The sequence below is a fragment of the Diprion similis genome, chromosome 6 (genome assembly GCF_021155765.1).
Source record: "Diprion similis isolate iyDipSimi1 chromosome 6, iyDipSimi1.1, whole genome shotgun sequence".
Classification (NCBI taxonomy): Eukaryota; Metazoa; Arthropoda; class Insecta; order Hymenoptera; family Diprionidae; genus Diprion; species Diprion similis.
The window spans coordinates 13,888,768-13,992,797 of record NC_060110.1 but is presented as its reverse complement, the minus strand read 5'-3'; the positions used below and the strand labels follow the sequence as shown (position 1 = coordinate 13,992,797).

Sequence of the window (104,030 nt, the reverse complement as noted above, 5' to 3'; positions counted from 1 at the left end):
AATTGCTCCCTACGTTAATAAACTTATGATAATCTACCTATCAATTATTTAATACAACAATAATTTGGCATATGAATACATGATATGGAAACTGTACACTCATACTTGTTATTTTTTTCTTTCTATTTGGCAAAGTAGTATCTCTGCTTCAACTGTATCAAGATAGTCACGTAAAAGGCTGGACTAGCTGTATACTAAGTTCAACTTCGTACAGTTTATGGTTACCATCGTTCCTAAAGTAATGTGTCTTTTTTCATGAGTATCAGTTATTGCGTTACACGGAATTTGAACATTTAAAAGACATTTATGAATTGATATCAATAAGCCATCATATAATTTACGAAATGCAAAGAATTGTTTATCGATAAAACATCACCATGTTACGTACAAAAATGTTGTAATGCTTTTTCTATCATCAAGTAATATGGCATGTGCTATACTTTTACCTGATCATATTGTTTCGTTTTTATTGTATAATTATTAAAGATAAAAATACAATATTAGCATTAGCAATAATAGTCGGTACGAAGCTCGTTAGAACAGAATCAAGTTATTAATATCTTCGGGAAGACCCTAACGATACGACATTGGCTTACGCATTCTTGAAACCTGAATTCTAGACACAATAAACTGTAATGTCGAAGAAGCATTCACTGTTCCCAGAGCCTCCTTCCTGTCGGAATGTTTGAATAATAATATTTTCTATTTTATTTCCTTTTACATCACTGGACGAATGACATTTCGTGTATTTATAAGTTACTTAAAAGCTCTCAGCCGACCAAACATGTCCAACTTGCTGCTCTGAGATACGAATGCTCTACAGAATGTACACAGTAGGCAGCAAAAGCATCTAGACCACAGAGTGTCTTTGTTGGATTTTTACAGAAGCTCTTTTAAGTAAACAGATCAGGCTGATGCAATGGCAGAACCTTTTTATATCATTATATTCTTCAGTATAGTTTACCACAGACAAATTTCTAGCGTATAAAATTTTTTCTAAAACAAGGTCATAAATTCCTTTACATATAATTTTACTCAAACAATGAAGAAGGGCACAATCATTGTGCCGGAAATATATCTTAATACGGAAAAAAAAGAAAACAAAGACTACGAATTTCTTGATAAACTGATGTATAAAAAAAACTCCCAAATTATGATATACTACAAGAACATTCGTTCATGCTGTCAAAATACCAGCCCAACTCATTGACAAAGGAGCAGTCATGTATCTCCGTGAGGCCTAGATCCCGACGCCGCTCCTCTGCATCGAGACAGATGGAGCGCCGAGTTAGATCACAAAAAGTAAGGTGTTGTAGTAAGTGGGGGAATCACTCTTTCGGCATCTGGGACTGCCTGGAATAACACCGAATTTCTCTGGTCCACCGTTTTGAACTGTAGAATACTGGCTATGTTGCCACATCGATAACAATAGTTTGGCGCCGACCAAACTGTCACCAACTTATCATTGAACATGTATCTATACCCTACAAAAGTAAATGTTGCATTTATTTAAAAAATCTGGATGATACTCAACAATTTAAACAACATTTCTATCCATTAGCATCAAGTTATTGGCGTACGTGCATTTGTGTTTGCTATACCAAGTTGAAATCTATATTTGTCAACTTTAGTGAGTTCTGTCGACTGCACTGACAATGAGATATTGCAATTGGTAAATAAATTTGAAATGTCTTGATACGAAATTATTGACCCGTTTCTTTCGTTAGTAACGATTTGCTTACAATTAGTTAAGGAAGCAAGGAAAAATAGTATGTTGGATAGACAAAATAAAAATCTAATTATTATCGCGAGGGCTTACCTTCATGAACTAGCTGATGTGCTCTACATATGAGTTGAAGATCATTTATTGCCATAAACTCATGAGTAACTTTACGTCCGAATAGCCATCCGGCTCCTCGTGGACTTACTGTCCAGGTTTCGACATCTTCTGGGTCGGACCACACTAGATCACAGAAAGCACCTGCAAGTAAATAACGAATGAGAAAATATTAATCGAGTAGGATACATACGAAGTTGAAATTGACAGTCAAATTTGGCAGGCCATCGCACCAAAACTTTTCTTATATAAAATATCGCAGTACACTTTTGTGTTTATAAATCTATCGCAATATTGGAATTCCATGAGATTTAACAATATTTTGGCTGCCAACTTCACCTAACAGTTTCGAAAGTGTAAGGTGGAACCCAATTTAATGCCTGCTGGAGGTTTTCAAGATAGTTTTGATAATCGTTGTATAATACTTTTGATAGATATAATATTTACTCAAATTGCTATGCTATAGAGTTGAATTATAGTTGCTCATACCTTTATGTGGAATTTCTTGATTTCTTTCAATTGTCCTAATTTGATCTAGAGTCCTAATAGCTGGCGACAAACCACCATGAACACAAAGCACTTGTTCGTCAATTAACTAAAAGAAAGAGTTTCGTTGAAAGAAATTATTCGCACAGCTAGTGTTTTCAGTTTTTATTTATTTTTTTACCAAAGATCATGGTGCATTACTGTATGAATATACTTACAGCAGCTACTGTAAGAAGATCGAATACTCTACAGCAATACTTCCACGCATTTGCATTTCCATACTTGTTGTGACACTCATCTGTGAAGGAAAGAGAATTCTGGAATGAAAATCCAAAAAAGTTTGGGGGGCAGGTAACTTGAATAACTTTCAAATCTGAGATTCAACTCCGACGCTCATTGAACTAAATCTTGCATATAAACTTCATATGATTTCCTCATAATGGCGAAAGTAGCATAAAACTTAGAAAAAAAAGCAAATCAAACAGATGGTAAAATCAAAATGAACCGCATATTCGCAGAGTCAAAACTTGCTAATCATACTGTCAGCTTCAGATCCATTCCAACGGATAAGCAAAGCTCTGAGATTACTAGATCCTAAAATGATAAGTAGAAGAGCACATGGTTACCGTAAAATCCATAAACTTGTGTGATTTGGCGTGACTCATGATTTCCTCGTAACAGCGTTATCCTGTCCGACCATTTGGCCTTTAGCGTTAGCAGACGGGTAAATGTTTCTAAGCTGTAATATCCTCTATCGACAAAATCTCCCATAAATATGTAATTTGTATCAGGTACTGGGCCTCCGCTGCGAAACAGCTCCTCCAGGTCGTAGAACTGACACGACAGATGCACAAATATTATGGGATATGCATCAACAAGTATTGCCCTAAAGTTTTGAGGTTATATTGAGTCGCAGTAGCTCACCTGTCCGTGAATATCACCGCATACGGTTACTGGGGTTGATACTGGCTGGATATTTGATTCTTCGAGGAGCAAATCGCAAACCATGTCACACAATTTCTGTTTAAATAGATAAAGTAACAAGTTAAATAACTCAAAGATGATACCTTGGAAAATGTAACCTAAAATGTTGTCATGAAAATTGGAAATATGGCGAGAGTTTATATGAACACAGAATGTTTATTTATCGTCAATGAAATGCGCTCATTACCTTGAGGTCATTTTCTGGCAGGTATTTGCACTCTTTTGCAATATCAATCCATTTATCGATGTCTGACATTTTGGATTCGTAATGTCGCGGAAATAGCGGGTCTGCCCTGTCACCTATCTGTTGAACGGAGTACTTTAACTTGCGACTAGCTTGCGACTATATATTCCGGAAGAAAGAGCGCGCTGCTTAAAAAATATCATATTTATTAATTAATAATTTCGACGACTCCGAGTAATTTCGTGGATAACTGTTTAATCGAAAAACTGTATGAAACGCGTCTTTCAACGCCGATAAATACCCCTGTCAACGAAACGGTATCCTCTACATCCTTATCGGTATAGATTTTCTTTCCGTTTCTAAAACTGGGTCAGAAACTCGGTGGCACTGCGCAAGCTTCGATTATCGATTATAACGTTAATGTCCAGAATCTTGATGCTGGATCTCATTTGCGTGATCGTGGCGTAAGGCACTCGTAGTGTTGCTCTTCTGTGCGTTTATTACGGGACTTTGCTGAAACGCGCTTTTTTCGCTCGCAGATTCGGGCTCCGGGTATTAAAAATGCGGTGAAAACATTCGGGCTCGGGGTTCGAATCCGCTCAAGGAATATCGTGGGCCCAGCCATTTTGCTCTATCGAGAGAGAGACGAGAAGTGTGAGGAGTCAGGAGAGACTGAGAGACAGCTCTGACCGCTCTACTGCTACCCTGTCGGACGGAGGTGGTGGTCGCGGCTCCGTGCGGATTCCTTTTCATTCTATTTCCCAGTGTCGTTGAATCGCTGTTGTTGCTCGAGGAAGTGCCGCGATAACTAAAATTGACCAAAATGTCAGGCAACACGGGAATGGAACAGTTGATACCAATTGTAAATAAGCTTCAAGATGCGTTCACTCAGCTCGGAGTGCACATGCAACTCGACCTGCCACAGATCGCTGTTGTGGGCGGACAAAGTGCTGGCAAGAGTTCCGTTCTGGAAAATTTTGTTGGCAGGTAAGTTCGATCCTTCCACCGATCATAAACGCCCCGAAAATATCGACGGATCGATGCTGATTATTTTTATCATTATTCTTAACCTATTCTCTCCGATGCAACGCAAGGCGTGGCAAATTACCAAGCCGACCTTAAACGTCCCGTCAATATAATAAAACCGTCGATGCAGGGAATTGATGATACGTCAACGCGTTTGACAGTTGGGAGATTTCAAACGTTCGGGTCGCCAGGGTCAATAACGAAATTCCCGGCCGCCCACTCGCCTCGAGTGACACCGTGTGTCAAGTTCCTCCGCCAATATTTAGTCCAGATTATAATTCTCTATACTCAAGTCTCAATCTTCCCGACGATCTAACGATTGATAATATGAGTCAGCCTGTTTTCACGCTATCTTTCACCCGTTATTCCAAATGAAAGTTGGCTTGAGAAACACGCGACTTTTGTACAGTAATAGAAGAAAAAGAGGTAGATGTAAAAATGGCAAACAATCGAACAAATAAACGACATGAAACACTGGTGAAGAAAGATCAAACCTCAAAACCACTTTCAAATTCTATATTGTTTGGAAAAAAAAATACGGTCAACAGTCCTGCCATGTGGAGAAAAAAATACACAAAAAGAAAAAATCTTTTTTTGACTCATTTCCGAATTTTATCTCAGTGCCCAAATTTGGTTACTCATAGTTTTTATGGTTTTACTTGAAAAATAATTTTCATTCTATCATTTATTGTCCCGGCCATGAGAATTCTTGAAATTTTTTCTGAGTCAATTGTATTTCTTATTAAAGATTTGTCGATGTAGCGTAAGTTTAATAAAAATTGGTTCATTCTCACAAGGAGGCGTCTCCGTAAGCGGAGTCCTAAATCAATGATAACTTCCAAGTAGTCTACCTTGCAACAGCTTGATTGCGTATTTCAAACTATTCAGTTATCTTTTGCGATGAATTGCAGAATTACTTTATTGAATATCAACTTTCTAGTCAGTCTTTCGATAACAATTCATACATAAACGTTCATTGAAAGAAATTTTGTTCCGTGAAGAAAGACTATTTTGCGCAGCAAATAAATAAGACTGATATGAGCCCAGATAAAAAATCATTGTATATTGATATTTGCGAATTTCCTAACAGCTCAGTACAGCGTCATATTTCTTAAACATATTCAGATTGCCAAATGCTTCTTTCACCCAAATTTCTGTAGAAATTTTTCATTGGTAAATAAATATTGCTCTACTGTCGAGTAATTGCATAAAGAAGCTGTAACATAAGTATTTCCCCTTATTATTTGCTTTTTGAAAATATATGAGCCTCGTGTTATTGTTCATCTCTGCATACAAAATTAGAACACAATTGCAGCTACCGTGAACTTTGCTAGATGCAATTTTCATTCATTTAGCAAAGAATGTCACAGCAGTTAGCCCAATGATTCATACTGCGTGAGTAAACAAGAGGATTCACTTGTCTCTTCTAAGCACGCTCACATGTCACAGTCAACTTGAATTTTCTTTGCCATCACAAAGAAACATTTTTCAAGATCTAATTCATCAAACCAGAACTCGAGTTAAGTTTTAATTTTACAAAAAAAAAATTTTATTTCACCCAAAGGTCAAGGGGCTTATTCGTCAACTTTGCGAATTACCCGTTTGTTTAAATACATGATGACAATGGATAAAAAATGTCGAAATTTCAGAATATGAATAATGCTATTGTCGAGCTATAAAAATTCGCAAGAATCAAGCTACCCATTGGCTGTTTCCGATGGAACGGCAATTATTTTTGCAGCTATGCGTTGCTCCAAAGTTAGAGAATAAACCTGCTGGAGCGTTTCTTAATAACCGAATTCTGCAATAAAATTACTTGCAACATATTGATCTTGGCAATCATACATTAACATACATTTTTTTACAGAGATTTCTTGCCAAGAGGATCAGGCATTGTAACAAGGAGACCACTTATTCTGCAGCTGATCAATAGCTCCACTGGTAAGTTCTATTTTTTACTCACTATCCAGATATAAATCAACAGCATTTGTTGCTTCATTATATATATCTTTTTCTTCCAAAAACAGAATACTATTCCTACTAGGGAACTTGTAATTGCAGAAGATGCATTGTGTTTGAATCAATTGCTCTTCGTTTTTTTCCATTTAATTATGAATTGCTCACACTTTTGGGAAGATTGTTCTTTGCATCAAGGATCCAGGACCAATTCTTGCTGCAGTATTTTCGTTTTGATTGTACAGAAAAAAAGTGTAACTAAAAAGTGATGAGGATAGCTACATGTGGGAAGTGTAGGCCCAGTATTGATTCTCATCCCCTTTCCTCCCACTCTCCTCTTTTACTCAGGTCTGGCTAATATGCATGGCCAAACCAACAGCTCGTCATTAGAATATAGTATCAGTTTCATTTGGACTTCGATTTAATAAATGATAGCTTTCGAGTCACCGATATTGAAAACTAAATTCTACAGCATTGCAAAATTCTTCTTATTATGTCCAATTATGACATTCCTGAGCTACTGTTGTCTTTGTTTATGTAACATGAGCTATTAACACTGCATACAAAGCTTGTGTTTATATCACAATTCTGCCTTCAGCCATCTACTTACTTCTTCCTAACACACTTACTTGGCTTGCACAATGGCTTATTAGATTTTTCATTTTTTTGTACCGTCATAATTGTAAGAAAAAAATCTATATAATTAATCTATGTTTATATATTAAAAATAAACACCCTGCACAAATCTGCAAAACAATAGGAATGAAGGAAAAAATATAATTTAACTCAATATTTGATTTGCTTAATTATATTTTTCGCTGATATTTGATATTCTCTAGCATCCGAGATCATAGATAAAATGACACAGAATTATTTTACACTATGGAAAAGAGCTATAATTCGATTAGCCGATTCTGAGATATCAGCTGCCAAAAGGCAGCAACAATTTAATTTTTTTGCATCATATTCGTATTATAATACAAAATACTTGTCATCTGGATGTGCTTCGAATTGAAGATAATAAAGCAATGTTTCCTTCAATTAGTTATGTGTTGCCATGGTTAATGATGGAGATAAAGGACAACGCTGTTGTTCTCTGTGAACATTCACTGAATCAAAGGACCCTTTTTTTTTCAATGTTTCGAAGGTCATAAGCCTTCTCAACTCCTTATCACAGTCAGTGCATGTCAATGAGAATGCAAGGTCCATTGAGTTTGCAGTCTTACTTGCTGAGCCTTACTGCATATACTTGTATATTACTAGATTTTACTATAACTCTGAGCAATTACGAAAACTGAGCACTATTCAAAAGATTCTGTAGTAAATGGCAGATTTTATGATGAAAAACATTCATATTCTGTGAGACGTAACATTACAAATACTGCTGAGAAACACTCAAATTTTCAACAATTCAGTAAAAGTGTTCATTGTTGAATAAGTATTGGGCGTGCTTTTAGTTGTGGAACATCCTGTCAATGTTATCTATTCACATGCATATGGTATCGAGTTGGCGGCTGCAGATAGGCTTTGCAACTTGGGTTTATAATGTAAAAGTTATCTGCTCTCAATTCACCCGACTTTTATGTGCTTGAACTTCCGTACTTTTAGTTGAACGAAAATATAAATGGATTACATTGGTGCTGGTTTATTCGTAAAATTTCGTGACTGGGTATTCCAGTTTCTTGCTGGTTTAGTCTGACAGAATCGATAAATTTGTTACGTAATCTGTAAAGATTTTTCTCAAAAGAATTTCTCAATATCATAAACGTTGTTTGAATTTGCATTCCGAAATTTCTCTTCAGAACTTCAGGCACATTACCTTTATACTACCTTGTTGTTAATTCACTTGGTATATAGACACTAACGGTCTAATTTGAGAAAATAAAAGTCTAAAGAATTATAGTATCACAATCACGAATTTGTGCATGGTATTGACGAATGCTGTAATGTGTTGATAAATTCAATTCATTTTGTAGATTTTTCATTTTCCAGATACTTGTTTAATAATTCCATCTGTTATTACATTTTCTGCAACTAATATCCAACTGGAAACTGATAAACACAAAACTAAGTCTTCCGATATTTTTATCGGTAAATAAAACTCTGCTGACTCACCCTGAACGTTTTAACAATTTGCTTCTTGTTTACTAATTCCAATAAATTAGAAATATTTGGCAATATTTATGTGAAATGATGCAATACTAAATCTCATAAAAATTAATCGATGTTTCTACTTTATGCTGGCAAAACAAAACTTTTGAAATGCAATTGCCAAGATAAAGTTGGTGACATTAATATAATGAAACGTTATAACAAAAATCACTAACTTGCAACTTTAGAACGCTTTTGAAAAAGTTGAGTTTTCAAAATATGAGTACATTTTGTTATTTTAAAGTATTACAGAATTCGGAATTTCAGACAGTCGTAAAATGATGAAGTAACGATTTTTAATAAAAGTGCATTGTTACATTCCTCATTGTAGGAATGTAACGCAACCATTCCTCAATGGGAAATGTCTTTCTTTGTTTTGCCTCTTTACAAACATTTCTCACTTACCATTTAAAAGTTCAGACAATATTCATATCGGAGTTGAGTATGAAAATGAACCTGCAAATCCACAATGATATTTGCTCTAAAATGCTGAAGAACAATTTCTTTATACATATTAGTGATATTTTCTTTCGTGTGGGAACTTGGATTTATTTACCGTTCGTTGAACATTGAGACTAAAAGTAACGATACTAAATAGTTTATGATTTATTTTTGTTTCAGAACATGCCGAATTCCTTCATTGTAAGGGTAAAAAATTTGTGGATTTTGATGAAGTGCGTAGAGAAATTGAAGCAGAAACAGATAGAGTTACAGGGAGTAACAAAGGAATTTCAAACATACCAATTAACCTCAGAGTATATTCTCCGAATGGTACGTATTTTTGGAATTTGTCTGTGATATTTTTAACTTTGCAAATTGTAAACAGCTTTCGTCTTGTTTCAAACTGTTTAATTTTTTTACTGTGTACCTTGGGATTTTATCCATTCTGACTACTTATGAGAAATATGAATGGTAGTTGATTTTTTGATTTAGAAACGCACGTATATCTTTGTATTTATACGCAGTAAACATTTAAAATTTGTTATTTGAAATTAACGCTTAACAGACAATCCGTTGTGATTATTAAGGATAATCGTGTACCATAAAATTAATGATAAGCTCAACAAACAATTGCTCATTGCCTTATACAAACAGCAGCAAGTAAACAACTGACGCATTCAAAGCACACTGAACTACCAAACATGCAATTGTCAATACTCGTTTATAAGTTCTTAAATTCCAAAACACTATGCATTCAATACGAAATAGTGCTGAGTGCTTAAAACCGTATCTGTAAACATTTACTTGCAAAATGAAATAATTCAAACCATCAAATTTTCCATATTCGTGTAGTAGAAGCACTTGGTTCAGACGAGATTTAAATAAGAATCTGCTACATTGGTGTAGGCAGCTGATATTGATTCAACCTATTTTCAGCTACATGACTTGTTTTAAAATAAATCATGTAAAGGTGAACACCACATTGCCATCTTATTGTTAATCTCTCGAATGGGGAGTAATAGGATATCGCATGTGGGGAATGTTTTTCAGTCATCTTTTCTTCTTCTTCTTATTACGTGACCGGCTGAACCTAACATAAGATTACTCGCACAAAAATTTTGTACAAATATGCGAATCTGGTAGATGCTAATATTTGAAGAGTTGATAAAGAACTATTAGATTGAAATTAAAGCATATTTTTTTACATTCACAGTCCTCAATTTAACTTTGATCGATTTGCCTGGTCTCACCAAAGTACCAATTGGAGATCAACCAGTAGATATCGAGGCTCAGATAAAGGGCATGATATTTCAATTCATCAAAAGGGACAATTGTCTTATATTAGCTGTAACACCAGCAAACACTGATTTGGCAAACAGTGATGCACTTAAGTTGGCAAAAGAAGTGGATCCGCAGGGTGAGTGATATTCATGTGACAATCAAATTTTAATTCTACTGTTGGTGATTCTATTACTGCTAGCGTTTATGTCCATATTATTGCAGGATTGTTGTTCATGAGTCTCATTACTATCTTTAATTTGATAACAAAACTTTTAATGTCCAGAGAATAATGAATAATTTTTGTTGATCGGTTAAGCACAGTTCATCATATCGTATAATCTCTTGGTGTTTCTTTTTTTTTGCCAAGGTGTGCGCACAATTGGTGTTATTACAAAGCTCGATCTTATGGACGAAGGTACAGATGCAAGAGATATTTTGGAAAATAAGCTACTACCACTTCGACGAGGGTACATCGGTGTCGTTAACAGAAGTCAAAAAGATATCGAAGGTCGTAAAGATATCAAAAATGCTTTGGCTGCTGAAAGAAAGTTCTTTCTCAGGTAAGCAATATCTCAGTAACAGTAACATGTATTAGGAAATTTAAAAAGTTCGTTATTTCTAGTCAGACTGAATATCTCAATCCTGATCTTCAGAAAAAATTGTTCAAACTGTACCTAAAAATGCTCAGCAATCATAAAAACTATTGAGGTAGGCACATAATAGCTGAACATTTCCTTAAAGAAATCGACATTAAAAAAAAAAAACTCCAACATTTATGTAGCCACATCTAAACACTGAAAAATTCAATATAATAGAAGAGAATAGTAAGAGATTGAAAGAGACAATCCGAATTTTTCTAAGTGAATCAAAATATTCATATTCAATACCACAGCATGCATATTATCCTATTCTACCTAATTTTAAAAATGAGTTGACCTATCGTTTTCTGTGTGTAGCCATCCGTCTTATCGACACTTGGCAGATAGACTTGGAACACCATACTTGCAGAGAGTTCTCAACCAACAGCTGACGAACCATATAAGAGACACATTACCAGCACTGCGAGACAGATTACAGAAGCAATTACTTACTTTGGAAAAAGATGTGGAACAGTACAAGCACTTCAGACCAGATGATCCAGCTATAAAGACAAAGGCAATGCTTCAGTGAGTTTCTTATTCATTAAATTCTATTTCAATAACGAAATTCACACGGAAATATATTTCGAAATGAAATACACTGTAATTAAATTCGATTGAGATTTGGATTATTTCAAAAACTGAATTTGATTTGTTATGTTAGTGGGATATTCTGCTAGTGCTACTAACATTACGCTCGTAAAGATGGATTAGAATTGATAGAAACACATCTGTCATGACTAAATCAGTCGAATAGACATATGCAAAATTCAAATCCGAATTTAACAGAGTTAAATAGAATTGACATAATCATTTCATTCGTCAGTAGCTACTTACGTGATTAGGAAATAATATTTGATGGGTGAACAGTCTTGGTTTTTAGACACATATTTCTCTTTTTTTACAGATCAATACAAATGTTTATGTATGTATCTCGAGTATTTCTTTTTTTTTTCCCATTATGATTTTCGCCAATTATTATTAGTACGCTGATAATTGTAGAATTCTAACAAAGCAAATTACTTGCAGTGGTTGCGTTTATAACGAAGCATGACACTCGCAATGTTTGAGTAGTGAAAATTTCTTGTCTACGTTACCAAGGCATTCTGAAATTCGTTGATTTTGAATTCCTAACATAGAAGTAAATAACTTACATTTAACAACTAACTACATTTTGAAAAAAGCTTCATGTACAGACTGTTACGTGAAATAAGTAGTTTCAATTCTGACTGCCATAACATCGAACATAGAGTTAGTTATAAAAATTATAAATATTTATTCTCGCTTCTCACAAATTATACATATCTCACTGATTCTGACAGAGTTATTGCATAGTCTTCAATGGTAAATTTTGTGAGATATTCCTATCTAAAAAACATCATCTTCTCTGTTTAGATGTACATAATTACGTTTGTAAATTGTTATGAATTGTACTGAGACATTTCATTTTCTAGAATGATTCAACAACTGCAGTCAGATTTCGAGAGGACCATCGAGGGTTCTGGTTCAGCACAAATCAATACCAATGAGTTAAGTGGTGGTGCGAAGATAAACAGAATCTTCCATGAACGATTCCCATTTGAAATTGTTAAAATGGAATTTGACGAAAAGGAACTAAGGCGCGAAATTGCTTTTGCAATTAGAAATATTCACGGTTAGTATTCCGGCAATATTTTAAAAGTGCGTTGCTGATTCTGTCACCCTAATTTTATTTATAAAACTTAAATCACACGAATTATTTATGCTTTTTTTAGGTATCAGAGTTGGTCTGTTTACTCCCGATATGGCCTTTGAAGCCATTGTCAAAAAACAAATTAACAGGCTGAAGGAGCCTAGCCTCAAGTGTGTCGACTTGGTTGTACAAGAACTTAGCAATGTTGTGCGTATTTGCACTGACAGGGTTAGTATACCGAAATTTATGATTACTATTAAAGAAAATAAATTGCAAGATTTGATAATTGAATTGGAAAATTGACTGCTATTGCGTGTGGCTGGCATTTGTGTTTTCATAAATTGACAATGAAAGATAAATTTATTAATACAAGATAACGTTTCAAAAATACCTAATTTTATGAAGAAATGGAAGCAAGAAATATTATCCACTTTTTGATCTCTGTTCTTTTTTAAATTACAGATGGCTCGTTACCCTAGACTTCGAGAGGAAACCGAACGTATTATTACCACTCATGTGAGGCAGCGAGAGCAGCTTTGTAAAGACCAGTTGATACTTCTGGTTGATTGTGAACTGGCATACATGAACACGAATCACGAAGATTTTATCGGCTTTGCCAAGTAAGTGCTTTTTCACCTACGATTCGCTCTTTGGCATACGATTACGTACTTACATAGTCTTTCACCGGTCTGCTAATATTTCGTCAGAATTTTATCAGATCAAGCTGTGGCAAATATATAGAGAAACTGAAACTTCTAGAATCGTTAGTTATGCAGTTACCTTACTATCTTTTTATTTCTTTAATTTATTTTTCTTATTTTCTTTTTTTTGTTAATACTTTACATTGACTTGGTATATTTCTTTTTGTTTGGCCATCTTTCTTTCGTTGATTTTACTTATTACTGAAGAGTTTTCTTTACCCCCTATCCTCTTCCTCATAAATGCTTCATTGTACATTATTTTTTTTACACAAACTAACTCAAACAATCTCACTTTAGAATCCCGTCAATTGCAATGAGTATTTTATAAATTGTGTACAGGTATGTACATGTGTCAAAAAAGACTTTAAATTTAATATGTTATACCTCATGTCTTTTCTAATTTCGCTAAATTCACAATATCTAGTTGGTAAATTGCAAGCTGTGTTTTATAACTGGAACCGTACTTCAATAACTTGAATATAAAAATATCTAACTCTTGTACGCAGAATTCCATTTTCTTTGGGATAATGACATTCATAGTCATCTGTTCAATCACAAAAGACGCGAAGTGTTGAGTAAAAACACTCATAAATCACCAATGTTACTGATAATTGTTTCAAAGATACACATTCTAAACAAGTTCTCATTGAATGATAAAATTGCGATTTATAACAAGCATTGAAATTTAATGCTCTACATATCCTCATGCACAAAGCTTCACATACATAGTGTTCATGTACGAGAGCAGCAGAGTCAACTGACATGTGAAAATACATTGCCGCTTAATAATTACAGCTTTTGATGGCGATATTCGATCATATCACTTGTATTTATGAAAAGTTTTTTCGTTTGTATTGGCTGCACGAACTAAATTCGCACGTTTAGTGACTAATTGTAAGGAATTCAGTACATATTGTTTCGCTGTTAATAAACATTGCTGTACTCGTACGTTGCCACATACACGTACTATGTCGTTTGTACATGCACAAAATATGAAATTTATTTTTCTTGTCGTTGTCGCAGTATCTTGACAGGTACGAAAACTTCATGGGTTCATAACTAATGCTCCAACCTTTGCACTCATACTACACAATAGACTAGCAGATAATTTACGCCGATTCGTTAAAACGTAGTGTACATTCAGTCAAGTGCATCCAAAGAGTCTTATCATGCAAATCAGTAAATCACGCGACTTAGTATATTAATATGTAGTGCAGTCAATTAATCAGTAACATTCGGTTTAAGTTTTACACTGCATGGTAGCACTGTAATATTATTATATTCGGGACTATTTTTTAAAAGACATTACCTTGAATAGGATTTGAACATTTTTTATATTTTTAATCACCGATAAAATTGAAGATACCTTCTGTTTACCTATCAACGCGGAAAACCACTTTGAAGGTGTTATTGTTTATTTCTATTTGCAACAATTTTATTTATTAGTTCATTTCCCCAACGTTACTTTTGCTCGAGCAGTGCATGCCTCATGAGGACCTATTCACTTGGCAAACTTAGGCGTCGTCGCTCATGGCGCATTTCCATTAGGAGGCACAGTCGCAGTTCTCTAGTGCTTGATAAGTAACTAATTCACAAGCCTTAATTATGCCTATATTCACGTTGTGTACATGTAATTGTATGACATTGTGCGTACATCACATTAATTTAAATGGCTATATCCATATACCTGTATCGTGTACATTGCACACATTCTCTTGTTTATAATCATCATTACTTTCATTCTATTATTTCATCAAATCTAATTCGTTGCATTTTTTTCTCTCTTACACTCATCTCATATACAATCATTTATTATTAAGTAACCAGTGTGTAAAGTTTTAAAATCGAATGATTTTCACACTATTTTCAGATTTTGTTGTATACTAACATTGAATCTGGAATTTATGCCTGTAGTACCAGTTTTGAAAATTATTCAGTAGAATTGAAGTGATCTGCTGTAAATGGCTGCTTACCAGCAATAATTTGTTCGAATAATATTCAATTATATTCACTTTGAATGTTTGATAACCAGCGCTCTGTCATGTATGAAATTATTCAGAGTCTGAGTTGTTCATCTACTGCATAATTACGAAACACACATAATAAAGTAATATTCGAAAGGCCATAATCCGAAGCAAATTGAAATGTTGATATATTCGCTGATTTCAATTATTATTGCATTATTAAATCTCACAGAAGTCATGAACTTTACAAACTTGGTAAAAGCAATGGTCTTGTTTAAATACTATCGTACTATGGCTTAAATACTACGCGATTAGGAACCTTACGTTGATTTCATACGAGGTTGCGTCGTACCGGATACAAATTGACAAATCAGGAGTGATTGTGTTTTATGACTAAATAAAGTAAAAATATTTATCCCTGTACGTGATTGTATTTCTACACTTGAATGTATTGCGATTGCACCGGGTTTTCAAATAAATTAAATTTTTTTCAAGCTCGCGTAAAACAAAATGAAAACTGGCATGCATAATCTATCCGACTGCGTGGTATTTATTGGCCAGTCACACACATTCTAATATGTTTCATTCCCGACATGTATTGCTATATCCATAATCAACTTTACTGTATTTCACGAATAAAAACAATTATTTAATTATACCGGCAGCGCGGCGGCCAGTAGCCATAATGCAAGGTAAGAACATCAACGTACATGGCAACAGAGGTTGACACCACTCTCTCTATATATCTTTCTCTCTCTCTCTTTCTCTCTATCCCTCTCTCTCTCTCTTTCTTTCTTTCTCTCTCTATTCTCACCTTATCCTCATTCTTGAATTTTTCTATTTATCCACTCTTCATCTCATTGCTCTAGAACAATAGTCCGCAGCACATAACACCGACGAAATACAGAAACGACAAATTTCTGCAAGCATGCAACTCTGTGTTTTTTTAAATGTCACCCGTTTTATAATTTGGGATATATATATATATGTTTCTGTAATTTCAACACCATTTATATCTCAAAATCGGTGATGTGTGTTCTTACGTAGATCTCCTGCTCCAGATATTGTCTTTTCCATATGTTTAATTTTGTATGTATGCGTTTTATTGAATATTTTTGCATAAATATAAAACAATATATTGTATATAATATTCATATGTATGATGTTTATGGTTTTTTTTTTTTCCTTAATTTTTCTCGACAATTTTTTGATATCTTTGTGCTTTCTAAATGGGATGTACTTAAGCTGTGATTTCAATTACGTACTTGGCAACAATGGGGTCAACAGAAGATTGTTGATTACCTACTGGCATGTTATAGGGTGATGCGCGCATCATCAGTTCCAGAATTTTCAGATATGTGTGAAAGGAAACCTTGCAAATATTTCACAAATATTGAATTAAAAATTAAATCCATAAAATGTTTCAGTGAGAAACCTCAAAGATATAGTGCAATCCAAACTTATCTCTAATTTATTCCAAGCAAAATTCACACCATACAATAAAATTGCATTAAGAGGGACGGTGAACCTAACACGATAAATCTTTGAGTAATTCAAAAAATCAAAGCAATGGTTATTTCAAAGTACCTAATTCTTGCTGATATGGTTGAAAGAAAATTATTCAGTATTTCCAAAAGTACGTTCTTAGACCATTCTAGAGTAAACTATGACGTGGCTAATTGATACATGATATACTTTTTTGGAATGCTGGAAAAAAAAATCGAGCTGTAGGCTGTAAAGACTACTACTATTTTGATCGGTGAATGTTTTGTTACAGTTATTTTTTAAACTATTCTTAACATCAAAAACAAATACTTACCATAAATTCTTTTTGGCTTTTGTGAAAGTTGACGAAATATAGTTTGCTTGCAATTATTTTCTTCGTGCAGGTCCTAGATGTGTAATTCTTTATGCATTTTATACAAAATTCAGTATCTACGTCATAGTATTTCAATTTCAGTGTGCAGATACTACTATGATTTAATTACATCACAATATTCGCTATTTTTTTCAATCTGATGTCAATCCGATATCGTAGTGTATGTGCCATGTGCTGATTTTTAACTGGATTGAACAATCATTTTCTCGTTTTTCACTTTGTTCTTATATCACATATCATAATTACAAGTATGCCAGAAGTCTACCATAATTCATTTTGCTAATATTAGTATTTAGAAACGATAATCTATCTATTCTATCACGTCTCTCAACCATATTTCCGGTATTCCATTTATATGCAAATTCTAATAAATCCTAATCTTAATGTTTGAAGATTTGAATTTTTTCACATATTAACATTTGATGTCTTAGACGAACATTACATACGGTTACAAATATTTGTTTTTACCAACAACTGTCTAATTATGAACTTTCTTTGTACATGTTTATTTGTTGCGGTGTACCAATAACTTGACTTTCAATCAATGTTCACAATAACGACAACTTATCAATCAGTTATAAGTAACTCTGGATCAGATTACCATTAACATTTAATCAAATATCGGTTATTTTTATATTTTGTTCTCAGCTGTTCAGTTACATGCCAACGTCGTGGATTGGCATGTCTAGCATGGTAGTAAAATGACATGAAATACTGACAATTATTTAATATTAACAATGGAATCAAACATCGAGTTGTAAGATGGCTATCATTATTCATACAGCTGTGGTTGACGTTTGACCAGAAATGTTTTAATTTAAAAAATACGGCTAATAACAGGGTAAATTGTCGTTTCACAACCTGTAGTTGAAAATCCACATTTGTTTGGGATTCAAATAAATTCAAAATGAACCCAGGTTACCGGTGAAAATTTATGAAAAGTTGATAGTACCATAAAATTTAAATAGAACTAAGCCACATCTTGCATATTATAAATTTTGCTTTGGAGACAGTTTTATTTGCAAGAAACTGCTTTTTTTTTTACACTTTCTTAATTTGTTTCTATTAAGTTACAGTTCTGATCAATATTTTTCTTATCATCACGATATAATTGTAAGACTGAATTGCTTGTTCGTAATTACAGAAAATAAATGACTCGTATGACTTTTCTCACACTGTAAAAAAGATTGATTTATCAACTTTTGGATATAGACTTTCTATTCGGTATTCAGTATTCCTAATTCTAGCCTTATCTGTACATATTTGAATTTGAGTAAAAACTTGCAAACTCCTCAATCTAGAAGCGTGATGAAGAAATTAATCCGATAGACTCCACAGCATTCAATGCTCATGTGTAGTTTATATGAAATATGAAAGCATGTACAAAGAAACGAAAACGTATTGATTAATTGATGGAATTTATGGCATTGAACACAGTGCACACTATTTCACGGTGCTATGAGTACTGAGACTTTTTTTCTACCCCCTCTATATAATATACTATTAGTTCATTCGAATGCTTTGCCTATTGCTCCATTGAATAATATATCATAGTTTATTATTTTCTTTTTTTTTCTATCTATTTTTGAAATTACGTCTTCAACAGCAAAGTACCTTTGTACCTACAATAAAGTACCTGCACACTGTATCAGTTTGCCTAGTATTTCACAGTACAATGTTGTTTCTGTTATAGCGCTCAGCAGTCGTCTGAAAATTCAGTTAAGGCAGGTCGTCATACGTTGGGCAATCAAGTTATCCGTAAGGGATATATGTGCATACATAACTTGGGAATTATGAAGGGTGGTTCAAGAGACTACTGGTTCGTTCTTACTTCGGAGAGCATCTCCTGGTTCAAAGATGAGGAGGTAAATATATCTTTTTCAACACAACCTGCTTCTTTTTACCCGCCTCACAATAATTGTGCGAATTAAGGAAAACACAAAGATAAGTGACACTGAAATTGCTATAATTCTGCACAAACCTTAAAAGTTATGTAATATCTGTACGTTAATGTTAGATTGGTAATATGGATATGTATGTGACATGAGAATTGTTGAAATGACGGAATTCTATCTTGTTCGAATAGGAAAGAGAAAAAAAGTATATGTTGCCTTTGGATGGATTGAAGCTTCGAGATCTGGAACAGAGCTTCATGTCACGGAGGCATTTATTTGCTTTGTTCAATCCTGAAGGCAGAAATGTATACAAGGACTATAAGCAGTTGGAATTAAGTTGTGAGACACAAGATGATGTCGATTCATGGAAGGCCTCTTTCCTCAGAGCTGGAGTATATCCTGAGAGGGCAACAGAACAGGCTAACGGCGATGGAGAGGTAAAATATCTGTTACTCGAATCTTTACTCAAGATGTCTGAAAATACCGATAGCATCTGATACATTTGAAGACAGTTCAGCAATCCTTCGAATTGATAATTATTCATTATTCATCAAGGAAATTGAAAACATCATCTTTTCCTGCGGTCCAAAATATTAACCTATGTAATGTAGCAGTTAAAATTTGTATGTGAGAATCAATACTTATACATCCGCCGACTTCCATTTTTCAAATTCATTTGAATGTAATAGGACATGTATTTTAGATATTCAATTTTTTTCGTCATGCTGCAGTCTTACAAGGTGATTGCTTAAACAGGCCCATTAATGTTATAATTTCCATCATTATCATTTCTTTCGTTCGTTCTAGGATATTCTACTGCCTAGGGTGAGTGGTTCAACAGCTTGCGAAATTGTGCTTTTAGTTATTTAGTTTTCTGATTTTGGTTCTAACTATGTGGTGGTTTGGATCTAATAGTATTACAATCGTCTTCAGACTCTTAACAATGACAGGATCGAGTGCTGTTTTTGCGTCACTATTGTAAAAGTGAAATCACTATGTTAGAAGCTATGCATATTTATGGTGATGGTTGATTGAAATATATTTATCTCTTGTATTTGTCATTGAATCTCTGTTTTCAAACTGTTTCACACAAAAGGAAGGATACGAGGTTCGTATATGATTTAAGTTGATTTGTTGTTTGATGAAATCATATGATGCACTTAAATATTCATGCCACGCTGTTGTAAAATCACAAACAACTACTTTTGACATGGTTACACAGAAATATATACCCGCATCGTGTCTGACATACTGTGATTACACCTGAAATCGAAAACACCACCAAACACAATAGTTTTATGTTTTCTGATTATACGTTTCGTTCATTTTGTTACGTTTATTAAGCAACGATCATTTCTTCATATGAAAATATCAAGCACAGTGAAACTTATACATTGAACTTGTTCCTATCATTTAAACATTTGACACTGCGCACATTGTTTACACAATGCTAATACAGGATACGTCTGTCAAGTGTACTGTTTCGGATGATTGAACTACAAGTGGAAGATGTCTGTTCTTAGGGTGGAACTGAGAATCAATCTTCGATGGATCCTCAGCTGGAACGACAGGTGGAAACTATAAGAAATCTTGTTGACTCCTATATGAAAATCGTCACAAAAACAACGCGAGATCTTGTACCAAAAGCTATCATGATGTTGATTATCAATAATGCAAAGGATTTTATCAACGGCGAATTATTAGCTCACCTTTATGCCAGCGGTGACCAAGTAAGTAAAAGCAAATTATCTCATCTAATTCCTAATATTTTTGGCGAAAATTTTGCAGGGATGTAAACAAGATGTTTTGACGGAATCTGAAACTTATTTTTATAAAACTTACGAATAATTCCTTTTTTCCCAGTTGTCCAAAGAAGAAATAGATAATTTGAAGAATTTCATTTCACCTCTTACTGTAAGTCCTTGTCCTAAATAATGTATACCGATCCCTGAGTTAATCCTTGTCCCTACCTTATTCTCTTTTTTTGTCCTAGTAACAGAGAGTATATCTGGGTTTTCATAAATCTATGCTATGATTAATTGGATGCCATTTTGTATTTAAAAAAGAAAAGTACATTCGTATTTCAAAAACACAAGCTGTATTGATTATTGATTATTGATATTGTATTCTGTATTGTAACAATGTATTCGTGGGAGAACATGGTGACTAAAGACTGAGGATTCTCTTGAAAACCACAGTGTATTCAGTATTCACGGCAGGAGATAATATCGTATGTCTTTGTAATGGAACAATGATTCGTTAATTATTTGGTGATGACTCAGTGGGACAGTAATTTTAAACGAAACATTGAACAGATGACGTTAACTTTAATAGACTTTTAAATCATGAATCGTTTAATTACTAATATGGAGAGAATTTTCAGACTTCTATGATGGAAGAATCACCTGAAGAAGCCCAGAAGCGCGAGGAAATGCTTAGAATGTATCATGCTTGCAAAGAAGCTTTACGAATTATTGGAGATGTCTCAATGGCAACAGTTTCTACACCAGTACCACCTCCAGTCAAAAGTGACTGGCTGGCGTCCGGTGAAAATCCAAGGTAATATTTCGATTACATATTTGCATGCTCTTATTTGCCTATGTTACTAATTTACTACTTTTCTACATCTTTCTGTCTACTTTTTCCATTCGCTCTGAACGTGAACGCTTCAGTCTTGGGTAAGATTATATATTTACTCACTCATATTTACATTTTTAGATCTTACTACACCTCATTTGCCTCCATTTTTACCACTTTCATTTACAATTTGTTTTTTTGTTTCGTCAATTTGTAGTTACTGTGAATTATTATGAAAATTTTTTCATATTGTTCATAATGTCTGAATTCGACATATCTCATTCAGTGACTTGTTGTGCATTGATATATTATGTCACAATTGTTACCTGAAGCACTATGTTCTTTACCAATTTAGCCAGAGTGCATCAATATTGGTATGGATTGGAAGAAAAAATCGGATAATAAAAAATGCTAAAAGTTTGAATATCAATTTAAAGTGTAGTGTTGAAATTGCTATTATGTGTTATGTCTAGCTGCATACGAATGTGTAAATCTATCGATAACTGCTAGTATCCAACTTACATCATAAAAACATTTTAATGATTGAATTTTTTTCTCCTGTAGGGAAGAATAAAACCAGTCATTGGTGAATACTCATTGCACGTTTTGTTACAGGCTATCTCCGCCATCTCCTGGTGGGCCAAGGCGAGTTGTTGCACAATCAATGATGCCTCCAGCAAGCTCGCGGGCTCCGCCACCGGTACCAGCTGGAGGACGACCAGCACCAGCTATTCCCAACAGACCTGGACCTGGTGCACCCCCTCCAGCCCGAGCCACCCCTGGCCTGCCACCACCACTCATACCATCGTAAGTACTGATCTCAACCTTACTCACTTTATTTACAATTTCATCATCCGTTTCGAACTATTGATAAACTCCAACATAGTAATACTATGCTTGTTTCTGCATTGGGATTATAGAGTTTGAGTGAAAGGAAAAAGAAAAGAAAAATTTATCGTCTCCTGTTGAAAAATCAAATCATTATTAGAATAAAATGAAGTAACGTAGTTGCTGCGCAAATTTCACAAAGTGGAAATAATTGAATTTCAATTGATAACTTTCTTACCAAAATATTTTTACTGCTGCTTTGAAATTACATTAAGTGTTTCTAGCGGTGTCTTGTTTTCGATGACCTGTGTGAAGATTTTACTATTATACTAATAGACGATTAGATCATAATTTAAACAGCATGTTCCAGTTACTCACAGTTCAGATTTAGAGTTCAAATCTTCAAAAAATCAATAAATGGACGGCAGTTCATTGCAAGAATTATTCAGGGGTGTGGTAAAAAAATATTCAGGGCAGGTATTGAAGTTAATTTTGAATGATCCCTGGAATGATGAAGTAAAAATATATTCCGTATACGAAAAATCACCACCTGATAATCTTGGATAGTATATGAATGCTTTGTGGTAACATTTGTGTATTCAGCTACAAATACGCTTAAATATAAAGAAGCTTTGCTACTGGCTTGACTGCCTACAGGTCTGTGTTAATGATCTATGTAATATCTAGGTAGAAAGGAGTTTTCAATTTATACAGAAAAATTTTACAAATAATGGAATTCCAGATTTTTTGAGTCTCAAAATCTACACGCCAGGCAACTTGGCTTCATGTTCAATCGGGCTGCAGTGTTAATGTTCCTTTTTATTCCAGGCGCCGACAATAACTTCTTCACATTAACATCTAGTCGCTACTAACCCATATATATTTGTTGCATCTAGTTCGTAAATATTTAATACTCAAAATGTTCTCACTAAATTGTATTCTATATCTACATATTCTATGTATAGTACATGATAATTGCTGTTGGAGGTGTGCAAATTTGTACAATAAATGTATAGTTCACTTATAAAATACTCCTTGCCGTAATTGCTTTCAATTTATAGTAAACGATCAATGGCAATAATGTAGCTTCAATCATCGCATTGTGGAAATAGACATTTTTTCAGTAATCATTGAAAGTCTAAATATGGTGAAAAGCTTTTCAAATGTTATCATGTTCGTCTTGCATTTTGGAGAGAACCCGAGCTGCTGAGTCAACGTGCACTTTCTCATGTACAGTAACGGCAGTATTGAATAAAATTCTATTTCTGTTGATATCGTCTCGCTTATACATATACAAGCAAATCATCTTTCATGTGTAGTTACTAAAATCTGCACATCTCTGCTAGTGTTACAAACAGCATAATTTAGCCTGGCAATACTGAGAATTAATGAAATGCAAGTACTTGTATGTTCCTAATTTAAACATGATGTGTTTAGGATACTTAAAAAAGTGTAAAATATATTTATCGTTCATGTGTAAATTATTTTGTCCACTGTTGAGCTGCTTGCATTTCAAATTGTATGTAACTCTTGTATATACCATTCGAAAATATTTATAATTCAGTGGTTTTCGGTTTCTGGTTTTTATCAAATAACAATTGTAAGAAATAACAGCATGACATTGCATTTAACACCCAACATTCTACAATCGGTACTATATCATTAGCATTCTTTTGACGTCATTTAGTACAGGTGTCCACATGTCAGCAATACATCGTAATTTTTTAATTACGTACTCATGTTTTTATCACTTGGAGATTTCCCTGAAGAAGGACATGTCGGCGCCTGATCACAACATGAGCTCAATTTATATGATGCACTCTATTCGTTAATTTGCTGCTTAAACACACGAAACTAAGAATCTAAGGTGCGCCCGATTATAACATTATGTGCTCAATTCATATAATGCACTTTCTTTTGTAAGTCGATGCTTGAAGATACAAGACTAAAAATGCGATGCTATGACATCTATAAGTTTTGATCGGAGAAAAGAATCATTGTTCATAAGCTAATTTTCCCAGTGATACATGACTACTTATAGGTTCTGAAAAATTGCAAGAAATTATTCAGCAATAGTCTCAATTTTCTTTATCTTGTGTAAAGATGATCATTTGAAAATCAGTTACTATCAAAGTGCACGTACGTGAATATCAATTTGAAAGTGAAAGAAATGCAAATTTATTTTCAATTTTATTGTAAAGATATTCGTGAAACTTTCGTGAAAATCAACTAATCCTATAATTTATTGGAGTTTGAAGGACTTCTTCTTCTTCCTTAATGGCCACACCCCGTTGGGGTAAGTGCCGGAAGATTATTTCTTAAAAATGGTAAGGGGCCGTCCGTGAACCACGTAATGCTATTTAAATTGTTGCAATATTTTTGGTTCGACTTAATCTGGGTTAAAATTAGTCAAGTTTTATTATCGAAAACATTTGCCAATGTCTAGAAATTGTCAATCAATTGCTGGAATTATTTTTTTTGACACATTATCCTCTCAGAAGTACCCTATTCTAAGATGTACATACCTTCTGAAGAGGCTCCAAATTATTTACAATGCATATAAAACGGATCAGTTTAGAACAATGTTGATGCCTGAGTGAAAACTCAATATCCATTGTTTGCAGCCTTATTTCTGAAGCTCTTTTAAAAGAAAATGGAATCGTTAAACAAGCATATTGTTATATTAAGCAAAGCGTAAATTATTTCTAGTTAATTTAGAGTGTAAATACGAACTGATGTGTTTAGTCGTGGGGGTGGGCTGCAGCAACGAGTGGGTCAAGCTGCTACACAGGCTGCTGCTAATGCTGCTATGAACGAGATGATGGATGCATTCAGGATCAAGTAAATAATGAAAAAAAAATGCTATCGCTTGCCATATCGAACTTTGCAGTTGCCTATCTAAATTGAAATGAGTAATTAAACTTATGTAGAATGGTAGACTGTTCAGGGTTAAGAAGAAACTAATTCTAATCTCTATTCTATGATAAAAGTTTACTAATTTGCAACTAACTTTTTGATTTCTATGCATGATTTTACAAGCTGAATTAATGACTGTTAGATTTCTAAACTATATACAAGTATACGACATTGGGAAATAAACACAAAGTATGGTGTAACATTATTCGTATTGCATTTCATGCCATCATGAACAGACTGCTTTACCCTTGGGTGTGTCGTTCTTAAAGCTCGACAGGATAGAAGTAGTATTCGATTTTACAAAAACTATTGTTGAGAGCACAAAAGAAAAAGTCCTGGGCTAACAAGTTTTAATACCAAGGGTTAATTCATCTTGTATGAAAGCAATACATTGATTGAAGCACACATGCACGTGTACCCCAGAGTTGAAAAAAATTGAATTATTCTTTTGACAAATTCATGTATCTACAAAAGAAAAAAGATTATACTAATAATGATTATTCATTGAACAGTATCTAAAAAGTTTTAGGTACCTTTTGGTGGATTCTAGAATATAGTTACTGTTCAGATCTGAACTAGGTTTTCAAAATTGCTTCTTGGTATAAATTCATATGTACGACGATGCCAAGTTTAGCAAACTTTGTGTACTGGCCAACAAGTCAGGGTGAAAACTAGCGTACAAATTACAGTATGAAAATTGTTCATAACTCAGATCGGAGAAATTTTATTCAGCTCTTGCCATGGCTGTTTATTCAAAATGTCAAATTTCATCTAAAATTTGTAGTCATAATATACAGTATTAGAAGATGACATGTCTATAAATTGTATACTTATCTAAGTATGCTACAAGGGATTGTAGGACTGGACAAAATAATAAATCCCGTATTGGATACTGGACTTGAATACAAACTTGAAATTTCATTTATTTACAACATAAATCAGGCTGTTGGAAATTTGGATAAAGACAATCTTTCAACAGGCTATGACTAAACGTCAATTATTAACTAGTGTAATTCTAGCCACAAAATTGTTACACGCAGATTGAATTTTTGTGCTACGAGTGAAGTGAACTCTTCAAAAGTTGCTTGGAAATGTGTTGTATGTACTTCAATTATGAGTGATCACAGAAATGAATATGTCTTTCTGAGTTGCGATAAATGTTCTAGAAAGGGGATTTCATTTAATCGCGATTGAATATTATATCAATTATATAAAATTGGCATTAGCCATACCTGTACAGTTATCTAGTTTTTGATTGTCTCTGCTGTGTTTCAATTGAATAATAGATCATAGCTAATTATACAGCAAATTTTTGGTGAAAACTTTTGCTTTTGTTGGAACTGGCGGTGTCACGTAGCTCGGAGGATGTCTTTTCACCAAAGATTCCCTGTATTGGCACCTTAGTTCTTAAGTGTACATTAAATACACATAATATATGTCGGATTGCAAAGAGGAAAGATTCATCTTGTTAAATTACTGAATACAAAAAAAAACTCATTCTAACGATCCAGTGGTAAATATTACGATGTATAGATATTATATTTTAATGAATCGTTAGTTGAGAGGTTTGACCCTTGAAAATTGGATTTTTCGCTTTATGTGATGACTGACGTTTCAAAAAAGACAAAATAATTCGTCAAGTGTTGGACAATTCGCAATGTTAAATCAAGTAAATTATACGGAACTATCAAATCCAACTCTATGTAAAATAAATTTATTGCTATTAATGAATGATATAGTTTAAATGCAATATTAAATTATTCAATTGCAAGAATTTCGAAAATTGCAAAGAAAGCAGCTCTAATATAATTATTAGTCATGTAAAACGTTTCTGTCGTAAAAAATATAGATGAGACCAGTATAAAGTGAGGCAAAATGGGACAAGTAAAACTTTTATGAAAAATTGTTCTTCACATTTTTCAAAGGTACCCTATTTTGTCCCGCGAATAAAAACTAATTTGTTGGCAAATATGCAAACAGAAACGGGAAAATGTCATTCGAATAATCATAATGATGTTCTTTCCTTGAATGTCCCACTTTGACCCAGTCTCTCTATTGTTTGCGTGAAATTATAATTGATGTCGAAATGGTTTTGCTTTATAAAATCAGAACCTGCTGCGCATGTCCTTGAAATGGATGAAAAAATCAGTATTTATCAATTGAGCAATCGGTTTCATTTAAGTTCTATCATTCTTAGTAAAAGAAAAACGATTTCATGAGTAACTAAGTCCTGAAAAGTCTACCAACAATAGCCGTGATTATTAGATGCCCTTACCACAAGTAAACTCTGCCGGCATTCCATACAATAGATCAGTTAAATTAGAAATATAAGCATTTCTTGCAGTTGAAGTTCAGGATATTGTTTTTTGATATAGAAGAATAAATGTTATCGTTATATATAATTACTTGATAACGATTTTCAGTGATATTTACAATTATTATTGGACAAAAATGTCATGCTGTTATGATAAAGTGATCTCGTATTCACTCTACGTATTATATCATTGTGTTAATTAAATTTTAAATGTTAGTAATTGATACTGAACGAGTGTAGTACTGAGTAATTTAAAAAAATTGGAAAACAGGAGAGTGAACTTTAGCATAAATTTGATGCCTGGTAATTTTGATTTATAGAAATGTCTATGTGTCCATAAAGATTGTTTAACTATTGGCTATCTAAAGCAAAACCTACTTCATCATAGTATGTGATATAGTGTAACTACTTTCAAAGTTTATCGTAAAAGATAATGAAAACCTTAACTCTATTGTCAACGAAATTAAAGATTTGTCACAACAATTATTTGGTCTATTCGAATATAAAGTATCAATCGTAAGTCGTGTAAATGTTATCACATCAAATTATTATCTCTGAATATACTTGATGCGTCTGAAGGTTACGACATTAATTGCCAAAATATGTATCAAGTTCTGCTTAATAAAAGGATATATATCACTGCAAAAGTGAATGTTTCTTCAAATGAAGTGATAAGAAAAATGTTAACTCGTATCATTCCATTCAAAGCCGGGCAGTGCTGCGTTCATATATAAATATTATTTATTATTTATGAAAATATGTGCAGTCACGAGTGGCATTATATTGGAATGTTATTGTACAGTATACATTGTATATCTAACAGATTCATGCACTGTTGCCAGGCTAATAAGTTATAAATCTATTCTGTAGCACCATGTCCCATGTTCGGTAGTTATTAGCATGTTAAGAAATGTTCAAATTTACCTACATGGCAGTTTCGATTAACTTTTAACTTTTCAATTTTTATTTTTATTTCTGTTCAGTTTTCGATCGGAATATGATTTCTATACGCAAGTCAATCTGTAAAAATCACTTGTGTGTAAGTAGTAGATTGTTTTCGATATATGTGAAATGAGAAATAAGTTCACAGATCAAACGACAACGAAAAGACGGTGTAACTAGTTATTTGGAAACCAGAGTCTCATGAGTTAATTGATAGTTTCTTATATTCATTCCGTATTCATAAGTCAATTATTAATACGATCTCTTAGAAAAAACGCGATTAGTGGCCCCAGAGTAGATATTAGTTGTAAATTTTCCAAATTAAATTATACTGAGAACATAAATTTTCCTTCTGTGTTTGTAATTACTGAACGCTCTCATGTAGTACTGAATATGGGGCTGAAAAATCGTTACTGTAGTAATGCACTGAACTGATCGCTTCTGTGACGAAATAAAACAATGTTGGTAAATATATAACAATTAGAAAAAAAAAGTGAAAACTAAAAAATAATAATATTTATCACATTAACATAAGTAGTTATGGCATTTAGTTCATAGTACTATACAATGATGAATCCCAAGGATATAACATAAACTTGCTTGTGGATATTCAACTCAACTCCTAAAGTACTCCTTAACAATATTTATTCAGATCATTTGAGAAATTCATCTTCAGTATTTACCCGCACCATTATGAATAATACGGCTTTGAGTCGATATTTTCATTTTCAAATATATTCTTTTCTGACTCTACTTTTTGTTGAATTTGTTACAAAATGTACATTTGAAAATCAATAACATTTTCCTTTCATAAAATCGAAGTTTGGTACACTGAATGCTTCCACCTAGAGCCTTAATATTCGACAGATAAGTATACCAAGTTGAATATTTGCAATGTATAGTGACTTTAATAATATATAATAGTGTCCTCGATTAATTATTGTTACACTTGTAACGGTTCAGGAATATTACTCGTCATCGGACGTTTCAAGTGAATACAAAAACGAAAAACTAAAAAATTTGTACGTGAAGTAATCCTTGATTCAATTGAATTTATATTTTTGTACTATAGTCATATTTATGTAAAGAATGCTTTAAATTGGGGAATGCCGATTTTATCAAATGATTTTGATCAATAGAAACTGGTATCTAGTGGAATATCACACAATTAGGGTCTTTACATACGCGGTGCGACCGAATATTATTGATTCATCGTAGGAGTGGTGTAGAATTTTCATACTCGTTTCGACTTTAAGAATGAGCTCCAGTCAGTTTTTAAAACTATTATTTCGCCATACATGCACATGCGTACAAGTGAATCTTACAGTCTGAATACGCCAAAATGTAAACATATGACAAAAATTATTCTTTGAATGCAAATATTTTTCATATAATAATGTGAAAAAAAATTGAGCTTAAGCTGAAAACGACGAGCAATTGTTTCTACAGGGTTTGTATCAGACCGATATAAACCTTGACGTAAAATCAGCATGACTGGCGTTGAACAGATTTGTAATTTTATTTGAGCCCTGCAATCACTGATGGCACTTGTTAGCTATAGAGTGCTATTATTTTACGCTGAATAAAAATATAGCTAAAGTAGTTGAAGCTTTTACTCTCCATAGTACTTAAACCTTAAAATTCATGGGCTGAAATTTAATACGTACCTATGTGGTAAAACAATTTCCTGGGGTCCGGTTTTTAAGTTATATGTACTAAAATTGGACCATTTCATGTTTTTCTTTACTCATCGTTTTGTGCTGAAACTAATTAAGTTCCCCGGTTTAAAATATAGGAAATATCTTTCTCTGTTTATAAATTGGTTACACGGTAGAATTTTAATAGATGGTACTTCCATTAAGCAGCTTAATCGATAAAGCCACGTAAGTTCATTTCACTTTGAAGGTTTCTTGGTCTTGAAAGATTTAATGTATTACATTAAATGTAGCATATAATTCATGAAGTATCATTGACATTATAGGCTCAAAGCCTTGTTGATAAAAACTGCGACCAATATCTATGAATCAGGTTTCCATTTTTGCTTTCTTCCCCTTCACGTGTTCTTTCACGTAGGTAGACTAAGTTTTTATCATTCAGTTGTATTACAATGCGTTAAAAAGTTGTAATAATTATTGGTAGACCATATACTGGGAATCGTATTGTGGCACATCAACATAGATACACACACATACATCTGTAGTTGTACCTTCCAAAGATAAAATGCCATTCATGGTTCTAACATAGGGTTACTTCACGAACATATTCTAATATGTAAAACACAAGTTTCATGTGAAGATAAATTGTATAAGAAGTACACTTATTATTGCAATATAAATGTGTATATAGGGACTACTATACTATGTTAAAAAATATAAACGATTATGACATAATAATCGTAAATTGTGCGAATACTAGACACACATTTATACATTATTTGTAAGATGTGTGCCTATGTTCTGTCTTGTTATTAATCCTAATCTAATTCCTTTTCCTCGATAATAATAAATGTTTACGTTGTTGCTTCAGCTTACTATCATAATTCATCATTTTCTCTTTCTAATTAGTTTCATGTGTATAAAAGAAATCTTCCTTTTCACTCACGGGTGTTGGTGTTTCTATGCTTGACATGCATTTCAGGATATGTACGTGTTATTGTTTAAGACTCAAGGGATTTCTAAATCAAAATTTTGAATATATTATTTACTAAGGTCACTGGGTTACCAATTCCTTTTTATTTTATCTTGACAGATAATTAGTGTTGGTATACATCACTTACTGTTTGCAATTTTCGTAGATTTTTAGAACTCCTTCGAAACCATTCTATTGATGCATGTCTTACTTTCTATGCATGTTACGCAAGAAATATTTTCAATTAAGTGTTTTCAGTATTCATTATGTTATTGTATTCATATGAAAAGAATTTTTTTTATGAAGGCTCGGCATTTTATTTTAGTTAATATTTTCATTAGCTCTGGATATAAATGATTATATGTATTTATTGAAATTCAGAAAAAAAATTAATAAAAAATTTTGTAAGACAAAATATACGCATAATGTAAATTTCATTTCTAAATTTTTGGCGTCTATCCAATCAATATTAGTGTGGCAAAGTCATTGAATTTTTTGAAACTTACATCGAATTTTTCTGATGCCGTGTTCCGTAGAACCTGTTTGTCATTCTGGTAACGATGTCAAATTAAAAATCAAATTCAATAATAACGTAAAAAATTCATTGATCATTTCTCATCGTATTATAAATTAATCATTATTATTTATTATCATATATAACTGTTACTCATTAAATATGTATGTTGTAGGCGACCTGTTCCCAATATTCCCCCCCGAATTCCTGACAGACCATACTCTGGGCGGCTAAACTGAGCTAGTGCATAGTGCATGCCTGCAACACGTGCTGATAAATGCTATCTTCAACTCCAAAGTGTATAAAGGATCAAAAGAAGGACCGTTGTATCTAATGGACAAGCGAGTATACGAGTGTGTAGAGTTTTGTCAAACTGTGAAGACTGCTGCCGCACACAGTGTTAGAAGATAGTGGAGAAGAGAGCGAGGGAATGAGATGGGACCAAAGTAAACAGGTAGTGAACTATTATACCCTGTTTATATAAAGTCAACACTTATAAATCCAGAGTCATTTTTATTTAACGTGATATACTAGACAATTAAGTATTAACATTGCACCGTACGAGCAATGGAGCAATAAGTCAACGAAATTGGCAGCGTGTGTTTATCTAAATAACAAATGTCTATTATCTCAATACATCCTTGTTAGCAAACTTGCGAGGCTCGTAGTCGCTAATTTTTTTCCATTCTAACCAACATTTATTGATTGAATCAAATACCCTCTGTATCAGGATGACAAAAGTCATGCAACATAAAATGGTCCAATCGTATGATTGGACATACGTAAATTTATACTAATTTCAATAACGCAAGATAATTTCTCTTCATTAGTTAATTTTGAGTGAAAAATATAACTTTTTTGAGAATGGCATAGTCGCTACCAAATCAAGGCTTGGATTGAAATAATAAGGAATGTGCTTAATAAAATGTTCTTGTTGATTTGCTGATATTAAGACTTGAATGCCCTGAAATGAAAAAACGAAAATACTAATGATGTCATTCGAAAACAAAGCAATGTAACATGTTTTACAACAATTGTATTTGATTTTAATAGTTGGAAAATTTTTTTATTACACTGAAATGGTATCTATTATTGTTATGAATGACTTTACCACGTAATACCATTTATAATTTTTTCCTATCTTTATCTTACTTATCTTGTATCGAAAATTGAAATATGTCGAGTACCTCGCAGAGAAGTAACATACTTATACAGGCTCTCTAAAAATATTTTAACTAAAAGATATATATATATATATATATATGTGTGTGTGCATATATATATATATATATATACATTGTATATTAAAAAATTTGCTGTAACATTTATAACATGCAACTCTACTTTCAGGGTATGTATACGTGTCATTTTTTGATGCCGGCATCAATTAAGCAGGTGGTAGCTTCATTTCACCTTGCATATGTATATGTTATCTTCCACTCATTCTTATCACGCAACAATCGGATATTGTCATGTAACCTGCCTCTTACCTAGTTAAACAAGATAGAGTTGCGGTATAGAAAAATTAAGATAATACACCGTAAAAGCATAATTTTTGATCTAGTTACTATTTTCGTTGCATTACTTGTACAGCACAAGTCCAATACTTGAAGTGAATTAAAAACTGTTGGAGCTGTTGAAAAGTGGTGCATTTTCATTTTAATGAACACTCATCAACACAGCAACAATTAATTTCAACTATACAAAAGTTTACATTCGTAACAATAAAATCTGATGAAATACTTTTTTTCTCTTTGCTAAACCCAAGGTTGTCGTATACTAATTTAGGGTGTTTCCTTTTTTTCAAATATTCAACTGCAGTGAAGAAATATTAATCCGTTTTTCGAATAATTATCTCTTCATAGCACAAGGAATGTATCAACGTACAAACATAAGTAATAGTGAATTATGTATCGCCGCTGAGCCATAAGTGCAACTATATTTCCTACCTTCTCAATCAATTTATACTCACCGCGTGTACAAATAGATGTTAAAATATGATAGACAATGAATACATTTTAAACCTCTAATCGAGCAGCAAATGAGGACCAGGACTATAAGACAAGATTAGCGCTCAAGCAATTTTAGGCTTAGTTAACAGTTGAAACTGTATCAGACATCATTTTGTTGGACACAGAATGTTTAGTAGCGAGGCCATTTCGAATATTACCATTGTGAATCATTGATTCAATTTAAGTTATTTAGTACAATATTTTCTATCAGTAATATCATTATGTGCTTCTCTCAAGTTGGGTGATTATAGTTACGATTTAAACACTATTAGCGAAAATTTTTACCTTGGATGTCACGCAGTATGTTCTAAGAATTATCTGATGCAATTATATGTTGGATATGAACACTGATCACGTACATTTAATTTCATCATAAGCATACGCTACTATAATTATTGTAAATAAATCGCTATAGTATTATATTGTACATGTATTGGCATACAAGAATTTTGTATTTAACCAAACATTGTTTCAATTGCCAGTCCGTTATACAATGCAACTCGATGACTGATGAATGTACCTAGGCTGTATGATACTAATATACGTTATTTAATAGTAATAATAAAATAAATCTGTCCTTACCTTACTTTACGAACGGCTCCACGCCTACAATGCACGTCTAGAGCTGTCTTAAGACCGTCGTGAAAATAAGAACTGACTTAGAATACCGACCTTAATGTTCTGTCATTTGATGGAACGAGGTGAAGCAAGTTATACATTGACTCAAAATCGTACCATCAAACGACTCTGAGATGGTGACACTGATATTGGTGAATATACATTTTTGAAGACTTTCTGTATTTGTAAAGTCAGCAACGAAAATGATTCAATTGAAAACCGTTGATCATGTTAGGAATAATTGGAAGAAAGTTGAACCGTATCAGTGGCGTGCTTTGTATACATGAACTTGGCCTCCTTGCAATAAGGTAAGTTTATTTTGAATTCTAAACGATTTTCTCTCTTTTTTTATTCCCTCGCTCATCTGTTTCAATGCTTTGACAGAACAAAAAAAAGGAACAGTCCGTATAGTGTTACACGGGATCATATTTTAGATTTCAGTAAACTAAATTTTATTGTGAAAACTGAATGCCAAATGTCTCGTCCAGATAATTCAAAACAAGATAAATTAAACGATGTAATATTACAAATGACTGCGTTGACAAAGGCAGTTGACGAATTACGCGCAGAGGTGAATACGATCAAAGTCAAATCGCTGTTGATTAAAAATGAAAGAATGAACAATGAAGTATCCGCAAGGAAAGCAATGATAGATCAAACTGTTGGTAAGAAAAACTCTACTGCAACATTGCGAAAACTGAAGGATCGGTCCCAAAATGAGATACCAAAAACACCTGTTTCTCAGATAGACAAAAACCAAGATTCGAGTGAAACTTTGTTTGAAGATACTGCCATGAATTCGCCACCTTATATGCCATCCGGTAAAAATATTGTATTGTCTGAATACTATTTTCGAGACCAGCAAAATTCGTCTGCCTTCTCGAAGTTAGTGTCAAAATCGTCACCAACAAACAAAAATAAATCGAAGAAACAGGAGCCGAATAAAACAGAAAAACGCGAGCCTGCAAGTGGCAATGTTCAATCAATGGGAAGAAAAATAGGAAACGGCGAGGAAACTCGGAAGGCTTTGAAAACGGAAGAGAAAAAGTTAACCGCTGAAAAAGATAGGAATGCAATAGTCGGTGTGAATAGTAGCAAGGGTAAGAAGAACAAGAAGCAAATTGTGAAATCGGAAGCAAGCGGTAGTGTGGACACTGCTGAATCGAATGATTCTGCCTCTATCGAAACACGTAAAGTTGAAAAAAAGCTAAAGCAAAATCGCAGAAAGATCAAGGCTCAGGAACTGTCTGCGAATGAACCGAGTAAAACATCCAACAGTGGCGTATCGATGAAAGTAGATACATTGGATCGGAAAAACGTAAATGGCGAACGAGGTGTAAAAACTCTGGAGATAGATGGGCAAAAGAATGCTAATCAAACAACAAAGCCAAAGAGATTGTATAAATCAGGAAAACCGAGTGAGGATGAGCGACAACAAACCATTTCAACCTCGGAAACTGTTTCGAAGGACAATGAAAACGAACCAACTCCTACTTGCATGGGCAGCTTCAAACAAAATCTTGGATCTCTTTGTACACCGTTGAATAAATGCCGTAAAAACACAGGTTCATCGAAATCTGATCCGAAAGCAGAAGTGTTGGAAGCCCAACCTCTGATTAAAAATACGTCTACCGTGCAGCCTAATGATTCCGTTGAACCTTCTACGGGTAAAAATAATCAAAAAAAGAATGAAAGTAAGAAGAAATTGGATAAACAGGAAACGGTGCAATCGCATTCTTTGAGCACATCTATCCCTGGTAGAGCGACGGGTACGTCGGCTGAAAGACCAATCATCACCACTAACACGAAGAAAAATAATAATTTAAATAAAACGAAAAAACAGGAAACTGCGGAATTACAATCCTCGAGTGTAGCTGACATTGATGCAGAGCCGGATAAATTGCTTGAAAAACCAACTGAAGTTGCTAAGAAAAAAAAGGTGAGGGATCAAAGAGCAACAGAAAAATCGCCATCTTCGAAAGCAGCTGTGGTTGATACGGAGTTAGATAGTACGGTAGAAAAACCAATTGAAATGGTTGTAAAAAAAAGAAGAAGGAATCAAACGGAAATTGAGAAGTCGGGAACCTCAAGGACAACTGCCATTAGTACTGAGCCGGATGGTTTGCTTGAAGAGCCAACGGAAGTTGTTTCGACAAAAAGAAAGACTCAAAAGAGAATAGAAAAAGCTCCACCCGCGGGGACGGTCATCCCTAATAGAGAGTCGGATAATTCGGTTGAAGAACCAACTGAAATTACTACGAAGAGAAGAAGGAATAGAAAAGAAACTGAAAAGTTACCATCCTTAAGGACAGCTAACGTTGGTACAGAATTTGATCATTCGCTCGAGGAACCTGTTCAAACTGTTGAGAAAAAAAGGAGAAATCGAGCGAAAACGGAAAAATCACTACCTGCGACTATGACTACGCTTGGTGGTGAGTCGGATAGTTCGGTTGCAGAACCAACCGAAATTGTTACGAAAAAACGAGAGAGGCATCGAAAAGAAAAAACTAAATCTCCATCCTCCAGAACAGCTACCTTAGATACAGAATCAGACAGTACGGAAGAGGTACAAACTGAGGTTGTGAATCAAAAAAGAAAAAAGAAAAATGAAAGGGAAAAATCACCATCCCCTAGTACAGATACTTTTGGTGCGGAGTTGAATAGCTCATTTGAAAAATCGATTGAAATTGCTCCGAAAGAAAAAAGGAGACGAAGGAAGACGGCAAGATCACCACATTCAAAGTCAGCCACTCTAGATACAGATTCGGATAATACGGCTGACGTCCCGAGTAAAATTGTTAATAGAAAAAGACGAAATCTTATGAAAGAAGAAAAACCACCATCCTCCAGCGCATATTCCATTAGCACTGAATCAGACACCTCAGTTGAAGAATCAAACGAAGTTGTAAAGAAAAATCGGAAGAACCGAAAATCCAAAAAATCTCCACCCTCGAGTACAAGTACTCTTAGTACAGAGTCAGAAAAATCTGTTAGAAAGCTTCCTGATATTGAAACAAAAAAAAGGAGAAGACATGGAATGGCTTCAGAAAAATTGTCATTCTCGAGTTCAACGCCCCGAGATACAGAGTCGACAAGTTCGATCGAAAAACCAGTCCACGTATCTGCGAAAAAAAGACGAGAGCATCTGAAAGACGTAGAGAATTCATCATCTTCGAGTACATCTATTGATGGTACGGAGTCAGATGATTCTGTTGAAGTATTGAGGAAAATTACTAGACAAGAAAAAACGAAGGACAATAAAGAGACACAAAAATCTCCAAAATCATCAGCTGAGCAAGAAGTCCACGATAATTCAAAACTCAAGTATAATAAAAAAACTCAAACATTGGAAGAGCCTGCCAGTTCAAAGTCGACGGAGATGAGACTACCTGAGAGCTCGAGAAGAGTAAAAATCGCCGATGCTGCTGCCGGTACCCAAGAAGTAAGTGACGAGCCTGAAAAATACGCAGAGAATCTAACCAGTGACAGCGGCTGGTCTATAAAGACCGGCACGACATCGGAGAGCTCTTCAGACGATCAGGATACTTCGAGGGGTGTGAATACTGAAGAAGCAACCACTGCCGTACCCAAATGGACAACTGCGGAGGAAGCGATCAGCGTGTGTGGTGCTGTCGATAAGCTTCCGGCAGAGGTGTGGTTTCCAGATGGCGACATACCTTCGGTGTGCCATCGTAAGAAGAGTGTGAAAAGAAATCACTACAAAAAGCTGCTTATCCCATTCAAGCGCAAGAGTAAAAAATGCCCGAAGTGCTGCGGACCCAGAAAGCTGTGTAATTCATCGCAGGCATCAAAATATACACGAGACGTAACTCCGTCCTCGGCAAGATCGTGTAATTCTGACAAGCGAACGGTATCATCAGTAAGTCCAGGTATCACGCCAACAGAGAAGGTTCCCTTCTGCCGTCGACAAACTTATCACAATTATCGCGTATCTTCTTTGATACCAAAACCGGATTTCGGACAAACGTATCCGCATTCGGATCCTATACATCGTCCAATTCGGACCGGGTTTAATTTTCCAAAATCTAGTCGCCGCGTAAACAAGAAAGAGCCGCATCCCTGGGGCCAGCAGCGGTTTGATCCTACCATCAATTACTTCTCACCACGGTTTAATCCGCTCGGATCAGTACCGACGACCAGCTCAATGACGTCCAACGATTTCGAGCCAATTACAACCGACGAAGAGGCGACCAGCAAAGTATCCGGATCACCGTCATCGCGCTCTCGACAGAATAAAAACGCCCACTATAGATTCGATGAATTCTACATTCCGGCAGATTTTGGAAGTTTTTCAACACGAAGGGATCCCAATCTGCCGGATGCGAGAGAGGCGCAAACGACGTCGAGCAGACCGGCTCTCCTTCGACGGGTAGCGAATTATTTCCTCTCAAGAAAATCCTCTCAGTATGCCGACGATCCAAAATCCGTGGCTGATTGTGCAGAGCCTCAGTCGGCAGGTTCCTGTTCAACCTACGTCAAATCGCCGCCATATCATGCTCGCAGAGGGAATCTCTTTGATCGAAATGGTTACGACTATCTAACGCAGAGGGCAGGATCGTATCGGAATTTCGAAGAATCGCAAAATGTTTACACTCTTGTGCCGGTTCTCGTCGGCGAACAATCTCACGTGTCTGACAGAGGATTACGAGTGATAGAAATGTCCGACAGGCGTTACGCTTTTCCTTCAGAGAGGTTGGATCATCTTGTCCTGGATTGAATGAAGCGAAGAGAATCGTAGCTGCGGGACAGTTCAGAACTGATAACGCCGAATCCTCGAGCTGGTAAGTCTTACACTTTATGAATGTAACAAATGCTGTGAATACACTTGTACTTGTTCGAATCGTTATACAGACATGATTACTCGATTCTATTGGACATACGGTATAAATAAATGGGATTTGAGTATGAGGGCGGCTAGTGTACTCGTGAGTTATAGTTTAAAATAATTTATTACAATAATAACAATATTTCTACACGTGCTCGCGATGACCCATATCGTATAAGTAATTATATCATTTACTACAATAATCAGTACCATAATTGTATCAGTATAATATTATCAACTATTCGTATACGGTTAATAAATAAGCCCTCACATCAACTGTTGTCTTGATCAACAGTTAGAAATAATGTATAACGTGATATTTAGTACAGCAAAAAATATACCTATATATTTATACATAGTTTGTCGTTACTGCATAATGAGACAGACACAACTATACGTACGTAGACGTATACACGCATTAAACGTGTATGTACACCAGGAACAATGGAGCGGAGGTTGGAAAAAGTTACTCTGTACATTTCTCTTAAACTATTTACCAACTTGCCTTTTATCATTATCAGATTACACTAATACACAATGGTCATGCACGTGGTGTGCGGGTAATTAATCTAATTCCTCAATATTTTCACTTACACTATAAACTGTTTTTGACTGCCGATCGAATGACTTCAAACTTTCAAATGGAAAGTGTTTGAATAAAAATATTTAAAGCATTCCGTTGCAGTGCACTGATTGTACTAATGCTGAGAGTTCATATTCCGAAACTGTTAAAAACAGAATGAATTAAACACAAATTCAATTGTTGATTAGGACTTCGTCAGCAGATTCAAAACGTTGTAAAAAAAAAAAAAAAAGACCGTCATAAATCATAAATTCAAACGTGGCGGACGAAATTTTTCATGGTGTAAGAAAAAACATATGTTTGACCGTTCGCCAACTGGAATGTAATATTTGAATTGAGATGATTGATATCGATATGTCTGCGTGTCTTAGGTAAATGACAATCACTACTGAATAATTTTTGAGTTATTACAATAATGAGGTTCTCAATCGCGCGTATATTCTAAATTTAAGGCCACTATAATAGCTCATCAGGATACCTAATTCATATTCCAATACTTAAACAAAAACTACGTATTTCGCAAATCAATGTACAACATTGAACCATCGGGAAACCTTGATTTTACAAAATCTTTGAAATTAGTTGTAGTAAAAAAAAAAAAAAAAAAAAAAACGGATAAAAACACCCAAATTCTTAGACATTCGGACTAGTAAAGTTTTGTCCTCAAAATTGCCAAAGTTTCGATGAATACAACAAAGGAAAATATTCGTGTTTATAAAAAACTGCACGAATAAAATCGTATTTCGGAAATCAGTAGTCATGTAGTGTCACGTGTGACAATTTGAATTGCGCCGATTCTTTTTCGTCTTTCCTATGCGTCATATCGATGTCACGACAACAATTTTTAGAAACTATGTACAGTCTACACCGGAAAAATATTAGAAATTAATCTGAAGTAGAGCCGGAGTATATGCATGAGATTAGCCCCTGTGACCAACATAAACAATAAATTTTGTGCACAGCTGCTATGGGGCTAACCAGCGAATGTGCGTTAGACTTAAATAATAACCTACATATGTAAAGATATCATTTCGTAGAAAAAATCAAAGGTCTCACAATCAGTTAAAGTAAATAGTGTTGAGATCAAATTTCACCTATACCTTCAATTCGATTTGAGACCAATTCATCTTGATGAAATAGCCGATCTTTAAATTCTATGAATTTCAACAAATACCAAAACTCGAACATATTACCAGATTTTTATTTACAACCTTAAAATGTTTGAAAATAAATTGTGTTGTAATTTAGATTGAGATAGAAAAGAAGACTTATGAATAAGTAATTCATCTGACTTATACTTTTCTTCATTTGCTGTACACGACTTTTACATAATACTATAATTGGATATTTGATCGGTCGTAATTTGGATATGTCAGTTTCGTTTCAGTTCTCAATCGATCGTTGGTAAATATTTATATGCATATATTGTGTATACAATATAACAGGCATGTGCGTGATAGACGACCTATATTTTTTTTTCCTTTTTTGCTTTATACTTACAACGTGTCGACATCATCTAAAAGTCTGTATAAAAAATGTTGTGCGGGATATTGTATACGTATAACGTTTAAATGCATACAACTCTTAGAATTATTCATGTAAAATAGTTGTATGTGGCAACAATCGATTCTATTAGGTATACGAACTCTTACTGCACCGACGCAAAGGTCACTAGTCCAAGTTTCCGTGGAATTTCCAACTTTACGTGTGTATAAAGGTATGACGCTGACATTAGTCAATACATTTGCAATTTCGAGTAGATCTTCATTCGCTGTCTCTTTGGATTATGATTAGTACTATTTTTACTCCGCGAGTTTCCTTACTCTCATTATTTCGAGTTTGAATTGTCGACATGTAACGTTAGAACTTCCTGAGAGGTCTCTTGGAAAACTTTGTTCATTTTTTCGTGGGCTTCATCCATCAGTTCCGCTATATTGTCCTTTGTCATTCCGACTGTGGAAATCGGTGGTAAAATGGTGATATAACTTTTTCCTGGAAGTTAATTAACCATCGCTGAACTTTAGCACATAGTATCCATTATAGTCCCGGCGAACGTCATGATCACATGGACTATTGGTAGATTTATCAGAACTGACATGGGTTTGTATTACTCATGGAAATGATAAAAGATAGAAAATAAAAACCATACTTTGTCGGCGAACGGTAATTTCCCGATGCAATCACTGATTGTTTGACATACCAAAATGCGTATTTCGATGTGGTGGATTCCCATGAGATTAATTACACGAGTCACGTCACGAAGCTCGAACTTACCAGAGCCAAACTTCTTGAGTTTGTCGTTGAGAAAATAATACTTGGAGACGACGACCGGCTGAATCGGGGTCTGGGAGGCGATGGCGACGTGGAAGGCGCCCTTCTTGAACGGAAGCAGCTTCGTCCCGGAGTGCCGCTTACCCTCGGGAAATAGACAAAGTTTTGCCTGATAGGAGAGTTGTAACATTATTGGACAATTGCTGAGTCGTACAATGCAGCTCTCCTCTTAATTCAACGCGCTCACTGGAGTTTAATTTCCTTGTATTATTCGCCAATTGACAATTATAATCATATATATTCAACGGAGTAGCCCGAACTGACCTTTCTGTTATTGATAATGTCCGCCGTCGAGTTCATGGTGCTATGTGCTTGCTCAGCTTGCCGCCTGTCGATGAAAATCGTACCCCAAAGCCAGGAGGCGAGCCCAAACGGCCCCAAGTAGAGAATCTCTTTTTTTGAAATCACCGTGCATCGTTCCAACACCGGCCACAACTCTGCCAATACTGTGAATGAGAAAATTGTTTACGAGAGTAATCGAACGGGTTCGAAACTGATTTAAAAAAGCAAATATGCAGTTTATGTCAACGGCATTATAGCAGAAAATATAATATGACACTATGGGAAGATAATAAAATAGCCGGACTATTAACACTCTGACCCAGAAAATTATTTTTTTATTTTTTTTTTTTTATTTTTATTATTAGTTAGACGTGTATAAGTGAATTGTTATTCGTGTACTCCATTGCATTGTTATTATTATTGTAGACGATAACAATTCTTGTTCAAACGAAAATAGGTCATCTGTATCAATCTCAGCGCGCTAAATCGTCTCTCTCTATTTCGATTGCCGTACGATTGTGAATACTCGAAAGCCATAGATATTTGTACTGATTAATTATCGTACAAGTGGAAATCGTAATAACATTTTTCTCGTATAGTTATTCGACGAGTCTAATCGCTTACGCAGTTCAATGCAAAAGCGTGTCCATCTACTCGGTGTTACGCATACATTTAGATTAATTAATTATAGCTCTGATAAGACTTACCGCAAAGATCAAGTCCGCTCTGGTGATTAATCAACACTACACAACCCGTGTCTTTGACGATATTTTCCTTCCCACGAACTTGAAATTGTATGCCTAGGAGTTTTGCAATTTGTCGCCCTCCCCACGCAGGTATGCTGTAATTAAAGTCTCACGGTTACATATATACTATAAATCGTATGTACTTCCGTTCCTACATAGAATCTTCGTGCTCATTACTCAAACTATAGCTGATTTGTACTGACTTGACGTGGATTTTTTTCACCCAAAGTATAAGTTTTAATTTCTTTTAGTTTGAATGTTGACTGTTCAAATACACAACAGGACAAATGTAGCGAGTGAAACATTAATGCACGTATTACGAGAGAAACTTTGACTCGTTAGCGGTTAGCAACAACGTTACACATAATTATTGCCAGTCACTACGTTGTTGTTATCTCGTGAAACGAAACGTTATTTAGAATCTTACATAAATATTTACAGCAAGTAATTCTGAGTTTTTTAATTTCCTCCGTATTCAAGTGCACAAACATTTTCAATATGCAATCAGGTATAATCTATTTGAAAATTTTAGCCGCAGTAAATTATCTTGTACAAAATAATGTATTGTTCGTCGAAATATAGAGGAAAATTAAAATTGACATCATGCCGTATGTACGTGTCTCGTGTTACGGTTAATTACTAAAAGAGCCTAACTCACAGCGCATTTTTCCAATGTCCTGGCTGAAAGAGCATAATTGGTATGCACCATGTCGCCGCTATAGCACTTAGAAAAATAAAGAGTACAAATTTAATCCGATATCTTGCAGCATCGCTCACAGCGCAAACTACGACCAGGAGCAGCAGGAGAGCAACGCCGACGCTGCTGCAAGAAACTCCCAGGACCCTAAAAATAAAAAAAAGTAATGAAATCGTCAGGATCTGGTTAACTCTGGTAAGCATGTTGGTTATATATACGTTTCCTGAAGGCAGTACAGTGATGACGCGATTGTGCTGTATTTTTCATTTACATAATTTGGTAGAGCAGATACGAAGCTTAGAATTTCAGACATCGTTGGGATAAAAGGTTTTGAAATTTAGAATTACAAATAACTATCGCCTGAAATGATTACTGTACAATTTTGACTTTTGATACCGAAACGTTTTTCCTGCTCGCAATTGTTCATGCAACTGATTCGCGAAACTGATCATCGCTAACGTGCATGAATTCGAATTTGCACCGATCAGCGTTGGCAGTGAAAGTCAGTCGAGGTTTAATTCAGTCGCTGACGCGTTGATTCTCGGTGATATAGATAGTGCAGAAGCCAGAATACCTCTCTATGTTGCAAAACTAATTATAATTAACAACATTGTGCACGTAGCCTCGATGTAACATGCATACATACGTCACTTCGAACGCGAACAAGTACACAGGCATGAGGCCTTGCTAATATCTTGACACCGAAATGCGAGTTGAATAGATATCGCAGCCCATTTCCATGAATAATTATTGAATGAGAATGAATAGGTCAGTATGAAATTTAATTTAAGGATTCCTCGTGAAGATGTAAAATTCGATGCGGCGTGAATGTTATACTTAAATGAAAAAGAAATAGACGACGAGATTAAATTTTGTATGAAATCGAACCCACGAAAGAAGAGCAGAAAAACTCCGATTTTCATGAGATTTATTTTAACCCAGGCATCCGTTCTATTCCTAACAACACCATCTCCTAAACAATGTGAAATAAATTGTGAATACAATTTGCGCCTGAGTTTGAATTTCGGGTCTGAATAAAGTTACAATTATTAAAGTAAAGTATAAACTTGAAGTTTGTATTGTTTGCGTATCCGTTCAGTGTAGCACTGAGTGGAGATCTTCACCATGCACCCTTAGCTTCCATCTTCACTCATCCATTGAAATTTTATAAGAGATCTTGACGCGTTGTACTTGACGTCGAGGCAACTAAATTTGAAAGAGCTTCTGAACCCTCAAGTCCAACTGCCGTCGCCGTCAAGACCCGCGAATCAAAGCAGTGTAGGACAGTCGTATAATGTATATACAGGCGTATTGTTATATCTGACACTTAAACCAGGACGACGCCGGAGGCTGATTGCCCCCCGAGATTTACTGACAATGTAGGATTCAATAGCGTCGTGACGTCACTCCCATACACACGCACGCCTTGATCTGACTCTCGTGCATTGTTACCTGATTTCCGCTCCAGTAATAATCGTGTCCATCTCATTTCGTTACCGACGGTGAAAAGACCGTTGACACGAAGATCTTATACAATTGTGATATTTTTCACTCCTGCTTTGTTCGCGTGCAGCCTTATAACTCAGCAAGTGAATGAAATCGAGATATCGTGAAAAGTTATTCGATTGCATGGGTAACTGGTCCTTTGTAAAGGATCCGCGTAAATGGACTTGAGTCATCTTTCTTTCACGTGAAGCGTGATCGATAAAAAAAATGCGATTATTATTTTCAATTTAAGCTTTTATTCAACACCCTGAATCAAATCCAAATCCACTTGATATCACTTCTTCGGGATAGGAGAGCACGAGTTATCGATTTATATGAAATTTGCTGAACGGGCACATACGATTAACCGCAAGAAATATAGGTATATGGATGAATATATCACAAGATAGGTTCGAATTATATTTAATATTTGCTATTACAGAATTGCGGGATACTGAAATCGAATTTCTAACGCGTTATAGATACAGTAGCGTAATATACTTTGTACAGTCGTACGCCAAGGCCGTTATAAAAATGTGATCTAAGATGACGTTCCGTGTCGCCGCAGAAACCATTCAATGAATTCACGTAGATGTCACTTCATTTCCGAGATTTTAATTTTTTCTTCTACGTTTTATGTCTCACGGTATATAATAACGAATCGATACTTGTCAAAGTGGTCATCATCCACGCGAACTGGGTCAGCATTCGTTTGCAACTCGTGAATCCCAGAGTATAGAATTGGTGCCAAATTTTCTGTCTGATGCCTTATTGTTTGACCCGCGGGACTCCAATCACAAAGCGACGACAACTGCAGACTAGCTTTTACAATATCTCCTATCATGCACTACTTTGACACTCCAAAAACAACAATATCTATTTGACATTTTTTTCGAATGCAAGTTTTTCCATTTCCTGTTCGTTATTAATATAAAGGCCCAAAGAACCGCCGCAGATCCGAAGATATTCGTGGTCTGAGTTGTCCAACTGAGTCCTTTCAGGACAATGTAGCTTGACTTCGTTTAAGGCGAAAACCGATATTCGAGGAGGAAACCTGTGCTCGGTTTTCTCATTAAGACGTATCGACCGGCTGTGATCAGTTCCGATTCGCTATAAAAGAGCAAATCATTTGCGTTACGAAATACAGTTATGGAGACCGTGTCTGATTTATATCATTGCGAGCCTGCGCTCCAATACCGAGATATGTGCACCAGTAACATTAGATGTGAAAACTTATACATTGGAACATCTCAGTTGTTGCGAATGATCGTCGTCGTGATTCTGGGCAATTCCCTACTGTCATTGCAGAGCGAATTTATGATCGAGCAAAGTTTAAATAAATTGCCTGTAATTTTTCTGAACCTTACGGATTTCATATACACTCATTATGCAACGTTACATGCAGTAATCTCGCTGTTGGTATGATTGCACGAGATTAACGAGGCATAAGAAAGCCGAAAAAAAGAACACAATGACGTATGGACGTGATAACGTTGAAGGTACGACTGCCTGCAGCTGCAAAGAGATAAATGCATTTCATGTCTATTGTTCCAGCTGGTAAGAAAACCTTATATAAGCAAATAAGTCGCTGAAAATCGAACCCGGACTCAGGACGAATTAGATTAATAAATTGCTCAGGATGTGTCGACAATCTACATACAGAGGCGTGCAACGCAACGAGAGATTAAAAGTTAATCTCTTACCAAGCTTAAACGATCGTCATAAAATGTGTTATCATTATCTCAGACTTCAGGTCGAAGAGTTGAACTCGGAACACGTCGACTATAAATCGGTGATATAAAATAATGTATTTAGAGTTCACATTAAGTGCAAAAATTGGCGTGACAGATTAGCTCCGAATGAGCGATATGCCGATACGACATCGAATAGAATCACTCGTGTAACCTATTACCATTCACGCTGAATTATTTCAGTAATATTGCTATTAAAAATACAAATGCACTCATGCCGAATACCATTTCTCCGACTTAATTGAAAGACGGTGAACCTGAAATGTGGAAAAAATCTGCGTTATATAATATATGCTAGGAAATATTTCCGGAGCTTTGATTGTTCTCTATTTAGAAATATTAATTAATCAGGATTATCGAATCAGTGAATCAGTAGGCGTAGCTTTCAAGTACCTATACGAGTGTGTTCAACTATTAAAGTATGAGTGATTTGATATGATCACGTCGAACGCAATTGCGGCAGTAAGTCTGTTGTGGATAATCAGGATTTCAACTATGTGTAATTCTTCTCAATGCGTGTGACGGATAATTGCCAGAGAGACTTACTATACAATTATATCTCTGCAAAGGCTAAAATCCAATAATTAATCGCACAAGCTGACTAATCAATTCTCCTAGCAGCAGCTGTACTCTAACCAAAATTTTCTCAGCATTCAGGCTCGCCAACGTAAAATTGCAACACAACCCCCCAAGTCAGATAAGAAATAACAACTTTCATTTGATACGATGCTCTATAACGAACAGCACTGAAATGTTGAACACTGGATCCACTGTAAATACATGTTACCTGCTCTAATCTAGATCCCTATATGCGGGTGAGTTTTATTACTGTTTGAATATCATTGCTTCTATTAGATACGTTACAAGCACACGGTTTCTGCTACTATGATCTGTTTTTTCGTTGTACAGGCGTGCTAATTAATTTACAGTACGTCATTTCCGTTTGGTAGTGAATAAGGCGGCACGTGTGCCAGATAGCGTGATACAAAATAAGGCCAACAATTAGATATAGATCATTGGCGGGTAGTCTGAAAAGAAATAAAACAGGAAAGGAGTTAAGGCAGCACGTGTTCGTGAAACGTATTCAATGTATTTGATTATTTCGGTATCAAATAATAAATTTTCGGATATAGTTCTATGCTGCATATTCATCATTAGGTCTAAAAATACATCGATTGAAAATAGAAAGTACAAATAATATGCACATTACAAGCCAATTTCAAGTGGACTCCTCGGTCTGTGTGGTCCAGAAATATTAATTAAAAAAAAAATGTAGACGAGCAAGCCAGATTCGCTACGGCTATTCAGAATTTGGATCGAAAGATCATTCAAGATTGGAACAGGTTAAGGTTGGATGTAAAAAACGTAATATTCTCATGTAGCATGATAAACATCAATAGATGTCCGGTTAATATCTAATTTCCAACATTGCTCGGCTTTTAATCGGATATGTAAAACTGGAACGGGTTTAATTGCTAAAACTGCAGCCATTCGCCAAATCCAGGATTATTATGTGCAGTGATAAAATGGTGTCACAGAGGTGGCATTGATTGTAGGGATCAATCATGCTACTCGCATGTCTTTTCGAGCTCGCTTCATTCAAATCAAATTTCACGAAACACCTAGATAAAGTGTAATCTTCTAACTTCGATATCTACTGACGCAGCCCGGCATTCGCTCCATTAGATACTGGCTAAAGTCAACAAAATTCTTAATTATCCGATTGAGATAACGGGTACTCTGTACCTATATCCTGAGCCCACGACAGATTAGAATTCTTGGATATTTTTTTTAACAACTAGCTCAGAATTGTCAGATGTATAGTATCCTCGTATTTCCCAACATCATTTCTGAAGAGCAGCTGTCGCGCAAACGAGACTCAATAACCTACTTAGCAAATTGCAGGTAATTCAAGAAACGAATTAGTTCTGACTAGGTGAATGACGAATTTAAAAGGAAACTCTATTCTTTGCGAAACTGTGATAATGTATAACGTGTACAGTACCGTTATTCACTGACAGATTTAACACGGTTCTCCGAACGGCAAATGAGCTGCGTGAAATTTAATTGGCTCTTGCTAAATTTGCCTGGATAATTCGGCTCTACCAACAGAATATTATCTTTGGTTCAAATTTTTGCTAAATATTAAGATATGACTTTGAGTATCAACGACGCATTTCCCACATTTCTTACTTGTCAAACACCGCAATATGATGAACTTATCGTAGCTGCCAAACAAGCCTGCTGCATATAGGTATACACATATTAACTTCTTGCAATCTGGTATAATATTTGTTCAGATACTTTATCGATGATTTCTTTTCTCTTTTGGTTTTCGTAATGTGGGAAAAGGTTGTCGGTCACTGTATCTATGGCATAACAAATAAAATCGTCAAGAATATTTCATTTGTAACGTATTTATCTTGTTAAAAGATTTTTTACTGGGATTACATGACATCTGTACAATTTTAACAATTTCATTTAATTCATATTTACGAGCCCATGTAAATCGGAGAAATGGTACAGTATCGCAGCTACGATAACATCTGCAGACCGAGAAATTCAGAATCGCAATACCAAAATTGCAATACAAAAGTACATAAATTAATCAGTGACTCAAATTTTTTCGTGGATGAACTCGAATATTGTATTTCAAAGAGAACGTAATGTATGTTCAGCCGCTAAAATTGACTTGGTCTCCCGTATACGGTACTGAAATAACCATATGTGACGGAGAAAACGATTTCTTATATTGTTCATCTGTCGAATAAAGTGCTTTCTGTTTTGGGAATAAAATAGCGTTACATTCCACGAATATGTCGTTCGGGTCATTTGCATAGTTACATTTACACCTGTATTGTACATCATATAGATGTCAAATACATCAAAGTTCCAATTTTCTTGTTTAAAGTCCACAAGAACACCGATCAAGGTTGAATTTTTTACGTACGACAATAAAATATAAAAAAAATATTTATACATTCTGCAGTTGGCGGAATCGAAATTTGCAGCTGTCCGAAGACGCAATTAACGTAGAACGGAGAAATAATGTCAATCGTCATCCTTTTATGTCACATCTCACGCCCGAAAAATGATTCGAAAAAAGTGTAATTCTATCAGGGAATCAGTGTGGTACTGACTCTGAACATTTCGTCTTACAATTCACTCTTCGTAACTGTGTTGTCTTGAGCCTGTTTCCGCATTCGTGGATTTTGTTTCCATAGCTTTACATCTTTTCAAAATTACACTTTGAGATGAATGAAAACTTTTGTACCTATAATAATTACTTCCTCATCATCATCCTTCCATGATAAATTCAAATTTAGGTATACTTTAGTCTTAATCGATTCATACTTCAGTCCTTTGTGACAAATAACAATTAATTTTCCGTGAAGTAAGTAATTGTCAAGTCTTGGCGATAGTGATTTCAGCTCTGCTGTCCAAGCATGTTCTGTGAACCGTTGATCGCACTTCTGACATGACGTGCGTGACGTGATAGTGTGTATACATTAGGAAATATAGTGCGGAGAGTTATGGAACGCGTGATTCTACATACATGTCCACCATTGTACATATATACACTTAATACACTTACAGTGCGATAAGATCTGCCGGTGCTGCGGGCTCACCCTGTCGGCACAACGCGTGTAAGTCTGTTGTTCTTCGCTAATCAATGAGCTGAACAGATTAAAACTATTCGCAGATCGAACTTCATCGGCAACTCACTTTTATTTTTACTCGTTACCTTTTCTCACGTGATTCAGTCCAGACGATCACTCGACACATTACATAAAATACGATTAGTATTATACATATACACATATCTCCTTGAATTGTCTATATTACGAAATCATTTTCAATTACACTTCCGCAAATATTATACATTATGGTGTGAACAATGTATATATGTTATATCTTGGGGGTAAAAGGTAGAAATACACCAAGGATATATGTTTGAATAATCAATGCGTCCTGATCCGCTTTAGAATGAAGTTTCGTTCTTCGTACAGAGTATGACCTCTATAAATGTGGGATAAATCGAAGTAGTCCATGGAAAGATAATTGGATTTAATTATACTTCCCTAGTTCAATGTTTAAAATAAATCCTAAATATGAATCTGAATCGTATATTAATGTATCTTAAGAGTGTGGAGTAAATTGAATTTGATCATGTAGGCACATATTTTTTATTTCTAAAAAATCGCAATATGACGTACGATGTACAATTGGATTTACGATTTTTCCCAAAGAATATTTGCCGAGCTAGTTATTCATTCTACATCACAGGCAAATTTTTGACTTTTCGTTGACGTCAATTAGTGATGCAGATTTTTGTTTCGAATTGCACAAGAATCTACAAGCTATGCCGTTGAATCTTCTCGATTGTATCTATGTATATTTGTAAATGGCAACTTCTTTGCACATCTTAAGTTAAACAGATGTAATACATATACGTGTGTATAATCGTTTACAGATAAATTAAGTCGAGTCGTTGAAACAATAAAACTGATGCTACACTCAAATATACAAACTGACGGCGAAAGCGTTGCGCGATTATTTCGTAAGACGTTCTAGCTGTAAAGTGTTCTTTGATTTGGATTGAAAACGCTTTTTAGTAACCTACTTCGCTGTATAACCCGTACGAAATCATCCCTCAATAATATGACGATAGGTGTCCTACGTTTACAGTATATAATTCTTCCACTGGATCATCGAAACCGCGAGAAATCGCTAGGCTGGTGAATCAGAGCCTAACTTTGAAGATTGAATATTAGTAAATATCTCAAGGGGTCAACCACTATCGAAGTAATTCACCAGGTGTTTCGTTTTCCGAAACCTGATATCGACTTGAAATTACTGTCGCCAAATATAACTCGTATTATAAATATGCTCACACATATCGATCGATTCGCATTGTTCCAATTCATTTATGAACAATGAACCTGAATGAATTGAAAATTTTTAATACGTTCCGACAAGATAGATTTTAAAAACGTAGAAGCAATGGAAAAAATTTGTTATATTTTATCCAGCACTATGGACAAGTAGTCGAGAGTTTAACAACTTTACACTCTGCGTCATTGTAAGAATGTCAGATCTCCTGGATGTGTAAAATTTGACTTTCAAATTGTTATCGCGGACTTTTCGCGATGAATGAGATTCGCTAAGTTTAAATCAGACGTATTCATTAGTTGACGGTACACAAAAGCAGCGCGCTTATTCTTAGTGCGCTTTACACGCGTTACGATTCATAAAACCTGTGCTTATACTTACATTATAAAGAATCAACAGAAATAATAATCACTAACAATCACCACCATCAACCGTCGAACTTGCGATACCGTTCACTCCGCAGTCGGTGTAGCTCCTCACTAAAATGACACGAACCGACAGACACGTGCGCGGTATCGAGCGAAAGTTCTTCGGGTGCCTTCGGGAGCTTTCGGTACTCTGGCAAAGCTCTCCTGCGCCTGATTACGCCAGCATTCAATTTTCGAAGTGATATTGATGATCCTTCACCATTTTACGGATACATATTATTCTTACAAGAACTTAAATCAAGACACACTCGAACGCCATCGCATGGCATGTCTGCCTGCGTGTCGCACGCTTAGCTTCTCATGCTAATCAGCTATACCCAAGCGTTATCTGTACCTTGGTGTTCACGCACGATAATATCTTCTTATTCCATAACTAGTGTGATTCGAGTACAATTTCATAGCACGCGGCACTTGAGAGATATACGTATTTGTATTATAAGGCGACGGAGATTACAATTAGTTTCGTGCACCCATTGTAATTAGCAGAATGACAAGTGATCGTTGAATTCGGTGTCCGCAGGTAGGAACGTTCGTCAGGTTGATCAAAGACCCTGAAACCTCGTATGAAGTAGGGGGAAGACATTAAAATTTGAAATGAAGGAACTATTTGTGTTTGAACATACGTATACTTCTTCGATAGCTTCTAATAGTTTTTCCGCTTTGCCGATATCTCGTTTCCGGAAGTAACATACCGTCTACGAGCTACGAGGATGGTCCTTGAAGAGGATGATCTTTTACCCTTTCTCACAGGAAAATCGTAGCTCTGGCGAAATTAATTTTCGCTATAAGCATAATAAATTTTTAGTAAAGAGACTTGAACATTTATCGCTCGGCAAATATTTTGTTCTGTGTATTACTGTAGCTGAACCACTCGAGTGCGCTCAGAAACTGAGGATTAATCAGGTTACGTACAGTTTCGCCCCAAATAAAGTTACTTTATGTTTTATACTTTTGTGTGTACACATTAGAACTCCAGACTCGACGCACCTCGGTACTTTTTTGTTCTGTGGTAGTTAGATAATCGTGGCGTATAAAATCTAATTAAATGCACGTTAAAACATCAGTGTAAAGTAACCAAGAACTCGCGAACTAATTAGCAAGTCTCATCTAATCACACGAGCGTACCATACTCATGTCTCCGCGTATAGATTATACGCATAGATATGACTTTTACTTTCAGCATTCATCGTTCTTTGTTGTACTTCATGAGTTACGCAGAAAAAATACCGAAAGAACGAATATTGCTCGAATATGTTTCTCAAACAGTCTGGTATTTTAAAAGCTTCTATAATTGATCCGGTTGTTGTCGCTGAGTAGGTGTTGAATTTGCCTTAATTCCAGGCAACATTTCTACGCACTCAATTTAAACGGTTCGATATCTAGATCTGCCCAGGCTTGATGGTGTGATGATTTTTTTTAAACTCTCTGCCAAGCAAAGCTGAAGTCAATAGCACTGCACTCGAAAGTGTGTCCTCTGTAATTCTCATAGCTCGTAGCTCTGTAGCTTCGAATTCTCATCGTGTAATTACTTTGTACGAAATGATGGACAATAATGTTGAACAAAATTTTACTGATGTTAAATAGAAATTGACATGAAATTTCTAACTGCTCCTAGTCTAATTTCGAGTTACCGTTTTTCCTAATAAAATTTTTTACGATTCACAGGACTGATTCCTCAGTTGCACCTACATTATGTTGCAGTGTTTCTCTAGTCGACGATCTCGAGGACGTTCTGCCAACGGCAAATGGCCAGGGGATAGCTCCTGCGCCTAGACAAGAGTACCAGGGAAGCATAGTGGCACTTTAGTGATCTCAGGTTGGATAATCGTTTCTAGAGACACGGAGAGCTGGCTGGTCTTGGCTCCAGTCACCGACCTAGGAAAACCGGTTTACCAGCGATGCTGCCGAGGCGGTAAGTTCACTATTAGGGAACTAGGAAACCCAGACACTGTTTCGCTCCGGTGCTCGATAGTCGGGTGAAAGGTAGTTCCATAGTTTGTATTTTGTGAATGGTTAATATTTACGCAATGCGACCGCGTTCTTTCCATATCTTTGACCAGAAATCTTTGACTTATAACTTCTATCTATCTATACATTACATGCTCGAAACAGACTGGATCAAGACATCCGATAGTACATTCATCTATTATATACCTATTTGTTGAATTACGTTTAGATATTTCACAAAATTCCACAAAATACAGAAAGCATTTGGCATCTCTCACTTTACATGAATTGTGAGAAGCTGCAGATTCGGATTGCGATTATCTTGTAAAATCCAAGGAATACATGAGATTGAACTGTGATGTTTAATTAGTATCGTTATTGCATAGGTGAACTTTTGCAGAAATCTTTATTTCACATTTTAGGATTGTCTGAAATTCAGGGAATCTTAGTAGAGCAAACCATACCTATATTTTGAAAACTTGACTCATTTAAAGTCATTCTCAAATTTCAAGGTTCCCATTTTTTCTCCAACGTTTTGTTACGTTAACGTTGCTATAACTTCAACCCAGTATGACTAGAATGATCGTAATAACTGGAACACGAACTGTTGAATGAAAACTGAGTATTTAACATTTGGGTACCCAGCGCAAAAGGTGCGACGACCTGATCCGATAGCGATCAGAAATTTCCATTGTTTGCCTGCCTTAGTGTGGCAATGTAGGAGACGTGATGAAACCTCGGACTACCAGTCGCAACTAGGACATTGCAGTCAATGGTATGACATAACGCGGTTGTTGAGTCGTAATTTCATAAGCGTCACCGGCTAGTGAAAATTGCTGAAAAATGAGAATGTGAAACTCGAACAAAAGAAATTGCGCATCTATTGTCACCGTAAAAATTTGTATCACTCGATCAATGAAAAACAATAAGATGATCCGCATACATAAATGGTGATAACTTGCCCGACGAACGAAACAGTATCAGAGAGTTTTATACAGTGAATACACTCAAGTTCAATTTAAATGGCGTGTCGCGACGTATTAATCATACCAGTGGCATGAAGCACCGTTTATAAATCCTGTTTCTAGTGAAAATCTTATATTCATTTCTACTCGTTTCTGTCTGTCCTTTCCTGCCCCATCTTATCCGCACAAATGCAATATTTCGCTGTTTATTCGTTTCAAATTTTGGCTAAGAATAGGTTATTGCAATTTCGAATCCGATTAGTTCTATTTATGTAAATGAAATGTTTGAAATGAAGACAAATCACATGAATACGTCCTATTCAATAAGCATAATTTTTTTTTTCGAACGATTTTTTTTTTTTAATACGGAAGGATAATCTACGAATTAATGCGACGTTTCGGATTCCGTTATTTATGTGCAATTCGAACCAATCCTGCGAGTAAGTTGACTAATTGATGAATTTGTTTTTATTCGCGGTGCACCTGAGTATTTTATACGGAAAAAGACACCGTTTTGGATCAGATTAAAAAATCTAAATCCGTTTCAATTTTCTTCAGTTTGTTGGGCAAGTAATTAGGGCCCACGATTTGCCAGTCCACGTCATTAATTCCAATTCCGAAAAACTTTTACGGCTGCTCATTGTAAGTTTTTCCCGCTCGGTCGTAATGTTTCATTTTACCATCTTTTTATTGCGGAGGTTAACGTAGGTGTAAATCATCAGGTCATAACAGAATATGATGAGTTGTGTTGTTTAGCGAAAAAAAAATGAATGTTGTTGCCTGAAGTGGTTAGTGTTGTAACTTGCATAAAGTCAGTTTAAACCAATTTTCCTTATTTGATTTCAAATACATGTGTTTCACTTCATTTCAAGCACTGCGTTTTACTTTTCATCACATACGGTAATAGGAAAAGTATTGATTTCGGAATTCTTCAACGAATCTTTACGTTTTCGGACCCCTAGTATCCGAAAAACTGGTTTTTAGAGAAATGTCGGTTTGCGTGTCTGTCAACAACAAACTGCCGCAATTATTTCGAAAACGGCTTGCTAAATAAGCTAAAATTTACACAAATTGACAATCAAATGATGAACAGTGAAAATTGGCATGTCTCGTTTTTTTTGATCGTAAGCTTCTACAGAAATATTCATCCAACTTGCAAGACTGCGATACAGCTTATACAACATTTATAGAAAATTTCATACAAGCTGCTGTACAACAAATAAAATAACGCCACAGATTTCATAAGAAACAGAGGAACCGTACGTTTTATGAAAAAAAGTGGATATGAACGACTAACTAACAACGAGAAATCTTGGTTATACTTGATAATACTTCCAGTAATTTAATTGGTTTGTATAGTGATGGAGAGTACCGCTAAAAATATTATTTCACGGTTTAATTGTTCAAAAAAAATAATCACTTTTCCAGATGACGGATCTTGTGGACATATTACACCGGAATTGGATAATTTTTTCACTTCGCTAACGGTAAAAATAATGTCCTTAAGAGAGAAATTCATTCTACTGCTATTTTGATTGCAAGCAATATTTTGAAATAGAATTTCAAACAATTGATTTGTACACGATTTATATTATACGATACGAATGCCATTGAATTGCCTGTAATTAGGCGCTCGATCTGCAACTCGTCTGATCACGGAGTCGTATGTTGTGTTGCCTATAGTCAGGCGTTACAACGAGGCTGGAAGAGAAATTTCATAAAAATAACTCGGAAAAATTCGAGTCACTCAAATTTATATTCAGCTAATCCTGCATTCTAAATAGTATTTGATCTAGATGCAAATTTTCTATGCTCTAATCGACAAGCCTTATAAACGATAAATGCTCTATGAAAAATTCTGTATCTATTATATGTAATCCGAACTTTAAATGCCCGTATTACTGTTTGTACAATAATTGCCTACCGTATTATATATTCATAACGTAGCACATCGTTCACATTCTTCAAACACATCCAAGATATGCGATGGCGTTAAAAAAAAGCATTACGTTAAACAATGATTTGTAAATTTCTCACGTTTATTATTTATGGATCATTAAATTACAAATACCGCATCCACTACATTTATATGAAATATCTCACTTGTTATAAATACAATGAAAACCGCTGGCACATTATAAATAAAATATCGATAACGCGTCGATGATAGTAATGAATTGTTCACTTTGTTGAATTGGTTGTGTTTTTCCAAATTTCACAATTTATATTTTGGTAGAATAATCATAGCTGTACGTCGCAGCTAATTGGCCTACTAATTCGCTAAAAATTGATCAGTCTTCGGAATTCCAGTTGATTTGTATAAAGTTTTAAATAGCATAAACTACACTGGTATTGGATCGCAAGAATACATGATTATAGTTAATTAATTATCTTCGAGTGATTTCATGATTAAGATAAGAGCATCGATTTTTTCATCAACTCATTTCAGTCTTAGGGATTTCTATTCCTTGGAGTCCAGGATAATCCGGTGGCAATGGCGCAAGGACTTCTTTCGTTAACGCCTTCAAAACTTGTAGCATAATATTCTGCGTCCTCTTCATCAAATCATCGACGTCTTCCAATCCCAGACCTTCTGTAGGTATAGGCTTTAAAGTTTGAATAATCATTTTACCTGCAATGAATTCATGAAGTGGGTATTATTAATACTTATGTAACATGCATTGGTTAAGATTTTTTTTTTCATATTTTTCGAAGCTATACTGCGTTTGAGGTTGACCCTTTATATTGTGAAGATTGGCTAACCAAAAATCGATACTTTTTATTAAATTTATTACGAGATAGATGTATATTCAATATGTGTCAGATTGTCATACTCGTAAACTTATGCGAGGATATTTTAGAAGACACAAAAGTGGAAAATATTCTACTAATTACGATCAATAAATGGCAATATTCAATGGACTACTGTTAAAAATAAAAATACGTTTCGGTCATTTATAAAAACGTCTTCCGAATGAAATGAGTCATCGTAGAGTGAAATCGAACGAATTTATTAGATTTTAACGATTTTGGAGTGATTTGAAACGATGTAGCGATATCAAAGCTTTTCTTTTTTTTGTGATTCCAGTATTTTCTAATCTTGTATTCTTAAAGCGATTTTTGAATCAAGTTGCGACTGTAATAATATGGCAAATACGCAACGTTCGACTATTTTGCGATAAGATCCATGATAAAATATCGGTTTTTGGCCAGCTAACCTTTTTCATATGAGAATTATACCTGAACTGTAGGATTCAGACTTCTCGTAACTTATTCATTACGAACAAGTCAAATCATTCCACCGTCTCAGTTGGTGAAATTTATTTCTTCAAATCACAAACGAAAACAAATTTATTGCTCTTACCCTTGCCGAAGTAGTGATTCCTATGGTTAACGAAGTAGTATGGCGAGTAGACTAATGGAAGAATTGGAACTTGATTCTCGATCGCAATTCTAAAGGCGCCCTTCTTAAAGGGCAGCATACCCTTCGCAATAATGTTGTTATTTCGCGTACCTTCAGGAAATATCCACATCTTGACCTGCAACAGTACTCATGATCAATCACAGAATCTGAATAAAAAAAAATGTCTTCAATATTTTGTACGAATATTTAATTTTCGATTACCGAAAGAAAATGAAATGGATTTATTCACTCACTGCGGTATAATATCGTATAAGAAATGTAACATAAATTAGTTCGGCATTGGTGAGAGTTTTATAATGAATGAAAATATTATCACCAGCGATGGGGATAAGAGAATGATACTGCTATAATCACTGTAATCACACACAGGCACATTCACAGCAATGAAGAAAATGATTCATGTATCGATTTGCAGCTGACACTGTCAATTAAGTTATAGATCCCAATACTTTGTATCCTGAGGTTTTTCAACGAAATTTTATTTCAGACAACATGACTGAATACAAGTCATACTATGTCAAATATTTAAACCTAGACGAACTTAAGCCAGCAATAAAATTGTACAAGGCACGGAGACGTAGCATACATGAGTCAGATTACGATTTAGAAAAATTACCAGATTTACCAAAGCACAGTCGCACCCACGAGTCACTGAAATCCAGCATGACCTTGGTGACTTAGAATTATGCAAATGTAGGAAGAGTTTAATCAATGCGTTTGGTTTTTATTCATAATGCAAACCGCTTTTTTGCCTTCTTACCTTGCGAGTGTTGACAACTTTACTCGTCTCATTTAGTGTCGCTACAGCTTTTCCCGGCGTTCGCTTATCAATGAAAACGACCCCACCCAGCCAAGCAGCCAAACCAAATGGCCAGACATAGAAAATCGCTTGCTTCGCCACAGGCGCACATTTTCCCATTACTTGCCAGATGTTGAACATTCCTTTGAAAGATACATAAGTTAGTCATGTAAAGAAACGATATAATAGAAGTAGAAATTGAAGGTAGAAAACTAAACATGGAGATTACTAATATCTAGTGTCATTTTTGGTATGTTGAAAACACTTGAAATTGTTCAAGATCAATAGCGGCAATGCCGGAATTAGGATGAAAACTTTTGAGAATTCTGGTGTATCTTGCACTCGGGGAATGCACGGACTGTACGCATTATACGTAAGGATAAAACTCGGGAGGTGTGAAAATAAAAGAACAAAGCCATAATTCAACAGCCAGCTGCAGAGAGGTTCGGGTATTACAGCGTTGCCAAGTATAATAATTTGCGAAATCACTTAATACATTTAGGCAAACCCAGGGCTTGATTTTCGCGTAGGTAGATTTACCATCTCAATGGATGTAAATTATTAAACTGAACTGAGGATGTTACTGTTCTTACTGATGAAACGACGATGCGATTTTGGAACTCGCTCTATATCTTTCTATACGGGTTTGTTTTTCGCGTAGGTGGATTTACCATCTCCGGATGATTATAATAATATAAAAAAAAATAATGATTACAGTTTCAATTAGGGTAATTCTCAAGTACTTTACTGTATTGGACTATACTGTGGGCCATTTTTTACCCATGGCCATATCGCCCGGAGTTATATAACAAAGGATTCCAAAATCTGAATAAAATCGTAGGGTGCTTTTTGAATAAAGGCGTAAAGTTTCATGCCATGGAAATACTGGGACGTACCAATTTTCTCTACACATGAATATTTGAATACCTACCAAGAATGTCGAGTGTGCTTTGATGATTGGCGACTACGACGCATCCTCGCTCTACACTCAATTCATCTGCACCACGAAGTTCCCACTGAATACCCAAGATTTTGGTAACCTGCTTGAGCAGAAGTGACAGATCCCTGCAAAAGAGATGAATAAGTTTTCACTCACCATAATCGGTATGTTTTTATTGGTTGTATTGTATTCGTATTTTATTACATATTCGAAACGACACAAGACACAGATTGAAATTTCGAGACATTTTCTTCAAAAAAATTTTGTTCACATTAGGTATATCGACTTACCGACAATTTCTGACATCCTTAGGTCTGAGCATGAGATAAGGTATACCCATCACGGAAATTGTAGAGGAGACTATGTAGTACAAAAGGAACCTCGCATGAAAACGAACCACATCATGGCTGTCCGATGTTACAATTAAAACTACCAGCACGAAAATAATGGCGAAAAAATAGAGCAGCCAAGTAGTCATCTGAAACAAAATTTAATCAAATCAGTATAATTGATTCGGACGACGCCGACTCTGAAAAAGATCAGTGCTATGTACTGTGTAGTTTCTTCGGTGAAAATCTACCTCTACTCGTGCGTGGATAGCTTATCTCGCAAACGCGCAGTGGGCAAATATTTTCTACTACTATAGGATTACCAGAGTGGATAAATAGAATGAGCGTGATTACTTCCTTCCTGCGTCAGTATTTAAAATAGTCAGACGTTTTACCACATCAGCGGTTGGCTACTAATATTTCGTAAGTAATCAGGTTACAGTTCGCTGTCGATTTTGGCGACTCAAATTTCCCCGATAATAGGCTTTGGTTCTATTTCATTATTTTCGCTTACATGTAGATGACACTTTAATCTCTGTATCTCTACACTGTCTGTGATACTGATCGATATCTTTGACCCAGAAAAGAAAAGATAATTACACCGCACCACTTCTGCTCGTCGAGATATAGATTCAAAGTCTTGAGAGAGGGTACATAGGAAAGTAAATGAATTATGTTTCAATTTTAGAATGAAGCTTTAATCGAATGGACTGAATTAAGTTAATTATCATTTAGATTTATGTACTCCTTGAAAAATTCATGCTCAGAAGTATGTTTTCGCAAAGATTGTGCAGATTTTTTAGTCAATTTGGTTGTAAAAGTGGATTCTATAGTAACACAGCGGCTAGTTTAACGCCAAATAATGCATTACGGGTAATATTCATTAAATTTCAAATATACGTTAGGTATCCGTATCATGTTGTTCGTGATAATTTTCTTCGCTCGTTCCATATCGATTTTTACACATTATAAACCTAATAAAGATATTCGAAGCTAGCCAAAGTTTCTGAAAATATACGTAGTAAGTAAATGTTTGGTGGAACAGTTGGTCTGATAACGTCTGTGCTAACAGAACATTGGAATAACAGACAGAATTTAAATATTTGTTTAGTGTGCAGATAAGCCGAACCGTATTACGCATATATGTATATATATATATCTATATCTATATGAAACACATATACATATATCTCAAACGTGTGTAGAATACGTGTAAAATATTCATCTTCTTCTTTATCGTCGTAAAATTTTTTCTTTTAAACGTGCATTTCATTCATTTCATTCCATCAATTGACTTGGTCGTTTTGAGCATATCATTATTAATGTGATGATATTTTTTTAACTAAAGACCTTTCAACATAATATTTTCAAAATTCTATAAATGTCAGACAACCACAGAAGCAGCGGAAACTCACATTTGACTTGGTGACGGGGATCACGGACCTTCCAACAAATGAAATTCTATTGATTCCTTGTACTCGGCAGTCGTCTCAAAGACGTTGTCTGACCAAACATAGCCCAAGCAAGCGGACAAGCGACTGAAGTGATTTTGAGTGGACTACGAATGCTATTCTTATCTAGTTAACGAGAACTTTGCTCGCGTAGACAAGTTTCGATCGCTTGAAAGTTTTTTCTCATGAAATTAGAACGGCTTGTGTATGCCTGCATCGTATACAATTTAAACAAATTAGATACGAAACGTGATTATAGTTGAGAAATTTAAAATTTGTTGTTTTTTCCTTTCAAGTCGTTCAATAAATCGTTTCAACAAATAATAATCTGTGCAACATTGAAATTTTACTGTTTCAAAGTACGGTACAAGCTGTTTCTTAATACTTCTTAATCGGAGCAGAAGAATCTACCACCACCTATCCGCATCATCATTTTGGAGCTCCTGCAGACGACGAGGTATTCGTGCGCCTCTCATGCCTGTGATTCATCCTTGACCTTGGAGGTCCCATGACGCCTACGCACATTCGGTTGCATTGTTTCCGTCTAGACGCGCGAAGCCGCCTGCGCCGTTGAGTGTATCTATAGTTCACTGTTCCGATCGAAGCGAGCAAAGAAAATGCTGCTTCTGTGTTCGACAAATCGATCACCGATTGGAAATTATGCCTGGCATTGCCTTTCAGTCAGTGCAGCATTTTCCAAGCGTATTCAAGAGAAATTATTCTATCCAATGTTATGGTGAAATTTTGCACAACCATCAATTATACCGATTGTGAGACCAACTAATCTGCAGAATTCAATGAAATAGCCTGAAGGACCCTTTTAATTCCTCAGTGGTACCTAAAGGGTGAGTAACTTGTTCCAGATTCTCACTGGATAGCCTGCAAATGCCGAAAATTATTTTTCCTGCTGAGATAAATGTGCGAAAGATATTAAACAACGCATTGATGTGTAACCTTGATAAGGTATTTGTGTTTTTCGATGATGTGGCGCATACGCCTGTCCACTTGACCACTTTGCAACGTAGGTATCCACGCTTATCAAGTGGTGCAATCAAATCCCTCATATGCTGTGTCGAACGCGAAGTCGTATCTGCCACCTGCCGCGACAACTGAAATGACGTCAAAGGACGAATCGATGCGAGTCTTGAGGAGATTAGTAAACAGACACGTTAGTTGCATTAGAATCGTTTTAACGATCAGACTCTTATTCGGAGCAGCCATGTATATGCATGCATATCCATATTCCACGTGTTTTCAACGATTAAGAAGTTATCGAACCTCAGGCAGGTGTCACTAACACAATGAAAATAATATTATTGACCGAATACCGCTGCTCCACTTTTGATTAATCCAAAGACGAAGATTATAATCAAGAGAATTAGCGTCAGGTTGAAATTTCACGCTCTATCTGGGCAGCGGCCCTTTTTTCTTGAAGACAGTTTAAATATTTTAAAATATTATTTCTAGTAATATATCGCTCACATCCCGTGCAACTGTGCTCGAGAGTTCTGGTCTCACATCTTGTAGATGCCTATAATCTTAATGACAAAAATAGCTGCACGGTCGATAACCATAAAAGCTCCAACACAAGGATATTTGCAAATTGCTCAACACGTCAGGAATTTCCTATCAACCATATCACGCCTTTGAATTTACGCCTAGTGATCACGTAACTGCGGGTAAGCAAGATAACTGCTAAGTTTACGGAAATGGCAACGGGGAGCACATGCTTGACTTACAGATATTGTTATTACTTAATAGTTACATGTGTTTTCCCAGTTAATGATAACCCAAGAACATGTGCTGATTTTTGTCTATTTTAAAAAATAACGGGCCGATGATCATAATACAATATGATTAACTAGTTCCTAGAAAGACGTAGAATATGTTTTTGTAATTCGACATGCTTCCAGAAAATTTACAAGTGAAAAAATACAGTGCAATTAATCCGCCGAGGAACTCACTATTGAAATGTTCTACAGACCTGCTGAAGATGGCCAGGGGTACAAAGTTTAAGCTTTGCGTTATATATGGTTTGTATCAGAAGTGCTGTAAATGTTGAGTACCTAGGTCTATGTGTAATTATGTCCGCCACCACAATAGATGTGTATAATTACAGAGACTGGCGGTTAGGTGGTTGGTAAAAAGAAGCAACAGCTGACTCAATCTCTAATGAACATGCAACATTTTCTTTTTTATCTATTGGATAATGTGACTTTGTAAATAAAGCTAATCAAATTGAGCTCATTAGCTTCACTTGATAATCTTATACATACTCGTACACTATAATGTTGAAATCACACAGTGATCCGAGCTAATTATTGTAAGAAATCGAAAGGTTACGGAATATTTCAAAGTTGGTACGTATTCACATTCGTTGAGGAACATTTGCTCTCGTAAATGCAAATGCACGTTCCAAGTTACAAGTGTATGTATAATAAGTAACTTTATAGTATTCATAACGTTTGTAGAACGTTTACAGAATATCAATTACGTATAAATACCGTACGACTGCCCCGAAGCTTAATTGTGAGAGGAAAAGAATCCAAGTTAAGTGTACGTTTACATTCACACACGTAGATACCACAGTATTATAAGAACGAAATTTGGATGATCAATTCACCTTGGATATTAGTTGTGGACTAAGGTACCATGAACTGCGTTTCAGTGATCATCAGATTTCGATAAACGCCTTTAGGTACTTCATGAATAATTGTGACAAATGTCGGTCCGATATTACCTCGATAAAAATTGATAAATAAAAGAATTTTCAAGTAACTCAATAATTGCAAATATTTTGGCACAACTGATTCCATTCGCAGTTCTGATGGCTGTTTGCTCACGAGCTCTGCGCGCGCGACACATTCACGGGCCAAGTTGAGGCTCCGACTGACAAAGCCCTTTATAGAGCGGTGACGGCTACCCGAGAAATTCAACCGTTGAATATCACAGCTGGTAGTGCGGTTTCACGTGTGTGCGTCTCTGAGAGGGTGGGTGGGAGTGCTTTTTTTCCTCTCTTTTTTCTCTGCTCATCCGGAGATAACGAAACGCTTCCACATCCCCAGCTAGTACAATTATCGTAGACGCGGGTAACAAGTGCACTCAATGTGTGTTGTGCCGTCTTACGATCGGGGATATGAGCTCGGATGGCCTGTCTGTTACTGCGATACGGGTGAGTGATCTATCTTAGTTTATTTACTTCTACGATTCAAACAGATGAAAGTGTCCTGCTGTTTATAAGACTAATAACACTGGTCAACAAGGAGAAATTTTTTTTTTTTTTTTTTTTTTGAGTTTATATTTAAATGAATATATTTTGATTCTATACATCGAATAATAACCAAAATCTTGATTTGTTACTTATGAAGTTTACTTTCGTATTTTTTACGGTGATAAATAATATCGGTCAACACGATTTTTGAGTCTGAATTCTAGATGTCATATTTTAATGACTTCTACGTAACTAATAAAAGAAAAAATAATTTTATCACATAAAGTTCGCTTTTGTCAAAATCAAAACGACATTACGGATTTTCAGAAACATTACCCATTTCTTCAAACATTTATTGTAAGTAACAACTAACGAAAGTTCTGGAACAAACTTCAAAACACAGAATTCGGTTTGCTGCATTCTTCATGAAATCAAGTGACTCACGGGTTCGACCAGTGCGTGTGAATAATGCTGCTTGTTTGTTATCGCGAAGTAGGGGAAAAACGTTAACGTTCGTTGATTAGAGATGAGCGTGATTATAGTAGGCAGAGATACCACTCAAAATAAGCGTTATCATTCACACATTGATTAGTTGAGCTTGGTGTTAAAAATTCATTTTGCGTTTAATTATTGACAATTGGACAAAAAATAAAAAATTTTAAACAAAACTAGAATTATTCGACTCGTGAAATAATTCTAGTTAATTTATTCGCGAGCAAAACGCCGGGTTTTTGAATTCATGTACTATTGAAATGTGTTTGTGCGTGAGCGCGAACTCTCTACACAGTACAGTGTTATGCGTGTATATCATATAATCAGTCATTATGCTCTGTTTGTACCTTTGTTCTCGATCAGAGAATCAACTATAATTACGATACAGGACAGGCTTGATAGTCAAGCTCTGGTTCGAAACACATTAGTAACATAACACGGTCATAGTTATTGATTGTTTGCTGCTCTACATGTGTGCGTAACAAAGTGATCATCGTCACCGTATCACGTACGCCATTCTCTGATAAAAATCCGTTTCCTACGCAGCGAATTGTAATTGACGGATGTCGGCGTCTAATTGTTTCTGAATTCCATGCCGTCTATTTTGAGATGTTTGATGAAAGTTTATTTAAAAATTTGAAAAAGACTTTAATTCTTGTCGCGAACTATTCTACGCAGGATTTCATTTACGAACTTGAAATCGGTATTTAGTTTTAAGTGTCATTAGAGTTACTCGCACAATTACACTTGTCACATTGTTTCAATTTCAAGATATAGTTGAAGTGTTACATAAGTTATCCGTTGACATCAAACTCATCATTCATTTAACTAACATACGTTAGATCTTCAGAGATATTGATACCACTTACAGACGACAAATTTTCATCTATCACTATCAGTTTCTGAACTAGATTTCAAATATTATACCAGTGTAATAAATTGAAGCACACGTTACCTGTTTGATTCGTACGAAGAACGAGTTCAACGATTTCAAAATAATGATGGTAAGAAAAATATGCGCGAAAAATCGTTTCTCTAAAGAGAATTATAAATTGAATGCTATTCAAGTGTATACTTAAGTATTGACTCAAAATAATCGCGTTTGATTAACCGAGCCGTTGATAGACTTCAGTTTTGGACACGAATTATTACTTACAATTGTTCTATGCAGCGTGTGTTGATATCGATTATAAAAAATTTATCACAGGCTTTTATGCCTTTGATCTTTGATTTATCTCTACTACTATCTATATCGCTTCGCTCCTCACTTTATTGTAGGCGTCGTGTCCTAACACAGTCGAGCCATTAGAATAGTGCAGATCACTTGAAACCTGACTCATTCTAGTCTCTGGGGTGGCACAATAACTTTCCACGTTTGTATCAGGTGTTTTACTGCATGATGTGCATAATCTTCAAGTAGTTCAAATGATACGTCATATGATTCACCGCTTATGATGCAACTTTCATATTTCTGGCAATAAAGTGTTACGTACGTGTAGGTACCACAGTTTGTGATCTTACCTTCCAATGGCTCCTTTGTGTCTTGAATGGACAATAAGATAGTGCTTCAAAGAGGCAATTTTCATTATCTTGATGATAATTCTGTTTATTTTTACTCAAAAATATTAATAAAAGCTCTGTGTAACCTAGCCAAAACTATGAATATGACCAAAACTGTCGAATGAGTGAAAAGTATAAGAAGGCAGGATGATGCATCTTCTTCAATGTATAATTTTCGCCGATCCTTTTCGATAATCGCCAATATAATCAGTATTCATTACAACATACAAACTAATAAACTTTTCATTTGGAAGTTTCAAATGCTTTATTTAATCAGTTCGTAGTAATTTGTGACATAGGTTCATCCTAGATTAACACCATTGAACATACGTTCGTTTCAAGGATTTCTTCGCGTATGTGTTGGTTTTGATCAGATTTATATGGTTCAAGTTGGTGGCCACAGTAATAGTCATTGCAATTTGAACAATTCTATGTATAATATCGTGCGAAACATGTAGTGCTTATGTTTTGATCTCGAGAAAAGCAAAGCGTATGCTTATGCTTTTAAGTGGCTCAGAAATGGGTCAGCAATAAGTATTGAGTCACGTTGATAACTTGATGGGATTTAGTAATCTGGGGTAGACCTCAATCAAGATAACATATATGGAGGTATGAAATAAACGACTTAAAATAATCCCAATTATTGTATGGTATTAGACAGTTTTGGTGTCAAGTATTTGTTTTCATAATGTGCATGTCATGTAATGACTGTGTCAAATTCATGGCTTTCTTCGGCACCTAACATAATGTTCTTCAAGTCTAGTGTCCACCGCATCTTCTTTTCCGTCTCCACGACTAAAACAATTTCACTTGACCGGCACCTCTGCCTAAAAGAGAACCCGCTGGCTCGCTGGAAAATTAAAACAGTTGATACGAGAGGTTAGATTTTTGATAAAATTTCACTCTTATGTACGTGAAAAATTGAATAAGATTTCAGAATATTATTACATGCTATATTGCTTTATTATTTATATGTATAATTGATCGTACTAACCATCCGGTAACATTTTCAGCTGCATCGCAAGCGTTGATATCTTCACTGAACGCATTTCCTTCGCCACAGTTTTGAAGGCGGGGTCTGTTGTCGACACAGATAAAGTAACGCTGGCAATCCTGCGGGCTTCTGAAGTAGCGAATCTCGCCTGGTCCGAAAATTCCTTCACCGGGTGGAGGGCAACGGAAACCCAAGTAGGCTAAAAAAAGAAAAAAACCCGCGTTAAAAATCCCCTGCATAGTTGCCGATATGGGACTTTTCTTATAATGGTTACAAGCTCACCTTCGGCATCGCAATCAGCCACTTGATCTGGCCAATCGCAACGATAGCTTTCGGCATTGAAGGCAAGTCCCTCTGGGCAGTCGAAGACGTATCCTTTACCATCGGCGCAATTCATGAATTTTCCACAGTTTACACTATCACCGACCTTGAAGTAACCGAACTGATGAGGGCAGTCTTCAGTGGGCTGAGGGGGCTCTGTGGTGGACCAAAATCGAGAAAAAGCGATCGATTCATCTCAAAGTTTGAAATTTCAGCGATAAAATATCGTTCAGAGATCGCATTGAACTGTCTCAATGATACTTACGAACGCTTCGTCGACCATCACAGTTCACGTCGATGGGGTAACCGCAAGGATAGTTGAATCGAGCGTCAGGATTGAATAATAATCCTTCGGGGCAAAGTTTCTCCTCAGGAACGCCGTCGATGCACTCTACGTAAGCGTCGCACTGCGATGGGACGGGGTATCTTCCGTTCTTGTCCGGACAACTGCCCGAAAACACTCGGGGTGCGGTTTGAGGAGTCGGTTGGTACTGTTGTGGTACTTGGGAAACGCTTTGTACCTGGGGGCGCTGGACGAAGTTTTGCTGCTGGAATTGACGCTGAGCAAAGCCTGCAATCACGTTGCCCAGGTAGATACTTTTTTTATACATGAATTAAAAGTATCGAGGCAATAGTTCATAGTCTTGTACCAGTTTTTGTTTGTTTTTTATTTGTTTTTTTCTCGCTACTTCTCAACTTGAACGGACAACATTTTCGCAATTCAAAAGCAATTCGATTATCGCGTAAACAAGCCGATGTGTAAAGATCGAGGAATTAAATTATGCGCATCGTATGTGAGTATCATTAATAGCTTGTATTTATATTACGAGATGAAATTGAATAAATGAAATGCTAAACGTCAAGGTTAACTTGAGCCGGAGCAAAACATTTATTTAATTACGTCAACTGGTCGTGGATAGTTACTTGAAATTTCGATTTCGAATAATCGTAAAATGTGCACCGTTTGTCATTTATGGAAATTTAGTCAACCGTCCATGTGATTGCTCATACGTCGGACACAGGTCCATGTGATAATCGTGCGAAAGAAAGTGAAATGTCAGAATCGCAAAATATCATAATTCCCATCATCCGTTTACAGTTATCGAACAGTTTACCGATCGGTTCTTAAGCCACGATTTACGAAACGGAGAGTCTACGAGAATTCAGGTGCCGCGCGTAACGAGAGGGAAAGTTGCGCATCTTTGCAACCTTCACGTGTGTGTGTCGATTACATAACGCTATACGTGGTTCTACAAGTATTTAAAATGAGTGAATTCCAAGTACATACAACCGTTCGGAAATTTTTCATTTCCCTGAAATTTTCTACCGCTGTTCCAGAGACAAGAAATAGTGAATAATTTATCTGATATCGCGATACCTCATGCTTGGATTTATCTTAAAAAATTTGTACCTATAATTCGCTTCAGTTATTAGTTTAGTTCAAGATAACTTATATCTTTCCACGATTCTAGACCATCTTGAATCATTTTGTAAAAATTTACGGTATCATCAACTGATCGAAAGCTCGAGAACTAAATCGAGTCACTCTTGCCTCGACGGGCTTACAAAATTTTTATAGCATAGATCTGAAAATATCGTATACAAGATTTCGTTGAACCAACTAATTTTAACCGGATTCATGCATATTTTCAGCCGAAATTCTCAAGACTCACTACGACTTTACACTGCAGTATTGTATACATTGAGCTCGACCAAGAACAATTCGGAATTGAAGGTCGCTGTGCACGTGCACCTATGCAAGTTCTACAGTCAGTAATGGACGCCTTGACTGAATATAAAACGTTTCTTGAAACCTATGACGCTAGCACGATGGAAATACCCAAGCTAGTCGTTCGTCTATGGCTTGAGTAATCGGTAAGCTATAGGAATTACAAGTTCAATGTGTTCTCGAATATTGATCAAACTATACCTTCCAATCCATTTTTGTTCTGTGCAGCGGTTCGTAATTGAAATTACTATTTTTTGCAATTTTGTTTTTTCAGTCTATACTCTACGATTTCATCAGAAGATCTAACATGGTCAACGCAAGAGTGAAGAAACGTTTCAGGCAGACGGAGTTTTCAATAAATGAAGATCAACATTTTCCGTGACGGCTGTATTGATATTTTTTATTTATTTTTTTCCAGCTGACGTCATATATTGCCGTACTGTTATAAAATTAGAAATGATAAATAATGAAAAATATTCAATCTTCAACTTTAGCTAATTGTGATGTAAAATCAAGATAACAGTTTCGTTATCTTGCAATTTCATTGACTCAAACTTAGCCGAGCGTCGTTACCGTAGACCTTGCACTCTGTTCCAATTTGGAATAGTTGACTCGGTGAAATATCGGAAAATTTATGAGTTGCAATTGATTAACCAAAAACTAGAAGTAATCGTGCGATATTTAACCAGTTTTAAACGAATCCTATAGAACTTGGGTGAAGTGGTACTCACTGGATACAGCAAAAACTGCAACGAATATCGCTAAGGTCACGATCGGCAGATGAGCCATGATGATCGGATATATATTGATCACCTTATACCCTGCTGTATTCTTTCACGATTCTGTACCAAAACTATATGAGAGCCTCACCTGCCCGAGCTTATATCACCTCGGAGATGGGGAGAGAGTGCGTTCCTACCTTGTCGAAATGACAAGGACCTGCGCGAGGTCCGATGTGCCGTGATGCTTCATTGAAATTTCAAGTTGTTCGTGCCTCCGTCTATGCCTTGCTTCGAGTGACGGGTATTCGTGTGCGTGCGCTTGAATGGGAAGAGGCTACGAATCACGATTCGAGGTACCAAGAAGTGGTATCCATCTCACACTCGAGGATTATTGGCTGAGAGTCGGTATTCTTCAAACGAAAATTCGCATTCCAGGGAATATGTTCTTATTGGTTGAGATATCCGTAGGCTGAAACGTATAAATCTTAAACGTAAGTCTGCAGATAAAATAATCTGCCTCTTGAATTAAAGGGTTGGTGCGTTTTTTTTTTTTTTGTTTTTTTTTTATGCCAATCTCTTTTTCGCTAGTAAATTATAATTAAATGACAGCATTTCAGTGGGGATTATGCACAACGAAAGGTAAGAAATCTGGGCGACAAAATTATGTTTAAGAGAGTACAATTCGTCTGAGTAATTTCGTTTACGTACGATTTTGCACCGACTGGATGGTCATCCACGTGAAACGTGACTTGAAGATTAGAGACTCCTAAAACGAGATTAAACACACCGTGTATCAATATGGTGAATACATGATTGAAAAAAAGCCACTGCCAAGAGTTTTTTAACTCTAGTTTTAAGTTGTCGGAAAAAAGATCGGCTCTTCTGTATGCTTTAGGCCTGTACTCGTGGAATTTGCATGAGGCTCACGGCCGCTCGTGGATTCGCAATTTATCAAGAAGATATTTTTCTTTCCAAGCAATGAGTTAGCGAGTGTAACACCAGAATCAGGAAGAAGAAGCAAAAGATATTAATTTTTACGTTACCTATATATTTATTAAACAAATTTTAAGCTCGAATGCTCGAACGGGAATTGCCAAAATGTTATAGCAACAAATTAAGGAGTTAGTACATACGTTATACCCCAAGGCCGAAAACGCTCACTCGATGGACAAAAATAACGGCCGGAACGCGTCGTGGCTCGGACCACAATCAAAGACCGAAATTCCATCGTTTATCGCTTTGTGGCCGTTGTATTTCGGCCATAACGCGTTATACACGTTTGACTCGTACCCGCGACGCGTTCTGGAGAATCATAATCAACCACGAACCGATTTGACTTTTCTTATTTAAATAGACACGTACATTGTCAATACAAACGAAGTGCATTTTTACTTGTATCCAGTACGGTTGTAAGTATAAACTAATTACCATCACTGGGATTAATTGATGGGATAATCCTCAAATGGTTGAGGAAATTACTTGCTCCCTGATAGATATATCTTGTCCTCTTTACCTCCATTTTCGTCAAGCGATTTCAAAATCATGAATTACGTGAGATGAACTTGATAGTTAAAAATGAAGTGACACTCTCCATCTTCCTCGGATTGCATGTCAACCAAATCCACTGGACAGCGCGAAATCGAATGAAATGGGTGCAACGACCAAGCTTCTTTTTTCAATTTCTTTTTTCGTCTAGCATTGCTGACATATCGAGAAATAAAATTCGATAGCTCTTATCGTGACGTTACAATATTTTTCGTTTAATTCTGCGTCCGTAACTGAAAGTAAATTCAATCGTTTCACAACAGCGTTACCAAGTATACAACGCTCGGTATATAATGAACAGCTTGTATTCAAAATTCTCACCTATTGTCCGTTTTCGTCCCTTTGCTATGGCAGAATTTCCAATAATATTAAATAAATCCTCTGAATTACAAAAGTATCGAAATCCATTAATTACATCCTTTGTTTTTATCAATTAATGTCAGTGATGGTAATTAATTTATACTGACAACTGTACTGAATACAAGTAAAAATGCACTTCGTTTGTATTGATAATGTTCGTATTCGTTTACATAAGAGAATTCAAGTTGATTCTTGGTTGATCGTGATTTTACAGAACGCGTCGCGAGTAGGAGTCAAACGTGTATATCGTGCTGCGGTCGAAATACAACGGCCAAAAAACGAAAAACGATAGAATTTCGGTATTTGGTTATGTGGTCCAAGCCATGACGTGTTCTAGTCTTTTTTTTCTCTCACTGAGTGAGAGTTTTCAGTCTCGGGGTGTAACAGATATACAATCCATTTTGCTGAAGCCTGGGCTTCGGATTCTTGACATCGGAATACATTCGGTGAATCGAAACCTCGTCTTGTTCGAAGAGGGAAAGTCCGTCAATGAAACTGGGAGTCTCAAGGCGGGGCTAATTAACATTGCTGATGTAAGCTCCGCGCAAAGGCGCGTCTCCCTGCTTGGAACAAAATCGGCTTCCACGGCACAAGCCACGCGGCACAATCTGAATAGTTCAGGTCGAAAACCTTTATCCCGCGTACTCTTTCCCCTCAGGATTGCCGGTCATCATTAGCCCCGAGGCGAACGCCACCGGGGTCAGCTATTTTTCCTGCACACCCAGACAAGGTGAAAGTATTCCTCCTGGTGGGACTGGGAACACACGAAACATCGATTCGTCGCTCACAGTGCCCATTCATATTTGTCGATGGTGTTAATTTCTATACGAAAGAGAAATGAAATTATCACTCACAATGAATTGATTTTTTATTTTTTTATTTCATAGTCAGTCAGTTATATTTTCGACGCAGGTATTCGTTGCTCTATTTACGCAAAATAAAAGTAAGACAGTGATTGTTAATCGAAGTAGCCGGAGAGCAGAGCAATTATCAATTTTCATTACAATTTGCATTTGTTAGATTGAAATCGGTCAAAAGTTTGCTGGATATTTGTTGCGAAAATTTGAATCTGATTTAATTACCAGTTCTAAATCTTATATCCTGTAATTTGAATTTATATATTGTAAAATGGAAAGAATGCCACTTCATATTATCTAATAAAACAATGTTTCGTTAAAAGTTATGTCTTCGTATATTACAGGTATACATTGCGTACGTCTAATCGTAGGATGTCAATTTCAGGTTTCAAAACCTGCATCGGGTAGTGTTTGTCAAAGTGACTTAGAATGAACGAAATCAATGGTAAGAAAAGTTTAGTCTACCATCCATGAGGAGATGGAAATAAAATGATAACAGTACGTAGAAAAGTCTAGACGGATATGCTATCCGAAGTAGCTTGTCATAGTTATAAAATGTCAAGGTTTTCCTTTCAGGGCAACAGTATGCAGAAGCAACACTCACTAGTTTGAAGACGACACGCGGTGGCAGCGATCTTTTACTTAGACTTGTCTAGGCAGGTTCTCCTGGCAGCTGGTAAAGTTATGCAATTACCTCACCTGGAACGATGAAAAGGTTAACTCTGAATAGCGTTAAAAATTAAGCTAGTGTTTCAGGCAAGGTCGATGAAGTTCAATTAATATCACGAAAGATAATTATAATATAATATAATAATTATAATTAAAATTATAAGTGTAGGTCAAAAGTCACGCGACTCGAATTTTGTGACTTACGAGAAAATCGATGATTACCAAACCACATGGGAAACTAATAAAATAAAACATAATGATTTTTATTACTTGAAAATATATTTTACGATACATTAGGTATCGTTAAAATGTGAACTAATGGAGATAGTTGATATGTTAACAACGATATTTCGTGGAAGTTGAATTCTTCGGTAGAAGGTGGAATGGAGAAACCAAACGGAGGTTCATTCGTTTAGAGAGAAGTTCCCTGTGATCCATAGGGTCCAGGTGTAGAAATTTGTATGGTAAATATGGAGTGATGGGACAGCAAGATTTAAGAATGAGAATTAATAAAAAACAGGAGAATCTTGTAGAATTTTCTGAGTTGGTCCTTACTCGCGGGTCACAGTACTCGCCTTCAGCTCGTGCCGTGAGTCTCACATTTCGTGAAAAAACCGTATCCATGCTCGTTACAAAATGTACTATTTTTCTGCGCATTCATATAGTTTTGAGCCTTCGAAGTTGACGAAGCTTTGATCATTTTCTCGAATGGCATCATTGAACAAACTATCATCTCTCTTCTTCGGAATAAATTTTTCTTTTGAAAAATATTGAACAATAATATTTTTGAGTAAAAATAAGTGATTTCAAGAATTATCGATTCAATGTGATTTGTTGTGACGTATAACTGTATTTTGTATCACAAAAATTACTCCACACCGTCTTCGTGAAAGTTACCGACCATGATTGAGGTTCACTCAGTCAAGGAAGAGTCGTGTAAATCGATTCGGAGATGGAAAGTCGTTTGGTTGAAAAATCGCGAAACAAGTAAGATTAGCCCCATTGATTTTTTTCGGTCAAAATTTGGCCTATTTCGAATAATGCTAGAATCGATTCTTTGATGCACTAAAGCGATGCAATTTTGCAAAAGAAATCTATTGCGCGCAGTCTAGAGTCGCTGTGAGCAACGGATCAGTAGTACCAGTCAAAAAACGTGGCAATTTCTTCGTATTTCTTCGACTCTTAGTCCCACGCTAATCTTAAAATATCCCAAAAAAAAAAAAACGTTTACCGTTTGAACAACGAATCGAAAGGTACGGCCGAAATAAATGAAATTTGCCAAGGGTTTTGAAAAAGGTGGAAAGAGAAAACACAATAGCTCAGAGTTTCGCTTTATTCAATATCCCTTAATTCTAGTACAAGTGTTCGGATGTCAGTATGTCGTAGATTAGCAAGTTGACCAAAGATATTAAAATGTAAGACAAAAAAGAATGCAACGATGCGAAGTACTTATGTCAATATCTATACCTATTGGATAATACCTATAGCTATTAGATTTAGCAAGCTATGCGAAATACTGTATTTGATACTTGTTATCATAGTTGTAAAATATAGTTTAAGTTTCGGCCTGCGTACAGGTGTTATTCACCTCTGCAGGATACGATATGTGTTGTGTGACATTGTATTTTCACTATTTCATGTAACCTGGATTAGACTAGATGATAGATTAATTTTTACTGTATTTTCTTTGATTTTCCTTGGCTGTTACTGATTTGCTATTCGAAACGTCTTTTTCGCGCGACAGAGGTTGCAATCAGTCCACAAACTAAAATGAAAAGTTATTTACTTGAATAACCGCAAAAGGTGAGGCTAAGTCCTTGAAATTTTTAGTGAAAATTTTGGTGATTTTGGATGTTCGGTCTTGCATGACCGAATGATCTACTTATAGTTTTGTTGTATGAGTCAAAATCGATTTCGAAGAATGTAAATCATCATACTGAGTCATGAAATTTCCCAAATCATGGGGGAGGCAATCCCAGGTCAGGCCTGACCCCACGGGTTTTCACGAGTCATAAAAAACGCACATGGAGTGCTCAAAGGAGAAGAATGCCTGGAAAAGTAGCAATGACAAGGCCAGAACACGGTCGATGAATTCAGGACCTCGGACTTTCCCCGTCTACGGGGTCCAGGTAGTCGCCATGTGCGATGCCATGGGCTACCAGCTTAGGGTCTTACGTCTAGGACCTTGCAAGGCGTCTCTGGGTTTTTCCAACCCATACCGGACCACTCATACGTGTACAAAGGTACCTGATATTGCCTCCCACCCTCACGGATTCTGTCTTTATCACCTAAGGCATGCATTTTGTTACATAAAATCAGTTGCTGAACAACCATATTGATGAACTACTCCGGTTCGTTGGTTGCAGTCCGTCAGAAGTACTGCGTTCTATTGTATATCATAGATATAATCAGTAAAAATAAACCCTATAGATATTATGAATTGTAACTAGGGACCTATCAATGTCTATGACATTTCTGAATAAATGACTTGTTTGTTATTGAATGAAATTACCTATTCACTCGGAAAAACTGATACGGCCCTGGGACACTTATCCGACAGTGATTTTGAAAAAAAAATCAATTGAGCGCAGTCCCGATACGCTGCAAGCAGCGCCTGAAAAGTTACAGCCGAAAAACTGCAAATTTTCGTCGTCATTTCTCTGCTGTTGGTCCTAGACCCTTTTTCATGTGTTTTCTGGTTCCTGGTGGTCGAATTACTCCAGAAAGGGTCATACTAATCGGTTCAGTGACGCAAAATTTTCGGCTCCGAAAATCGAGAAAAAACAAAGGCTAACCCCTTTGGATTTTTGTCGGAAATTTCGACGATTTTGTAGAAGGCTGCAACTAATTTCTTAGGGCACTATTCCGACGTAATTTTGCGAGAGAAATCGATGAGGCGCAGTCCTAATACGCTGAGAGCAGCGCCTGAAAAGTTACAGCCGAAAAACTGCAGATTTTCGTCGTCATTTCTCTGCTGTTGGTCCTAGGCCCTTTTTCATGTGTTTTCTGAGTTCCTGGTGGTCGAATTACTCTAGAAAGGGTCATACTCATCGATTCGGAAACGCAAAATTTTCGGCTCCGAAAATCAAGAAAAAACTAAGGCTAACCCCTTTGGATTTTTGTCAAAAATTTCGACGATTTTGAAAAAGGCTGCAATTAATTTCTTGGGGCACTATTCCGACGTAATTTTGCGAGAGGAATCGATTAAGCGCAGCCCTAATACGCTGAGAGCAGCGCCTGAAAAGTTACAGCCGAAAAACTGCAGATTTTCGTCGTCATTTCTCTGCTGTTGATCCTAGACCCTTTTTCATGTGTTTTCTGAGTTCCTGGTGGTCGAATTACTCTAGAAAGGGTCATACTAATCGATTCGAAGACGCAAAATTTTCGGCTCCGAAAATCAAGAAAAAACTAAGGCTAACCCCTTTGGATTTTTGTCGAAAATTTCGACGATTTTGAAAAAGGCTGCAATTAATTTCTTAGGGCACTATTCCGACGTAATTTTGCGAGAGGAATCGATTGAGCGCAGCCCTAATACGCTGAGAGCAGCGCCTGAAAAGTTACAGCCGAAAAACTGCAGATTTTCGTCGTCATTTCTCTGCTGTTGGTCCTAGACCCTTTTTCATGTGTTTTCTGAGTTCCTGGTGGTCGAATTACTCTAGAAAGGGTCATACTAATCGATTCGGAGACGCAAAATTTTCGGCTCCGAAAATCAAGAAAAAACTAAGGCTAACCCCTTTGGATTTTTGTCGAAAATTTAAACGATTTTGAAAAGGGCTGCAAATAATTTCTTAGGGCACTATTCCGACGTAATTTTGCGAGAGGAATCGATTAAGCGCAGTCCCAATACGCTGCGAGCAGCGCCGGAGAAGTTACAGCCGAAAAACTCCAGATTTTCGTCGTCATTTCTCTGCTGTTGGTCCTGGACCCTTTTTCATGTGTTTTCTGAGTTCCTGGTGGTCGAACTACTCTAGAAAGGGTCATACTAATCGATTCGGAGACGCAAAATTTTCGTCTCCGAAAATCAAGAAAAAACTAAGGCTAACCCCTTTGGATTTTTGTCGAAAATTTCGACGATTTTGAAAAAGGCTGCAATTAATTTCTTGGGGCACTAGTCCGACGTAATTTTGCGAGAGGAATCGATTAAGCGCAGTCCCAATACGCTGCGAGCAGCGCCTGAAAAGTTACAGCCGAAAAACTGCAGATTTTCGTCGTCATTTCTCTGCTGTTGGTCCTGGACCCTTTTTCATGTGTTTTCTGAGTTCCTGGTGGTCGAATTACTCTAGAAAGGGTCATACTAATCGATTCGGAGACGCAAAATTTTCGGCTCCGAAAATCAAGAAAAAACTAAGGCTAACCCCTTTGGATTTGTGTCGAAAATTTCGACGATTTTGAAAAAGGCTGCAATTAATTTCTTGGGGCACTAGTCCGACGTAATTTTGCGAGAGGAATCGATTAAGCGCAGTCCCAATACGCTGCGAGCAGCGCCGGAAAAGTTACAGCCGAAAAACTGCAGATTTTCGTCGTCATTTCTCTGCTGTTGGTCCTAGACCCTTTTTCATGTGTTTTCTGAGTTCCTGGTGGTCGAATTACTCTAGAAAGGGTCATACTAGTCGATTCAGAGACGCAAAATTTTCGGCTCCGAAAATCAAGAAAAAACTAAGGCTAACCCCTTTGGATTTTTGTCGAAAATTTAAACGATTTTGAAAAGGGCTCCAATTAATTTCTTAGGGCACTATTCCGACGTAATTTTGCGAGAGGAATCGATTAAGCGCAGTCCCAATACGCTGCGAGCAGCGCCTGAAAAGTTATAGCCGAAAAACTGCAGATTTTCGTCGTCATTTCTCTGCTGTTGGTCCTAGGCCCTTTTTCATGTGTTTTCTGAGTTCCTGGTGGTCGAATTACTCTAGAAAGGGTCATACTAATCGATTCGGAGACGCGAAATTTTTGGCTCCGAAAATCGAGAAAAAACGAAGGCTAGACCCTTTGGATTTTTGTCGAAAATTTCGACGATTTTGAAAAGGGCTGGAATTAATTTCTTAGGGCACTATTCCGACGTAATTTTGCGAGAGGAATCGATTAAGCGCAGTCCCAATACGCTGCGAGCAGCGCCTGAATAGTTAGAGCCGAAAAACTGCAGATTTCCGTCGTCATTTCTCTGCTGTTGGTCCTAGACCCTTTTTCATGTGTTTTCTGAGTTCCTGGTGGTCGAATTACTGTAGAAAGGGTCATACTAATCGATTCGAAGACGCAAAATTTTCGGCTCCGAAAATCAAGAAAAAACTGAGGCTAACCCCTTTGGATTTTTGTCGAAAATTTCGACGATTATGAAAAAGGCTGCAATTAATTTCTTGGGGCACTATTCCGACGTAATTTTGCGAGAGGAATCGATTAAGCGCAGTCCGAATACGCTGCGAGCAGCGCCTGAAAAGTTACAGCCGAAAAACTGCAGAGTTTCGTCGTCATTTCTCTGCTGTTGGTCCTAGACCCTTTTTCATGTGTTTTCTGAGTTCCTGGTGGTCGAATTACTCTAGAAAGGGTCATACTAATCGATTCGGAGACGCAAAATTTTCGGCTACGAAAATCAAGAAAAAACTAAGGCTAACCTCTTTGGATTTTTGTCGAAAATTTCGACGATTTTGAAAAAGGCTGCAATTAATTTCTTAGGGCACTATTCCGACGTAATTTTGCGAGAGGAATCGATTAAGCGCAGTCCCAATACGCTGCGAGCAGCGCCTGAAAAGTTACAGCCGAAAAACTGCAGATTTTCGTCGTCATTTCTCTGCTGTTGGTCCTAGACCCTTTTTCATGTGTTTTCTGAGTTCCTGGTGGTCGAATTACTCTAGAAAGGGTCATACTAATCGATTCAAAGACGCAAAATTTTCGGCTCCGAAAATCAAGAAAAAACTAAGGCTAACCCCTTTGGATTTTTGTCGAAAATTTCGACGATTTTGAAAAAGGCTGCAATTAATTTCTTAGGGCACTATTCCGACGTAATTTTGCGAGAGGAATCGATTAAGCGCAGTCCCAATACGCTGCGAGCAGCGCCTGAAAAGTTACAGCTGAAAAACTGCAGATTTTCGTCGTCATTTCTCTGCTGTTGGTCCTAGACCCTTTTTCATGTGTTTTCTGAGTTCCTGGTGGTCGAATTCCTCTAGAAAGGGTCATACTAATCGATTCGGAGACGCAAAATTTTCGGCTCCGAAAATCAAGAAAAAACTAAGGCTAACCCCTTTGGATTTTTGTCAAAAATTTCGACGATTTTGAAAAAGGCTGCAATTAATTTCTTGGGCCACTATTCCGACGTAATTTTGCGAGAGGAATCGATTAGGCGCAGTCCCAATACGCTGCGAGCAGCGCCTGAAAAGTTACAGCCGAAAAACTGCAGATTTTCGTCGTCATTTCTCTGCTGTTGATCCGAGACCCTTTTTCATGTGTTTTCTGAGTTCCTGGTGGTCGAATTACTCTAGAAAGGGTCATACTAATCGATTCGAAGACGCAAAATTTTCGGCTCCGAAAATCAAGAAAAAACTAAGGCTAACCCCTTTGGATTTTTGTCGAAACTTTCGACGATTTCGAAAAAGGCTGCAATTAATTTCTTAGGGCACTATTCCGACGTAATTTTGCGAGAGGAATCGATTAAGCGCAGTCCCAATACGCTGCGAGCAGCGCCTGAAAAGTTACAGCTGAAAAACTGCAGATTTTTGTCGTCATTTCTCTGCTGTTGGTCCTAGACCCTTTTTCATGTGTTTTCTGAGTTCCTGGTGGTCGAATTACTCTAGAAAGGGTCATACTAACCGATTCGGAGACGCCAAATTTTCGGCTACGAAAATCACGAAAAAACTAAGGCTAACCCCTTTGGATTTTTGTCGAAACTTTCGACGATTTCGAAAAAGGCTGCAATTAATTTCTTAGGGCACTATTCCGACGTAATTTTGCGAGAGGAATCGATTAAGCGCAGTCCGAATACGCTGCGAGCAGCGCCTGAAAAGTGACAGCCGAAAAACTGCAGATTTTCGTCCTTAATTCTCTGCTGTTGGTCCTAGACCCTTTTTCATGTGTTTTCTGAGTTCCTGGTGGTCGAATTACTCTAGAAAGGGTCATACTAATCGATTCGGAGACGCGAAATTTTCGGCTCCGAAAATCAAGAAAAAACTAAGGCTAACCCCTTTGGATTTTTGTCGAAAATTTCGACGATTTTGAAAAAGGCTGCAAATAATTTCTTAGGGCACTATTCCGACGTAATTTTGCGAGAGGAATCGATTAAGCGCAGTCCCAATACGCTGCGAGCAGCGCCTGAAAAGTTACAGCCGAAAAACTGCAGATTTTCGTCGTCATTTCTCTGCTGTTGGTCCTAGACCCTTTTTCATGTGTTTTCTGAGTTCCTCGTGGTCGAATTACTCTAGAAAGGGTCATACTAATCGATTCGGAGACGCAAAATTTTCGGCTCCGAAAATCAAGAAAAAACTAAGGCTAACCCCTTTGGATTTTTGTCGAAAATTTAAACGATTTTGAAAAGGGCTGCAATTAATTTCTTAGGGCACTATTCCGACGTAATTTTGCGGGAGGAATCGATTAAGCGCAGTCTCAACACGCTGCGAGCAGCGCCTGAAAAGTTACAGCCGAAAAACTGCAGATTTTCGTCGTCATTTCTCTGCTGTTGGTCCTAGGCCCTTTTTCATGTGTTTTCTGAGTTCCTGGTGGTCGAATTACTCTAGGAAGGGTCATACTAATCGATTCGAAGACGCAAAATTTTCGGCTCAGAAAATCAAGAAAAAACTAAGGCTAACCCCTTTGGATTTTTGTCGAAACTTTCGACGATTTCGAAAAAGGCTGCAATTAATTTCTTAGGGCACTATTCCGACGTAATTTTGCGAGAGGAATCGATTAAGCGCAGTCCCAATACGCTGCGAGCAGCGCCTGAAAAGTAACAGCCGAAAAACTGCAGATTTTCGTCGTCATTTCTCTGCTGTTGGTCCTAGACCCTTTTTCATGTGTTTTCTGAGTTCCTGGTGGTCGAATTACTCTAGAAAGGGTCATACTAATCGATTCGAAGACGCAAAATTTTCGGCTCCGAAAATCAAGAAAAAACTAAGGCTAACCCCTTTGGATTTTTGTCGAAACTTTCGACGATTTCGAAAAAGGCTGCAATTAATTTCTTAGGGCACTATTCCGACGTAATTTTGCGAGAGGAATCGATTAAGCGCAGTCCGAATACGCTGCGAGCAGCGCCTGAAAAGTTACAGCCGAAAAACTGCAGATTTTCGTCCTTAATTCTCTGCTGTTGGTCCTAGACCCTTTTTCATGTGTTTTCTGAGTTCCTGGTGGTCGAATTACTCTAGAAAGGGTCATACTAATCGATTCGGAGACGCAAAATTTTCGGCTCCGAAAATCAAGAAAAAACTAAGGCTAACCCCTTTGGATTTTTGTCGAAAATTTCGACGATTTTGAAAAAGGCTGCAATTAATTTCTTAGGGCACTATTCCGACGTAATTTTGCGAGAGGAATCGATTAAGCGCAGTCCCAATACGCTGCGAGCAGCGCCTGAAAAGTTACAGCCGAAAAACTGCAGATTTTCGTCGTCATTTCTCTGCTGTTGGTCCTAGACCCTTTTTCATGTGTTTTCTGAGTTCCTCGTGGTCGAATTACTCTAGAAAGGGTCATACTAATCGATTCGGAGACGCAAAATTTTCGGCTCCGAAAATCAAGAAAAAACTAAGGCTAACCCCTTTGGATTTTTGTCGAAAATTTAAACGATTTTGAAAAGGGCTGCAATTAATTTCTTAGGGCACTATTCCGACGTAATTTTGCGGGAGGAATCGATTAAGCGCAGTCTCAACACGCTGCGAGCAGCGCCTGAAAAGTTACAGCCGAAAAACTGCAGATTTTCGTCGTCATTTCTCTGCTGTTGGTCCTAGACCCTTTTTCATGTGTTTTCTGAGTTCCTGGTGGTCGAATTACTCTAGAAAGGGTCATACTAATCGATTCGGAGACGCAAAATTTTCGGCTACGAAAATCAAGAAAAAACTAAGGCTAACCCCTTTGGATTTTTGTCGAAACTTTCGACGATTTCGAAAAAGGCTGCAATTAATTTCTTAGGGCACTATTCCGACGTAATTTTGCGAGAGGAATCGATTAAGCGCAGTCCGAATACGCTGCGAGCAGCGCCTGAAAAGTTACAGCCGAAAAACTGCAGATTTTTGTCCTTAATTCTCTGCTGTTAGTCCTAGACCCTTTTTCATGTGTTTTCTGAGTTCCTGGTGGTCGAATTACTCTAGAAAGGGTCATACTAATCGATTCGGAGACGCAAAATTTTCGGCTCCGAAAATCAAGAAAAAACTAAGGCTAACCCCTTTGGATTTTTGTGGAAAATTTCGACGATTTTGAAAAAGGCTGCAATTAATTTCTTAGGGCACTATTCCGACGTAATTTTGCGAGAGGAATCGATTGAGCGCAGTCCTAATACGCTGAGAGCAGCGCCTGAAAGGTTACAGCCGAAAAACTGCAGATTTTCGTCGTCATTTCTCTGCTGTTGGTCCTAGACCCTTTTTCATGTGTTTTCTGAGTTCCTCGTGGTCGAATTACTCTAGAAAGGGTCATACTAATCGATTCGGAGACGCAAAATTTTCGGCTCCGAAAATCAAGAAAAAACTAAGGCTAACCCCTTTGGATTTTTGTCGAAAATTTAAACGATTTTGAAAAGGGCTGCAATTAATTTCTTAGGGCACTATTCCGACGTAATTTTGCGGGAGGAATCGATTAAGCGCAGTCTCAACACGCTGCGAGCAGCGCCTGAAAAGTTACAGCCGAAAAACTGCAGATTTTCGTCGTCATTTCTCTGCTGTTGGTCCTAGGCCCTTTTTCATGTGTTTTCTGAGTTCCTGGTGGTCGAATTACTCTAGGAAGGGTCATACTAATCGATTCGAAGACGCAAAATTTTCGGCTCCGAAAATCGAGAAAAAACAAAGGCTAACCCATTTGGATTTTTGTCGAAACTTTCGACGATTTCGAAAAAGGCTGCAATTAATTTCTTAGGGCACTATTCCGACGTAATTTTGCGAGAGGAATCGATTAAGCGCAGTCCGAATACGCTGCGAGCAGCGCCTGAAAAGTTACAGCCGAAAAACTGCAGATTTTTGTCCTTAATTCTCTGCTGTTAGTCCTAGACCCTTTTTCATGTGTTTTCTGAGTTCCTGGTGGTCGAATTACTCTAGAAAGGGTCATACTAATCGATTCGGAGACGCAAAATTTTCGGCTCCGAAAATCAAGAAAAAACTAAGGCTAACCCCTTTGGATTTTTGTGGAAAATTTCGACGATTTTGAAAAAGGCTGCAATTAATTTCTTAGGGCACTATTCCGACGTAATTTTGCGAAAGGAATCGATTGAGCGCAGTCCCAATACGCTGCGAGCAGCGCCTGAAAAGTTACAGCCGAAAAACTGCAGATTTTCGTCGTCATTTCTCTGCTGTTGGTCCTAGACCCTTTTTCATGTGTTTTCTGAGTTCCTGGTGGTCGAATTACTCTAGAAAGGGTCATACTAATCGATTCGGAGACGCAAAATTTTCGGCTCCGAAAATCAAGAAAAAACTAAGAATAACCCCTTTGGATTTTTGTCGAAAATTTAAACGATTTTGAAAAGGGCTGCAATTAATTTCTTAGGGCACTATTCCGACGTAATTTTGCGAGAGGAATCGATTAAGCGCAGTCCCAATACGCTGCGAGCAGCGCCTGAATAGTTAGAGCCGAAAAACTGCAGATTTCCGTCGTCATTTCTCTGCTGTTGGTCCTAGACCCTTTTTCATGTGTTTTCTGAGTTCCTGGTGGTCGAATTACTCTAGAAAGGGTCATACTAATCGATTCGAAGACGCAAAATTTTCGGCTCTGAAAATCAAGAAAAAACTAAGGCTAACCCCTTTGGATTTTTGTCGAAAATTTCGACGATTTTGAAAAAGGCTGCAATTAATTTCTTGGGGCACTATTCCGACGTAATTTTGCGAGAGGAATCGATTGAGCGCAGTCTTAATACGCTGAGAGCAGCGCCTGAAAAGTTAGAGCCAAAAAACTGCAGATTTCCGTCGTCATTTCTCTGCTGTTGGTCCTAGACCCTTTTTCATGTGTTTTCTGAGTTCCTGGTGGTCGAATTACTCTAGAAATGGTCATACTAGTCGGTTCGGTGACGCAAAATTTTCGGCTCCGAAAATCGAGAAAAAACAAAGGCTAACCCATTTGGATTTTTGTTGGAAATTTCGACGATTTTGAAAAAGGCTGCAATTAATTTCTTAGGGCACTATTCCGACGTAATTTTGCGAGAGAAATCGATTGAGCGCAGTCCCAATACGCTGCGAGCAGCGCCTGAAAAGTTACAGCCGAAAAACTGCAGATTTTCGTCGTCATTTCTCTGCTGTTGGTCCTAGACCCTTTTTCATGTGTTTTCTGAGTTCCTGGTGGTCGAATTACTCTAGAAAGGGTCATACTAATCGATTCGGAGACGCAAAATTTTCGGCTCCGAAAATCAAGAAAAAACTAAGGCTAACCCCTTTGGATTTTTGTCGAAAATTTCAACGATTTTGAAAAGGGCTGCAATTAATTTCTTAGGGCACTATTCCGACGTAATTTTGCGAGAGGAATCGATTAAGCGCAGTCCCAATACGCTGCGAGCAGCGCCTGAAAAGTTACAGCCGAAAAACTGCAGATTTTCGTCGTCATTTCTCTGCTGTTGGTCCTGGACCCTTTTTCATGTGTTTTCTGAGTTCCTGGTGGTCGAATTACTCTAGAAAGGGTCATACTAATCGATTCGGAGACGCAAAATTTTCGGCTCCGAAAATCAAGAAAAAACTAAGGCTAACCCCTTTGGATTTTTGTCGAAAATTTCGACGATTTTGAAAAAGGCTGCAATTAATTTCTTGGGGCACTAGTCCGACGTAATTTTGCGAGAGGAATCGATGAAGCGCAGTCCCAATACGCTGCGAGCAGCGCCTGAAAAGTTACAGCCGAAAAACTGCAGATTTTCGTCGTCATTTCTCTGCTGTTGGTCCTGGACCCTTTTTCATGTGCTTTCTGAGTTCCTGGTGGTCGAATTACTCTAGAAAGGGTCATACTAATCGATTCGGAGACGCAAAATTTTCGGCTCCGAAAATCAAGAAAAAACTAAGGCTAACCCCTTTGGATTTTTGTCGAAAATTTCGACGATTTTGAAAAAGGCTGCAATTAATTTCTTGGGGCACTAGTCCGACGTAATTTTGCTAGAGGAATCGATTAAGCGCAGTCCCAATACGCTGCGAGCAGCGCCGGAAAAGTTACAGCCGAAAAACTGCAGATTTTCGTCGTCATTTCTCTGCTGTTGGTCCTAGACCCTTTTTCATGTGTTTTCTGAGTTCCTGGTGGTCGAATTACTCTAGAAAGGGTCATACTAATCGATTCGGAGACGCAAAATTTTCGGCTCCGAAAATCAAGAAAAAACTAAGGCTAACCCCTTTGGATTTTTGTCGAAAATTTAAACGATTTTGAAAAGGGCTGGAATTAATTTCTCAGGGCACTATTCCGACGTAATTTTGCGAGAGGAATCGATTAAGCGCAGTCCCAATACGCTGCGAGCAGCGCCTGAATAGTTAGAGCCGAAAAACTGCAGATTTTCGTCGTTATTTCTCTGCTGTTGGTCCTAGACCCTTTTTCATGTGTTTTCTGAGTTCCTGGTGGTCGAATTACTCTAGAAAGGGTCATACTAATCGATTCGGAGACGCAAAATTTTCGGCTCCGAAAATCAAGAAAAAACTAAGGCTAACCCCTTTGGATTTTTGTCGAAAATTTAAACGATTTTGAAAAGGGCTGCAATTAATTTCTTAGGGCACTATTCCGACGTAATTTTGCGAGAGGAATCGATTAAGCGCAGTCCCAATACGCTGCGAGCAGCGCCTGAAAAGTTACAGCCGAAAAACTGCAGATTTTCGTCGTCATTTCTCTGCTGTTGGTCCTGGACCCTTTTTCATGTGTTTTCTGAGTTCCTGGTGGTCGAATTACTCTTGAAAGGGTCATACTAATCGGTTCGGTGACGCAAAATTTTCGGCTCCGAAAATCGAGAAAAAACATAGGCTAACCCCTTTGGATTCTTGTCGGAAATTTCGACGATTTTGAAAAAGGCTGCAATTAATTTCTTAGGGCACTATTCCGACGTAATTTTGCGAGAGGAATCGATTAAGCGCAGTCCCAATACGCTGCGAGCAGCGCCTGAAAAGTTACAGCTGAAAAACTGCAGATTTTTGTCGTCATTTCTCTGCTGTTGGTCCTAGGCCCTTTTTCATGTGTTCTCTGAGTTCCTGGTGGTCGAATTACTCTTGAAAGGGTCATACTAGTCGGTTCGGTGACGCAAAATTTTCGGCTCCGAAAATCGAGAAAAAACAAAGGCTAACCCCTTTGGATTTTTGTTGGAAATTTCGACGATTTTGAAAAAGGCTGCAATTAATTTCTTAGGGCACTATTCCGACGTAATTTTGCGAGAGAAATCGCTTGAGCGCAGTCCCAACACGCTGCGAGCAGCGCCTGAAAAGTTACAGCCGTAAAACTGCAGATTTTCGTCGTCATTTTTCTGCCGGTGGTCCTAGGCCCTTTTTCATGTGTTTTCTGAGTTCCTGGTGGTCGAATTACTCTAGAAAGGGACATACTAATCGGTTCAGTGACGCAGAATTTTCGGCTACGAAAATCGAGAAAAAACAAAGGCTAACCCCTTTGGATTCTTGTCGGAAATTTCGACGATATTGAAAAAGGCTGCAATTTTTCTCTTAGGGCACTATTTCGACGTAATTTTGCGAGAGAAATCGATTGAGCGCAGTCCCAATACGCTGCGAGCAGCGCCTGAAAAGTTACAGCCGAAAAACTGCAGATTATATTCGAGTCTTGTTCTCATGATTACTACGTGATTTTCATCGTCATTCCTCTGCTGTTGGTCCTACACTCTTTTTTATGTGTCTTCTGAGTTCCTGGTGGTCGAATTACTCTATAAAGGGTTACGCAAATCGATCCCGAGACTAGAATTTTCCGGCCTAGAATTTCAACCAAAAAAGTAACGCCTTCCGGATTTCTGGCGAATATTTCAACCACTTCGAAAAATGCTGCAAGCAATTCTCTGAGACACTATACTGACGTCATTTTGTTAGAGCAATCGATCATCGGGCACAGTATATGAACCTCAAACAGCGATTGTCCAAATTATCCCTCTATAACATACGAAGCCGATACCTCCAATTACGCTATGCAACAACATAGTTAAACTAATCGTAACGAGGAACAATAGATACGAGTTGGTAAATTGCAGTACCCATGTGTAACACTTGTTTTGAGAAGAACAACATAGTTTATCTGAGCATGCAATTCCAAAAATTTCACCATTATAGGCAAATCGTATCACCGAGCATGGTCAATACATCTCCGAACTATTAGCATTCAAAAACAACAACATAAATAATCTGAGTAAGTATTTGCATACAGTATTTATTAAAATAGAAGATGACAATTAGCACGTAAAGATGAGCTCCCAGAACTAAAAATACCGCCAAATGTCGAAGTCTACATTCATGAAACGCAAAAATGGTGACTGTCCTAGTCTATACGAAACTCTTAACAAAAACACTGCAATCGATTTTCATTCGACGCAGTAATAAAGAATTGGTATGAATCTATGGAATTTCATATTACTATTCCGTAGAATTCAAATATAAAAAAAAAAAAAAAAATAAGTCAATCCATATTGTACTATAGGTATACATATAGTGCAGGTATCAGGAAGTCTATTATTTAAATAGAACGCGCGGTGATTGGGGAGTTTTTATTTTATAACAATGACAATTACCGATAGTTTGAAATTATATTTTCTCGACATTGTACAATGGATAGATTTCCATTTCATCGGATGTTTAACGGTATATCAAATATTTTTCACGTGACTTTACATGTTATGAACATAGGCATTAAGGCACAGAATATATTATAATTTAATTACATTTCATATCACTGCCGTCGTGCAGGAGATGATTGCGAACACTGCAAAAATATGGGATTTCTAATTTATATACACGTATTAGGGTGAAACGAAAATTTCCAAGTACAGTGACGTACATTTTTAACTGTACCAAAGCACTGGAATAATAAACTCTGTTTTATCCGTCTCTTTTTCGAAAATCAATATCTGTCTAACTCTTCCACTTAGGCAGTGACATACATAGAATATACAATATATATTTACTCTCGTATCTACTCATGAGTGTAGTACTTTATATTAGACTTTAGATTACTTAAGCGCATTTAAGATTTTATCTTTAAAATTAACTTCTTTCATTTATTTCTTTCATGATTCAAACGAAAACTCATACATGCTTATTGTGTACATTGACTATATATGTATATAATCATGTATGAAGTTTTACGAAAAAGAAAAAAAAAATATGATAATACTAATAATAATAACAAGAATAATTGAAATCTGATTGTATAGATACACAAAATAAACTAAATTTATTTACACTTATTTTTGGCTTACCACAACAGAAGGACACCTATGTGTCGTCACAAAGGGTTCCATGTGGCATTATTAAAATCAACTGAGGTAAAATAATTGCATTCTTAAAAACTAGTTTCCCACTAGCTAAACGGTAAATTAGATATATTTAAATTATTACCTATTTTCGTACGAAAAGTAATTACCTTGTACAAATACTATGGAATGATTTACGCAACTGTATCTTCGCACCAAGTTTTTTAGATTACAACTATTCATGTATAATATATATATGTATAGTATATACTGTGCAGGTGTGTCGTAGCAACGATAATAATTTCAATAGGTTATAACTTATCGAAAGCAGATTATTTATCATACTGACAATAGACGTAAGTACCTTCTTTAACATTACATTGTATCGTAGATACATATTCGGTATATTTACATACATACATATATGCATATATATATATATATATATATATACATACATATATATTCAATATGCGTACAGTTATGGCTCCGTGTCACGTAGCATTGCAAAAATACTGCAAGATCTGAAATAAATTGACTCTTACAATTAAGATTAGGTGGCCATATATCCGTTATTTCAATCTACCGTTTACTATACCTCGGATTAATTGACGAATGACATGTAAGCAGTTTTTTAATCAACGAAACGTTCGAATTGACCTAGACGACTTGCCCTGCGTTGACTGAAACAATTTGGCGAGTATTTAGTGAATTTTTCAATAAACTTAGAACTAGATATTTCTACTTTGATACTCATTATGGTTATTGGAATACTTTTTGGAAAATTTGCTGCACAATTTTATATCAGTAGATGCAGATATTTCAGAGACAAAATTTCAACGGCAAACATGCCTTACAAGCAGAACCTTCGACAGAAAAAGAAATGAATAAATACAGTACAAGAACCAGAACTTTGAATTTCTTAAGTGTTGCTGCATTTGAGAATCTGATATCTCCAGAAAAAAAGAACAAAAATCAGTCGACAACAATTGAAAATGCGCCGATTGAGATTTTGTAGCTGTTAAAAACCACACTTTTTATTTGCATAATGTGATCATAAGGACGTAAAAAACGATAGTATGAGTTTTGATTTCACCATTTTTGCATTTAAAAGTTTTTATACGTCTTTTGTAAATTCTCATAAGGAATTAATATCGTATAAAAAAATTTAAACATAAACTATAAAAATACACGAAGCTGAAGCTAGCAGCCAGAATTAGCAGCCAAACGTTCCAATATTCAGTCGAATAAGGTAATGATGTCCGAAAATCAATATTTTGTGAAATACCTTGAACCTCCGATGCTTTTATACAATTATGAAGCTAGAACTGAACTGAATTCTTCTATTTCCAAAAGGTTTAACACGTTTGACTGCTAACTCTGGCTGCTAGCTTCAGCTTCAAAATTCTTCTTGCCTCAGATCCTGCTGAAGTCCATACATGATTTTTTTATTAAAAAATCAAGTACAAAAAAAAAATACTGGGTCTGTACAAATTTGTTTACAGACATGTTTGGTGAACTTTTAGAAAAAGTAAACGGCAGTCAATTTAAATATAATTTCAAAAAATGTTGAGATAGTTATATGAAATACTGAAATTGGAATGTCAATGAATTTTTTAAAATATTCTTCAATCTAAAGTAACTTGACCATAATCATTTCTCTGATATTTTTGACCGATCGTATGCGTGAATTTTCAAATCGCCTATTTCAACCGAACGTTTCAACATTTGTATTTATTAGAGCAAAACCACTTTCACAAAACCTTTCCAGTCATTCAGTAGTACGTACCCGTGTAGATATTTCAATAAATGATTCAAGATTGTATAACCATTTTCTTAATAAAGAGTCAATCAATTTTCTTAAATAATATATGGAAGCCGATTTCGCAGCATGCTTGGTCAGCCGCCAGATCAACCAGCCATTCGAATTGTATGACAAATATGTATGGATGATAAAACGTAAAACAATAGCAACGATGTCACATACATGAAAAAAATTTAGTCTAATAGTAAGTAATACGGTACTACATGCAATACATCATTCGCAACATGAAATGCATATTTGTAATAGTCTGATCAACTTAATGAAGTGTTAAATAATAGTAGTAAAAATCACCAAGTTGTCCGTTTTGTTAATGTAGAAAATCGTACGTTGCTTACATAAATTAAAATATAATATATGAATAAATACAGATAGGGAAATCTCTGTAATTTTAGGAACTGTAACACGATGTTAGTTCAATCTGAAAGTTAATTCAATTTTGCTGTTAACTTGGTATTTTTTTCTCCAAGTATGGTAGTCATTCAATTTAACGCTGAATTTGCCACTTAAAGATTATGCTACGTAGTAATAAAAAAGCTTTTTATTTAAAATCTTAGAATAGCGGTTCGTCGGTGATTTTAGTTAAAGGTAAATTTAAAAATAAACATAGAACGAAAAAAGATGAAAGAGAAAATAAAAAACGAAAACAAGATCAACAACAAGAAGTAGCTGTTGGCTTATTGGCACATTACTAGAACTTTCATTCATCTTTTCAATCACTTCAATAATTCGGTAAATGTTGGCACAATTTTACCATTCAGCAGGGTTAAAAGGTTAAAACTTTATGGTAGGCACTATGGCATACCCAGAAAAAATTTTTAGCTCAACTGTTATGGGATAGTCGTTTCAATCTGATATTACTTAGTGAAGCTAAGATGTCGTGTTACAATATATATATACAATATTTGATTTTGGATATTCAGAAGCGGCAGATTTAAAATAATATTTTGCCATTGAGGTGTTGAAATTATTACCTTCAGCTTTTAGTGTTATAATTGACACCCATAACTGATAACCTGTTGACATTCTCTAAGCATTGAACGAGGTGATTTATTACCCATAATTACTTTTTTAAAATTTCTTTAGGACTTTATACGCCATTTACGAAAAGGCCGCGTGTCAGATTTCAATTCATTGTTAATTTATTCACTGCTGATATTTTTTCTGTATGCCTGCCAAATAATCATGATCAGAAGTCTTAAACCATACAATTCGATTGTATTATTTAACGAATAAAGGTGCGAGTGAAAAAATAAAAAATGAAGATAAACGATTGGCTATATTAATAATATTATTCTGTATACTGAAGTATGATGCAAAATCTTTTCATAAGTGATATTGTGAGAACACTTTGACTATTTAGATTAGGAAAGCACAAAACATCAGAATCCTCAAAAATACGACGCAACTTTCAAACTTGAGAAGCAAATTACAATTTTAATCAGCTGTCATAACACTCATATTTTGAAGATTATTAACTTATTGAAAGATCTTTCGATTCAGGCATGATTGCTAGGAGCGGCCAATAATCATCGGTGTTATCGTAAATAAAACTAGGGACAAAAAACAAGTCGCAATAGGCCGACTTTCTTTTTACCAATTACTACCTCCTTAAAAATTTCCTCGTATTTTTACATAAATTACTGATGAATGTGTCTCCCATTTAACATCAAACTTGGAGCAGCAGAGTGCATCCTGATGTATCTTGCATACGTGAAATATGCCAGCTTTCGCGTACATCGTCATTATTCAAATAATAAGAATCTTTCGACAAAATCATTTGCATAAAATCAAGTCTTGTTTGTATCAGCATTGTTTTCTGACAGCTAAAATGCCATAGAAGCAGTTCAAATATTATGTTCCCTTTCATTAGATACGTATTAGTAATGAAAATAGTAATTGCATTCATATACTATTACTAAGTTTATAGAAAATACTTAAACTTAGAATCCTGGACTCAACGTCTTTAACAATTTTAATAACAGTTTTGTCACTAACGTGTGCACAAACGTGACTCGGGATCTCGATTCTCTGTTAGTTGTGCTCGCTCACTGGAATTATTCACACTGGACTACGACTTACGACTCGAACAAACCGCCTTTATTCGGGCCGGTAAGCGGGTGCCGGAGCAACTTAAAACAACTTGCTGGACCCGAATGGCGCTGGGCTACACCGCACAACCTTTTCGCGTTCCATAAATCACCTTGAGCTCTGGCATGATGATTTTCTTGATCAATGCGTTCGTTTTTCCAGTAAGCATGTCTCTGACCGGATCTTTCTTGAAAGTTTTTATCCCGGGCTTATGAACGAGGAAAGCATTGTCCAGAATCAAAAAATCGTAGTCCAGTACGCAGAGAGTGTAACCCTGAAACAAGAATAATATGTAATTTTGCACTAATGGATATGTCATCAGGTTCGAAATTCTTCGTCAGCTGATGCAAGCGGAATTATAGCCTTGCTATAATTTTGTCTATTCATCTCACCTGTGTCATTTTGTCACTTTTTCCTTCCCAACTGAGTCTTTCATCGTAGAGAGGGTCATTGTTTGTCCCGATAAAGATTGGCTCCCAGTGAACGAACGTTCCGGTTCGTTTCCCAACATGAAAGACGTGGAGTCCCTCAGTTTCTGGAGCCTCTTGCCACTCCTTGCTTCGAGGTACATTGTGACAACCAGAGCAAACCTTTTTGTGGAACGGTATCGCCGTATTTGCTTTCAACATTTTTTGCTGTGGTAAGGAAAAGAAGAAAACGTAGTTCAACCGGCCAAAGATGCGTATAATATTTTAAAAATCTTGTACGAATGTATCGTAGCACTGCGGAGAGCAGGGCAGAAGAATAATGCTATGAAACTGAGGTATTTTTCAGTTCATACATTTCGTTTCATAACTAGCTACATGCATACACACTCAAGTTATAGAATTACGCGTACCAGCTGCGTTTTGTTCCTCGGTACTTGGCTTTCAGCACTGACTTCAAATATAGAGAGCGGAAAGACTTTGGGATTAGGCTTGTAAAGAGGCTGCTGATCTCTCCGCCTGATCATCTCAAGGAATTGTGGTGCCAGACCTGGACTAGGATAGAGTTCTATATCGCTTGGCAAGACGTAATGCGTTGGAGCCCATTCCCTCGCAATATTTCTTCCCACATTGACGGGATACAAAAGCTTCTTTTCGGATTTATACATCTTGGAAACCGTGACGTTCGTCCAAGGTGGAGGCAAGGTGCAATTCCAACCTTCAGAGAGCACCTTACTCGACGAATGTACCTGAAATTTAGAAAATATTCATTCGTCAAATGACGTAAGAATTTTTACAACAGCGTACTTTTATTTTTATTTCTCGTTTATTTTTCATAATTAAAAACGAGGTCTTTGCACGGAAAGTACATTCATACACGCCCGTAATGAATCGACGTTTTTGAAGAACCCGTTCCAATTAAAGATGAATATAAAATCCGCACTGTGTCAAATAAAGACGATGAACTTGAGAAACTACAATTCCGTGAATCGAAAAGGCAGTTATAACAGTCCTTTGGAAAACAAAGGTGCTGCCTTCAATATTAAATCGTCGAAACATTCAGACAAATCGGAACAAGGTTGAGTTATTCCAGGTATTTTCGAGGATGTCGATATAGAATTGCTGTGGCGTATGGTATTGTATACATAATCGGGTTCTCCAACTTCTGATACTACATTCACGAGATTGAAGTTAGTAGCGTTACGGTAACGATGTATTTTCGATAAGAATCATTATTTCACAACTTTAGCATTGTTTTAAATTCAGTAAACTATAATACAAGAAAACGAAGATTTTTTTCAAATTTGACTCCTTCATAGTAATTCTTAAGTTGCGAGATCGTGAGTTTTTCTTTCAACTTCGTTATCTTAACTAATAACAATTGACGCTGATCATCTCCGAGGAATAGAGTCAATTGATATGAAAAAACCCGCGAATAATTTTAGAAACAACGATGCTGATGACGAAATTCGACATAGAAAGGAAATTAGGCAGGAGCAAATCGGTTTCACAATTGGGTATTTCGTCTGGCAAGATAATTATGTACAATCGTGACTGAGCAAACGTGATTTAATTATTTCACTTTATTCTATATTTTCTTATTCAATCAGTATTCTCTCGACGTTGGATAACAAACACCGCCACGTTGTATATTCCTCGGCTTTTGTATTCATCGCGACAAATCAGAAAATTGATCTTTTGCAATGACTTTTAGCAAGGCAAATTCATGCTCGGTACATGCCGCCTGCATACCGAATAAAGGCTCCTTGAAATTCTCACAAAAGAAATAATTGTATACGTAACGTAAATTTTGTCGATTGCGAAATTTCATAGACCTATTCAATCTGTTGCGTAATAAATTTTCTTTCATACAACTTCCGGATTCACCATCAAACCCGAGTCTCGTTTGTATAAGATACATAGTAGCAAATTTCGAGCGTGGGAATCCTCTGCTGAAAGATTCTGCCTAACATCTTCACACGATATCTCCTGGCAGTATAAACGTAATAAATTTTCGAATCAAAATTATATTATTCGAGTTTAGATGATTGCCTTACGCAACTTTAAGTACGATACACAATATGCATAGAAATATAACTAGTTACACGATATAAACTCGTAAGCCTATTCGGAGTTCCAAACTCCATTTCACACCAAGCCATGTAGCCCAGTAAGAGATGTCCAATCAAGAATTCAAATTTGTTATGCTAATGAGCCGCAATTTAGGCAAAATAAAAAAAAAAAAAGTTTTACAGAGCAAGAAGCAGATCATAACATATTACTAGTCGTGTTGAGCACAGGATCAGGTCCGATGTAAAGCTGTTTGCTCACTAACAGGCGGAATTGCCACTGATCAAGTTTATCGCCCGACGAAAGTAGATTCTATTGATAATCGGATAAAATCTGGCAAGGCGATGATATCACAGATATTTTTATATCTTGACTTCACAAAAGTGGCCGTCAGTCAGACTTTATAGGCCGTAATGCAGAGTTCGGAGTTCAAGGAAAGTAGGATTTTTGCAGAGATAATGACTTGAACAATTATTGTACCGTATATACTGTAATGTAGGAGAAGGTGAAAGACTGACGTGACCTCGGCAATTCTCGTCATAAGTGAAGTTTACTTAGAACAGCTAACCAGCTCTTTATAAGAACTATACAAGATACCTTGGCTACCATTAAGTATGCATATATATATATATATTCGAAGAACTTCCAATCAACGGAGAATCTCGTTGCACCTAATCAATCCATGACGCATTCGCATATGCTTAGATATTTATAGGATATAATACCGTATTACCAGTAAATACTAACGCTTAAGATCAGTTGGAATTCGTATAATGTGTTGCTTGAAGCTTTCCTTTGAAGGTTAGTTAACTCATGCGGTTTTCAATTGTATACACTAACCATATAAACGTTGATAAATAGGAGGTATTAAATTATCTCAGCACGTCTTGTCGTGCAAGTGGCTAAGGTACGTATTACGTAAATTGCGAAGAGCAGTAATTTTCATACGGCGTTGATCCTACGATGAGATCTGTATGATCTCAACTACTACATCATTTTAATTGAATTAAGCGAAACAGTATGTAGTAATTCGAGCAATACAGAAGAACTTAAATTTACTCGCGTCACAATGATTAAGAACATGCGTTACACTAACAATAAAAAAAACCTGTGAAATCAATGGTCGTCCACGCTTTCTTAAATACGTTTTGGTTTATAAATCACCCGTAATTAACGGTAACTACATCGAAATAAAAAGAAACAAAATGACTCTGCAGTTTTTGTCAGTCTCCCAATCTATCGTTGAGATAGGCCATATTGTACAAAGTTTATTGTGGCGCCATATACCTAGCGGAGAATTTACCTTACTTATCAAACGAATTTCTACACGGTTTTATCAAATCAAGGTGAACCTGATCCTTATCCGTTATCCGTTGATTTCGACTATATTTTATTAAATGCAGTAGTCTGTGCAATCCCACATGTAATGATACCGAGAAATGTATTCCTGTAATTGGATCACCATTTATCGTAAGAATAAAGTTCTTGAGCTTGATCACGCATGGAGGAAAAAACTTTTTTCATATTTTTCTTCGGCATTTTATGTGAAATTCCTCCAACCGTGGCATTTTCACGTCGGTATTGCGAAGGCTTCGGTCATAGCAAAGAAAAAATGATAATTAACTCGGTCGGTACAGACTAACGACAAACATCGTCTTAACGCGCATTGGGATGAAAACATTATATCCCCACAACAAAAGGTGAAAAAATTAATAAGGCGCCATGTACTTACAGTTTTTGGTATATGTTTGGTGCTGAAGAAAACGTGAAAGGTGACGAGCTGGGAAACCAGGGGACTTCCGCATATCCTTAGATACTTTATGGTGTCGACGGTGGGTTGAAAGTCTGTGCCAGGTGCGTAAAGCGCTATGGAAACGGGGGATTGCCACCTTTCCAACAGTGGCTCGAGGTTCTCGAGGAAGGTGTAATCGGCGTGGGTCGTGTAGGTCACGCTTTCCCAGCACCTCACCTGCGTGGACATCGGCACGTAATTGTAAAGGACCCAATAGTCGCCTCGCTGTGCCGTTTTCGGCGTCGTCGACCTGTCGTTGCAGGGTATCGCCTCCTCCAACGTCATCGATCCCACCGTCGTGCTGACGGACTCCTGCTGCTTCTGGGTCGTCGTGGAGTTTCCGCTTTTGCCCCCCTGCAATTCCTCGTTGTCCTTCCCCGTTTTATCCCTCATGGTCAGAGCCGCCGTTTCCTTCGTCGCCGCGGAGGTTGCACTCTTACCCTCCTGGATCGAGGCGATTCCCGTGTCCTTCGTCGACCCCACCTTCGAACCCTCCGGCGAACCTGCGGTCGCCGACAGCTCCGTCGCCTTGGACACCTCCACCAAGGGCTGGGCCCAACTCGTCTGCGCGTCCTCGATCCATGGCCCTAAAGATCCGATGTGCACGCACACGTAGAGGAGCACGAAAACGTTCAAAACCACCGAGAGTCTCAGCGCCCAGTTGCGCCGTACTACTCCTAGCATAGTCATTGGTATCTTTTTTGAATCTTTTTATTTTATTCTCTTTGAGATATGTTTTTTACTCCACCCGTACGCGTTGTCTCGTTTAATTGTTTTCAACTTTTACGTTTCAGCTTTTACGTTTCCTACGCCTAAATATATTATTTATAATCGTTTTCGATATATTTCTAGCTTACTTTATTTATATCACAAGTTCCATTTATTCCGTATAATTTTTATTTTATTTTTTTCTCTTGCATGTGTGTAAACGACACGATAACTGTATTTTATCACTTATCACTTTAAGTCCCCGCGAGATATCTTATTTACTCATCGTATGTACAGATAATGCAAAAGTTTAAATCGCATTCTGAGGTTAACGTTATAATCGTAAATTTTAAAAACAATTTCAATTTCTATCAGAAATGTATATTTTTCCGAAGGTTTATATCTACTGCTGCTAGCGCTGTTGCCTTCTTTGTAGAGGTTTTCCTTAGCTCCGTTTATTAACGAATAAATATTGAAATCTATATGAAATTGAAATTGTATAAAATCAAGGCGAAATTTGGTGCGTATGCATGAGGAGCAGGTATCAATTCAAAGAATAAAAGCTATCCCCGGTAAATCAACGGTTGAAAATTGAAATTTAAACTATTCTATCATTTTTTTCTCAGATTTCTTTCTTATCTTCGTATCTTCTTTAATCAATGATGAGGAAATATTTTCAGAGTGCGTAGAACGGCTGATTTCGAAATCACATCCCAGCAGTTACTCTGCAACAGAAATAAAAATTGATCCGTTATAATTTGTACATTCGATTAGGAGGAAATAAACTTACAATATTAGTAGAGGAAAAAAAAAATTTCTTGCAAATTGACTCTCGGGTTTAGTTTGAAAGTCTATGAGCGCTTCGGTGTTACGAGATTGTCATGTTATTCGATAAATCACGGCGATCGATCGGTTTGATATTGGGTCACGAACAAGTAGTGAACACGTGAGATCCTTATTTATATGCTATATAGCCATTTTGATCAAATAGTTTTCACTGAAGGCGTTGCCTCGGCCAAGTCTGCAGGTGTATAATCGTTGTATAAATCTTGAGCGTGATTTCGAGTTGTCAAGAATGTATTTCTTACGGTGTGGACAGACATTTCGTATTCACTAAAGTCGCGTTGGGTGAATTTCTTAATCGTCAAACAGTTACCGAATATCTGCAGGTTGGATCGATTCGATTAAAAAGACATCGCTACTGTCCGCTTGTCTATTCTAAAAATACTAGAAGAAAATACAAGAAAATAAAACACACGATTTTAAAATCAAAATGTGACCCGAATAACGACGAAGAGGTATTGGATTTTTTCAACAAGCCCGGTACACGGAAGCTCGAGCGATCCGAAGGAGATAAAACCTATAGACCGTCTGACTTCCACACTGTCAGTTTTTCCAGCGGCTAAAGAGGGTCAGAAAACAGTACGACAAAAATAGAATCTCCTTAGAAGCAATAACTACGTTGCGCTGTTGCAGCGCGATCTGTTAGCCTATCAAGCTCTGTATTCCGAAGACTTCAAATTTTTCAATCTCCTCGGTGATTTTTGCTCGAAACTGTTTCTGATTATGAGAGTATAACATTTATTGGTTGATAAAGTTGTAAGATTTTATTTGATAAATTATTGATCTTATTGATCGATGAAGAAGTTAATATATACAGCGAAAGAAACAGGAAAGCGAGGTCATTGACACTTTGGAGGATATTATATACGGTGAAACTATTAGTGTACGAAACTTCAAACGTTGTGTACAATTTTGCTACTGGCCTTGATCAGGCGAACTTGTTTTTTAATCTTCCTGGTCGGAGGATCCAGGCCGACTGCCTAAGTCCTCTTTGAATTGACTGTATCCAGCTGATCCTTTTGATGGTTTCTTTATCTCTCTTCCTCTTTTGTTCTCCCGATACCTCACACAAAGTGCAGGAAGGAAGTCGAGATATCTCTTACTGCGGCATACGTGGTATAGATACTGTTGAACGGTAATGCTAAAAAATTTTCATAATTCAACAAATCTTTTTTCAACTATTTAGATGCAACGTGCCGCAGCCACCTTGAGAAAAACGTCAGACGTGCGAATTCTTTGCATCACGAACACCGCTTGCATCACTTTTTTTCCGACTATTTTCTTGCGCGTATGGCATTGGCAATGAAAGTCTTATACAGAGCGATATCGCACCTATTCACAACGTAGATAGGTATAATACGTAGCATGCACGCGATACTCTGGGTACATTGTACGAGAGCAATCGAGCTTACCGCATAACCACCATTAGAGGCTGAAAAGATTGAAACGAAAATTATTTCTTTCCGGGTTTGATCAACGTCGCAAAAACGGCGAGCGACAAAAAGAGGCTGAAGATATGGAACGATATTTTTTTTATTTTGTATGCTTGTTATTTCGCTTTGCTATTTATTGTCAACCATTTAATTTGATTATATCATTAGTATTAGCATTAGACAAGTAAATTGTGTCAAAACTTTTCAAGCTAATTAATTTAAACAAAATATGAGAATCAAGATACAATCTTTATCTTGTGTGAATGATACGTGATTCGTATTGATGATGCCGACGAAATCTTTTTTGGGAATATTTTAAACAGTTGCGAAATTCTGTCATAAAATACAGAATGTTCATACATGGTGATCTATAAGATTCTTTGATTAACTTATCTTTCCATCAGAATCGATTCAATATTTACCTTTGTTAGTTTTACGTCGTTGTGCCGACAACATTTGTAAATTTGACGTAACACGAAGCTATAAATAAACGCTTGAATTTAATGAACGAAGGGTAATTAAATTTCACTATTTCCGCCTATTCGTACGTGACGTGCGATTCTCTCCAGCGGATGTGCAACAACCTCGACACGACACGTAATTGTGACGCCATCATAAAATTTACATTCAGTCTCATTATATCCGAGCGACGAGCCCGTGGTTATTCAAATTTTGCACACAAGGAAATCGGTTGGAGTGTATCGTTAAGAATATTAGTAAAAATATAACAACAGCATCAGATTAAAAATCCTACAATTTCTCCGAATGGTTGACGCGAAAATTGGCAAAATTGCCCGCGAGTATAATGAAAAACGAGGAATCATTTTGAATTCCTCGGTTAAAGGGACGTCCCGTTATATGTAACTCGTCTGTTTCGCACATTTTTTGGCTCAATATACCGTTGACGTGCCTCCGCGTTCCCGCCTCAAGGCTGAGATTTCAAAAGCCTTAAGGTACTTGAGGTTTGTTAGCCGTTATCCCAACATCTCTTACTTGAAATTCGAACGCAATGTGAATTCCCACGTATCCGGCAACTAACGTTCCGCGGATTTGCTCGTGTCAATTAATAACTGAATCGTCCCTCTCGTATTATACACGTACGAACCAACGACGTAGGTACCAACGATAGTCGAACGATGAGCATCATTCTAAGAAATGTTTTGTGTCCAATCATTCTGCGGTAACATGCGGCGATATTGATTAGCTTAAAAGCAGCTGAGCGGAAGGGGAGTTCTGATAGTCGATAGATTTTTTAATTCTGATGTAAAATTTAAGATATATGAAGATAGTGAATTATAGAATGCCTGTATATATTTTATTTTTACATTTCTCTTCTTCTTTTTTTTTTTTGACCAAAGAATTCCTTCGACGTTCCAGCAGTAGCGAAGTGTTTATAAATTTTTATTTTATGTTATGACTAGATTGCAATGCTGTAGGTTTTAGTACGTGAGTAATTTGTACACGTATACAGTAAAGATACATATTCGCATACATGCATAATATAGAGGCCGTACATGTACATATATATACCCATGTACGCTTTACGTATGTAAGCCTGGCAGATTAAACCACCTGACCGAGGAAAATGATGCAACAAAGCGAAGACCTTCCGTCAATAATTTTTCTTTATCCTACCTGCATTGTTAATTTATATACAAGCGTGTTTTTTCTGATACAAAATTTTTTATATCAAAACAAGACTCGAATGAAGTAACATTGAACAATAAAAGTACTTAATTACTTTCCTAATATTTTATTTTTATTGTTTACTTTGAATTTTTTTCTAATGCGCACATGTGTTTTCGTTTGCCAGACATTCTGGAATATGAATCGGCTAGATATGCAGGCAAGTAATTGTAGCAAAAATAATCTAATTGTGACAGCTGTGTAATGAACTTCACGGTACGACTGAAGTAAAATTACCATTGCTAAATACCTACTCCATACTTGATTTAGGTAATACAAATTGCGTATTGACGTATATAACCTTACATCCTATAGTTTTGTACATCTTCCGTAGCACCAGCTACTGCGAACATACAAAAGGCTGGAATGTTTTGAGTTAAACTACGTGAAGAAACCTCGCACGTTTCAGCTGGCTACGTACACTTCACAGTTATATCGATAATTTCCAGTAAATACGTTTCGTTATAGAGATATTTTATCCAGGAATATGGAAGGTCTCCTATTTATCATGTTTATAAATTTTCTTGCTTGAAGTTTATCAACGGACGTGCGAAGTGAAAAAAAAAATCGTAGTTTCGAGCTGCGGAAAATATTTCGTCTATCTTCTCTGTTCAAGGAACGCTGAGAGTTGCTTTGAAAGTAACTGCAGTGACTTCGATCGAGACAAATGTGCAGTTGTAACGAAGCGTGGAGAAAGGAGCAAATTAGTGCAATTTTACACATGAAAAAACAGCTCCGGTTTCATATTTCACACAAATTTATACAATCTCTCTATACAAGGACTCAAGGTCTGTTTTTCACTGCACCGGACAACTCGTTCTGATCTAAGTAACGAGATA

The 104,030-nt window shown here is 36.5% G+C and overlaps 6 protein-coding genes across 18 annotated transcripts; 1 reads left to right on the top strand and 5 right to left on the bottom strand.

The window, feature by feature from the left end:
- Window positions 1-255: 255 nt before the first annotated feature.
- Window positions 256-3,634, bottom strand: LOC124407354 (serine/threonine-protein phosphatase 6 catalytic subunit). Its single transcript, XM_046883416.1, has 7 exons — window positions 3,495-3,634; window positions 3,248-3,343; window positions 2,950-3,157; window positions 2,542-2,621; window positions 2,327-2,432; window positions 1,820-1,981; window positions 256-1,484 (listed from the first exon to the last, which is right to left on the bottom strand). The coding sequence occupies exons 1-7, from the start codon at window positions 3,561-3,563 to the stop codon at window positions 1,294-1,296; spliced, it is 912 nt and encodes a 303-aa protein (XP_046739372.1). The 5' UTR covers window positions 3,564-3,634; the 3' UTR covers window positions 256-1,293.
- Window positions 3,635-3,911: 277 nt separating this feature from the next.
- LOC124407353 (dynamin) lies at window positions 3,912-33,049 on the top strand. 10 transcript variants are annotated; one of them, XM_046883405.1, is made up of 19 exons: window positions 3,912-4,478; window positions 6,385-6,458; window positions 9,246-9,395; window positions 10,279-10,482; window positions 10,714-10,906; window positions 11,303-11,512; window positions 12,439-12,638; window positions 12,739-12,884; window positions 13,119-13,276; window positions 15,987-16,013; window positions 18,894-19,065; window positions 19,287-19,532; window positions 20,192-20,203; window positions 20,619-20,825; window positions 21,479-21,654; window positions 21,768-21,773; window positions 22,288-22,479; window positions 25,246-25,341; window positions 31,990-33,049. In XM_046883405.1, exons 1-19 carry the CDS (start codon window positions 4,315-4,317, stop codon window positions 32,051-32,053), a joined length of 2,697 nt encoding a protein of 898 aa, XP_046739361.1. In that variant the 5' UTR covers window positions 3,912-4,314; the 3' UTR covers window positions 32,054-33,049. The 10 variants fall into 10 exon arrangements, with proteins under 10 accessions (XP_046739361.1, XP_046739370.1, XP_046739371.1 ...); XM_046883414.1 differs by lacking the exon at window positions 25,246-25,341; XM_046883415.1 differs by lacking the exons at window positions 25,246-25,341; window positions 31,990-33,049 and adding an exon at window positions 23,329-24,463.
- Window positions 33,050-40,584: 7,535 nt separating this feature from the next.
- Window positions 40,585-52,551, bottom strand: LOC124407355 (1-acyl-sn-glycerol-3-phosphate acyltransferase beta). Of its 2 annotated transcripts, none has more exons than XM_046883419.1 (6): window positions 52,440-52,551; window positions 43,891-44,076; window positions 43,194-43,327; window positions 42,469-42,650; window positions 42,148-42,313; window positions 40,585-41,865 (listed from the first exon to the last, which is right to left on the bottom strand). In XM_046883419.1, coding segments are annotated over exons 1-6 (834 nt in total). In that variant the 5' UTR covers window positions 52,442-52,551; the 3' UTR covers window positions 40,585-41,701. The 2 variants fall into 2 exon arrangements, with proteins under 2 accessions (XP_046739375.1, XP_046739374.1); XM_046883418.1 differs by lacking the exon at window positions 52,440-52,551 and adding an exon at window positions 45,054-45,088.
- A 4,948-nt stretch (window positions 52,552-57,499) lies between these two features.
- Window positions 57,500-65,249, bottom strand: LOC124407191 (1-acyl-sn-glycerol-3-phosphate acyltransferase alpha-like). Of its 3 annotated transcripts, none has more exons than XM_046883067.1 (6): window positions 64,918-64,938; window positions 60,852-61,039; window positions 60,553-60,686; window positions 59,583-59,764; window positions 58,763-58,937; window positions 57,500-58,030 (listed from the first exon to the last, which is right to left on the bottom strand). In XM_046883067.1, exons 2-6 carry the CDS (start codon window positions 61,037-61,039, stop codon window positions 57,834-57,836), a joined length of 876 nt encoding a protein of 291 aa, XP_046739023.1. In that variant the 5' UTR covers window positions 64,918-64,938; the 3' UTR covers window positions 57,500-57,833. The 3 variants fall into 3 exon arrangements, with proteins under 3 accessions (XP_046739023.1, XP_046739024.1, XP_046739021.1); XM_046883068.1 differs by lacking the exon at window positions 64,918-64,938 and adding an exon at window positions 62,306-62,326; XM_046883065.1 differs by lacking the exon at window positions 64,918-64,938 and adding an exon at window positions 64,965-65,249 and having other exon boundaries at window positions 57,501-58,030.
- Window positions 65,250-67,844: 2,595 nt separating this feature from the next.
- Window positions 67,845-71,535, bottom strand: LOC124407023 (protein obstructor-E-like). The gene is made up of 5 exons (XM_046882807.1): window positions 71,380-71,535; window positions 69,185-69,490; window positions 68,881-69,075; window positions 68,599-68,797; window positions 67,845-68,454 (listed from the first exon to the last, which is right to left on the bottom strand). Exons 1-5 carry the CDS (start codon window positions 71,435-71,437, stop codon window positions 68,400-68,402), a joined length of 813 nt encoding a protein of 270 aa, XP_046738763.1. The 5' UTR covers window positions 71,438-71,535; the 3' UTR covers window positions 67,845-68,399.
- A 21,962-nt stretch (window positions 71,536-93,497) lies between these two features.
- On the bottom strand, window positions 93,498-99,236 carry LOC124406976 (beta-1,4-glucuronyltransferase 1). The gene is made up of 4 exons (XM_046882724.1): window positions 98,462-99,236; window positions 95,073-95,408; window positions 94,627-94,869; window positions 93,498-94,508 (listed from the first exon to the last, which is right to left on the bottom strand). The coding sequence occupies exons 1-4, from the start codon at window positions 99,209-99,211 to the stop codon at window positions 94,311-94,313; spliced, it is 1,527 nt and encodes a 508-aa protein (XP_046738680.1). The 5' UTR covers window positions 99,212-99,236; the 3' UTR covers window positions 93,498-94,310.
- Between the last annotated feature and the right edge of the window lie 4,794 nt (window positions 99,237-104,030).

Excerpts from the sequence above, each read along its gene's own strand:
- LOC124407354 (XM_046883416.1), bottom strand. The coding sequence starts at position 3,563 with ATGTCAGACATCGATAAATGGATTGATATTGCAAAAGAGTGCAAATAC. Across the intron at positions 2,433-2,541 it reads ATCTTCTTACAGTAGCTGCT|TTAATTGACGAACAAGTGCT; the intron begins GTAAGTATATTC and ends TCTTTCTTTTAG. Across the intron at positions 1,485-1,819 it reads ACATCAGCTAGTTCATGAAG|GGTATAGATACATGTTCAAT; the intron begins GTAAGCCCTCGC and ends TTACTTTTGTAG.
- LOC124407353 (XM_046883405.1), top strand. The coding sequence starts at position 4,315 with ATGTCAGGCAACACGGGAATGGAACAGTTGATACCAATTGTAAATAAG. Across the intron at positions 10,907-11,302 it reads GAAAGAAAGTTCTTTCTCAG|CCATCCGTCTTATCGACACT; the intron begins GTAAGCAATATC and ends TTCTGTGTGTAG. Across the intron at positions 20,826-21,478 it reads TTTATGCCAGCGGTGACCAA|ACTTCTATGATGGAAGAATC; the intron begins GTAAGTAAAAGC and ends GAGAATTTTCAG.
- LOC124407355 (XM_046883418.1), bottom strand. The coding sequence starts at position 45,073 with ATGGAAGCTAAGGGTGCATG. Across the intron at positions 44,077-45,053 it reads ATGGAAGCTAAGGGTGCATG|GGTCCTGGGAGTTTCTTGCA; the intron begins GTGAAGATCTCC and ends TTTTATTTTTAG. Across the intron at positions 42,314-42,468 it reads ACATTATCAATAACAGAAAG|GCAAAACTTTGTCTATTTCC; the intron begins GTCAGTTCGGGC and ends CTCTCCTATCAG.
- LOC124407191 (XM_046883065.1), bottom strand. The coding sequence starts at position 61,039 with ATGACTACTTGGCTGCTCTATTTTTTCGCCATTATTTTCGTGCTGGTA. Across the intron at positions 60,687-60,851 it reads AAGGATGTCAGAAATTGTCG|GGATCTGTCACTTCTGCTCA; the intron begins GTAAGTCGATAT and ends TCTCTTTTGCAG. Across the intron at positions 59,765-60,552 it reads AAGCACACTCGACATTCTTG|GAATGTTCAACATCTGGCAA; the intron begins GTAGGTATTCAA and ends TATCTTTCAAAG.
- LOC124407023 (XM_046882807.1), bottom strand. The coding sequence starts at position 71,437 with ATGGCTCATCTGCCGATCGTGACCTTAGCGATATTCGTTGCAGTTTTT. Across the intron at positions 69,491-71,379 it reads TGCAGTTTTTGCTGTATCCA|GCTTTGCTCAGCGTCAATTC; the intron begins GTGAGTACCACT and ends ACGTGATTGCAG. Across the intron at positions 68,455-68,598 it reads GCTGAAAATGTTACCGGATG|CGAGCCAGCGGGTTCTCTTT; the intron begins GTTAGTACGATC and ends TTAATTTTCCAG.
- LOC124406976 (XM_046882724.1), bottom strand. The coding sequence starts at position 99,211 with ATGACTATGCTAGGAGTAGTACGGCGCAACTGGGCGCTGAGACTCTCG. Across the intron at positions 95,409-98,461 it reads CCAAACATATACCAAAAACT|GTACATTCGTCGAGTAAGGT; the intron begins GTAAGTACATGG and ends TCTAAATTTCAG. Across the intron at positions 94,509-94,626 it reads AAAGTGACAAAATGACACAG|GGTTACACTCTCTGCGTACT; the intron begins GTGAGATGAATA and ends TTCTTGTTTCAG.